This window comes from Mobula hypostoma, chromosome 13 (genome assembly GCF_963921235.1).
Source record: "Mobula hypostoma chromosome 13, sMobHyp1.1, whole genome shotgun sequence".
NCBI classification, from domain to species: domain Eukaryota; kingdom Metazoa; phylum Chordata; class Chondrichthyes; order Myliobatiformes; family Myliobatidae; genus Mobula; species Mobula hypostoma.
In genome coordinates, this window is record NC_086109.1 from 7,622,437 (window position 1) to 7,766,615 (window position 144,179).

The 144,179-nt window shown below is 44.4% G+C and overlaps 2 long non-coding RNA genes and 1 other non-coding gene across 3 annotated transcripts; 2 read left to right on the forward strand and 1 right to left on the reverse strand.

The window, feature by feature from the left end:
• Positions 1-16,511: 16,511 nt before the first annotated feature.
• On the forward strand, positions 16,512-109,909 carry LOC134355397 (uncharacterized). The gene is made up of 5 exons (XR_010020059.1): positions 16,512-16,883; positions 66,574-66,751; positions 96,213-96,325; positions 96,977-97,183; positions 109,729-109,909. It is a non-coding gene; the product is annotated as an uncharacterized LOC134355397 (long non-coding RNA).
• trnaa-agc (transfer RNA alanine (anticodon AGC)) lies at positions 91,644-91,712 on the forward strand. Its single transcript has one exon. It is a non-coding gene; the product is annotated as a tRNA-Ala (tRNA).
• Positions 109,910-125,637: 15,728 nt separating the features above from the next.
• LOC134355398 (uncharacterized) lies at positions 125,638-129,890 on the reverse strand. Its single transcript, XR_010020060.1, has 3 exons — positions 129,777-129,890; positions 128,179-128,248; positions 125,638-126,619 (listed from the first exon to the last, which is right to left on the reverse strand). It is a non-coding gene; the product is annotated as an uncharacterized LOC134355398 (long non-coding RNA).
• Positions 129,891-144,179: the final 14,289 nt, after the last annotated feature.

The following is a 144,179-nucleotide window of genomic DNA, read 5'->3' on the forward strand; positions in this document are numbered from 1 at the left end:
AGGGTTTTACTGGGCAGCCCGCAAGTGTCGCCACGCTTCTGGTGCCAACGTAGCCTGCCCACAACTCACTAACTCCATCCCATACTGTAGGTCTTTGGACTGTGGGAGGAAACTGGAGCACCTGGAGGAAACCCACGCAGTCATGGGGAGAACATATAAACTCCTTACGGACAGCGGCAAGAATCAAAGCCCGATCTCACAGCTCACTGACCCAGCTCGGAATGGCTGGCACATGGCGTGAAATTTGTTGGTTTGCGGCACCGGTACATTGCAACAGTACAAGTTATGATAAGAAATGTTTTAAAATGAATAAGCAATGCAAAGAGAGAACAAAATAGTGAGGTGGTGTTCATGAGCTCTTGGACAATTCAGAAATCTGATGGCGGAGGGAAAGGAACTGGTGGAAAGCGGCCAGTGAGTGAGTGGGCCAGCGAAGGAGTGGAGTTTTGAGGCGGAGGGCAATCTTGCTCACAGTTAGCCTTTACAATGTCCCCTGAGACAGTGATGTGCTTCTCATGTGAGATGTGGCAGTCTTGGGGGAACGCCCCTCTCCCACAGAGTCACATCTGCCAGAAGTGCATACGGCTGGGCGACCTGGAAGACCGTGTAAGGAATCTGGAGCAGCAGCTAGATGACCTTCGACTCATAAGGGAGAATGAGGTAGTCATAGATGAGGGCTACAGGGAGATAGTCACTCCTAAGCTGTCGGAAGCAGGTCATTGGGTGACAGTCAGAGGGGGGAAAGCGAAGGTGAGCAGTCAGGTAGTGCAGAGCACCCCTGTAGCCATTCCCCTGAATAATAAGTTTATCGTCCTGGATACTGTTGGCGGGGATGACCGACCAGGTGTGAGTCATGGTGGCAGGGCCTCCTACACTGAGTCTGACCCTGTGGTGCAGAAGGGTGGGACGAAGAAGAGGAGAGCTGTCGTCATTGGAGACTCTATAGTCAGGGGAGCAGACAGGAGATTTTGTGGACGTGAGAAGGACACCCTCATGGTTTGTTGCCTCCCAGGTGCCAGGGTCCAGGATTTTTCTGACCGGGTGCATGACATCCTGGTACGAGAGGGAAAGCAACCAGAAATCATGATACATGTTGGGACCAACGACATAGGCAGGAAGAGGGGTGAGGTCCTGAAGTGTGAGTTTCGGGAACTAGGCAGAAGGCTGAAGAACAGGACCTCAAGGGTGACGTTCTCAGGATTGCTGCCAGTGCTACGTGACAGTGATGGTAAGAATTGGAGGAGATGGCAGTTGAATGCGTGGCTGAGGAGTTGGTGCAGGGAGCAGGGTTTTAGATTTTTGGATAATTGGGATCTCTTCTGGGGAAGGTGGGACCTGTACAGATTGGATGGGTTGCACCTGAACTTGAAGGGGAGCAATATCCTTGCAGGTAGGTTTGCTAGCATGGTTCGGGAGGGTTTAAACTATCTGCAAGGGGGATGGGACCCAGAGCGATAGAGCAGTGAAAGAAGTGCATGTAGTAAAGCCGGATCTAACATACAGAGAGGCTTTGAGGAAAGAGAAGCAGAATAAACAGTGTAAAGACACTAAGGTAGAAGGGTTGAAGTGTGTGTACCTCAATGCAAGAAGCATCAGGAACAAAGGTGATGAACTGAGAGCTTGGATACATACATGGAATTATGATCTAGTGGCCATTACAGAGACTTGGCTGGCACCAGGGCAGGAATGGATTCTCAATATTCCTGGATTTCAGTGCTTTAAAAGGAATAGACAGGGGGGAAAAGGGGAGGAGGGGTGGCATTACTGGTCAGGGATACTATTACAGCTACAGAAAGGGTGAGTAATTTAACAGGATCCTCTTTTGAGTCAGTATGGGTGGAAGTCAGGAACAGGAAGGGAGCAGTTACTCTATTGGGGGTATTCTATAGGCCCCCTGGTAGCAGCAGAGATACAGAGGAGCAGATTGGGAGGCAGATTTTGGAAAGGTACAAAAATAACACGGTTGTTATCATGGGTGACTTTAACTTCCCTAATATTGATTGGCACCTGATTAGTTCCAAGGGTTTAGATGGGGCAGAGTTTGTTAAGTGTGTCCAGGATGGATTCCTGTCACAGTATGTGGACAGGCCGACTAGGGGGAATGCCATACTAGATCTAGTACTAGGTAATGAACCAGGTCAGGTCACAGATCTCTCAGTGGTTGAGCATCTGGGGGACAGTGACCACCACTCCCTGGCCTTTAGCATTATCATGGAAAAGGATAGAATCAGAGAGGACAGGAAAATTTTTAATTGGGGAAGGGCAAATTATGAGGCTATAAAGCTAGAACTTGTGGGTGTGAATTGGGATGATGTTTTTGCAGGGAAATGTACTATGGACATGTGGTCGATGTTTAGAGATTTCTTGCAGGATGTTAGGGATAAATTTGTCCCGGTGAGGAAGATAAAGAATGGTAGGGTGAAGGAACCATGGGTGACAAGTGAGGTGGAAAATCTAGTCAGGTGGAAGAAAGCAGCATACACAAGGTTTAGGAAGCAAGGATCAGATGGGTCTATAGAGGAATATAGGGAAGCAAGAAAGGAGTTTAAGAAGGGGCTGAGAAGAGCAAGAAGGGGACATGAGAAGGTCTTGGCGAGTAGGGTAAAGGAAAACCCTGAGGCATTCTTCAATTATGTGAAGAACAAAAGGATGACAGGAGTGAAGGTAGGACAAGTTAGAGATAAAGCTGAGAAGATGTGCCTGGAGGCTGTGGAAGTGAGCGAGGTCCTCAATGAATACTTCTCTTCAGTATTCACCAATGAGAGGGAACTTGATGATGGTGAGGGCAATATGACTGAAGTTGATGTTCTGGAGCATGTTGATATTAAGGGAGAGGAGGTATTGGAGTTGTTAAAATACATTAGGACAGATAAGTCCCCGGGGCCTGACGGAATATTCCCCAGGCTGCTCCACGAGGTGAGGGAAGAGATTGCTGAGCCTCTGGCTAGGATGTTTATGTCCTCGTTGTCCACAGGAATGGTACCGGAGGATTGGAGGGAGGCGAATGTCGTCCCCTTGTTCAAAAAAGGTAGTAGGGATAGTCCAGATAATTATAAACCAGTGAGCCTTACATCTGTGGTGGGAGAGCTGTTGGAAAAGATTCTTAGAGATAGGATCTATAGGCATTTAGAGAATCATGGTCTGATCAGGGACAGTCATCATGGCTTTGTGAAGGGCAGATCGTGTCTAACAAGCCTGACAGAGTTCTTTGAGGGGGTGACCAGGTATATAGATGAGGGTAGTGCAGTGGATGTGATCAATATGGATTTTAGTAAGGCACTTGACGAGGTTCCACATAGTAGGCTTGTTCAGAAAGTCGGAAGGCATCGGATCCAGGGAAGTTTGGCCAGGTGGATTCAGAATTGGCTTGCCTGCAGAAGGCAGAGGGTCATGGTGGAGGGAGTACATTCAGATTGGAGGGTTGTGACTAGTGGTGTCCCACAAGGATCTGTTCTGGGACCTCTACTTTTCGTGATTTTTATTAACGACCTGGATGTGGGGGTAGAAGGGTGGGTTGGCAAGTTTGCAGACGACACAAAGGTTGGTGGTGTTGTAGATAGTGTAGAGGATTGTCAAAGATTGCAGAGAGACATTGATAGGATGCAGAAGTGGGCTGAGAAGTGGCAGATGGAGTTCAACCCGGAGAAGTGTGAGGTGGTACACTTTGGAAGGACAAACTCCAAGGCAGAGTACAAAGTAAATGGCAGAATACTTGGTAGTGTGGAGGAGCAGAGGTATCTGGGGGTACATGTACGCAGATCCCTGAAAGTTGCCTCACAGGTAGATAAGGTAGTTATGAAAGCTTATGGGGTGTTAGCTGTCATAAGTCGAGGGATAGAGTTTAAGAGTCACGATGTAATGATACAGCTATATAAAACTCTGGTTAGGCCACACTTGGAGTACTGTGTCCAGTTCTGGTCACCTCACTATAGGAAGCATTGGAAAGGGTACAGAGGAGATTTACCAGGATGCTGCCTGGTTTAGAAAGTATGCATTATGATCAGAGATTAAGGGAGCTAGGGCTTTACTCTTTGGAGAGAAGGAGGATGAGAGGAGACATGATAGAAGTGTACAAGATAATAAGAGGAATAGATAGAGTGGATAGCCAGCGCCTCTTCCCCAGGGCACCACTGCTCAATACAAGAGGACATGGCTTTAAGATAAGGAGTGGGAAGTTCAAGGGGGATTTTAGAGGAAGGTTTTTCACTCAGAGAGTGGTTGGTGCGTGGAATGCACTGCCTGAGTCAGTGGTGGAGGCAGATACACTAGTGAAGTTTAAGAGACTACTAGACAGGTATATGGAGGAATTTAAGGTGGGGGTGTTATATGGGAGGCAGGGTTTGAGGGTCAGCACAACATTGTGGGCTGAAGGGCCTGTACTGTGCTGTACTATTCTATGTTCTATGTTCTATTCCTAAAACAGTGAGTGTGTGTCTTCAGGCTCCTGTAGCTCCTCCTTGTTAGTAGTAATGAGAGAAGGGCATTTCCTGGGTGATGGGGTTTCTGAATGATGGATGCCCCCTTCCTGAGGCATTGCCTTTTGAAGATGTCCTCAAGGGGGGGAGGCCGGTGCCCGTAATGGCACTGGTGAGCCTATGACCCTCTGCAGCTTTTTCCAATCCTGTGCACTGGCATTTCCAAGCCAGAGGGCGACGCAACCAGTTAAAATGCTCTCGGCTCCTGTATTTCCTTCTCGTTGGTGGTAATGCACAGAGGGTGTGATCCAGATGATGAGGATCTTTAGTGACGGATGCTGCATCATTAAAAAGAAAAGACATGGATGAAGAAAGTGCTGTTGGAATAACCAGTGTGAGTAGTGGCAGTGTACTTTGTGGATGCTATGTAATGATACTGAGGTACCTGTTACTCATGGTACTAATTAAACTGGGGTGGTGAGGTGGAGATACGTCTCTACCAAAGGAGGTGTAAGGCACTCCTTCCCTCTGCTAACCTGCAGGTCACCCTTGGGCAAGGTGTAGCACCAGCTGACCACACCCCCCCCCCCCCACCAATCAGGACACGTGAAGCCATGGGAGCAGGTCGTGTGAGCAGCTGGTGCATGTCACAAGTCCTGGTTATGTGACTACTGACACTGGGCAGACAATCTCTGAAGAGTATTGATAATGCCTGGGGCCACCCATCTTGTAAAGACACTACCCAGAAGAACAAAATGGCAAACCACTTCTATAGAAAAATTTGCCAAGAACAATCATGGCCATAGAAAGACTATCATCGCCCATGTCATACGAGACAGCACATAATAATGATGATGAATTAAAAGGCAGATTATGATAGTATGCGTGACTGGCCTAAACCTTCCTCCATGTTATTTTAGCAAGGGAACTTTAAAAAGACATGTTTAAAGCCAATAGTTTGTGGCAATATGCTCATCTCATGGGACCAGTAGTTAGAAGCAGTGCTGATGTAAGTATCTTTCATTCTGTCCTTTATGTGAAGTGGCAAATTGCAGAGATGGGACAACAGTTAACCTTCAAGGGGACCAGATACAAGGTAAATCTTGGCTGTAGACAAGTTAATATTCTTAATGACCTTCTGGATAGAAGAATAAAACTGCATTGTGTATTAGTGGGAACATAGTTACTGCAGAAGTGCTACTGTTAAATCAGCTTTACTGGAACATTTACACATTGTCCCTAACTGTCAGGCCAAACGTGATCTGAAGTCAAGCTCAAGATTATTCATCAAGACACATGTATTCAGCCAAACGAAACAACATTCCTCCAGGACCAAGGTGAAAAATACTCTACATATATCACATACAGCACAAGAAATAATACTAACACAATAATATTGACAGATAATAATAAATATTTTGTAGACGTACAAGCTGACATAAAGTGCATATAGAACAGTATAATGCTACTGGCATTGTCATAAATAACGTGTACTGGGTGGTGGCAGGGTTTCAGAAGTCTCACAGCCTGGGAGAAGAAGCTGTTACCCAGACCCACAGTCCTTGTTCAGCTACTGTGGTACCTTCTGCCTGCTGGTAGAAGGTCAAGGAGATTGTGGGACGGATGGGTGGGGTCCCTGACAATGCTGAGGGTGCTGTGGATGCAGTGCTCTGGTGTACGTCCTGGATGGGCGTGAGAGAGGTCCTGATGCTTCTCTCAGCAGCCCTCACAATCTGCGGCAGGGTCTCGTGATTAGGTGTTTTGCAATTCCCATACCAGACAGTGTTACAGCTGGTCAGTACTCTCTCGATGGTGCTCCGGTAGAACGCTTATTTATTTATCTTTCGAGGTAGAGCGTGCAGTAGGTCGTTACGGCCCCTCAGGTTGTGCTGCCCAGTTTAACCCTAGCCTAATCACAGACAGTTTACAATGACCGATTAACCCACCAATTGGTACATCTTTGGACCGTGGGAGTAAACTGGAGCACCCAGAGGAAGCCCACGCAGTCACAGGGAAAATGTACAAACTCCTTACAGACAGCAGTGGGAATTGAACCTGGGTCACTGGTACTGTAAAGCATTGTGCTAACCACTATGCTACCAAGCCGGGCATGCCTAGAATCAGGGTGGGGTGCCTCACTCTCATCAATCTCCTCAGGCGGTGGAGGCGATGCTGTGCTTTCTTGACATGAAGAGGTAGTGTTGAGGAACCAGATGAGATTATCCATGATGTGCACTCCCAGAAAGTTGGCATCCCTGACCCTCTCCACTCAGGAGCAGTTGACGTGCAGCAGGGAGTGGAAAGCCTGCACCTTCCTGAAGTTCACAGTCATCTCCTTAGTCTGGTCCACGATGAGACTCAAGTTGTTGTGTTTGTACCAGTCTTGCAGTTGACAACAGGTTAGCGGAAAATGGCTGATCACATTTTACCTTATTCAGCAAACTTGATCCTTTAACAAAAGGTCAAATAATTGGCTGCTATGAATTACCCCTTGTGTGGGTAATGGACAAATGTGAGTTGATCCTGACTGGTACTACATCATAGTCTGATATGGAGGGAGAGGTTCACTTCACAGGATCGGAAAAAGCTGCGGAGCATGGTAAACTCAGCCAGCTCCATCATGGACACTAGCCTCCCCCCCAGCAAGGACATCTTCGAAAGGCAATGCCTCAAAACGGCAGCATTATCATTAAGGACCCCCATTATCCAGGACATTCCCCCTTCTCATTGCTACCATCAGGGAGGAGGTACAGGAACCTGAAGACACACACTCAGTGTTTTGAGAACAGTTTCTACCCCTGCACCATCAGATTTCTGAACAGACATTAAACCAACCCATGAACTCTGCCTCATCATTTTTGTTTTCTTTTTTGCATTGCTCACTTAATTTAACTTTTTAATCTATATTTTGTATTGGAACCTGCAGTTTTTTATGCATTGCACTGCACTGTGTTGGGCACGTGGCCAAGTGGTTAAGGCCTTCGTCTAGTGATCTGAGGGTCGCTAGCCCGAGCTTTGGCTGTGTTTGTGTCCTTGAGCGAGGCACTAAACCACACATTGCTCTAGTCTGTGCGAGGAGTGGTGCCCCACACAGACTTCCAAACTGCGCCTTGTAAGGCACGAAAATGCCCGACGCAGGCCTCTCATGGTCTGAGTCGACCTTCCCTCCTCCGCACTGCACTGCTGCTGCTGCCAAGCAACACATTTTAGGACATATGTCAATGATAATAAACTTGATTCCGATTCTGAATCTTATGAGAATCTGAGAGAGAATGAATTGTAGAGTTACGGGGAGTTACTACTAGTACACTATGATGTTCTCCTAAGGGGTTGTCTTTTGGTGGGTCCTCAGGTGACTGTAGAGGCTACTCCAGGATCCACATATTCTGGTGCAGTGTGGGCAAGAGTAAGTGTTGGCTGTGATTAGTGGTTGGGTCTTTCCGAATCAGGATTTACCTCTTCCACCTCTCCCCTCCCAGCTTCTTACAGCACTTTCTCCCCCACCCACCCGCCTTCCCCCTCACCTGGTCTCACCTGCCACCTGCCAACCTGTACAGCTCCTCTGGCTTCTTCCCCTTTCCTTTCCTGTCCTGATGAAGGGTCTCAGTCCGAAACATCAACTCTTGATCCCCCTCCATTGGTACTGCCTGACCTGCTGAGTTCCTTCAGAATTTCTTGTGTGTTCCTCAAGATTCCCAACATCCACACAATCTCTTGTGTCTTTACACTGCTAAAATACAGGTCCACATAAAGTAACAACAACATATATCTATATGTCAAAATATATATATTGAATTGAATTGGCTTTATTACCTATATCCTTTATATACACGAGGAGTAAAAATCTTTACATTATGTCTCCGTCTAAATGCACAATTATAGTGATTTATAATAAATATTACGTAGAACAGGATCGTCAGTATAACATAGAAATACAATTGTATCAGCATGAATTAATCAGTCTGATGGCCTGGTGGAAGAAGCTGTCCCGGAGCCTGTTGGTCCTGGCTTTTATGCTGCGGTACCATTTCCCGGATAGTAGCAGCTGGAACAGTTCGTGGTTGGGGTGACTCGGGTCCCCAATGATCCTTCATGCCCTTTTCACACATCTGTCTTTGTAAATGTCCTGAATAGTGGGAAGTTTGCATCTACAGATGTGTGTGTGTGTGTGTGTGTGTGTGTGTGTGTGTGTGCACGCAAAGACTTTTGCACAATACTGTACGTCATGAAACTTACTGTTTTGTGGCAGCAGTACAGTGCAGTACATAAAATTACTAAGGTTACTGGCATTGTTCGAAAGTCTTTGATTTTTATTAAAAGCATTGTTCTAAGTTTTTTGCAGAGTTCTGTCTGTATATAGTAAAAGTACCATTGGTTACAATTTTTTTATTTATCATTGTAACTTGTAGTGTATTTTATGTCTTATATTGTTTGTATTTTATTGTTTATATTTTATAGTGTTATTTTGTGGCATTGTACTGTTGCCACAAAATAGTAAATTTCACAAATAGGTTAATGACAATAAACCTGATACTGATTCTGATGATTCTGATTCTAAAAAGGGTAAGTGGACTATATATATATAGGAACAATTATTTTATTATTTTTTGGGCACATGGCCAAGTGGTTAAGGTGTTTGACTAGCGATCTGAAGGTCGTGAGTTCGAGCCCCAGCGCACTTAACCACACAGTGCTCAGCGACAACACTGGTGCCAAGCTGTATGGGTCCTCATGCCCTTCGGTCAACATTGGTGTCGTGGAGAGGGGAGACTTGCAGCATGGGCAACTGCTGGTCTTCCATACAACCTTGCCCATGCCTGCACCCTGGAGAGTGAAGACTTTCCAGGCGCAGATCCATGGTCTCGCAAGACTAACGGATGCCTTAAAAAAATATTTTATTATTTTTAGCCTATGCAGTAAAAATTACAGTAAGTATTTATTTATGTAATTAACAGTGATTTTTATGCATTGCACCATACTGCTGCTGCAAAACAACAAATTTCATAACATATGTCAGTAGTAATAAACCTGATTCTCAGTTCAGTCAGGGTTTCATTGAAGGTCCTGTGGTACCAGCGGCCTGGATTCAATGATATATGTTTTGCAAGCAACATCCCCATTTTAGTAATGAACCTGGGTTGGAATATTGTAGCGGAGACGAGGTACAAGTGCAGAATGCTCGGATGGAAATCAATGGAGGATAATGTTGACCTCCGAACATTTCTAATGGAGTAAGCTCATAAAGAGGCAGAGAAAAAGCATGCTGAGAAACACACAAGTAATCTATATGCTTGATAAATCGCCGTACAAATCACACACTTTTCCCCAGGGTGAACCCGTGCCTCAAATGGAACACGCAGTTTCAACTGGCTCTGATAATTAATCATTCCTCAGTATGTGACTTGAATGTACAACACATTCAGCCAGTGTGTGTTAACCCTTTGTCTGGTCAGTGCGCTTTCAGAGATATTTGGACAGAAGGTCAGATTCATATCGGGTTTAGCAAGGCTGGGGATTAGACTGGGGTGCGGTGGGCGGGGGGGGGGTGATGGATTTCCCGTAGGGGTGCCGGAAAGAGCTGAGGAACCTGCAGTCCTGAAGTCAGAATATCTGAAATAAAGCTGGTTTATTAGGGCCGCCTGTTGTTTGCATACTAGGTTACTGGCAAATGTCTCTGTCATGCATTCTCACAGATTAAAATAATATTCTTTGTTGTTTCATTGAAAGCTTTGCAGAAACTTGTCAGAGCCACCACAAAAATGGAGGTTTGATTGAAGTTTTCAAGAGAAATTGGGGGAAGTAAATGCTTGGGAGAGCTATGGAGGGCTATGGTCCAGGAGTAAATGATGGGACTGGGCGGAATAACAGTTCAGCACAAACTAGATGGGCCAAAGATCAGTAAATATCTGTAGAAATTTGCTAGAGTTTTTGGTGACATACCAAATCTCCTCCATTCCTAATGAAATATAGTTGCTATTGCACCTTCTTCGTAATTGCAGAAGTTTGTTGGGCCAAGGATGGATCTTCAGAAGCATTGACACCCAGCAACTTGAAATTGCTCGCCCTTTCCTCTGCTGATCCCTGAATGAGGGCTGAAGTGTCCTTCCTCCACTTCCACTTCCTGAACTGCTCAATCAATTCCTCGGTCTTACTGACATTGAGTGCAAAATTGCTGCTGTGTCACCACTCAACCACCTGGTCTAGCTCACTCTGACAAGCATCTTGACTTACCACCACCTGAGATTCTGCCGACAACAGATATGTCATCGGCAAATTTACAGATGGTGTTTGAGTTGTGTTTAGCCACACAGTCATGGGTGTAAAGAGAGTAGAGCAGTGAGCTAAGTATGCATCGTTGAGATAAGACCATAAGACATAGATGTAGAATAAGGCCATTCAGCCCATCAAGTCAGTTCCACCATTCCATCATGGCTGATCCCAGATCCCACTCAACTCCATACACCTGCCTTCTCACCATAACCTTTGGTGCCCTGACCAATCTGGAAACGATCAACTTCCGCCTTCAATGTACCCATGGATTTGGCCTCCACTGCAGCCTGTGGAAGAGCATTCCACAGATTTACTACTCTCTAGCGAAATAAATTCCTCCTTATCTCTGTTCTAAAAGGTTGCCCCTTAATTTTGAGGCTGTGCCCTTTAGTTCTGGATACCCCCACAAGAAGAAATATCCTCTCCACATCCACCCTATCTGGTCCTTTTAACATTCATCAAATTTCATTACGAATCCCCCCCCCACCGGATTCTTCTAAATTCCAATGAGTACAGGCCCAAAGCTGCCAAGCACTGGCTCATATGTTAACCCCTTCATTCTCAGAAACATCCTCATGAACCTCCTCTGGACTCTTTCCAATGACAACACATCCTTTCTGAGGAGGAAAGGATGTGTTGAAGTTCTGTGTTGACAGCCACCGTGGAGGAGATGTTATTTTCAATCTAAACTGATTGCAGCCTCTTGGTGAGGAAATCAAGGATCCAGTTGGATAGGGAGTTACAAAGGCCAGGTAAGGAAGCGTGTTATTAGTACTTTGTTGACTCGGCTTTGCAGATGGTGCAGAAGAGATGCTGCCTGGATTAGAGGGCATGTGCTACAAGGAGAGGTTGGACAAATCTGGGTTGTTTTTTCTGTAGCAGAAGCTGAGTAGAGACTGATAGGAGATTATGGGATTGTAAGAGGCCTTTATAGACTAAATAGCTGGTATCTTCTTCCCAGGATTGAAACATCTAATACCAGAGGGCATGAATTGAAGGTGAGAGGGGGTAAATTCAAAGGAGAAGAATAGGACAAACCTCATTCATGGAGAGTGGTGAGTACCTGGAATAAACTACCCAGTGGTGGAGGCATGTATAAAGCTTTTATGAGACACAGGTATGGAGTGTCCAGGGAGGGGTAGCACCTCTGGTGAAGGGGCTTGCCATGTCCATTCTGGGGCAGCTCGCTCACCTTTGATGCCTACTGGACACTCACCTCTCACCTGTGACTCCAAGCAGCAAAAGGCCAGACTTAGTCAGAACACAGAACACGGAAGGGGACATTACAGGGGGGAACAGACCCTTTAGCCCACAGTCCTGTGCTAGACTAACTTCTGCAACTCGCTGTTTGCATGTGACAGCAGCCACACCCTGGTACACCGCTTCAGCGAGAGGGCTACACCAGGGGAGGGGAGCCGGCCGCCTCAGACCCTGGAGGAACTGGGACATGCCTGTCCCAGCATGCGAACTCGGCTCCGGCGGACGGGCCGGATGAGACCCACAGTGAGATCCAACGGCCAGGAAGGCGGCTCTGCGACGCTCCGTGGAGAGCGACGGGCATGACGAGGCTCAGAAGACGTCACGGTCATCCACTGCAACCAAGAAAGGTCCCGGTCTGTGGCGCTTGCCTGTGCCGCTGGACCCAGGCGCCTGAGGTCCGGAGGGTGGAACTGCCCTAGCGCAATGGATTTTCCACTTTACACACAGGTTTGCTTTCATTGCCCGACATGATGGATAACTTCCGAGACGTACATGAATATGCAGAGATGTGGACCTTGTGTAGGCAGAAGGGATTAGTTTAGTCAGGCACTGAATTATTAGTTTAATTAGTTTGGCACAACACTGCAGGCTAAAGAGCCTGCACCTGTAACATACTTTTCAATATTTTATGTCCTGACTAAGCCTGTCCCTTTTTGCAAGCTTCTTGTTGCTGCTAGTGAAGGCCGATCAAAGTATTTCAGAACTGGGGGCTGACAGCTGAGACTGGAAGGCAGTAGTTTTGTTCATTTACTGAACAGGGCCAGTTACTGTCACAACAGCAACCTCCACCCAATGTCTGCAACAGCAAGGAACTGGTGGCGGACTTCAGCAAGGGGAAGTCAGGAGAAAGCCCTCCAGTCCTCATCGAGGGGTCAGCAGTCGAGAGGGAGAACAGCTTCAAGTTCCTGGGTGTCAGCCTTTCTGAGGATCCAACTTGGACCCAGCATATTGATGCAGTCGTGGAAGGGGGGCACGCCAGCAGCTATACTTCATTAGGAGGTTGATGAGATTTGGTATGATCACCAAAGACTGTGGCAACTATCTACAGCTATACCGTGGGGAGCATTCTGACTGGTATGGAGATGCCAATAAACAGGATTGAAGGAGCTGCAGAAGGTTGTAGATTCAGCCAGCTCCATCGTGAGCACTAGCCTCCTCATCATTGAGGACATCTTCCAAAGGCGATGCCTCAGGAAGGCCACATTAACGACCCTCACCATTCAGGACATACCTAGTTCTCAGCACTACTATCAGGGAGGAGGTACAGCAGCCTAAAGACCCATAAGACATAAGAGGCTATTTGGACCATCGAGTCTTCTACACCATTCCACCATGGCTGATTTATTATCCCTTTAACCCCATTTACCTGCCTTCTCCCCATAACCTTTGACACTCTTACTAATTGAGAACCTACCAAACTCCGCTTTAAATATACCCAATGACTTGGTGACCCACCCTCAACGTTTCAGGACCAGCTTCTTCCCTCCATCATCAGATTTCTGAACAGTCCACATACCCGTCGTCATGGTGGTCATCGGCAGGAATGAACCCAGGTGTGGAGAAATAGTAGACCCTGTCACGGTGAGTGCTGGCAATGACTGAACCCAGGTGTGGAGAAACGGTGTACTCCCATGCAGAGATGGAAAGAAGAGGTATTCATAGGAATATTAACAGAGCATCAGTAGCAGGGCCAAGCAACACAGTGACACAAGTCATTCTCAACACAAGGATTCCACAAATAGCATTAAACAGGAGTCTGCTTTAAATAATCAGAGAAGGCAGAAACCCATACAAGTCACAATTAACTTGACAAGATTGACTAGAAAGCACAAGGGCATACAACTGTAGTTAAGACAACAATTAGTAAATTCGGGTGCTCGAGACACCTAGACGCCCAACGCCCTATGGCAAGCCACATATGCCCACGGGGCTCATGACACCCACAAGTGCTACCTCACTATTATGCTCTTGGTTTTCCACTTCTTAGTAAAACTTCTTAATATTCCTTATTGCAATTTTTATTCTTGTTTCTTTCTGCGCCTTGTAGCGCACTAGGTGGTAACCTTGCCATTCCTTTATCATTTCTGATTGTGTTTTTCACGAGGCCAAGCCGCTAGCTCGACACTCAACCCAGCACGGATGGAAAGCGTGCAAGAGGCTGGCCGGATTCGAACCCAGGAGAACTCGGCTGGAAGTCTGGTGAGGACGCCACCACACTGTCGGCTGGCTGATGGTATTGTTTATGTCTCGCACTGTACTGCTGCCGCAAAAAAACAAATTTCACATTGTACGTCAATGGCAATAAGCTGGATTCTGACTCTGTTTCCTGGTAGAAAGAAGCGAGCACTGCGAATGAACTGCCCTTTGACATTCCCCTTCAGAGACAATGCCGTCTGAGAAAACTGAGCAAGCAGAAACCTCCGGAAGGAATGCTTATTCTCATATTTCACCCTCTGCTATATTGACCAGTGATAACTGACATAACTCCAGGAGCATGGGAGATACCCAGCAGGCCTGGGGAGGGAAACAGAGTTGATGTTTAAGGTCAAAGAGTTTTTATTAGAATTAAAACCAGGCTCTGTAACAGCAACCAATAATCGACCTCTCCCATCCCAGTCATTCAGAAACCTCCTCCATACCATCGGGTGGGTGGGAGATTGGGTAAGGTTAAGGAATAACTTTATTTTTCGCATTTACAGTGAAACATGTTATTTGGCATCAATGACCAATGACGTCTAGACGAGCTGGGGACAGCCCACAAGTGTTGCCGTAGCACGGCCACAACTCACTAACCCTAAACGCGTACGTCTTTGGAATGTGGGAGGAAACCAGAGCACCCGGAGGAAACTCACGCAGTCACGGGAAGAATGCAGAAATCCTTGTAGACAGAAGTGAACACAGGTCTCTGGCATTATAATGGCATTACACTAACCACTGCCCTATGATTATAAATGCAGGAAAGTCTTCAGATGTTGGAAATCCAGAGCAACACACACACAAAACGCTGGAGAAACTCAGCAGGTCAGGCAGCACCTGTGGAAGTAAATAAACTATTAATGTTTTGGGCCGAGAACTTTCTTCGAGAACTTTTCCCTTGCATTGGGTCAATATTTTGATGTGATGGAAGGATTGTATGGATGGCATACAAAACAAAGGATTTCACTGTAACGTGGCACATGTGGCAGTAGTAAACCAATTTACCAGTTTATGACTCAACCAGTGTTAGGGATGTGAACTCATTATCCACCTAGGATGCAGAGACAGAAACCTTTGCCACCTGGATGGGCTCCCTTAGTTCATCCTGGTAGCTTCCTTGATATCTAGGAGTCTATCCAGCTCAGTGACTGAGCCCTTCGTATCTCTCAGCTACAACCCAGTGCATGAAGAAATGTATCTCAGTCCCAAACGACTGTGAATCCAAATCACAATCAGTTTTATTATCTCTGATGGGATGTTGTGATTTTTTTTGTGTGGCCGCCGTACAGTGCAGTGTATAAAATATACTATTTTTTATTCTATTCTATTTTTATTCAGATACAGTGTGGATTGGGCTCTTCCAGCAATCCCCCTATTTAATCTGAGCCTAATCACGGGACAATTTACAATGACCGATTAACCTACTAACCAGTTCGTCTTTGGACTGTGGGAGGAAACTGGAGCACCCAGAGGAAACCCACGTGGTCATGGGGAGAACGTACAAATGCCTTACATAAATTACACTGAGAAATACATAATATCAAAAATTAAACAAGTAGTGCAGAAAGAGTGCATGAATAGTGAGGTGGTGTTCATGGGTTCATTGTCTGTTCAGAAGTCTGATGGTGGAAGGGAAGGATCTGTTCCAAGAATGTTAAGTTGGGTCTTCTGGCTTCTGTACCTCCTCCCTGATGGTAGCAATGAGAAGGGGGCGTATCCTGAGTGGTGGGCTTTCTTAATGATGGATGCTGCTTGTTTGGGGTATCATCTTCTGAAGATGTCCTCGACGGTGAGGAGGCTAGTGCATGCGATGGAGCTGGCTGAGTTTACAGCCCTCCGAGGTGATTTCTGCTCCTGTACAGTGTGACCCCTGGTTCGAGACTCCTTGGCCAGGCCAGTCTTTGGCCCTTCATCAACCATAAGGGCTCTGCCCCTGAGGGCTTGGCAAGTGAGCTTGACCTAAACAACCCCATTTGGACAACAAACAGATTGGACTGAGCAGTCTCTTTCCAACCAATGAACTTTTGACATTGCATTGATGGTTATGGAAAGGATTAGGCGTTAACAAGATAGTGGTTTCCTATTCTAGCAGAAGGGTCTGACAGTAATTTTTATTCAGATAACCAAACTGCATTTTTGCCAAGAAACTACTATAATACTTGAATATTTTAAAATAGAACAGTACATTCCCTCACAGACTGACAAAGTTCAAATCTAGGACATCGTAATGTTGCAATAGTAAGCAGCAACTCTGTAAATCTTTTGAAGACATAAATTAATAATTATCTTTCAGGATATTAAAGCTGACAGCCAACCCGCAAGAGATTGTAACCACTTTTTCACTGTGTATTGTGCCTGTTGTAAGAAATGTTAATTAGTAGAAATTCAACATTGGTACATAAATATTATCAAGCTGGAGTGTGCCAGTGGTGAAGGTAGCAGCTAATCATGTCTGCTATGCTACTGAGCCAACAGATCTCTGCCTGTGCTCCCCAGTGATAACTGTGCAAATAAAAATGAACGATCAAAATAAATCTTCGACTGGATTGTGCACTTCTAAATCATAAAGCTACAAGACATAGGAGAAGAATTGAAAAAACATTTTTTTTGAAGCACCGAGTCGACTTGGGGAGGTTAAGAACGGATTTCTCAGCAGTGAAATCTAGGCCCAAAGCGAATAGCTGGATGGTGTGTTCTAGGCCTGAGTGATTCGATGTGGTGGAGCTTGGATCCTAATGTGAGGTATGATCTATTGTTTGGACCAGATAGACTGGGGGCTCTCCTCTCCATGACAAGTGAGACTGTCCCCTGGCTGCTGTGCTTTGTGTCTGCGACGATTTGCACCACTATTATGATGAACTGAATATCAAGGCTTTGGGCCTACTCTGGGCTGCTCCCGGGATTTGGATCCAAGCATTCAGTTTGGTTCGGACAATGTGCTGTTGCTCCTATTGTTTGTGTTTGTTTTCTCTTTCTCTGCACACTGGGGGTTGGTCTTTATTTTTGTTTTAATTGGGTTCTTTTGGGTTTCTTGGTTGGCCTGTAAGCAGACAAATCTCAAGGTTGTATAATTTATACATTCCTTGATAACAAATGTACTTTGAATCTTGAATTAGGACATCTGGCCCATCGAGTCTGCTCCGCCATTCCATCATGGCTGATTTATTATCCCTCTCAACCCCATTCTCCTGCCTTCTCCCTGAAATCTTTGATGCCGTTACGAATCAAGAACCTATCAACCTCAGCTTTAAATATACCCAATAACTTGGCCTCCACAGACATCCGTGCAATGAATTCCACAGGTACACCATCCACAGGCTGAAGAAATTCCTCCTCATCTCTGTTCTAAAGGGACATCTTTCTATTCTGGGACAATGCCCTCTAGTCCTAATCTCACCCTCTATAAGAAACATCCTCTCCACATCCATTCTATCTAAGTCTTACAACATTCAATAGGTTTCAATGAGATTCCCCCTCATTCTTCTAAACTCCAGCAAGTACGGGCCCAGATTCTGCTCCTACGTCTTATAGTTTTAGATTCAGACACAGCAACATTTACATTGGTTTCCCTGTGCTCCTCTCTGTATAATTTGCCTGGGTTCTGTACTGCATTGGAGATGAGAACCTTGGCAATTTTTCTCATGTAGCAAGGGGAAGGGATGCAATTCCTATGAAGTGGGAGGAGATCTATTCAATGGCTGAGGCAAACTTACAAGTTGAGAAGTGGCTTTGCGAGGCTCGAGGTCTCTGCAGCTCCATTGGGTGATCAGAGTTAATAGGAGAAGAGCTTAAAACCTTCTTCCATTACTCCTTTGGAGTGAAATGATGACATTTATCATGAAAATTCAATGGTTCAGTGGTTTAATTTAATATCAGAGAATGTACACAGTATACAACCTGAAATTCTTACTCTTCACAGACAGCCACGAAACAGAGAGAAAAAAACCCAAAGAGTGAATGATAGTAATACAGCAGCAAAGCATCACCTCTCCCCCACTCACTTCAGCAAACATCAGCCCTCCCCCCTCCACCCACCGTGTAGTAGCAAGCCCCCAGACACCATGATCTAACGTCCAACAGAAATGACTGTCACATACAGTCACAGAGTCAGAGAGCACTACAGCACAAAACGGGCCACCTGACCCATCTAGTCCATTCTAAACTATTAATCGGCTGAGTCCCACTGGCCTGCACCTGAGCCTCCATACCCCCTCCTTATCCAAGGACCTATCCAAATTTCTCTTAAATGTTGAAATTGAACCTGCATCCACCACTTTTGTTGGCAGCTTGTTCCACCCTCACACCACCTTCTGAGGGAAGAAGTTTACCCTTTCTTCCCCTTAAGCAGTTCACCTTTCACCCTTTACCCAAACTCAGAGGGAAAATGTCCGCTTGAATTTACCCTATCTAAACCCCTTATAATTTACCTCTATCAAATCTCCCCTGATTCTCCTACACTCCAGGCAATAAAGTCCTAAGCTATTCAGCCTTTCCCAATAACTCAGGTCTCAATTCTGATTCTTGCAAATTTTCTCTGCACGCTTTCAATCTCGTTGGCATCTTTCTTGTCGGCAGGTGACCAGAACTGCACTCAATAATCCAAAATAGTCTTCGCCAACGTCTTATACAACTTCAACATAACATCCCATCTCCTGTATTCAATATTTTGTTTTATGAAGGCCAATGTGCCAAATGCTTGTTTGTGAACCTGTTTGTGATGCCACCTTCAATGAATTATGACTCAAGTCTTCATGTAGCTTTAAGGCAGAGGTTGATGTATTCTTGATTAGTCAGGGCATGAAGGAATATGGGGGGAGAAGAGGAGTTTGGGGCTGAGAGGAAAATGGATCAGCTGTGATGAAATGATAGGGCAGACTCGATGGACCAAATGGCCAAATTCTGCTCCTATATCTTATGGTCTTATGGGATTATGGGATCATTCTTACGAGCCTCCCTTGGACTGTTTCCAATGCCAACACATCTGTTCTTAGATAAGAGGCCCAAAACTGCTCACATCTTGTCTCTCAGATTTTTAAGAATTCATCTAAACTCCTCTGCAAGAAAATACTTTCATCAAAATGGCTTTAAGGTAAGGGGTGGGAAGTTCAAGGCGGATATTAGAGGAAGCTTTTTTATTCAGACAGTGGTTGGTGCGTGGAATGCACTGCCTGAGCCAGTGGTGGAGGCAGATGCACTAGTGAAATTTAAGAGATTACTAGACAGGTATATGGAGGAATTTAAGGTGGAGGGTTATATGGGAGGTGGAGTTTAAGGGTTGGCACAACATTGTGGGCTGAAGGGCCTGTACTGTACTGTACTATTCTATGTTCTATGTTCTAAAATCCTTATTTGTGTGGCTAATATATATAGGGCTGGCAATTTTAACATTGGGGTTCAATTCCTACCATTGTCTACCAGGAGTTTGTACGTCCACTCCACAACCATGTGGGTTTTCTCCGGGTCCCCTGGTTTCCTCCCAATTTCCAATAAATTAGTTAGAGTTAGTAGGTTAGAGTTAGAGTTAGTAGGCATACCAAGTTGGTGCTGGAAGCATGGTGACACTTTTGGGCTATTCACAACACATCCTCGGACTGGTTGTTAACACAAATGATACATTTTACTGTATGTTTTGATATACATGTGACAAATAAATTTAATATTAATCTATCTTAATCTATCTTACATGAATTGCAAAGGTATTTTCTTGAGACCTACCATGTGAGACAGTGTTCATACTCTCAATGGCCACTTTACTAGGTACACCTGCTCGTTAGTGCAAATATCAAATCAGCCAATCATGGGGCAGCAACTCAATATATAAAAGCATGCAGACATGGCCAAGAGGTTCACTTCAAAGGTTTCAAAGGTACATTTATTGTCAGAGAAATGTATATAATATACACCCTGAAATGCTTTTTCTTCACAACCATCCATGAAAACAGAGGAGTGCCCCCAAAGAATGAACAGTTAAATGTTAGAACCCCAAAGTGCCCCCAGCTCCCCTCCCTCCCGCGAGTAAGCAGCAGCAAGCAACGATCCCCCCTCCCCACAAAAGCAAAAAAAAAACATCAGCACCCACCTCCAAGCACTCAAGCGTGCAGCAAAGCAACAGCAAAGACACAGACCTGCAGTACCCCAAAGACTACTTGTTCACCCGGTATTCGACATACCACACGCTCTCTCTCTCCATTATAAGGGAGAAAGGGATGTCTCCGTTTCACAGTGAGAGGAGAGACATAGCAAAAAACTTGTTGGTTTACAATGTTAAATGTCTGTTGCATTGTTTTTTCCGAGCTCTGTGCCCAAAGATCTCAGGTCTCTGGGCCCTCAGCCGTAGACCTTCCGACTCCCACGACACACCGATCTCCTGCCGGGCACCAAGCTTCGATCTGTCTGTCTCCAGAGCCACGAGATCTCAACCTCTGAATGCGAGTGAAGCTCTTAGGCCGCGTCCTTGGCGTGCCAAATAACAGCCAGTCGTGAAACCCCGAGAACGGGTTCCATTCCCTCAAAGAACCATAGTCAGTGTGTAACTCCAGGTCAGGGTCTTCAAAAGAACCCTGAAAGGGAAACATAGAGATATTAAAGATGGAAATAGAGCTGTTTCCAAAGATGCAAGCAAAGGAATCACCATTAAGCGCTTGTTGTTCAGAGCAAACATCAGAATGAGAAGGAAATGTGATATATTGACTTTGACCGGGGAATGATTGTTGGTGCCCGATAAGGTGGTTTGAGTCTCTGAGAAACTGCTGATCTCCGGAGATTTTCATGCATAACGGTCTCTGGAGTTTACAGAGAATGGTGCAAAAAACAAAAGAAATATCCAGTGAGTGACAGTTCAGTGGGCAAGAGAGCCTGGTTAATGAGAGAGGTCAGAGGAGAATGGCCAGACTGGTTCAAGCTGACAGGAAGATGACAGTAACTGACACTGAGACACATCCCTGGCCGCACTGGGACACATCGTCAGTGATGTAACCTGGGGTGATCGGGTGTTTTAGGTCTTTCAACATCAGACACTCTCACCAAGATGACACAAATAACTATGCATTACAACAGCATTGTGCAGAGGAACACATGTATAAATATAACTGTATATATAGTATATAATAGTTACATTATATAAGTGGTGCAAAAATAGAAATAAAAAGTAGTGAGGTGGTGTTCACGGGTTCAATGTCCATTCAGAAATCGGATGGCAGAGGGGAGGAAGCTGTTCCTGAATCGCTGGTTTTGCCTCCTACCGTGTCACTTTGTCTGGAACTGTTTCTGAGAAGCCTAGTCCTAAGTAATTAGCAGTAAAAATACTTAACTATTGCTTTGCAAAGACGTGTGTGCATTGCACCAAATTACCACAACAATTAATTCGTTTTTCTGGCATAATTTATGGTTTGTAAAATGAAAATTGTTTCCAGAGACAGCCGGGCTTTCGAGACCATTGAAGTTTAATGGAGTGAATAAATGTACAATTCAGCTTCGAACTGATTAACAGGCATGCGATCAACACCGCGGCATAGTTTAACTGATTCCATTTGCAGAGCGTCTGTCACCCCTGCTCCTGCCTCCCAATATAGATTTAAGGGTTTCTTAATTGTAAGCATTTTCCTTAGTGGCTGCATCTTTGAGACGATCAAAGCTGGTCATGTGAGCCATGGGCATAAGACCCATAGAGAGAACCACAGCACGGATTCAGGCTCTTCTGCCCAACCTGCCCATGATGGCCCTTCTGTCTGCCTTGCTCGTAATGAATTCTTGCGTTAGGCCCATATCCCCCCAGGCCTCTCACCTCCATCTACATATCCAAGTGCTTCTTAAACAATACTGAGGCCCTGGTTAAGAAAGAAAGGAGGTGCACGGCAGGAACAAATTAGGTACTTGAGGAGAATAAGAAACGCAAGGGAACACTTGCAGGAGGGATAAAAGAAAGCACAAGGTTGCTCTAGCAGACAAGTTGAAGGAGAATCCTAAGGGTTATATTAAGAGCAGAAGGATTACAAGGGGCAAAATAGGTCCTCTGGAAGATCAGAGTGGTCAACTATGTTGGAGCCAAAACAGGTAGGGGAGATCTTAAACGGATTTCTTGCATCTGTATTTACTTGGGAGATGGACACGGAATCTGTAGAAGGGAGGCAAAACAACAGTGAGGTCACAGACCCTATACAGGTACAGAGCAGGAGGTGCTGCTGTCTTGAGGCAAATTAGGGTGGACAAACCCCCAGGGCCTGACAAGGTGTTCCCTTGGACCCTGTAGCAGGCAAGTGCAGAAATTGCAGGGGCCCTAGCAGTGATATTTAAATCATTCTTAGCAGAAGATGAGGTACCGGAGGATTGGAGGGTTGTTCCGTTGTTTGAGAAAGGCTCTAAAAATAAACTAGGAAATTATAAGCTGGCGAGTAGTGGGAAAGTTATTGGAAGGTATTCTAAGGGACTGGATAAATGAGTATTTGATAGACGGGGACTGATTAGGGATAATCAGCATGGCTTCTTGCATGGTAGGTCATGTCTAACCAATCTAATAGCGTTTTTCGAGGAAGTTACCAGGAGAGCTGATGAAGACAAGGCAGTGGATGCCTGTGACTAGTGGTGTGCTGCAGGGATCAGTGCTGGGTCCATTGTTGTTTGTCATCTGGATGATAATGTGGTTAACTAGATTTGAAAAGTTATGGATAATGCTCAGATTGGGGGTGTAGTGGACAGTGTGGAAAACTATCAAAGCTGTAGCTGGAAAAATGAGCTGAAAAATGGCAGATGGAATTTAATGCAGACATCTGCAAGATGTTGCACCAGTTGAACCAACTAGTGTAGGTCTGACACGGTGAGCTGTAGGGTTCTGGCGAGTGTGGTAGGACACAGGGATTTGGGAATACAGGTCCATAGTTCATGGAAGGCGGTATCACAGGTAGATAAGATTGTAAAGGAAGCTTTCGGCGCATTGGCCTTCATAAATCAAAATATTGAGTACAGGAGATGGGATGTTACCCTAAAATGGTATAAGATGTTGCTGAAGCCTAATTTGGAATATCATTTGCAGTTTTACTCACCTACCTACCAGAAAAATGTAAATAAGAATGCAAGAGGACAAAGAAAATAAAGAAAATTTACAAGGATGATGCTGGGACTGGAGGACCTGAGCTATAAGGAAAGGTTAAATAGGTTAGTAATTTATTTGCTAGGATGTAGAAGATATTGTATATAAAATTATGAGGGGTATAGATAGGGTAAATGCAAGCAGGCTTTTTCCACTGAGGTTGTGTGGGACTACAACTAGAGGTCATGAGTTAGGGGTGAAAGATAGGATCACTCTTTGTCTGGAACCTTCCCCTTGACCTTATCGCCATGTTTAACTCGAGTTAGCTAATCTCCAGAGGGCATCACTCTCTGGATCTCGGAAATTCACAAGCCTCTGCACCATATCTGGGTGAGGACCTTCGTGGGTGCACAAAACTCAAAGTGTGCCCTCACCAGTGACTGCAAATATCATCTCAACTCCTATACTCAGTGCTCGAACTGCTGAGGACTGAAAGGATGTCTAAGGCAATACTGTCCTCATTCTTTTGCACGTTACTGTCTTGAAAACCTGGTGCCTCATTGGATTTTGTGACATTGGAAAACTCCTGTTGCATTCAGGAATGAAATGCTGGCATTTTGGGAATTTTAAGTCCACGCTGGTCTTTGGAGTCTAGGCCTATGCTCTATGCTCAAAAGCCAGTGAGGTGAATGTGGGACGAAGGACATCCAGACTCTAGTTCTCCACCCTATGCTTGAGGTAACGAAGACTATCCAAAGTCTAGGCCTTCACTCCATGCTCAAAGGCCAGAGACGTGCACCTGTGACAAAGGATATCTGTGGATTTTGGGCTGTCCCAGATTGGTCGGTGAGTGCAAGCAGGTGGAATAAGGGTTGATGAATCGACGAGTGTGAGTCTGAGCCTGGAATTCAGGGTCTCATCTTCAACTGGAATGGGAATCACGGCCGGAGATTGAGGCCCAAATGTTAATTGGAAGTCTAGAAGTTAAAGCCTGATGTCTGAAGACTGGAGGCCTCAAGGCTTGTCCTGGAGTAGGAGAACTGTCGATGTGGGTCACTCAGGAGTCACTGTTGTTGTTTTGTTGCTTCTTGTGTTCTGCCAAGCATTGTGGGTATGCTGTGCAGGCGCCAGAATGTGTGGCGACACTTGCGGGCTGCACATCATTTGGTGTGTTGGTTGTTAACGCAAATAATCCATTTCACCGTATGTTTTGATGTACATACGATAAATGAACTTGAATAAACTAAATGTTTTCTTTTTAATTTCTAATTGTACCCACCTCCACCACTTCCACAGGCAGCCTGCTCCATAAACCCACTACCAAGTGTGAGAAAGATTCCCCTTAAATCTTTCCGTTATTATTGTTTCTCAGCTCAATCCAATAAAACCTGAGGTATGGGCATAGCCAAGCAAACTCATTTCTCAATTGCTAGGAACTTTCAGACTATTCCAGTGGTGTTTAGTATAATGGCTTTCTGGAGATTTACATAGATAATGCTGAGTAGTCCTAATTGTTTAATGCTATTGTGTAGTGCCTTTGGGATGACACCAGTTGTAGATATTACTATTGGGACAATGTATACCTTGTTCATGTTCCATAGTCTTTCAATTTCCTCTTTTAATTCAGCATATTTCTGATATTTTTCACTTACTGATTTCTGTATGTTATGGGAGTTTGGAATGGCTACATCTATTAAATAAGCTGTTCTTGCTTGTTTACCCTGTATTATTATATCCGGACAGTTATTATGGATTATCCTATCCGTAATAACTGATCGATCATAAAATAATTTGTGGTATTCGGATTCTAAAACTGGATCAGGCTCGTGTTTATAGTAAGGTATGGTTTCTTTTATGAGTGTGTATTTCAAAGCAAGATTTTGTTGAATGGTGTTTGCCACTTGATTGTGGCTGTGTAAGTAATCAGATTGAGTTAAACTGCTACGGGATCCTGCAACGTGTTGGATTGTTTCTGGTTTCCCCCAGCATTTTCTACGTTTATCACCTTGAATTGGTTGGTCTTTTATTATGTATTTTTAATAATTTTTTTGTGTTAACCACCTGGTCCTGCATTGCCACATGGAATCCCTCTGTTCATTATTATTATTATTATCATTGTTGTTGTTGTTGTTGCTGTAGTAACTAGATAGCAGAGCAACAGGCTGAGTGGCCAATCCTCTTCCTATTTTACAACCTCAAGACAACAGTTCTCACTGCAGAAGTTAAGTTAATCAGAATCAGAATCAAGTTTATTATCATTGATCTATGTCATGAAATGTATTGTTTTGTGGCAGCAGTACAGTGCAATACATAAAAAATATAATTACTATAAATTACAATAATAAATATTAACAATAAATAAGTAGTACAAGAGAGAGTAAAATAGTGACATAGTGTTCATTGTCCGTTCAGTGGATCTGATGGTGGAGGGGAAGAAGCTGTTCCTAAAACATTCAATGTGGGTCTTCAATATAATGCAAAAGAGCATTAGAGAAGTTGAGTTCCTGGACCGTTCAGAAATCTGAAGGCGGAGGGGATGAAGTAGTTCCTAAAATGTTGAGTGTGTGCCTTCAGTTTCCTGTCCCTCCTCCTTGAAGGTAGTATTGAGAAGAGGGCATATCCTGGGCAGTGAGGGTCCCTTAATCAGGTGGATTTCTCCAGCAATACAGTTGTTCCACCATTACTGATTAATTCCGCCACAGACGGTCCCAAGCCCGACTACGAAAGGAGGAGAGTTGGACATGGGGCTAGTAACCCATCCGATAGAAACCCAGAGCTACAGAAACGCCAACAGAAGCTCCAAAGACCTCATCCCTGGAAGAGGAAGGATCTTACCGAGAAGATGGGCTGCACCCGGGGACAGTTCAAAAGTCTGGCCCAGGACAGAAGACTCTGACAAGCTGTTGTCGACAGCCTGTGCCCCAGTAAGGGCGATGGGTTTAAGAAGATGAAGAGGAGACCATTACTGATGGCAACATTTTATTTTAATTTATTTTCTATTTATTTTTTTTAATTGATTTTAACGTCACCAGTATGATTACTGCTCAAGCTCCCGCACAGATGGTGTCTTGCAAGCCCTGAGGAATCAGAACTCCAGGCTCACAAGGTTACATAAATCTCCCACAAACGAGAAAATCTGCCGATGCTGGATATCCAGAGCAACGCACACAAAATGCTGGAGGAACTCAGCAGGTCAGGCAGCAGCTGTGGAAAAGAGTAAACAGTCAATGTTTCGGGCTGAGATCGGTCGCGGCCCGAAACATCAATTGTTTACACATTTTCTTAGATGCTGCCTGATGTGCTGAGTTCCTCCGGTGTTTTGTGTATGTTACATAAATCTCCCTTCTTTCGCTGCTTACATCTGGAGTAATAGTTCTGGATTGTCCTAATGTCGGGTTATATATTAGTCGGAATCGTAGCAAACAGAATGATTAATTAACGGTGGAGTGACAGCCACGTAATCATGTTATAATTTCATTCTGGGAGATAAAAATGCTCAGAAGTCCTCACTGCACTCGTTTGTAAATCACAGTTAAACGAGAGAAGAGGGATAGTCCTTATTAACACACACAACTCTCTGAACCTCTCTGTTAATTAGCACTACTAAGGACTTGGAAACTGGAATTACAATGAACAGATTTAGCAGTAATTATGACCAGGCTGGAACAACCATATAGGCCAAGAGTGAGGACAACAATTTGTAAAATGGATTAAGGTGAATAACAGGGTGTCAAACATCAGCTCAGACCTCCCACTGAGTGAAGAAGATCCCCCTCAGGTTCCCCTTAACATTCTTTCAGCTGGGACGTTCCTTTAGTGGGGGAATCTAGGACCCAGAGGGCACAACCTCGGAACAGGGGGCATCCCTTCGGAATGGAGAGGAAGAGGAATTTCTTTAGCTGGAGGGGGAGGATGTGTGGAATTCAGGTGGCTATGGAGGCCAAGTCATTGGGTATAGTTACGGCAGTGGTTAATAGGTTCTTGATCAGTCAGGATGTCAAAGATTATGGGGAGAAGGCAGGAGAATGGGGTTGAGAGAGATAATAAATCAGCCATAATGGAACGGTGGAGCAGACTCGATGGGCCGAATTTGGAGTATTGTGTACAGTTCTGGTCACCGAATTATAGGAAAGATGTCAATAAAATTGAGAGAGTACAGAGGAGATTTACTAAAATGTTGCCTGGGTTTCATCTCTAAGTTACAGAGAAAGGTTGAACAAGTTAGGTCTTTATTCTTTGGAGCATAGAAGGTTGAGGGGGGACTTGATAGAGGTATTTAAAATTATGAGGGGGATAGATAGAGTTGACGTGGATAGGCTTTTTCCATTGAGAGTGGGGGAGATTCAAACAAGAGGTCATGAGTTGAGAGTTAAAGGGCAAAAGTTTAGGGGTAACATGAGGGGGATCTTCTTTACTCAGAGAGTGGTAGCTGTGTGGAACGAGCTTCCAGCAGAAGTGGTTGAGGCAGGTTCGATGTTGTCATTTAAAGTTAAATTGGGTAGATATATGGACAGGAAAGGAATGGAGGGTTATGGGCTGAGTGCAGGTCGGTGGGACTAAGTGACAGTAAGAGCTTGGCACGGACTAGAAGGGCCAAGATGTCCTGTTTCCGTGCTGTAATTGTTATATGATTATATGGTTACACTCTCAACCTTCATTAGAGACACCAGAACGAACACACACTTGGATCCAACAGACCACCACACGTACCTCCATAACGACGTAAGCACTCAGAGCAGGAGAAAGTTGTATGGTTTCAGTAGCCTGCTTAAAAATAAAACACAGAACACACTACAGCACAGCACAGGCTCTTCGGTCCACAATATTGTGCTGACCTTTTCACCTAGTCCAAGATTAATTCAATCTAGCACTCCCTTCCCACGTTGCCCTGCTTTTTCTTTCACTTATGAGCCTAAATAAAAGTCTTCCTAACGTACCTGCCTCCACCACCACCCCCAGCAGGGCATTTTGTGCATCCACCACTCCCTGTGTAAAAAACCTACCTCAGACGTTCCCCACAGTCACCTTCAAAATACGCCCTCTCATAATGACAGTGGGAGAAAGTCTCTGGCTGTCCACTCTATCTGTATAGTTTACCATCTTGCACATCTTTATTAAGTCACCTCGCTTCCTCCTTCATGCCAAAGAGAAAAGCCCTAACTTGCTCAACTTTTCCTCCTTAGACATGCTCTTTAGATGGGCCGAAAGGTCTGTTTGTGCTGTAGCACCCTATGACTCTATGACCCTATGTGCTATGAAGAGAGGTTGGACTGATTAGGACTGTATTTTCTGGGTTAGGGTTAGTGATTTGGCACTGGATGCCCTGCATAATCCTTGCTGATTTGATTTGACCCAAAAAGATCCATTTCACTGCATGTTTCCATGTGTGTGTGAGAATTAAAGCTGATCTAATCTTTATCAGATTTTTTAATCAAATCTATGCTTGAATGGGTTAATTTTGGCTCGCTTAGAGTTAAATTCACAGACAAGAATGGCGTTCAGCGGGAGCAGCATCTTCAAGACAGTGAAATATCACTTAGTCCTCGGAAATCAGTCACAGATTCTGGTGCAGTGGCAGAGTTATTTGCTTAACCTCAATGGGGTTCATGACAAGTTGACTAATGGCTGAAGAGAGCCAGGCGTTTATAGAGTACAGTCCCAGAGCTGGATTTCTGAGGGTGGGAGGAGGGGGTGCAGGGGGTGCGGGGGGTGTTAACCGAAGCTTCCATTTGAAGGAAAGCTACAAGAGCTTCTGCTGAAAAAAAATTAAAATGCAAATTGGAGATTCAAGATTGTTTATTGTCATTCTTCAGTAAATGACTGTAAAGGAGAGCAAAACGATTGTTTCTCCGGGATCTGGTGCAGCAGGAAAAAAACACAGTAAGCACAAAGAACACAATTAAAAAAAAACAAAAATAACACAATAAATATAAATGTTATTGCTTGCAAATACTAACAGCTGGTTCTCAGAGAATGGGGAACTGCCTTACTTGGCATTAGTTCCCTTGGTGCTTCAGGCACCAATTTAGAATCGGTACAGGCCCCTCAGCCCACAATGCTGTGCTCTTAACCTACTCTAAGATCAATCTAACCCTTCCCTCCTACATAACCCTCTATTTTTCAATCGTCCATGTGCCTGGCTAAGCATTTTTTAAATGTCCCTAATATATCTATCTCTACCACCACCCCAACAGAGTGTTCCAAGCACTCACCAATTTCTGTGTAAAATAGTGCCCATTGACATTGCTCCTCTCCGTGCCTTGTGGCGTATCAGGTGACAACCTTGCTGTTTCCTTAGCATTTTTGTCTGTTTTTTACGAGGCCAAGTTGCTAGCTTGACTCTCAACCCAACATGAATAGAAAGCGTGCAAGGCACCGGCCAGATTCGAACCCAGAACCTCTCGCCTCCAAGTCTGGGGCTGATGCCACTACACCACCAAGCAGCACCATCCCCCTTGTACTTTGCTCCAAACACTTACAATTATGCACCCTCGTATTATCTACTTCCACCCTGGGAGTCGCTCCCATCAGGGAGGAGGTACAGAAGCCTGAGGGCACAGACCCAGTGATTCACGTGCACCTTCTTCCCCTCTGCCATCAGATTTCTGAATGGATATTGATCGCATGACACTATACTTTATACTTCATTGTCGCCAAACAATTGATACTAGAACATACAATCATCACAGCGATATTTGATTTTGCGCTTCGCGCTCCCTGGAATACAAATCGATAGTAAATATTAAAAATTTAAATTATAAATCATAAATAAAAAAATAGAAAAGGGAAGATAAGGTAGTGCAAAAAAAACCGAGACGCAGGTCCGGATATTTGGAGGGTACGGCCCAGATCCGGGCCAGGATCCGTTCAGCAGTCTTATCACAGTTGGAAAGAAGCTGTTCCCAAATCTGGCCGTATGAGTCTTCAAGCTCCTGAGCCTTCTCCCGGAGGGAAGAGGGACGAAAAGTGTGTTGGCTGGGTGGGTCATGTCCTTGATTATCCTGGCAACACTGCTCCGACAGCGTGCGGTGTAAAGTGAGTCCACGGACGGAAGATTGGTACTACCTCACTACTATTTTGTTTCTGTTTTTGCACTATCTATTTAATGTAACGATTTGCTGTAATTCACATTTTTCTATTATTATATATTGTGTTGTACTGCTGCCACAAAGACATTAGATTTCATGGCACGCCACTGATATTAAACCTGATTCTGATTCTGAAAATATCTCTGGCTGTCCACTTGACCTATGCCACTTATCATCCTGTACATCTGGTAAGATGAAGGCACGCTCGGTCGTCGCAGCCTCCCTGGGTCCAATTAAAGGTGCCATTTCCGTCCATTATGTCTGTTTTATGACTGCGAGACACTGCTGGGTATTAAGAACATCACCTACAGCGGGCCTACCTCACTAGTGAGTTGCCCGATTGCAGGTGAGCTGGGCTTGTTGCGTGCCACATTGCAGCCCACTGCAGACTCCCGAGGATGAAGATGTCAGAGATGTGCACGGTCCAACAAATGGTGCGAATGATTGTCTGGGGCACTTTTCTTGTGATGGCAAGGCCCTGTTGGATGTTGGTAATGCAGGATACTGCAAGTCCAGTTTCACTGGTGCTGTGGCGAGATCGACGGTGGGAGGGCTGCGTGGCCTTGGTTGCTGAGCAGACCAGGACCTCAAGCCGCAGGGTCGCCTGTTGCATTGCCCAGAGAAGGAGATACTAAAGCGGGTGTGGGAGGGAGCTGGGTTGGGAGGGTTGGCAGAGATGCTAGTGTATCAAACATCTGACGGTGCTAGTGTTCGATAAGTGGAGGTTAAGTCGGATTGCCTTCATCTGCAGCTAACCCAGGGCGAGACGTGCTCTCTTATCCAGACAGCTTCTTGGTAAGTCTCCTCTCTAAAACTTCTACATCCTTCCTATAATGAGAAAGTAGAAATGAACGCAATACACCAAGTGTGCTCTAACCAGAGTTGCAACATTATCTCGTGGCACTTGAACTAAATGCCCTGATTAATGAAGGCCAACATTATGGTGGGAGGAGAAGATGGCAGTGCGATGCAGCGCGCGCAGCCTCTCCGGTGAAATGATATCGTATTTGTTAAATAGGAGGCCGTACATAATTTTGATTTGATGGAGACAGATGTGAGAAGGCACAGAGGAACACCTGGAGAAACTTCTGAAATGCCTGGTTCGCTGCCGCTGCTACTGTGTGATCGAGAATCTCCGGAGGGTAGGCCCCAAATCCTCGGTTTTGCCTGTTGCTGGCGGCCGGGGCTGGGGTCAAAGCATTCGGCAGAGATGGTGCTCGGTGCTCAGTGTCCGAGGGCTGGACGGAGGCTCGAAGTTTTGGGACATCTCAGAGTCGGACTGTGGTCGGGTGCTTCCAGGATGCTGCATCGGCAAGTTTGCGGCGCTGGAAGCTCATGGCAGGGAGAGTTTTCTTCCTTCTCCTGTCTGCGTGAGATGATGGGACTTTCGAGAGATATTGAACTTTTTTTTACCATGCCCATGGCCTGTTCTTCATCAAGTTATGGTATTGCTTGCACTGTTGTAACTATATGTTATAATTATGTGGTTTTTGTCAGTTTTTCAGTCTTGGTCTGTCTTGTGTTTCTGTGATATCACACCAGAGGAACATTGTATCATTTCTTAATGCATGTATTACTAAATGACAATAAAAGAGGACTGTATGTCCTCATAATATTAAAAAAACAGACCATAGACCTTGTTAATAATCTGGAACAAATTACTTCTGTTTAGGAATAAAGCCTGCATTATTTGGAGAGTTGAACCACCTGGACTGACTTATGCTCCAGGAGAAGAGGAGGTGAGCAGCGAAGGAGGTGAGAAAAGGAGGTTCACGAAGATACCGACCTGCTGCTTTGAGATAGATGATTTCACCGCAGCCTTGTACAGTGAACCCACCTCCCCCTCCTCCTGAAAACACAAGAGGTTCTGCAGCTGTTGGAAATCCAGAGCAACACACACAAAATGCTGGGGGAGCACATCAGGTCAGACAGCATTGATGGAGAAGAGAGCTCCTCATGCAACATTCAACAAAGAATCCACGTCACTGGACCTTCACCAAATCAGAAGAGAAATAGGAGAGGTAGGCCATTTGGACCCCTATGTCCTGTCCCAACATCCAATATGATCATGACTGATCTGTCCCAGGTCTCTCTTGGTGGCTCTCCTCTCTCTCTGCACTCACCCCTCTCTCTCTTTGTCTATCTCATTCTCACTTTCCCTTCTCACTCTATTTCTTTCTCCTTCTCTCCACTTTGACTATTCCATCTGTCTCTCTCTCCCTCTTACACCCTTTCCCTCCAAACTTTCTCTTTCCTTCTCTTCTCCACCTTCAACTGTTCCATCTGTCAACCTCTCTGACTGTATCTCTCATTCTCTCTCTCTCTCTCTCAGTCTTTTGCTCTCCAATCTCTCTCTTCCTTTATTTTTATATTCCAAAGAACCTAGATTCCCACAAGACATTCTGAGATACCACACTGAGTTGTAGACCACAAACTGTCTTTTGTACACCAGTCTGCCCAGCTCCTTCAGTTAGTCAATGTAAAGAGAGTTGGTTTACTCTTCCTGCAGGTACTGTTACACACCAACACTCTTCTTTCTCAACAGCACAGGTACGCAGCTGTGCAATAACCAAAATGCTCCTGCGCACATACCTTTGTTGCCACACAGCTGGAATTGGACACAGCTAGAAAAAGTTTACGAAACCGGAAAGATTTTCTTTGTTGTGCTGTATTTCATTTTACCCTTCAATTACTAAACAAAATCAAAAGTATATGATTTTTCAATTTTCTTTCTAAATATTCATAGCATATTACAAAAAATTATTTAATGTGCCACACAATTTTCAGGCCATGTCAAAATCTCCTGCTTAAAACAACAATTGGTCTGCACAGGTGTATAAAGTTACAACCAACCATCAAAATAGTATGTAACCAGTTTCCTTTGATGTTCAATGCATAGTCATCCATAAATCCTCTACCTTGTGTCATTCATTAAATCATTCAGAGATGGGGCGCCGTTATTACCTGCCTCCTGTTTTCCCCTGAGAAGATGGTGATGAAACAACTTTTTGAATCATTACAATCCTTCTGGTGAAGGTGCTGTTGGGTCAGGAGTTCCTGGATTCAGATCCAGTGGCAATGAAGGACCAGTGAAATATTTCCAAGTTCAGCTGCAGGTGACACTGTGTACATACATCTATTGATGCTTCTGGACACATCTTCAGTGATGTTCCTGGAATCATCGGGTGTTTCGGGTCTTTCAACATCATACAACCTCCTCCAGGTGACCCAGCCGGGGCTGATCAGACCCCAGCTTGTGTCCAGATGGCTAGCTACTTATGACTCCATGGCTCCCCTCTTTTGAGCCACAGCCATCTTGAGGCCCTCTCTGCCGCATCGGTGGTACTGCGGATGGCTCTCCTCTTCCTCTCTCCCTCGATGCCCAAAATGCTGAAGGCTGTAACTAAGGAACGGGCTACGAATCCCCTACAACCACCCTCCACTGGGAGACACCTCGCTCTCCATCCAGCCTGCTGACAGTTGCTGACCAGTCCTGCGTACTTGGAGAGCTTCCTTTCAAAGGCCTCTTCCAAGCGATCTTCCCATGGGACTGTCAGCTCCAGCAGCACCACTTGCTTAGTAGACTCAGACACTAGGACAATGTCTGGTCGCAGGGTGGTGGCTGCGATGTGGTTGGGGAACTTCAGCTGTCCTTCGAGGTCCACCAACAGCTGCCAGTCCCTTGCAGAGGTCAGAATGCCTGCAGATGTTCTTTTGGCAGGTATTGGCTGCTCCCCAGCTCTGACAAAGACAATGGTCTGCTTGGAGGGTCGGGATCGCTTCGCCCACTCAACTCCTGCGCTGACGGCTTCAGCGATGGTCTTCAGAACCTGATCATGCCTCCACCTGTACCGTCCCTCACCAAGTGCCCTTGCGTAGCCGCTGAGGGTTCCTCGCTTGGAGCACAGTGGGCACGCAGATGACTCTGCCTTGCCCCATGTGTGCAGGTTTGATGGGCTTGGAAGCACATCGTACACTGCCTGGATAAAATGATACTTCAGCTTAAGGTAGTGAAGCTGGTAAAAGTATTGTTCTGTGAGCTCATTTTAAAGTGGATTAGAGTGGATTAATGATTTATGAGCAAGACTGGCCTCCCCCTGTGTTAACTCAGTTGAAACAACACTCACAGTGCAGCACCAGAAAACTATCGTGTCAGAGGAGAATGCTGTAATCATGTCTCTCATGTCTCTTAGAGAGATATTATATCTGTGTGTGTGTGTGTGTGTGTGTGTTTGTGTGTGTGTGAACGTTTGTATGTGTGTGTGTGAATGTGTGTATGTGTGTGTGTGTGTGTGTGTGTGTGTGAGAGAGAGAGAGAGAATGTGTGTGTGTGTGTGAATGTATGTGTGTGTGTGAACGTATGTATGTGTGTGTGTGAATGTGTATGTGAGTGTGTGTGTGTGTGTGTGTGTGAATGTGTATGTGAGTGTGTGTGTGTGTGTGTGTGTGTGTGTGATTGTGTATGTGAGTGTGTGTGTGTGTGTGAATGTGTGTATGTGTGTGTGTGTGTGTGTGTGTGTGAGAGAGAGAGAGAATGTGTGTGTGTGTGTGAATGTATGTGTGTGTGTGAATGTGTATGTGAGTGTGTGTGTGTGTGTGTGTGTGAATGTGTATGTGAGTGTGTGTGAATGTGTGTGTGTGTGTGTGTGTGTGTGTGAATGTGTATGTGAGTGTGTGTGTGTGTGTGTGTGTGTGTGTGAATGTGTATGTGAGTGTGTGTGAATGTGTGTGTGTGTGTGTGTGTGTGTGTGTGTGTGAATGTGTATGTGAGTGTGTGTGTGTGTGTGAATGTATGTGTGTGTGTGAATGTGTATGTGAGTGTGTGTGTGTGTGTGTGTGTGAATGTGTATGTGAGTGTGTGTGTGTGTGTGTGTGTGTGTGTGTGTGTGCACGCGTGAGTGTGTGTGTGACTGTGTGCGGGCACGCACATGTGTATGCGTGAACACCGATCATTGTAAGGTGCTCTGGTGGGTTAAGGAAGCAGTTGGCATAATTACACCTGCGGACGTGTCTGTGACACTGCCCCGATATTCATCTCAGAACAGATTGACTCAGAACCATTCCTGTGTGTCTGTTTGACATCCTATCCTGCTCTTGTGCCTGTTTGGCTGGTTATTGAACAAGCGGACAAAATTCTGCCGGTGTCCGGGAAGAGGCTTCCCTTGTCCCTGTGGAGAAAAGACCAGGGAAGCCTTTACCGCTGCTGTTGACCGCCTGGCTGCCAGCGAGCAGGCAGTCTATAATGAAGCGGGCGACTCAGGTTTGATTACCTCCCAGAGCCGTTACAGCGGTGGGCTCTGGCCCGGTGATCTGACCACTGTACGGCAAACACAGAGAGGTGTCTTATGAGCTGTTGTATTAGCAGAATCTGTTTGCCGAGCACTCCGAGATTGACTTTCCTGATTTAATCACTGCAGACTATTTGCTCAGGCGGTGCTTTAAAAGGAGACTGATCCATCGCATGCACCCCACTGATGTCAGAAATGCCAGAGAAGCTCATTTCATAGATGGCCTCCTTCATCTGAGCCGGTTCCTGAAGTACAGAGCGAGAAGCCACCACGAGGATTCAGTGGAAAACGACCACAGTACAGGGATCTCCCTCTACTGGGCATGTAGGGGCTGGGCTGGCTGAGGAAGCCCCTCAATTACCCTTTTAATTTTCCTTATCTCGTTTTTATTTAGAGATATAACGTTGAACAGGGCCTTCTGGCTCAGTGAGCCGTACCACTCAGCGACCCACCTATTCAATCCGAGGCAACACACGCAAAATGCGAGAGGAAGTCAGCAGCCTCAGGCAGCATCTATGGAAGTGAATAAACAGTCGACGTTTCAGGGCCGGCTGGCGGCGCAATGACAGCAGCGCCGGACTCTGGAACAGAGGTTCCCGGGTTCAAATCCAGCCGGGGCAGCCCCCAAGTACGCTTTCCATCTGTGCTGGGTCGAGTGCCAAGATCGCAACTCAACCTCGTGAAATAAAGGGATAAAATACTGCGAAGTGGCTGTGTGAGGAGTGGCGCGCCACACAGTCTCTCTCTCTCTCTCTCTGTACCTTGTAAAGGCATGAAAAAGACATCGTCCCGCCAACATCGCGCGCACGCACAGACACACGCACGCACGCACGCACATGCCAAAAAAAAATTTTTTTTAAAACAGTCAACGTTTCGGGCCAATTCCCTTCGTTGGTACTGGAAAGGAATGGGGAAGATGCCAAAATAAAATGTAAATCCCAGGTTCCAATAGTAGCAGAATCATATTTGAAAGAAGAAGAGATAACCAAAGTAGTGAACTGTCTGAGGGATCTCACCTTTGGTCACATTGTTCACTGGCCTCCGAAGTTACTGAGCCATTTGTCATTAACAGCAAGGAACATGAGCCGCTGAAGGAAACGTGATCCATTTTTCTGGATGAGGAACCAAGTCCGACCATAAGCACAGGAATCCAGAACTTGGTGGGTGGCTATTACAATAGAAGATAGGAGGAGGAGGCTGCACAAAGTCAAAAGTCAAAGTAAGTCTATTATCAAAGTATAAATATGTCACCATATTCATTTTCTTGTAAGCATTTAGAGCAGAATTTATGAAAAAATATAAATAAGAAAAGACTGACAAACAACAACTGTGCAGAAGAAGAGAAATTTTGCAGATAAACATAATACTGAGGACACAAGTTGCAGTGAGAGCCTATAGGTAGCTGAAGCTGTGCCTGAGTCTGGTCGTCTGGGCTTTCAAGCTCCCATATCTTCTCCCAGAAGGTGGAAGAGAGGAAAGGGAAGGGCCAGAGTGACAGGCATCCCTGTGGATGAAAACGCCTTGTTAATAAGAGAGGCCAAGACTGGTCCAAGCTGACAGGAAGGCGACAGTAACTCGGATAACCACGTGTTGCAACAGGAGTGTGCAGAAGAGCATCTCTGAATGCACAGCATGTTGAACCTCGAAGTGGATGGGCTACAGCAGCAGAAGACCTCTGCAGGTTCTACTCCTGTACCTATTAAAGTGGCCTCTGAGTGCAGACAAACTTCAGATTCATTTACAGTTAAATAAAAGAATACAGTATGAAAACTGAACGTAAACAAAGACTGACAAATAACCAATGTGCAAACGAACATTGTGTAGTGGACTGGTAAAAGTATCTTGCAGATCTGGTGCAATTAAGCTAAATAATGGACGTCCATGTCAAGCTGCAGGTTCTCGGATGTTCAGGTACACGCTGTCACCTGATATTGTGATCGGGGACCGAAACAGAAAATGCTGGAAGACTCAACCAGTTGAGCAGCATCTATGCAAGGAGAAAATCGTTGACATTTTGCACTTCCTCAGAACAAGTCCGACTTTTCTTTTCACAGGTGCTGCTGCTTGACTGGCTGAGTCCTTCTAGCATTTTCAATTTTGGTTTCTGATTCCAGCATCTACAGTTTTATTTGTATTCCATTCTTACAACGGTACAGGCCCTTTGTACAACGATGTTGTGCCGACTTTTTAACCTATTCCATGGTCATTCTAATCCTAACAAAGGGTCTGATCCTGAAACATCAATTCTTTATTCCTTTCCACAGTTGCTCACTTGCCTTCTGGGCTCTCAGGCATTTTGTGTGAGTCACTATCGGTCTAACCCTTCTCTCCCACTTAACCCTCATCCATGCGCCTATGAGCGGGAAATCCTGCAAAGGTAGTGGATTCACCCCAGTGCATCATGGGTAAAGCCCGCCCAACCATCGAGCACATCTACATGAAATGGTGTCATAGGAAAGCAGCATCCGTCATCAGAGATCTCCACCACCCAGGCCATGCTCTTTTCTCGCTGTTGCCTTCAGGTAGAAGGTACAAGAGACTCAGGACTTGCACCACCAGATTCAAGAACAGTTATTACCCCTCTACCATCAGGCTCTTGAACAAAGGGGATACTACTACTACTACGTCGACTCAGGCCTAGGGGGCCGGCGTCGGGCACGATGACGGACTCTCCACTTCTCCCTCTCCCTCATCAGTGTGTTCAGTTCATCTACATCAGCCGCGCCGCTGTCTTCTAGGAGCGTGTTGACCATAGTCTTGGGATGGCGCCCAGGGTTCATCCTCCCGTGCTTGGGCTCCCATATGATGACCAGGCTGGCAGGTAGCTCGGGTGGCGTAGACAGTGCCCCGCTAGTTCCAGTCTTCTCGCCTCGATTTTAGTGGTGAGCATCGGTAGATTGTTATAGAGCTCAAAGTTCGTCATGTGCTGTTGCCAATTCACATCAAGAGCCAAAAGGGGATAACTACACTAAACTTGCCCCATCATAGAAATGTTCCTACAACTAATGATCTCACTTTAAGAATTCTTTATTTCATTATCTCATGTTCTCATTATTTATTGCTATTTATTCATATTTATTTATATTGCATTTGCACAGTTTGTTGTCTTCTGCACTCTAGTTGATCTTTCATTGATCCTCTTATAGTTACTGTTCCGTAGATTTGCTGAGTATTCCCACAGGAAAATGAATCTCGGGGTTGTATATCATGAGGAGAACGTACAAACTCTTTACAGACGGTGGTGGGAATTGAACCCGGGTCACTGGGTTAACATTAACTGCTACGTTATCATGCTGCTCCTGTGGGCACCAATTCTGGGCATATCAGGAAGTATGAAAAGACTGGAGAAGAGATAATCAAAAAAAAGCATGAAATCTAAGGAGGTATAAAAATACAACCACAGATTCTGAAAATCTGAGATAAAAACTGAAAATTCTGGAAACACTCATCAGGTCAGTCAGCATCTGTGGACAGGGAAAGAAGAGCAAATGCTTCAGATCAGGCATCTTCTCCCAGTTCTGTGTAATGTCACTAAGGTGTCCTTACAGTGGTGTATAAAATCATGACTTTCATAGATAGGGTGAATACACTCGGTCTTTTTTCCAGAGTTTTGGAATGAAGAACTAGATGGCATAGGCTTAAGATGATTGGGTTTAGTCAGAGGGTGGTGAATCTGTGGAATTCATTCCCACAGGCAGCTGGGTGTATTTAAGGTGGAGGTTCATATGTTCATGATTAGTCAGGGAATGAAAGGTTACGGGGAGAAGGCAGGAGAATGGGGTTGAGAGGAAAATGGATCAGCCATGACGAAATGATGAAGCAGACTCGATGAGCCAAATGCTCATATAACTTATGGTCTTGTGGAGAAGGGAGAGATTAATAGGAACGTGAGGGGCAACATTTTTTACATAAAGGGTGGTATCCATGTGGAATGAGCTGTTAGAGAAAGTGGTTGAGGCAGGTACAATAGACAAGTGGGCAAGTCCATATGTAGATTGGAAAGGTTTAGAGTGTAATGGGTCAAATGTTGTCAAATGGGACTAATTAGTCAGCATGGAGCAGTTGGGCCGAACGGCATGTTTCCACACTGTCTAATTCCATCTGTGCATCTGTGACACTCAGTGTACTTCCAGTTTTTGAGTCAGAAAGCAACAAAGATGCACAGTACAGAAAATGCCCTTTGTCCAGAATTGGCTATTTTTACTTAGGCAATTGGAAATTCTCAGTGAGTCAGCATTTCCAGTCAGTGACCTTTCACCTCGCCCTGAACTGTTAAGAGCTTCTATATTTATTACAGATTTCCACCATGCTCGCATATGAGGCTTTTTTTTTGCCTTAGAAAAATCATTAGGAACTTTTTTACTTAGGCAATGCAGAGAATGAGGGAATTCAGTTCTAAGGCACAATCAGAATCAGTGGCATGTGTTGTGAAATTTGTGGCAGCAGTACATTGTAATGCACAATAATAAAAATGTTACATTAGAGCAAGCAGTATATATAAAATCAAGTTAAATAACATAAATGGTGCAAAAAGTGAAAAAAAAGTAGTGAGCAGTGTTCATGGGTTCAATGTCCATTCAGAAATCTGATGGCAGAAGGGAAGAAGCTGTTCCAGAATTATTGAGTGTGTGCCTTCAGGTTTCTGTACCTCCTCGCTGATGGTGGCAATGAGAAGAGGGCACGTGCTGGGAGATGGGGGTCCCTAATGATGGAGACTGCCTTTTTGAGACATCGCTCCTTGAAGATGTCCTGGACTCTAGGGAGGCTAGTGCCCATGACGGAGCTGACAGAGTTTACAACTTTCGGAAACTTACTTCGATCCTGTGCAGTGACCCCCATCCATACCAGACAGTGACGCAGCCAGTTAGAATGCTCTCCCCGGTACATCTATAGAAATTTGTGAGAGTCTTTGGTGACATCAAACCTGATCAAACTCCTAATGAAATATAGCTGCTGTCGTACCTTCTTTGTAACTGCATCGATGTGTTGGGCCCAGGATAGATATTTGATCCCTTGATGAGGACTGTTGTGTGTTCCTTTTTCTTACCCTTCGTGTGGTTCTTGGCAGAATATGATCTCCGGAAGTTGGTTCCAGATAAAAGAGTATTGGGATTGAAAATAGTGAAAAATTGTGCAAGAATGTGTGGCTTTATGAGAATAGGACATACGATGATGATGATGATAATGATGATGATGATGATAATGTTGATGATGACAACGATGATGATGATGACGATAATGATGATGATGATAATGACATTGACGATGGTGATGATGATGACGACAATGATGATGATGACGATAATGATGATGATGATGATAATGATGATGATAATGACATTGATGATGGTGATGATGATGGTAACGACGATGATGTGATCTGGTGTATATAGAGAGATGCCATTGTTAGTTCTTACGGGAGTTGATGAAGTTAGCTATTGTCTGATTGTAATGTGGGAGGTGCTGGAATTCCGATGCAGTACAGTAGCTTAACTAGAATGATTTCTACTGGTCTTGTGCCTGAACCAAAGATAACTGCTGAAAATTATTGGCAAAATCCATTTGGATGCTGAATAGATGGACCAACTTGGGCAGCTGAATTAAAGACAATGTTGGAGGAACTCATCAAGTCAGGCGATAGCTATGGTGGGGAATAAACAGTTGATGTTTTTAGACCCTCAGACAAAAACATCAGCGGTTTATTCCCTTCCATAGATGTTGCTTGACTTGCTGAGTTCCTCCAGCATTTTGTGCGCTCCTCAAGATTTTCAGTATCTGCAGAATCCCTTGTGTTTATATAACATTGCTTTGTTAAGTATCTAGAAGCCTGGAGTAATAAGTTTAAACTCCACCATTTCAAAGCGGTTCAATTAACTGCATCAAAGTTGGATTTATTGTTATCTGTAGAAGTCAATTTATTCACTGTTACAATGAAATATTTGCAGCAACATCACAGACACAAAGGATCAGATACTCAACATTAACAAGAAAAATATAAACACAAATTATATGCAATTTGTAACATAATTTTTACAAAAAAGTAAACATCAACTGTTTATATAAAATGAAATGTTTCCAATGGTGGGGGAGTCTTGGACTAGAGGGCACAGGCGGCATGGTAGCCTGGTGGTTAGCACATCGCTTAACAGTACAGGCAACCTGGGTTCACTTCCCGCCACTGCCTGTAAGGAGTTTGTACGTCTCCTCATGATCATGTGTGTTCCCTTTGGGTGCTCTGGTGTCCTCCCACAGTCCAAAGACCTACTGGTTGGTAGGTTAATATGTCATTGTAAATCGTCCAGTGATTAGGCTAGGGTTAATTTAGCGCGGTTGTAGCACAGCACAGCTCAAAGGGCTGGAAGGCCATTTCCGTGCTGTATCGCAATAAATAATAAGGGAAAGGAATAAATCCCTTTAGAACAGAGATGAGAAGGAACTTCTTTAGCAATAAGCAGAAAGGTGTGAGGTCATTACGAGGTAGATTATAGGTAGATAGATAGATATACTTTATTGATCCCAAGGGAAATTGAGTTTCGTTACAGCCGCACCAACCAAGAATAGAGCATAAATATAGCAATACAAAAATCACAAACAATCAAACAACAATATGCAAACTATGCCAGATGGAAATAAGTCCAGGACCAGCCTATTGGCTCAGGGTGTCTGACCCTCCACGGGAGGAGCTGCAAGTTCGATGGCCACAGGCAGGAACAACCTCCCATGCTGCCCAGTGTTGTATCTCGGTGGAATATGGCCAGAGTCCAACAGTAAAAAGTTCAATATCCTGTCTACAATCACATTCCTCAATCGTAATATGACCAGGATTGCACCATCCATTGTTAACCAGAACGGCAAGCCCCCAACTCCTTTACGCTTACTGCTCTCAGTGCACTTCAGGTCAGCCCGAACAGTCTGGAAGCCATCCATGGAAAAGTTTTGATCGGGTATGCCCTCATGCAGCCCCGTTTCAGTAAAACACATAACACTGCTCTCCCGAAATGTTCTCTGACGCCTGGCTAGCGCCGTCAACTCGACCATTTTATTACCCACCGAACTCCTCTTCTCCATAAGTCTCTGTTGTCTCAACCCGGTCCTCTTTCCTCGCCTTTGTGATCCCCCTTTAGATCCTCTGTGTGTTTTCCTCCAGATTTCAGCAGGGGTGTCCACAGCTCTGTTCGCTAAACCGGCCGGCATAAGCGCAATCAGCTGGTCCCTGGAATAAACAATGCGACCATACTGCTGCCCCGCTAACGAGATGTGTCCGAATGTAACTATTTCCAGCGCTAAAAACCAGGTCAAGAATCCATCTTGTTGTACTGGGGGACCGTTCAATAGTCTTCCAACAGTGGTGTAGAAACTGTCTGTGAGCCTAGCAGTACATGCTTTTAGGGTTTTGTAAAAGTGATGCGATGGTTTGGAGGAGGACGTCCGGGGTGGGAGAGGTCTTTGATTATGCCGAGGCAGTGAGAATTTTAGACAGTATCCATGGAGGGGTGGCTGGTTCCTGAGATGTCCACAGAGAGTGTTCACAACTCTCTACAGTTTCTTGTGGTCACTGGCAGAGTGGTTGTCAATCCAAGCATTGGTACATCTCGGTAGGATGCTTTCTACGGTGCATTGATTAAAAGTTTCAGAAAGGTCGGCTGTCATTTTTCTGACCTCTATTTCTGCACAATCTCAGGAAATGGGCTCATCCTGCTCTAATTCCCCATATCCAGGAAACAACCTGATACACAAGGCTTAACGTCAGGTATGGCAAAACTGGTAGGTTGTGGTAAAGTCCCATCTAATTCAGGGAGAGATCTACCATCTTTGCCCATTCTGACCAACACAAACTCCAGATTCAAAGCAGTTTGCCTAACATTTTAAAGTTCAAAGTGAATGTATTATCAAAGTATGTATAGGTCACCATATACAACCCTGAGATTCTTCTGTTTGCAAGCATTCACAGTAGAACAAAGAAATACAATAGAATCAATGAAAAACTATAAATAACAAAGGCCGACAAACAACCAACGTGCAAAAGAAGACAAATTGTGCATATCATAAAGAAGTAAATAATTAATACTGAGAACACGAGTTGTAGAAAGTGAATCATGGCACAAGAGGAAGACATGGATTGATATGTCGGAATGGGAATGGGAATTGGGATTAAAATGTTTGGGCACCGGGAAGTTCTGCTGTTGGCAGATGGAGCGAACATGTTCGAAGAAGCGGTCCCCCAATTGACGATAGCTCCCACCAATGTAGAGGAGGCCACATCGGGAGTACCGTGTACAACAGACAACCCAAGCAGGCTTGCAGGTGAAGTGTTGCCTCACCTGGAAGAAACTGTTTGAGGCCCTGAATGGAGGTGAGGGAGGAGGTGACTAGGCAGGTGTGGCACTTTGGCCACTTGCAGGGGTAAATGCCAAGAGGGGGATTAGTGCAGGGGACGTATGGACAAGGAAAACACGGAAGGAGCGATCCCTGCAGAATGCAGACAGGGGGAGAGAGGTAAAGATACATTTGATGGTATGATCCCTGTGGAGAGTGATGTGTTGGACGTGGAGGCTCATATGTTGGTAGATAAAGACAAGGGAATCTCTTTCTCTGTTAAGGTGGGACAAAGATGGGGTCAGCTCGGATGTTCAGGAAATGGAGGTGATGCAGGTGAGTCAGCATCAATGGTGGAGAAAGGTAAAACATTGTCCCTTGTAGAAGAAGGACAACTCTGATGTCCTGGACAGGAAAGGCATATCCTGGGAACAGGTGCAGCGGAGACAATGGAACGGAGAAGAACCTTTTGGTGGATGGCATAGTGCTCCTGTACCTCCTGCCCAATGGTAATAGCGAGAAGAGAGAAAGGCCTGGATGATGGATGTGCCTTTCTTGTGGCAGCCCCCCTTGTAGATGTGCCCAATGATGGGGAGGGGGGCTTTGCCTGTGATGGACTGGGCTGTATCCACCACATTCAGCCACCATCAAGGTCCAAGGTAACTGAGGGATAGACAATAAATGCTGATTTTTGTCACGAGATCACATCTGTGAGTGAATTACATAAGATATAGGAGCACAATTAGGCCATTTGGCCCATCAAGTCTGCTCATCATGGCTGATCCATTATTCTTCTCAGCCCCAATCTCCTGCCTCCTCCTCATATCCTTATGCCCTGACCAATCAAGAATCTGTCAACCTCTGCCTTAAATATACCCAATGACTTGGCCTTCACAGCCGCATGTGGCAACAAATTCCACAGATTCACCACCCTCTCTGGCTAAAGAATTTCCTCCTCATCTGCATTCTGAAAGAACACACCTTCATTCTGAGGCTGCGTCCTCTGGTCTTAGACGCTTCCACCATAGGAGACATCCACTCTACCAAGGTCTTTCAACATTCGATAGGTTTCAATGAGGTCACCCCCCATTCTTCTGAATTCCAGTGAGTAGAGGCCCAGAGCCATCAAGCACTTTTCACCTTTCAATCCCAGAATCATTTTCGTGAACCTCCTTTGAAGGTTCTCCAATGTCAGCAGAACACTTGTTGGGATACTGAATCCCAGCCCAGAGGAAAGAGTGGAATATGATCCCTACGAACAAATTTTGAACTTGATGATGAGTATGTTGCATCATCAGGGACAAAAATTGAGCATTTGGTTCAAACCAACGACTTCCACAAAGGCACAGAAAGCCCGTTGACTTTGAGATAAAAATCTTTGAATGGCTTTTGTTAATTCATGCACAAAATGGAGGCAGCATTGACAAGGCTGGTATTTCTTGACCATATTTGAGTAATCTTGTCCTTAAAGTCTTACAGGGACACTTCTGTGGGGGTATCTCACCATCTCCTTCTTAATATCTCTGGGCTGGACAAGAAAGTCTGACAAAAAGCAGTACAATGGAAGTTCAGGTGACAAATCAGTCCACCACGTTGGTAAATCTGGAGTCAGGCATAAGCCAGGTCAGGGCAAGTTTCTTTCCCTGAAAGATACTAGTGAGCCATTCTGGAGTAATAACTCAGAACACCATTGGCCTTTATCTGTGGTGTCTGTAACCACAGTACACACAAGCTTCCTGATAAAAATACATCTCTGTGGGAGAGTTATGGAGTCATAGAGAACTCCACACAGAAACAGGCTCTTCGGACCTTCTAGTCCATGCCAAACTATTCTGCCTCGTCCCATCAGCCTGCACCTCGGCCATAATCCTCCGCACGTCTCCCATCCATGTATCTATCCAAGCTTCTCCTAAGTGTTGCAATCAAACCCATGTCCATCGCTTCTGCTGCCACCTCGTTCCACACTCGCACTACCTTCTAAGTGAAGAAGTTTGCCTTAAACATTTCACCTTTCACCCTGATCCCATGACCTCTAATTCCAGACACAGCCAACCCCGCAGTGGAAAAATCCTGCTTGTACTTACGCTATCTATACCTTTCATAATTTTGTATATGTTTATCAAATCTCCATTTCTTCTCCAACGTCCCAGGGAATAAAGTCCAAACTGATTCAATCTTTCCCTATAATTCAGGTTCTCAAGTCCCAGCAACATCCTTGTAAATTTTCTCTGCACTCTTTCAATCTTATTGACATCTATCTTAGGTGACCAAAACAGCACACTAGAGCACATAAACAGGCCCTTTTGTGCTAACTTGTTTTTCTGCTTAGTCTCATCTACCTACACCTAAACCATAGCCCTTCATACTCCTCTCATCCATGTACGTATCCAAACTTCTCTTAAATGTTACAATTGAACCCACATCTACAACTTCCGCTGACAGCTCATTCCACCCTTTCACCACCCTCTGAGTGAAGAAGATTAAACACATCAAGTCCATAAAAAATAAAATAGCCAGAGAAAAGACCATCAAACACCAAGTATGCAATGAAAAAAAAATCATGTAAACAATAACTGCAAGCAAATAGCATTTCTGAACTGAAGTCCATGAAGAGAATCCTATAGCTCACCTTTCACATTTAACTTATGACCCGAAGTTCCAGTCTCACCTAACCTTTGTGGAAAAACCCTGCTTATTTCCACCCTATCTATACCTTTCATAATTTTGTATATGTTTATCAAATCTCCATTTCTTCTCCAACGTCCCAGGGAATAAAGTCCAAACTGATTCAATCTTTCCCTATAATTCAGGTTCTCAAGTCCCAGCAACATCCTTGTAAATTTTCTCTGCACTCTTTCAATCTTATTGACATCTATCTTAGGTGACCAAAACAGCACACTAGAGCACATAAACAGGCCCTTTTGTGCTAACTTGTTTTTCTGCTTAGTCTCATCTACCTACACCTAAACCATAGCCCTTCATACTCCTCTCATCCATGTACGTATCCAAACTTCTCTTAAATGTTACAATTGAACCCACATCTACAACTTCCGCTGACAGCTCATTCCACCCTTTCACCACCCTCTGAGTGAAGAAGATTAAACACATCAAGTCCATAAAAAATAAAATAGCCAGAGAAAAGACCATCAAACACCAAGTATGCAATGAAAAAAAAATCATGTAAACAATAACTGCAAGCAAATAGCATTTCTGAACTGAAGTCCATGAAGAGAATCCTATAGCTCACCTTTCACATTTAACTTATGACCCGAAGTTCCAGTCTCACCTAACCTTTGTGGAAAAACCCTGCTTATTTCCACCCTATCTATACCTTTCATAATTTTGTAAACATCTACCAATTCTCCCCTCGTTCTCCTACGCTTTAGTGAGTAGGGAGCACACAGGTAGATAAGAATGTGAATCCACGTGCTTTTGAGTTGAAATAATAAAAGTTACTTGTCGATAAATACAGATTCTCTGTACCTTACTGATCATTATTACAAAGGGTGATTCTCGTAACACTCTTAACCTATTCAACCTTTCCTGATCAATCAGTTTCATTTCCAAACTAGGATCACTGAATAATCTGTGCCCTGCCACAGGTTTGTCATCCAGTCGATGAGTCAACAGTTTTCACCGTGTTTATTCAAATCCTGATAATGTTGAATGCTTTTATTTGTACGAGAATTTCTGTTAAATTAAAACAGCCTGTTTATAGCAAATTGGATCCAGTTTCTGGCAAATTGTTGGAATAATCCTTTGGGATGCCACATTACCGTAGCAACGCCATTACCACCTGTGCGTTGGAGGTTGGAGTTCAACTCCGGCGCCCTCTGTAAGAATGTTTGTACGTTCTTCTCATGTGCATCTGGGTTTCTTCTGAATGTGCCGGTTTCCACCCACAGTCCAAAGATGTATCGGTTAGTAGGTGAATTGGTCATTGTAAATTATCCTGTGATTAGACTAAGATCAAGTCAGTGGGTTGCTGGATGGTGCGGCTCGTAGGGCCGGAAGGGCCTTCTCCGCGCTGTATCGCTAAATAAAGTGAAATAAATCAAAGAAAACACTGGAAGAACTCAGCAGGTCAGGCAGCATCTGTGGACGGGAATAATCCAGATCACTGGGCTTTGTACTCAGGTTGGAAAAGGAAGCTCGTGTTCTGGCTCGACACACAAAGGAGCTGGAGGAACTCGGCAGGCCAGGCAGCATCCGGGGAAGGAAATGGACAGTCAACAATTCGGGCCGAGACCCTTCTTACTGACTGAAAGATAGAGGGGAGAGAGTCGGTATAAGTAAACGGAGAGGTGAAGAACGGGTGATAGGCAGATGGAGGAAGGCAAAGTGGGAATTGCAACAGTGTCTAGGAGATGATGGGTGGATCCAGGTGAGAGACAGGTGATGGGTGGATAGAGGAAGAGTGGGTGGGAATTACGACAGAGGCAGGGAGGTGATAGGTGGATCCAGGTGAGAGACAGGTGATGGGTAGATAAAGGAAGAGTGGGTGGGAATTGCGACAGAGGCAGGGAGGTGATAGGTAGATCCAGGTGAGAAAGGGCTGAAGATACACATACCCTGAATAGAATTAGGAATTCTATTACTCACAATGGAACAGTTCCTTCAATAGATACTGACACAGAGGATTTTTCTGCAGATTGAGGAGCATCTTTCTCTAATATAGAGCAGGAAGATTCTTCAACAGAAGACATTTGCACCCAATTTCGTTTCTTCAAGTTCCTCCAAATATTCCATGTCAAGCTAATACAGAATAATTATTAGTTTCATTCTACCAAATGACTACCCTTGGGGCTATTTCTGACTCAAGGACACTCACAATTGGTGCCACATGCCTGTGGCTAAACAGACTTATTACATTTTAAAATTCTCTGAGATAATTGAATCACGATGTTCAAGCAGAGTACAGAATTAGAGTTTATTTTGAATTAGTTTCTGTGGGACGGGGGTTCATTGTGGACTAACTGTTGGGGACAAACACACTCCCAATCAGTTGACTCTTGTCCCACCTCGGAGCTACAGCTCCATTCTTGTCATTAAACCCACTTGCCTTGTCCATGATGGCTTTCAGATAGTGGCCGCGTAACAAATAACCTGGAGATCGCTCAGCCAGCTCCAGTTGCTTAGCCAAAATTACACCTGGGCTAAAGTGACACTAAAGGTCCCCCTTTCCCACCTCCCTGTAGAATACAGAGCAGAGAGCAGCACAATACAGGAACATGAACCTACTCGTCACCTTCCTCCTCCTTCACTTTCTCCCATGGTTCACTGCCTTTTCCTATCTGATTCTTTCTTCTTCAGCATTTTAGCTCTTCTGTCTAACCCCTCCCAGCTTTTTACAATATTCCCCCTCCCCCTTGCCTAGTTGTACCCATCACCTCCCCGTTTGTACTCCCTCCCCTCCTCTCACCTTCTTATTCTGGTTTCTTCCCCAGTCCTTTCCAGTCCTGATGAAAGGTCTTGACCTGAAACGTCGACTATTTATTCCTCTTACATAAATGCTGCTAGACCTGCTGAGTTCCTCCAGCATTTTGTGTGCTTTGCCCACAATGTTCTGCTGAGATAATTAAGCTAATAATACCTTAAACAAAATCCTTCTACCTACACATAGCAATATCTCTTCACTCTCTGCATATTCATAGACCACCTGAACAATACAAATACCTACGCCGGGATGCTGTTCGTTGACTACAGCTCAGCATTTAACACCATCATTCCTACAGTCCTGATGAAAAAGCTCCAGAACCTGGCCCTCTGTACCTCTCTCTTCAACTGGATCCTCAACTTCCTAACCAGAAGACAGCAATTTGTGCAGAGCGGAAGCAACATCTCCACCTCACTATCAACACCTCAGGGGTGTGTGCTTAGCCCACTGCTCTACTCCCTCTATACCTATGACTTTGTGGCTAGGCCCAGATGAATAACATCTATAAATCTGCTGATGATGCAACTGCCGTTGGCAGAATTTCAGATGGTGACAAGAGAACATACAGGAGTGACATTGATCAGCTTGTTGAGTGGTGTCACAGCAACAACTTGGCACTCAACGTCAATAAAACCAAAGAGCTGATTGTGGACTTCAGGAAGGGTAAGATGAGGGAACACATTCCAGTCCTCATAGAAGGAGCAGAAGTGGAGAGAATGAGCAATTTCAAATTCCTGGGTATCAATATCTCTAAGGTTCTAATCTTGACCCGACATATAAGCTGCAAATAAGCATAACTGTGACTATATTTCATTTGGAGTTTGAGAAGATTTTTTTACTGCTACTACACAGGGTTGAAATAAGCTGAAGAGAGTTGTAAACTTAGTCAGCTCCATCGTCATCCTCTGTAGTACCCAGGACATCTTCAAGGAGCGATGTCTCAAAAATGTGGTGTCTATCACTAAGGACCCCCTTTACCCAGCATGTTCCCTCTTCTCATTGCAACCATCAGGAAGGAGGTACAGAAGCCTGAAGACGCACACTCAACAAATCAGGAGCAGTTTCTTCCCCTCTGCCATCTGATTTCTGAATGGACATTGAACCCATGAACACTACCTCGCTACTTTCTTATTTCTATTTTCTATTAACTATTTAATATGGATATACTTACTGCAATTCACGATTTTTTTCTATTATTATGTATTGCATTGTACTGCTGCCACAAAGACAACAAATTTCCCGATGTATACCGGTGATATTAAACCTGATTCTGATTTGGACTCACGTGCCCATCTCATTGCGAGCCCCACAGAAGCGTAGCAGTTAGCGTGCCGCCATTACGGTTCGGGCGTTCCGGAGTTGGGAGTTCAATTCCAGCGCCGTTCAGTAAGGAGTCTCTCTACATCCTCCCCGAGGAATGCGTGGGATTTCCCCGTGTGCTCCAGTTTCCTCCCACAGTCCGAAGAGGTACCGGGTCGGTAAATAAGTCACTGTTACGGAACTGGAGCTGCAGCTCGATGACCTTCGTCTGGTCAGGGAGAGCGAGGAGGTGATGGAGAGGAGTGGAAGGCAGGTGGTCACGCCGGGGCCACGGGAGGCAGACAAGTGGGTCACGGTTAGGAGGGGGAAAGGGAAAAGGCAGGTGATGGGGAGTACCCCGGTGGCTGTGCCCCTTAACAACAGGTACTCCTGTTTGAGTACTGTTGGAGGGGACAGCTTACCCGGGGGAAGCGACAGTGGCCCTGCCTCCGGCACAGAGTCTGGCCCTGTAGCTCAGAAGGGTAGGGCAAGGAAGAGGAGGGCAGTTGTGATAGGGGACTCGATAGTAAGGGGGTCAGATAGGCGATTCTGTGGACGCAGTCCAGAGACCCGGATGGTAGTTTGCCTCCCTGGTGCCAGGGTCCGGGATATTTCTGATCGTGTCCAAGATATCCTGAAGTGGGAGGGTGAGGAGCCAGAGGTCGTGGTACATATAGGTACCAATGACATAGGTAGGAAAAGGGATGAGGTCCTGAAAGGAGAATATAGGGAGCTAGGAAGGGAGTTGAGAAAAAGGACCACAAAGGTAGTAATCTCGGGATTACTGCCTGTGCCACGCGACAGTGAGAGTAGGAATGCGATGAGGTGGAGGATAAATGCGTGGCTGAGGGATTGGAGCAGGGGGCAGGGATTCAAGTTTTTGGATCATTGGGACCTCTATTGGTGCAGGCGTGACCTGTACAAAAAGGACGGGTTACACTTAAATCCTAGGGGGACCAATATCCTGGCAGGGAGATTAGCGGGGGCTACTGAGGTGACTTTAAACTAGAATGGTTGGGGGGTGGGAATCAAATTAAAGAGGCTAGGCGTGAGGAGGTTAGTTCACAACAGAGGGATGGGAACCAGTGCAGAGAGACAGAGGGGTGTAAAGTGAGCATAGAAGCAAAAAGTACAAAGGAGAAAAGTAAAAGTGGCAGGCCGACAAATCCAGGGCAAGCATCAAAAAGGGCTAAGAGAGTTGTAAAAGAGCGCCTGAAGGCTTTATGTGTCAATACAAGGAGCATTCGTAATAAGGTGGATGAATTGAAAGTGCAGATTGTTATTAATGATTATGATATAGTTGGGATCACAGAGACATGGCTCTAGGGTGACCAGGGATGGGAGCTCAATGTTCAGGGATATTCAATATTCAGGAGGGATAGACATGAAGGAAGGAGAGGTGGGGTGGCGTTGCTGGTTAAAAAAGAGATTAACGCAATAGAAAGGAAGGACATAAGCCGGGAAGATGTGGAATCGATATGGGTAGAGCTGCGTAACACTAAGGGGCAGAAGACGCTGGTGGGAGTTGTGTACAGGCCACCTAACAGTAGTAGTGAGGTCGGAGATGGTATTAAACAGGAAATTAGAAATGTGTGCAATAAAGGAACAGCAGTTATAATGGGTGACTTCAATCTACATGTAGACTGGGTGAACCAAATTGGTAAAGGTGCTGAGGAAGAGGATTTCTTGGAATGTATGCGGGATGGTTTTTTGAACCAACATGTCGAGGAACCAACTAGAGAGCAGGCTATTCTGGACTGGGTTTTGAGCAATGAGGAAGGGTTAATTAGCGATCTTGTCGTGAGAGGCCCCTTGGGTAAGAGTGACCATAATATGGTGGAATTCTTCATTAACATGGAGAGTGACATAGTTAATTCAGAAACAAAGGTTCTGAACTTAAAGAGGGGTAACTTTGAAGGTATGAGACGTGAATTAGCTAAGATAGACTGGCAAATGACACTTAAAGGATTGACGGTGGATATGCAATGGCAAGCATTTAAAGGTTGCATGGATGAACTACAACAATTGTTCATCCCAGTTTGGCAAAAGAATAAATCAAGGAAGGTAGTGCACCCGTGGCTGACAAGAGAAATTAGGGATAGTATCAATTCCAAAGAAGTAGCATACAAATTAGCCAGAGAAAGTGGCTCACCTGAGGACTGGGAGAAATTCAGGAGTACAGCAGAGGAGGACAAAGGGCTTAATTAGGAAGGGGAAAAAAGATTATGAGAGAAAACTGGCAGAGAACATAAAAACGGACTGTAAAAGCTTTTATAGATATGTAAAAAGGAAAAGACTGATAAAGACAAATGTAGGTCCCCTGCAGACAGAAACAGGTGAATTGATTATGGGGAGCAAGGACATGGCAGACCAATTGAATAATTACTTTGGTTCTGTCTTCACTAAGGAGGACATAAATAATCTTCCAGAAATAGTAAGGGACAGAGGGTCCAGTGAGATGGAGGAACTGAGTGAAATACATGTTAGTAGGGAAGTGGTGTTAGGTAAATTGAAGGGATTGAAGGCAGATAAATCCCCAGGGCCAGATGGTCTGCATCCCAGAGTGCTTAAGGAAGTAGCCCAAGAAATAGTGGATGCATTAGTGATAATTTTTCAAAACTCGTTAGATTCTGGACTAGTTCCTGAGGATTGGAGGGTGGCTAATGTAACCCCACTTTTTAAAAAAGGAGGGAGAGAGAAACCGGGGAATTATAGGCCGGTTAGCCTAACGTCGGTGGTGGGGAAACTGCTGGAGTCAGTTATCAAGGATGTGATAACAGCACATTTGGAAAGTGGTGAAATGATCGGACAAAGTCAGCATGGATTTGTGAAAGGAAAATCATGTCTGACGAATCTCATAGAATTTTTTGAGGATGTAACTAGTAGAGTGGATAGGGGAGAACCAGTGGATGTGGTATATTTGGATTTTCAAAAGGCTTTTGACAAGGTCCCACACAGGAGATTAGTGTGCAAACTTAAAGCACACGGTATTGGGGGTAAGGTATTGGTGTGGGTGGAGAATTGGTTAGCAGACAGGAAGCAACGGGACCTTTTCAGAATGGCAGGCGGTGACTAGTGGGGTACCGCAAGGCTCAGTGCTGGGACCCCAGTTGTTTACAATATATATTAATGACTTGGATGAGGGAATTAAATGCAGCATCTCCAAGTTTGCGGATGACACGAAGCTGGGTGGCAGCGTTAGCAGTGAGGAGGATGCTAAGAAGATGCAGGGTGACTTGGATAGGTTGGGTAAGTGGGCAAACTCATGGCAGATGCAATTTAATGTGGATAAATGTGAAGTTATCCACTTTGGTGGCAAAAATAGGAAAACAGATTATTATCTGAATGGTGGCCGATTAGGAAAAGGGGAGGTGCAACGAGACCTGGGTGTCATTATACACCAGTCATTGAAAGTGGGCATGCAGGTACAGCAGGCGGTGAAAAAGGCGAACGGTATGCTGGCATTTATAGCAAGAGGATTCGAGTACAGGAGCAGGGAGGTACTACTGCAGTTGTACAAGGCCTTGGTGAGACCACACCTGGAGTATTGTGTGCAGTTTTGGTCCCCTAATCTGAGGAAAGACATCTTTGCCATGGAGGGAGTGCAGGGAAGGTTCACCAGATTGATTCCTGGGATGGCAGGACTTTCATATGAAGAAAGACTGGATGAACTGGGCTTGTACTCGTTGGAATTTAGAAGATTGAGGGGGGATCTGATTGAAACGTATAAGATCCTAAAGGGATTGGACAGGCTAGATGCGGGAAGATTGTTCCCGATGTTGGGGAGGTCCAGAACGAGGGGTCACAGTTTGAGGATAGAGGGGAAGCCTTTTAGGACCGAGATTAGGAAAAACTTCTTCACACAGAGAGTGGTGAATCTGTGGAATTCTCTGCCACAGCAAACTGTTGAGGCCAGTTCATTGGCTATGTTTAAGAGGGAGTTAGATATGGCCCTTGTGGCTACAGGGGTCAGGGGGTATGGAGGGAAGGCTGGGTTCTGAGTTGAATCATCAGCCATGATCATAATAAATGGCGGTGCAGGCTCGAAGGGCCGAATGGCCTACTCCTGCACCTATTTTCTATGTTTCTATGTTTCTATGTAAGTTGTCCCGTGATTAGGTTAGGGTTAATCAGAGTTGTGGGGTTGCTGGGGTAGTGTGGCTCAAAGGGCTCTGTGTTGTATCGCAAAATAAATAACTTCTTAAACACCTCAATCGTAATTGCCTCCACCACCTTGGCCAGCAGCATATTCCAGGCACCTGCCACTCTCTGTGTAAGAAAACTTGCCCCTCACATCTCCTTCGAACGTTCTCCCTCTCACCTTCAATGCGTGCTCTCCATCATGATGCTGGGAAAAGGTACCTGCTGTCTACCCTATCTGTGTCTGTCATGATTTTTTTAACCAGGTCTCCCCTCATCCTGCACCGCTTCGGAGAATACAACCTTAATTTGTCCACCTGCCTTCCTATCCTGCCACCGTCCTGGTGAAGGTCTTCTGCACCCTCTCCAAATCCGCCACATCCAACCTGCAATGGGGTAACCAGAAATGAATGCACTACGCTGAACGCAGCCAAGCCAGAGTTTAATAAAGTAATGTTAGAAACATGGCAGAGCAGACTGGGGCATAGGGAGGGTGAGGGATAAACAGAATGTTGAACGGTACAGCGCCTACACCTATGATGTTGTGCCAGCATTTTAACCTACTCCAAGATCAATCTAATCCTTCTCTCCCACAAAGCCCTCCATTTTTCTATCATCCATGTGTCTATCTAAGACAGGGGTTCCCAACCCTTTTTATGCCGCGTTCCAATACCATTAAGCAAGGAGATTGAAGATCCCAGGCTGGGAACCCTTGATCTGAGAGTTTCTTAAACACCTCTATTGTATCTGCCTCTACCACCATCCCTGAGAGCACGTTTCACACACCCATACTTCCTCTGTACCTCTGACATCCCCCTTATATTTTCCTCCAATCACCTTCAAATTATGCCCCCTTGAATTAGTCATTTCTGCCCTGGGTTATTTCAGGGTCTGGCTGCCCACTCTATCCCTGCCTCTTAATACCTAGTGCACCTCTATCAAGTCACCTCTCATCCTCCTTCACTCCAAAAGAGAAAAGCCCTGGCTCGCTCAGCCTATCCTCATAAGACATGCTCTCTAATCCAGGCAGCATCCTGGCCAATCTCCTCTGCACTTTATTTAAAGCTTCTACATCCTTCCTATAGTGAGGTGTCCAGAACTAAACACAATATTCCAAGTGTGGTCTGGCCAGGGTTTTATAGGGCTGCAACATTACATGATGGCTCTTGAACTCATTCTCCTGACTAATGAAGGGTAACACACCACACACCTTCTTGACCACACCATCAACTTGTGCGGCAACTTTGAGGAATCTATGGACGTGGAATCTCAAGATCCGTCTGTCCCTCCACTCTTCTAAGAATCCTGCCATTCCTCCCAGAGCACTGGGAAAACGCCAGCACGCTAAAATATCGCTCCGAGCCAGATCCTTCTTCTTCCCCTTGCCAGCATAAGTTGGACTTCAGCTGGGGATAAAAAAAAATGAGCCTGCAGTGTTTCACTTAAACTTTGGACACAAAATAACAGAGAAAGATTATGTTTAAAGAGGCAAATCTTTTCAAAGTGCCCTTTGGTCTGTTTCTGTGCTGGCAGTAGTAGATTTCTCTGTGCCTGGCCTTGTTTATTGGTCTACAGATCACCAAATCCGACACATACTTGGCATATTTTGGAGTGTAAATTCAGACCTATTGCTCCAAATTCCAGCCTGGATGATGTAGCCAAAGAGTCCAGTTTCACTGGGATCCCTTCCACTGTCCTGCGAATACCAGGAAAACATCTCAGTCAGCGATAGCCTTGTCATGCAAGCATTTGCTGATCCAAAACTTTCATCCTGTTGAGAGATCAGGCAGGGTCTTGGTTTGAATTGGAATCAAAATTAGGTTTAATATCACCAGCACATGTCACGAGATTTGTTGGCTTTGTGGCAGCGGTACAAAGCAATACATAATAATAGAGAAAAAAACTGAATTACAGTAAGTATAAATATTAAATAGTTAGATAAGTAGTGCAAAAAAATAGAAATAAAGAAGTCGTGAGGTGGTGTTCATGGGTTCAATGTCGAATGGCAGAGGAGAAGACGTTCCTGAATCCAAAGTCCACACGTGCAGAGGTGCAGATAATAACCTCATACAGCAGTAAGGCAGGCTCTTCAGCCCATTGAACACCCACCTGTGCTGTTCCTACGCTGAATCCACACAACATTAGGACGTAGGAGAAGGTCGAGGCCATTCAGCTCAAAGGTTCTGCTCTGCCATTGCAATGCAACTTACTTATTTTCTCTCTGAACCCCATTCCTCTGCCTCTCCCTGCAACCTTTGATGCCCTTACTAATCATGGAGCTATCAACCTCCGCTTTAAATACACCCAACAACTTGGCCTCCACAGCCAAATGGTGGAGCAGGCTCGATGGAGCGAATGGAGTAACCCTTCTGCTATGTGCTATGACTTCATGATGGCACGGATGTGAAAGGACTTATCGAAATGTAAATTCTGCTTTCTCTTTATAGTAGCTGTCCTATACTTCCGGTAGAGTGGGTGAAGCACTTGACAGATTAAAGTCAGTCAGGATTTCTTTCTGTCCTTATCTGTGGCGCCCTAGACGTGGAGAGCACAGCTAATATTCCTCTTTAGCCGTGATCCGCCATGCACTGAGAGGGAGGTGCAAAGAAACAATTAGCATTTCTCCAGTCCTTCCCAAGTCCCCTTCAAGATGTTTCACAGAAACCCAGGTACGTGACCCTGCAGTGCAGTCCCGGTCTGAAGACAGGGAGCGTCAGCTGCCAACAAATCCACAGTGAGATCCCAAAGAGAGCTGCGGGATGATGAACAGGTAACGCGGTTTATTTCTTACCTTGAGATAGAGCACGGTAACAGGTCCTTCTGGCCCAAGGGGGCCGCGCTGCCCAATTACACCCTCGAGACCAATTATCCATTTGCCTTTGGAACATGGGATGAAACCAGAGGGAACTAACAGAGTCATGGAGAGAACGTACAAACACCTCACAGATAGTGGAGGGAAATGAACCATGACTGATGGCGCTGTTAAAGCAATACGCCACCGTGCCACCCTGTTTTGGGCAAACATACGAGCTAACCCATTGTAGATATCCTTGTGACTATTTGAGACCAGCTCCAGCTACCGACAGAAGGGGCAAGGGTGGGTTACTGGCACCTTAAAACCAGTCACTTTGGGCCAAGGGGCTTGTCAGCCATGGTTGGCAGCTCATCTAGGAGAAGGAAAACCAGTCTTAAACCTCCACTGCTTTGTGGCTGTGCCCATTCATGGGGAAGGCTTTGGGAGTGAACCCCCAGGAAAAATCCAGAGCTGGAGTCCCTAGGACAGTTCTATGTTAAGTTCAACACTGACTGGTAACTCCTGCAACGTCGCTGGTGCCGAACTGTATCGGTCTCCTCCGTTCCTTTGAATTCGTCAGCTACGTGGGGAGGGGGAGCCTGCTGCACGGGCAACAGCTTTACTCTCCATATCCTACTGCCCTGGCTTGTGAATTGATTATGTAAACAGCTAGGACACAGCATCCATGGTCGAGCCCAACCAGTGGAGGGCCTCTCCTCACATCTTTGTGTGACATTGCCTTTTGATTACACAGAAATGTAGATTTGACTAAAAGCACTCAGCCCCTCCAACCCGCCTTTTACAAAGAAGCCATGGCAACGCCTTCTACTTTCATAGAAGTTTGCACAGATTTGGCATGTCATCTAATTCTCTAATAAACTTTTATCGATGCACAGTGGAGAGTATCCTCACTGGTTGATTCAAGGCCTGGTGTGGACTCACCAACGCCTAAGTGTTTTCCCCTGCCCTCTTCTTCAATTCCCCACTCTGGTCTCTTACTGTACCTCTTCTCCTCAACTGCCTATCACATCCTTCTGCTGCCCCTCCTCCTTCCCTTTCTCTCTCAGTCGACTCTCCTCTCCTGTTAGATTCCTTCTTCCCCAGCCCTTTGCCTTTTCCACTTCTCAACTCCCTGCTTCTTACTTCATACCCACCTTCCCCAACCACCTGGCTTCACCTATCACCTTCTAGACTGTCCTCACTACCCCCCCCCCCCACCTTCTTATCCTGGCATCTTCTCCCTTCCTTTCCAGTCCGGATGAAGGGTCTCAGCCCGAAACATAGACAGTTTATTTATTCCCATGGACGATGACTGATCTGCTGAGTTCCACCAGCATTTTCTGCGTGTTGCTCAGGACTTCCAGCACCTGCAGTATCTCTTGAGTTTACAGTGCCCAAGTGTTTTCTTTTTGCCTGTGATAGTAAACCTGATTCCGATTCTAAATGGAAAATGCTACAATAAATTGTGGACACGGCCCGATCCATCAGCAGTAAAGCCCTACCCACCATTGAGCTCATCTACAAGGACCTCCATCGCAGGAAAGCGGTGTCAAACATCAGGGACCCCCACCACCCAGGTCATGCCCTCTTCTCGCTGCTGCCTCTGGGGAGGAGGTAGAGGAGCCTCAGGATCCACACCACCACGGTCAGGAACAGCTACTACTCCACAACTGTCAAGCTCCTGAAACAGCATGGATTGCTTCAGTCAGAACTGATTCCACAACCTATGGGTTCACTTTCAAGGACTCTGCAACTCAAGTTCTCAGTATTATTTATTTATTTATCTATCTATCTAGCTATTTATTTATTTATTATCATTTGATATTTCCCTAAAACTGAGCATAAAGTTGAGTCATTATCCTGTGCATAGGTACATATATACAACATTCACAAGAAACAGATCAAACATTAATTCTTCACAATTTATACAAGAAGGAACACAAGTAATACATCAACAATAAAAAGTCTATTGTAGTGCAAAGTGGTCAAAGTGTTGCTAAATTCTATTGATTAGGGTTGTAGCACTCAGTTCAAGAACCGAATGGTTGAAGGGAAGTACCTGGTGGTGTGGGACTTCAGGCTTGTGTACCTCGAAGTTCAAAGTAAACGTATTATCAAAGTACATATATGTCACCAAATACAACCCTGAGATTCACTTTCTTGCAGGCATACTCAATAAATCCAATAAACATAATAGAATGTCCAGACCAAGGGTCTCGGCCCGAAGCGTCGACTGTACCTCTTCCTAGAGATGCTGCCTGACCTGCTGTGTTCACCAGCAACTTAGATGTGTGTTGCTAGAATAAATTAAAGACTGCTCCAACAGGGTGGACCACAGTGTGCAAAAGACAACAAATTGTGCAATACAAAATGAAAGAAAAAAAATAACTATAATAATAAAAAATAAGCAATAAATTATGAGAACGTGAGATGAAGAGTCCTTGAGAGTGAGTCCACTGGTGTGGGAACAGTTCAGTGAGGGGGCAAGAGTGAAGTTATCCCCTTTGGTTCAGGAGCCTGATGGCTGAGGGGTAGTAACTGCTCCTGAACCTGGTGGCACAAGTCCTGAGGCTCCTGTACCTCCTTCCTCGTGGCACAGGAAGAAGAGAGTAGACCTGGGTGGTGAAGATCCTTGATGATGGATTCTACTTTCCTGTAACAACACTCCGTGAAGATGTACTCAATGGTGGGGAGGGTTATACCCATGATGGACAGGGCCGCATCCACTACATTCTGCAGGATTTTCCATTCAAGGGCATTGATGTCTCCATACCAGACCAAGCAGCCAGTCAATAAACTCTCCACCACACATCTATAGAAGCTTGTCAAAGTTTTAGATATCATGCCAAATCTTAACAAACCCCTAAGGAAGTAGAGACACTGCTACACTTTCTTTGTAATTGCGCTTACATGCTGGGGCCAGGACAGGCTGTTTGGTGACAAACTAAATGTCCTTAACCTCCTAAAAGTGTAAAGATACTGATGTGCTACCCTTGTGATTACGTCTATGTGCTGGGCCCAAGGACAGATCACTCGATAAGTTAACACCCAGGAACTGAAAGCTACTGACTCTTTTCACCAACTGATCTCCAAATGTAGGGTGGCGAATGCTCACCCTTCTTCCTCAACTCTCCAAGGATTGTGAATCTTCGGTTCCTTGCTGGTACAAGGAGCTGAGGAAACAAAAACATTGGATGTACTCAAGGTTACAATAAACAGATTATTGGAATATGAAAAAAAATCAAAGGTTCTGGTTGGAGTACAGATAGGAGACTGGACTTGAGGTCTAGATCATCCATAATCTTAGTGGCAGGTATTTTGGGCTAGCATGGTAACATAGTGGTTAGTATCAAGCTTTACAGTCCCAGCTGTACAAATTGGGTTCAATTCATGCTGCTGTCTGCAAGGAGTTTGCATGTTCTCCTCATGATCATGTGGGTTTCCTCTGGGTGCTCCAGTTTCCTCCCACATTCCAAAAGATGTGTGGGTTAGGGTTAGAGAGTTGTTGGCATACTAGATTGGCACCGGAAGTGCGGTGACACTTGCAAGATGCCCCCAGCACAATGCAATTTCATTTGATTTGATGCAAATGACACTGTTTCGATGTACAGTATTGTGCAAAAGTCTTAGACACACATATATATAGCTAGGGTCCCAAAGAGTTTTGCGCAGTACTGTAGTAATTTTATGTATTGGACTGTATTGCTGCTGGAAAAAAAAAACAGACTTCATGATATATGTGAGTGATGATAAACCTGATTCTGATCTGGGTCTCTATTGTGGACTGAAAGTGGGAAGGGGACAGGGAGAGGGGAATCATGGTTGGGAAAAGGGGAAGGGTGAGGGGAGGGAATGGGAAGCACCAGAGAGACATTCTATAATGATCAACAAACCAATTGTTTGGAATCAAATGACCTTGCTTGGTCTCTCGGGGCTGGCTGTGTCTGCACCCACGCCAACCCTACCATCCCTGGCACTCCTTCTCTACCACCTGTCCCACACCTCACCCGCCATGCTCCACCCTCGCCATTCCCAGCACACATTGCTCCCACCAAATTTACAAACTCACTCTCCGCTCCATATTGACGAATACAGTACTGTACATGTGACAAATAGAGCTAATCTTTCTTCCTTGCATTCTTCAGTTTGAAAACCTTTATTTTTTAAATATGTTTATAGTATTTATTGGTCTAAGGCAGCAAGAGTGAGTGTTGTAAGACTGTTTTTGATTTTCAAGCGGTCGCTTTTCCTTCACCCTGTTATAACTCTCCTTCTCCCCTTCCTCCTCCTACTCCTCCCACCAATCTCTCCTCCCCCATTCTTTTCTCTTCACTGGATCAGCCTTTCAGTTGCGCTAACTCTGTGTGGGAGCAGGTAGTATACATCCCCGGAGGGCTAGTGGGCGGGCTACATCAGCTGGCTGTTGTCAGTATTTTACCTCCAGTTGAGCAGAACGTGGGCAGAACCATCATGAACTAAATGGAACCACAATGTTATGTCATCAAAAATGATCAATACCATTTTATTTAAGAAATTGCTTCCCCCCACCCCCAATTACTTCTTTCTCCTGTTTCTTGCTGATTTTGAGAACTCAGCTCATTGGCCACTCGGTTTTTTGTGTCTGGCTGATGCTTGAACTGACAGGTGCCGCAAGATCAGAAGGTCTTTCATCACATTAAAGAGCTTTAAGGCACCTCTGGCTAATTTGTCCCATCAATTCCATCCCATTCCCTGTGCTCTCACCTTTATCTTCCTTCCCAGTCCATAACTTACTTACTGCCTGTCACACCACTGGCAGCCGTGAGAGTCTGCCATCCCTGTCTGTCACACAGATAAAGGATCACTCATTGCTGTTTCCGTAACAATTTTGTTTTACCATTCAGGGTTGTTAGCCCTCAGCTGAATCTGGAGGACCAATAGACCACTCTTAGTGGGGCCTCTACCCTTTGATCTGTCTGGCATGGATGACCCTACTAGCAGGAGCCAAGGCAGAAGGCCCTATCTCCAGTCAACATAGCACTGCAGGTCATTGAAGCACTCAAGCCTCCAAATCATGACAAGGTTGTGGTCCTCTTGGAGGTCAGACCATGGTTGCTAGGCTACTTTTCCATTATTTCCAGCAGGGTTTTATTGATTTTCATCCACTTAATCTGCAGGTTCTGGTGAAAGAGCTTGGAGCTTGTGAAGTCAGGGTAGATAACAATGGTACCAGCTGGTTTATGGTCCCGGTCCTCAAGACCATAAGAAAACATTATTGGGATCTTTCTCCCCTCCCACTGAGAATATATCAGATGCACTGCAGACCTTCAACGTTGTCAAAGACCCCATCCATCTTCCCCATAATCTCTTTGACCTGCCGTCAGGCTGAAGATACCGCAGTACAAGAACCAGAACTGTCAGGCTGGGTGACAGTTTCTTCCCCCAGGTTTGAGACTTACGAACACTGTCCTGCCACTCAGCACACATATACACCCTGTCTGAATATCCTACTCCCTCCCCACCATTACCTAGCAGACACAGACATAGACTTCATGTCAACCTGTCAGCCTTCCGGCTGTTCCACTCAGGGACTTGTGATTATACAATTTTGAGACTGTATATACCGTGTTTGGCACCTTGATCACAGAGGAGCAAAGTTGCATTTAGCTATGCATCTGTGTTTGTTTTAATGAAAATAAACTTGAACAAAAGATACAAGAACAGAATTAACTGATCCAGGCCATCAGATCTGCTCCACCATTCAAACAAGGCTAATTTTCTTTCAACCCTATTCCTCCACTTCACTGTAATCGTTAGCCCCCCCCCTTACCATTTGAGAACATATGGATCACTACCTAAAACATATTCAATCACTTGCCCTCCACAGCCCTGTGTGGCAACAGATTCACCATCCTTTAGCTGAAGGAATTCTCCCTCATCTCAGTTCTAAAGGGACTTCATGCTATTCTGAAGCTGTGCCCTTTGGTCCTAAGTTTTCCTCCTAAAGGAACAGTCTTTTCCACATCCACTCTATCCAGGGCTTTCAATATCCAGTTGATTTCAATGAGATCCCTTCACCCTCCCCATCCACTCAACCTCACTCCTCACACATTCCTGAATAATTCTTGTGAACCTCCTCTGGAGCCTCTCCATGACCAGCTCATCTTTGCTTAAATACAGTCAACGGGATTCTATATTAGCCATCATCTCCAAGAGGAATTTCAGATCCTAATAATACTCAGGAATGGAACATCAACTCTTTGGGTCTGTTGTGTTCACTTGCCTATAACTACTGATGGGACCCAAACCAGACAGTAGAACAAGCTGAAATTCAAAATAACCCTTTTTCAGTAAAATTACACCAGTCTCAAAGGTCACGCTCCCCAGTATGACCACTTAAATAGTTCACTTACTTGTTGTCCATTACACTATTGGCACTTAGGTAAACAATTAAAGTTCTCCATCTCTGATACAGTTGCACACAGATATAAAGGATTCCTCATTGCTGTTTCCATAACAACCTTTTTGACCAGTCAGGGTTGTTAGCCCTGAACTGAACTCCCAAACCTGGAGGACCAGTGGACCACTCTTAGTCTGGCCTCTGACCTTTGACCTCTTTGGCACAGGTGACCCTACCAAGAGCCAAAGGACAAAGCCCTGACTCCGGCCAACACAGCTCTCTGGGTCATTGAGGCACACAAGCCTCCAAACCCTATGAGAAGGTCCTCTTGGGAGATTTAAATGGTTTACCCCAGAACAATTGAGTTCTTTATTGAGACAACATAGAAACCATAGAACCATAGAAACTACAGCACAGAAACAGGCCCTTTGGCCCTTCTTGGCTGTGCCGAACCATTTTCTGCCTAGTCCCACTGACCTGCACACGGACCATATCCCTCAATACACCTCCCATCCATGTATCTGTCCAATTTATTCTTAAATGTTAAAAAAAACCCGCATTTACCACCTCGGCTGGCAGCTCATTCCATACTCCCACCACTCTCTGTGTGAAGAAGCCCCCCCTAATGTTCCCTTTAAACTTTTCCCCCCTCACCCTTAACCCATGTCCTCTGGTTTTTTTCTCCCCTTGCCTCAGTGGAAAAAGCCTGCTTGCATTCACTCTATCTATACCCATCATAATTTTATATACCTCTATCAAATCTCCCCTCATTCTTCTACGCTCCAGGGAATAAAGTCCTAACCTATTCAACCTTTCTCTGTAACTGAGTTTCTCAAGTCCCGGCAACATCCTTGTAAACCTTCTCTGCACTCTTTCAAACTTATTTATATCCTTCCTGTAATTTGGTGACCAAAACTGAACACAATACTCCAGATTCGGCCTCACCAATGCCTTATACAACCTCATCATAACATTCCAGCTCTTATACTCAATACTTTGATTAATAAAGGCCAATGTACCAAAAGCTCTCTTTACGACCCTATCTACCTGTGATGACACTTTTAGGGAATTTTGTATCTGTATTCCCAGATCCCTCTGTTCCACTGCACTCCTCAGTGCCTTACCATTAACCCTGTATGTTCTACGTTGGTTTGTCCTTCCAACGTGCAATACCTCACACTTGTCAGTATTAAACTCCATCTGCCATTTTTCAGCCCATTTTTCCAGCTGATCCAAGACCCTCTGCAGGCTCTGAAAACCTTCCTCACTGTCTACTACACCTCCAATCTTGGTATCATCAGCAAACTTGCTGATCCAATTTACATTATCATCCAGATCATTGATATAGATGACAAATAACAATGAACCCAGCACTGATCCCTGTGGCGCACCACTAGTCACAGGCCTCCACTCAGAGAAGCAATTCTCTATCACCACTCTCTGGCTTCTTCCATCGAGCCAATGTCTAATCCAATTTACCACCTCTCCATGTATACCTAGCGACTGAATTTTCCTAACTAACCTCCCATGCGGGACCTTGTCAAAGGCCTTACTGAAGTCCATATAGACAATATCCACTGCCTTCCCTTCATCCACTTTCCTGGTAACCTCCTCGAAAAACTCCAACAGATTGGTCAAACATGACCTACCACGCACAAAGCCATGTTGACTCTCCCTAATAAGCCCCTGTCTATCCAAATGCTTGTAGATTCTGTCTCTTAGTACTCCCTCCAATAATTTACCTACTACTGACGTTAAACTCACCGGCCTATAATTTCCCGGATTACTTTTCGATCCTTTTTTAAACAACGGAACAACATGAGCCACTCTCCAATCCTCCGGCACTTCACCCGTAGACAGCGACATTTTAAATATTTCTGCCAGGGCCCCCGCAATTTCAACACTAGTCTCCTTCAAGGTCCGAGGGAACACTCTGTCAAGTCCCGGGGATTTATCCACTTTAATTTTCCTCAAGACAGCAAGCACCTCCTCCTTTTCAATCTGTACAGTTTCCATGGTCTCACTACTTGATTCCCTCAATTCCATAGATTTCATCCCAGCTTCCTTAGTAAATACAGATGCAAAAAACCTATTTAAGATCTCCCCCATTTCCTTTGGTTCCGCACAAAGCCAACAACTCTGATCTTCAAGAGGACCAATTTTATCCCTTACAATCCTTTTGCTCTTAATATACTTGTAAAAGCTCTTTGGATTATCCTTCACTTTGACTGCCAAGGCAACCTCATGTCTTCTTTTTGCCCTCCTGATTTCTTTCTTAAGTATTTTCTTGCACTTCTCAAGCACCTGATTTACCCCCTGTTTCCTATACATTTCATACAACTCCCTCTTCTTCTTTATCAGAGTTGCAATATCCCTTGAGAACCAAGGTTCCTTATTCCTATTCAATTTGCCTTTAATCCTGACAGGAACATACAAACTCTGCACTCTCAAAATTTCCCCTTTGAAGGCTTCCCACCTACCAATCACATCTTTGCCAGAGAACAACAACCAGTTAGTGAAAAGTCAGCCTGAGACTGGCTTCAGCTGATCGCTAGGTGATGATGGTTTTGGCTCACATCGTGACAAGGTCGAGATCTCTTATCTGGACCCTCATTTCCATACGTACTGCCTGACTCTCCAACGTCTCCTTTGCTTTTTTGCTCTAGATTTCAGCATCTGCACTCTCAAGGTAGTTTGTACAGGCCTTTGCTATAGAACATTCTACACACAGCTGAAAACCATGGACTGCAGGAACTCATGGAAAACTCCAGTTACCAGTGCTGTGCCACTGAGCAAGCAGAGGGAGCTACGAGCCTTCTCCCGGTGTATCAAAAGATGTGGCTGGTGAGATAAGTTATTGCTTTAGTTTTAATTCTCCAAAATCCGCTACATTCAAAGAAAGTTTTAATAAATCAGAAATTTCGAGATGTAAATCCTTTATTTTTTTTAAAAAAAGGAGGCAGCTAGAAAGCAGGAAACTGCATGCCAATTAGTTTAATATCTGTCATAGGAAAAGCGTTTCAGGCTATTATTAAATATGTCAGACCGGCACACTTAAAATGCAAAGTTCAGGCAAGGTCAGTGTGGTTTTAACATCTGCAGATGCTGGAAATCCCAGCAACACACACTAAATGCTGGAGGAATTCAGCAGGCCAGGCAGTTCCATGGAAAAGGGTAAACAGTCGATGTTTTGGGCCAATCCTACCATATTTCTTAATGACATAAAAAATACAGTGATCCAAACTCTGTCACAAGAAGAGGTTTCTGGAAGATCAGTTAAGCAGATTCAAGGGTGTGTTTGAAACCTCTCTGAAGAAAATGCAACATTCACAGTGATACGGGAATGTCTGACGATGGCTGATTTGACTGGAGAAGGAGTATTCAGGTGCTGAAAACCTCAATGTTGGTGTGGCTGCATTTGGAATATCCTGTTTAAATTTGTTCACCATTATCAAGTTCAAGTTCAACTGCAAGTTTAATTGTCGTTCAACCATACATGAATACCCATGAATACAGGCACCTGAAATGGCGTTCCTCTGAAGCCAAGGTGCAAGACACAGTTTCAACAGTCATACATAGCACAAAGTATATATTGTTTGTTTGTTAAGTGCCATGTTTTAATGACATAGGTGACCATGGTTGCTCTTGGCAAGTTTTTCTGCAGAAGTGGTTTGCCATTGCCTTCTGGGCAGTGTCTTTACAAGACGGGTGACCCCGGCCATTATCAATACTCTTCAGAGATTGTCTGCCTGGCGTCAGTGGTCGCATAACCAGGACTTGTGATCTGCACCGGCTGCTCATACGACCGTCCACCACCTGCCCCCATGGCTTCACATGACCCTGATCAGGGGCTAAGCAGGTGCTACACCTTGCCCAAGGGTGACCTGCAGGCTAGCGGAGGGAAGGAGCACCTTACAGCTACTTTGGTAGAGACGTATCGCCACCGCGCCACCTGAAAAGCACATATAATTACGATAGCAGTAAACGGACAATCACACAGAAAAAAAATAGTAATCTCGCCCGGTCCCTGAGTGTCATGTCCTGTAGGTTGATGGTGCATGGGATGTTGTTGGGAAGAACGAGCATGCAGCATGCTGATCATCTCACGTTGGTGCGGCCCCAGACGAAAGCACCGAGTCTTCAACAGAGCAAACACTGAAGGGCAGCACCAACAGGAGGGGTCAGCCCCCCACTCAGCAGACAGCATTAAGCTGGAAAGAGTGCAGAAGAGGGTATTGCCCGGACTTGAGAGACTCAGTTACCTGGAGAAGTTGAGCAGGTTGAAACTTTATTCATTGGACTGAGGGGTGATATTACAGAAGTGTACAAAATCATGTGGGGCATAGATAGGTATTAGAAATTGGAACTGAAATTGGTTTGCCTTTGTTACTTATACCAAGATACATCTGTACTCCTTGCAATCAACACCGATATTCTATTCACTGTTGCAGACTCACAGAGCTGTAAAGCACAGTACCTAAAGCTTGTTTTGTTCTTGTATACTGTCCATACAGATCAGATCACTGCACTGTGCATTGAGGTAGAACAAGGTGAAGCAATAACAACATAGAATAAAGGGTAAAGTCTGTGGTGTCTTATGGTCTTATCCACAGAGAAAATGCTCTGCAGGCAGATAATAAGGTGCAGGGTCATAATGAGACCATAAGACAGAGGAGAGGAGAGGAATTAGAGAATTCTGATCATCAAGACTGCTTCAACATTCAATCATGGCTGATTTATGATTCCTCTCAACCCCATTCTAAGGCCTTCTCCCCATAACCTTTAATGCCCCAACTGATCAAAAACCTATCAACCTCTGCTTTAAGTACACCCAATAACCCGACCTCCAATGAATTCCACAGATTCACCACACTCTGGCTGAAGAAATTCCTCCTTATCTCTGTTCTAAATGGATGCCCCTCTATTCTAAGGCAGTGCTCGCTGGTCCTAGACTTACCCATTATAGGAAACATCCTCTCCATATCCACTCTACCTGAGCCTTTCAATATTCAATAGGTTTCAATGAGATCCCCCATCATTTTTCTAATCTCCACCGAAAATTTCTTCAGAAACATAAAGTGTAAAAGAGAGGCAAGAGTGGATATCAAACCGCTAGAAAATGATGCTGGAGAGGTAGTAATGGGGGATAATAAAATGGCGGATAAACTGAGTAAGTATTTTGCAACACACATCAAAGTTGCTGGTGAACGCAGCAGGCCAGGCAGCATCTCTAGGAAGAGGTACAGTCGACTGAAACGTCTCTTCCTAGAGATGCTGCCTGGCCTGCTGTGTTCACCAGCAACTTTGATGTGTGTTGCTTGAATTTCCAGCATCTGCAGAATTCCTGTTGTTTAAGTATCTTGCATCAGTCTTTACTGTGGAAGACTCTAACAGTATGGTGCAAGTTCCAGGTGTCAGGGATCACGAAGTGAGTGAAGTTACGACAACTAGAGAGAAGATTCTTGGGAAAATAAAAGGTCTGATGGTAGATAAGTCACCTGGACCAGATGGTGTACACTTGGGTTCTGAAAGAGGTGGCTGAAGAGATCGTGAAGGCATTGGTAGTGATCTTTCAAGAATCACTAGATTCTGGAATATTTCTGGAAGACTGGAAAATTGCAAATGTTACTCCACTCTCCTAGAAGGAGAGAGGCAGAAGAAAGGAAACTACAAACTAAGCCAGTAAGTCTGACCTCAGTGATAGGGAAGATGTTGGAGTTGATTATTAAGGATGAGGTCTTAGGGTAATTGGAGGCCATGATAAAATAGGCTGTATTCAGCATGGTTTCCTCAAGGGAAAATCTCACCCGATAAGTTTGTTAGAATGCTTAGAAGAAATCACAGGCAGGATAGATAAAGGAGAATTGGTTGATGTTGTCTACTTGGATTTTCAGAAGGCCTTTGACATGGTGCCACATATAAGGCTGTTTAATAAGCTACGAGCCCATGGTATTATAGGAGAGATACTAGCATGGATAAAGTAGTGGCTGACAGGCAGGAGGCAAAGAATGGGAATAAAGGGAGCCTTATCTGGCTTGCTGCCGGTGACTAGTGGTGTTCCATGGGGTTATGTGTTAAGACCAACTCTTTTTACGTTACACGTCAATGATTTGGATGATGGAATTGATGGCCTAATTGCACAATTTACAGATGATATGAAGATAGGTGGAGGGGTAGGAAGTTTTGAAGAAGTGGAGAGGTGACAGAAGGACTTAGACAGATTAGGAGAATGGGCAAAGAAATGGCAGACAGAATATAATCTCAAGAAGTGTACATTCATGCATGTTGTAGAAGAAATTAAAGGGTTGACCGTTTTCTAAATGGAGAGAAAAAAAAACTGATGTGCAAGAGGACTTGGGATTCCCTAAAGGTTAATTTGCAGGTTGAGTCTGTGGTGAGGAAGGCAAATGCAATGTTAGTGTTCATTTCAAGAGGACTAGAATATAAAAGCAAGGATGTAGCGTTGAGACTTTATAAAGCACTGGTGAGGCCTCATTTGGAGTACTGTGAGCAGTTTGGGGCCCCTTATCTTTCAAAGGATGCGCTAAAACTGGAGGGAAGTCAAAGGAGGTTCACAAAGATGATTCCAGGATTCCAGCTTGTCATATGAAGAACGTCTGATGGCTCTGGGCCTGTATTCACTGGAATTCAGAAGAATGAGGGGTGACCTCATTGAAAACTATCAAATGGTGAAAGGCCTTGATAGAGTAGAGGTGGAGAGGATGAGTCTAAGATGACAGGACACAGCCTCAGAATAGAGGGGTGTCCTTTTAGAATGGAGACGAGGAGCTAGAGAGTGGTGAATCTGTGGAATTCTTTGCCACACGCAGCTATGGAGGCCAAGTCGTTATTTATATTCAAGGCAGACACTGATAATGTAGATTCTTGATTGGTCAGACCATGAAGGAATGTGGAGAGAAGGCAGGAGATTGGGGCTGAGAGAAAAAATGGATTAGCCGTGATGAAATAGCATAGCAGATCTGATGGACCAAATGGCCTAATTCTGCTCCTATAACTTTTGGCTTTATGTTCTTATAAGTTTACTGCATTAAGAACTTATGATGTTTTTCTGATTCATTCTCAGATTTACTCTTGCTCAATTGTATCTGTGAGTGCTACACAAGTCAAGGTCCTGGAATTTGGACACTATATCGTGAATCCCATGTTCTGTTGAGTGGAGTTTGGCTTTCTGCTGAATTGTGTGTTTCCCATTTCACACACAAGGAGAGCAGTACAGTAGGTGCATGCCATTGTTTGGTGTTTCCCTGTGTGCTCCTGGTTTTCTAACTGACTTTCAAACAAAAGCTGGAAACTTAAATAATTTCTCAACTTAATAAATCTTGATAATTTAACAGATCAATATCATTATCAAGCTGAGGGAAATGGGAGTGTTCAGTGCCAATACTGAGTAAAATACTAAAGTTTCACTGATTGCAAACTTGTCGAATCCAGAACTTTGCACACTGCCAAACCAAGGATTGCTTTATAAAACTTTGATGGATTTTGGTTTTCAAATTAGACAGAGAAACAGTATGACAAATTCCTCTTGGTAATGGATGACTCTGCAGCTCTAAGTTCATGTGTTCTTGTGAAGAATTTGATGCCAATTTTTTTTTTAGAAATAGTACTAATTTCAATTTCTGCATCTCTTAGTTTGTTCTTAATTATCTCCATAAAACTCAGAACATCAATGACCTGGAAAATTCTGGAAATTGCAAGCTGAACTGTCAACGGCATTAATTGCCACGCGGGCTCGCAAGTCCCAAGCTTACTGGTCATGTACAACCAGGCATTCCTTGGCTGGACTCCCAGCACCAGCATCCGTCACTGGGAGAAGCAGGGGTTTCTGAGATTCCGCAGAACCTTGGGCTGAGGAACCTCCTGCCTGAAAAACGGCCAGGCTAGCTCTGCGCAGTATCCATATGTTGGCTGATTTCACAGGGAATTACAGGGCAGTTTTACGGAAAGTTACAATGAAAGTTTCTTGAATATGTCTATGAAAAAGATACATTTTCCTCCCTGTTTCCCGCAAACCCTTGGAACATGACTACTCAGAGGAGATAAAGAGTATTTGACACTAGCTCAGCCTGGGAGCACACAAAGGTCTTGGATAAACAGCAAAAGGAGGGCACTACCTCACAAGCAAACCCGTCCACCTGTCCCACCTCTTGCCTCAACTGTGGAAGAGTCTACGGTTCCCAACTGGACTCAATGACCACCTCACAATCTACACAACTGGCGTGGAAATATGTCATCTTCACTTCTAAGGGTTGACGAAGAAGAATTTGATTGTCCTTGAGGGTAGCAGTGTGGAGATGCATCTCTACCAAAGGAGGTCACCCTTGGGCAAGGTGTAGCTCCTGCTTAACCCCTCAATCAGGGTCACGTGAAGCTTTGGGAGCAGGCGGTGGATAATCGTATGAGCAGCCAGTGCATATCACAAGTCTTGGTTATGCAGACAATCTCTAAAGAGTATTGATAATGGCTGAGGTCACCCGTCTTGTAAAGACACTGCCCAGAAGAAGGCAATGGCAACCACTTCTGTAGAGAAAATTTGCCAAGAATACTCTTGGTCAGGAAAGATCATATTCGCCCATGTCGTACAACAGGGCACATCACGTACGAATGATTAATAAAACAAAGAGAGGGTGCAGTGGAGATTTACCAAGATGCTGCCTGGATTAGGAGAACATGTCTTATGAGGATAGGTGGAATGAGCTAGGGCTTTTCTCTGCGGAGCAAATAAGGATGAAAGGTAATTTGATAGAGTTTTACAAGATAATAAGGTGTGTGTGTGACCTCCGTCGGTCATGGTCGACCATGGGTACTGCGCCTCTGGTAGTCACTGGGGAGTGGCCTCTCCAGGGTGCAAGCCAGGGCAGAGTTGATATGGAGATCCATTTGTTGCCCATGCAGTGCCCCCCCCCCTCCATGCTGATGACAGGTACAAAGGACCTGTATTTGACACTATTTTCCACGTATTGATTGGGATTTCCATACTGTTAAAGGTCTAGACAGGTTAGAGTTTGTAAAATGTGTTCAGGAAAGTTTTCTAATTCAATATATAGAGGTACCAACTAGAGAGGATGCAACTAGATATCTCCTATTAGGAAATGAGTTAGGACAGGTGACGAAAGTGTGTGTAGGGCAACTCTTTGGTTCCAGTGATCATAACACCATTAGTTTCAGCTTGATCATGGATAAAGATAGATCTGGTCCTCAGGTTGAGGTTCTAAACTGGAAAAAGGCCAAATTTGAAGAAATGAGAAAGGATCTAAAAAGCGTGGATTGGGACAGGTTGTTCTCTGGCAAGGATGCGATTGGTAAGTGGGAGGCTTTCAAAGCAGAAATTTTGAGAGTGCAGAGTTTGTATGTTCCTATCAGGATTAAAGGCAAAGTGAATAAGAATAAGGAATCTTGGTTCTCAAGGGATATTGGAACTCTTATAAATAAGAAGAGAGAGATATATGACATGTATAGGAAACAGGGAGCAAATAAGGTGCTTGAGGAGTATAAAAAGTGCAAAAAGATACTTAATAAAGAAATCAGGAGGGCTAAAAGAAGACATGAGGTTGCTTTGGCAGTCAAGGTGAAGGATAATCCAAAGAGCTTCTACAGGTATATTAAGAGCAAAAGAATAGTAAAGGATAAAATTGGTCCCCTTGAAGATAAGAGTGGTCGGCTAGGTATGAAACCAAAAGAAATGGGGAAGATCTTAAATGGTCTTTTTGTGTCTGTATTTACTATGGAAACTGGCATGGAGTCAATGGAAATAAAGGGAAACAAGTAGTGAGGTCATGGAACCTATACAGATTGAGGAGGAGGAGGAGGTGCTTGCTATCTTGAGGCAAATCAGAGTAGATAAATCCCCAGGACCTGACAGGATATTCCCTTGGATCTTGAAGGAGACTAGTGTTGAAATTGCAGGGGCCCTGGCAGATATATTTAAAACGTCGGTGTCTACGGGTGAGATACCGGAGGATTGGAGGATAGCTCATGCTGCTCCGTTATATAAAAAAGGCTCTAAAAGTAATCTGGGAAATTATAGGCCAGTAAGTTTGACGTCGGTAGTAGGTATTATTGGAAGGAGTACTGAGAGATAGGATCTACAAGTATTTGGATAGACAGGACTTATTAGGGAGAGTCAACATGGCTTTGTGCGTGGTAGGTCATGTTTAACCAATCTATTAGAGTTTTTCGAGGAGGTTACCGGGAAAGTGGATGAAGGGAAGGCAGTGGATGTTGTCTACATGGACTTCAGTAAGGCCTTTGACAAGGTCCCGCATGGGAGGTTAGTTAGGAAGATCCAGTTGCTAGCTATACATGGAGAGGTAGTAAATTGGGTTAGACATTGGCTCAATGGAAGAAGCCAGAGTGTGGTAGTGGAGGCCTCCCACATTCCGAAGAACGACAGATAAAGATAGTAAGTTATGGACATGCTATGTGGAAGCCGGAATTGTGGTCTGCCCCCAACACATTGGACTGTGTTGGTTGTTGATGCAAACGACACATCTCACTGCATGCTTTGATGTTTCAATGTACATGTGACAAATAAGACTTATCTTTTAATCTTATCTAGCCTCTCCTTATAACTCAAGCCCTCCAGTCCCAATAAAATCTTTATAAATCTTATTGTTGTACCCTTTCCCGTTTATCATGGCATGCCCCCTGCAGCAGGGATGCCAGAATTGTACGCAGTATTCCAAACATGGCCTTAGTAAAAGCTTGCACATTAAAGGGAACATACTGCAAACTGATCAACCGGTAACTTGCCAGTGCAATTAACTCTCCAAGTATTTATAAGCTCACTTCGACTTTCAAATGCGTAGAAAGCACACTTCTAGGGTGCATCACAACCTGGTATGGAAGTTGTCCCGTCCAAGACCGGAAGAAGCTGCAGAAGATCGTGAACACAGCGCAGCACATCACGCAAACCAATCTTCTGTCCGTGGACTCACTTTACACCGCACGCTGTCGGAGCAGTGCTGCCAGGATAATCAAGGACACGACCCACCCAGCCAACACACTTTACGTCCCTCTTCCCTCCAGGAGAAGGCTCAGGAGCTTGAAGACTCGTACGGCCAGATTTGGGAACAGCTTCTTTCCAACTGTGATAAGACTGCTGAACGGATCCTGACCGGGATCTGGGCCATACCCTCCAAATATCCAGACCTGCCTCTCGGTTTTTTTGCACTATCTTACTTTCCCTTTTCTATTTTCTATTTATGATTTATAATTTGAATTTTTCATATTTACTATTGATTTGTACTCCAGGGAGCGGGAAGTGCAGAATGAAATATCACTGTGATGATCGTACGATCTAGTATCAATTGTTTGGCGACAATAAAGTATAAGTAACGTCGAAGACAGCATAAGAGCCAAAAAAGAGGGCATACAAATTAATGGGAAGTTACGTAGCTGATTGAGAAGCTTTTAAAAGTCAATAGAAGGCAAAAACGATCAGTTGCTTTCCCAAAGCATATGATGGATAAACCCTTCTCAGGCTGCCAGCCAGGTACAGGTATCGATTATAACCAACGTTTCGATGACAAACTCCATCCCTGATGAAGACGGTGGAGTTGGTCATCAATATGTTGGTTACTATGGATACCTGTACTCGGCTTGAAGCCAGAGAAGAGTTTATTCGTCAACAGAAAGCAATTAAAAAAGCAACAAAGAGAGAAAATATTAAATTTGAAGGGAAGCTCGCCAATAATATATGACGATACCAAAAGTCTTTTTCAGAAATATAAAGAGTAAAAGAGAGACAATTGGTAAACAGGTTTTTGGAAACTGACACTGGAGAGGAAGTAATGGAGGAAGTTAATAAATATTTTGCATAATTTTTCACTGTAGAAGACACTAGCTGTATGCCAGAAATTCATGGGGCTGAAGAGAGTGTTGTTGCTATTACTAGAGAGAAGGTGTTTGGGAAGCTGAAAGGTCTGAAGTTGGATAAATTACCTGGACTAGATGGACAACAACCAAAGGTTCTGAAAGCAGTGAGAAGATTGTGAAGGCTTTACTAATGATCTTTCAAAAATCACGAGATTCTGGAATGGTTCCAGAGGACAGGAAAATTGTAAATGTCACTAAAGTTTTCAGAAGAGAGAGAGGCAGAAGAAAGGAAATTATAGGCCAGTTAGCCTGACTTCAGTGGTTGGAAAGATGTTGGAGTCCATTACGAGGGATGATATTTCAGTGTACTTGAAAAGACATGATAAAATAGGCCAAAGTCGGCAAGGTTTCCTTAAGAATCTTGACTAATAAATCTGTTGGAATTCTTTGAGGAACTAACAAGCAGGGTACACAAAGGAGAGTCAGTGTTCAGGAAGGTGGGAGTCTGCAATTTGAGAGGGAGAAGCCAAGTCAGATGTATCAGTATCATAATGGAATAAAGGGAATTGCAGAGGTGCAAGAGAAGAGCTTGCCCAGTTGGATTGGAGGGGGATGATGGAAGAGCAGAGCTGGCTGAAGTTTCTGGGAATAATTCACAAGTTACAGGAACAAATTCCCACAGAAGTTCTCAAATGGCAGGGCTAGGCAACCATGACTGACAAGGGAAGTTAAGGACTGCATAAAAACCAAGAAAAGGACATATAATGTAGCAAAAGTGAGTGGGAAGTTGGGTGATTGAGATATTTTAAAAATCTAACAAAAGGCAACTAAAAATCCATAAGCAGGGAAAAGATGAAATATGAGTGCAAACTAGCCAATAATGTAAAGTAGGATACTAAAAGATTTTTCAGTTATACGAAGAGTAAAAGAGAGGTGAGAGTTGATATTGAACCACTGGAAAATTATGCTGGTGAGGTAGTAATGGGGGACAAAGAAATGGCAGATAAACTTAATGAATACTTTGCTTCAGTCTTTACAGTGGAAGACACTAGCAGTGTGCCAGAGATCTATGAGTATCAGGAAGCAGGAGTAACTGCCAATGCTATTACAAAGGAAAAAGTGCAAGACAAACTGAAAGGTCTTAAGGTGGATAAGTCACCTGGACCAGATGCATTACATCACAGAGTTCTGAAATAGGTTGCTGAAGAGATAGCAGATGCATTGGTTATGATCATTCAAGAAATACTTGATTCTGGCAGGACTGGAAAATTGCAAGTGTCACTCCACTCTTTAAGAAGGGAAGAAGGCAAAAGAAAGGAAATCATAGGTCAGTTAGCCTAACCTCAGTGTTTGGGAAAGTTTGGAGCCCATTATTAAGGATGAGGTTTCAAGACTAATGATAAAATAAGTCAAAGTCAGCGTGGTTTCTGTGAAGGGAAATCTTGCCTGACAAATCTGTTAGAGTTCTTTGAGGAAGTAACAAGCAGGGTGGAGAAAGGAGAGGGAGTGGATGTCATTTACTTGGATTTTCAGAAGGCCTTTGATAAGTTGCCACACATGAGGCTGCTTAACAAGATAAAATCCAATGGTGTTACAGGAAAGATACTGGCATGGATGGAGGAATGGCTGGCATGCAGGAAGCAGTGAGTTGGAATAAAGGAGGCCTTTGCTGGTTGGCTGCCAGTGACTAGTGGTGTTCCTCAGGAATTAGTATTGGGAGCACTACTTTTCATATTGTTTGACAGTGGTTTAGATAATGGAATTGATGGCTTTGTGGCAAAGTTTGTGGATGATATGAAGATAGGTGGAGGGTAGGTAATGCTGAGGAACTAATTGCAGAAGGACTCAGACAAATTGGAACAATGGGCAAATAGTGGCAGATGGAACACAGTGTTGTGAAATGTATGATAATTCTTTTTGGTAAAAGGAACAAAAGTGCAGACTATTATCTAAATAGTGAGGAAGTTCAAACATCAGAGGTATAAAGTGCAAGACTTCCAGAAGGTTAATTTACACGTTGAGTTCCTGGTAAAGATTTACTAGAATGTTACCTGGATTTCATCTCCTAAGTTACAGAGAAAGGTTGAACAAGTTGGGTCTTTATTCTTTGGAGCGTAGAAGGTTGAGGGGGGACTTGATAGAGGTGTTTAAAATTATGAGGGGGATAAATAGAGTTGACATGGATAGGCTTTTTCCATTGAGAGTGGGGGAGATTCAAACAAGAGGACATAAGTTGAGAGTTAAAGGGCAAAAGTTTTGGGGTAACATGAGGGGGAACTTCTTTACTCAGAGAGTGGTAGCTGTGTGGAATGAGCTTCCAGCAGAAGTGGTTTAGGCAGGTTCGATGTTGTCATTTAAAGTTAAATTGGATAGCTATACGGACTGGAAAGGAATGGAGGGTTATGGGCTGAGTGCAGGTCGGTGGGACTAGGTGACAGTAAGAGTTCGGCACGGACTAGAAGGGCCGAGATGGCCCGTTTCTGTGCTGTAATTGTTATATGGTTATATGTTTATAAAGAAGGCTAATGCAATGTTGGAATTTATTTCAAGGAGAATAGAATATAAAATGAAGGAGGTAATGCTAAGGCTTTATAAGACACTGGTCAGGCCGCACTTAGAGTATTGTCAACAGTTTTGGACCCTATATCTCAGAAAGGATATGTTGTCATTGTTGAGAGTCTAGAGGAGGTTCACAAGGATTTGGAAAGCGGTGAAATCATCGGACAAAGTCAGCATGGATTTGTGAAAGGAAAATCATGTCTGACGAATCTCATAGAATTTTTTGAGGATGTAACTAGTAGAGTGGATAGGGGAGAACCAGTGGATGTGGTATATTTGGATTTTCAAAAGGCTTTTGACAAGGTCCCACACAGGAGATTAGTGTGCAAACTTAAAGCACACGGTATTGGGGGTAAGGTATTGATGTGGATGGAGAATTGGTTAGCAGACAGGAAGCAAAGAGTGAGAATAAACGGGACCTTTTCAGAATGGCAGGTGGTGACTAGTGGGGTACCGCAAGGCTCAGTGCTGGGACCCCAGTTGTTTACAATATATATCGATGACTTGGATGAGGGAATTAAATGCAGCATCTCCAAGTTTGCGGATGACATGAAGCTGGGTGGCAGTGTTAGCAGTGAGGAGGATGCTAAGAGGATGCACAGTGACTTGGATAGGTTGGGTGAGTGGGCAAATTCCTGGCAGATGCAATTTAATGTGGATAAATGTGAAGTTATCCACTTTGGTGGCAAAAATAGGAAAACAGATTATTATCTGAATGGTGGCCGATTAGGAAAAGGGGAGGTGCAACGAGACCTGGGTGTCATTATACACCAGTCATTGAAAGTGGGCATGCAGGTACAGCAGACGGTGAAACAGGCGAATGGTATGCTGGCATTTATAGCGAGAGGATTCGAGTACAGGAGCAGGGAGGTACTGCTGCAGTTGTACAAGGCCTTGGTGAGACCACACCTGGAGTATTGTGTGCAGTTTTGGTCCCTTAATCTGAGGAAAGACATCCTTGCCATAGAGGGAGTACAAAGAAGGTTCACCAGATTGATTCCTGGGATGGCAGGACTTTCATATGAAGAAAGACTGGATGAACTGGACTTGTACTCGTTGGAATTTAGAAGATTGAGGGGGGATCTGATTGAAACGTATAAGATCCTAAAGGGATTGGACAGGCTAGATGCAGGAAGATTGTTCCCGATGTTGGGGAAGTCCAGAACAAGGGGTCACAGTTTGAGGATAAAGGGGAAGCCTTTTAGGACCGAGATTAGGAAAAACTTCTTCACACAGAGAGTGGTGAATCTGTGGAATTCTCTGCCACAGGAAACCGTTGAGGCCAGTTCATTGGCTATATTTAAGAGGAAGTTAGATATGGCCCTTGTGGCTACGGGGATCAAGGGGTATGGAGGGAAGGCTGGGGCGGGGTTCTGAGTTGGATGATCAGCCATGATCATAATAAATGGCGGTGCAGGCTCGAAGGGCCGAATGGCCTACTCCTGCACCTATTTTCTATGGTTCTATGGTTCTATGATTTCCAGGAATGAAGGGGTTAACATATGAGGAGCGTTTGGCAGCTTTGGGCCTGTACTCACTGGAATTTAGAAGAATGCAGGAGGATCTCATTGAAATCTGCTGAATGTTGAAAGGACTAGATAAGGTGGATGCTGAGAGGATGTTTCTTATAGTGGGAGTGTCCAAAGCCAGAGGGCACAGACTCAGAATTGAGGGGTGACCCATTAGAACAGAGGTATCGAGGAATTCTTTCAGCTAGAGGGTAGTGAATCTGTGGAATGCTGTGAAGGCCAATACCATGGGTATATTTAAAGTGAAAATTGATAGTTTCCTCTGGGTCAGGGCATCAAAGGTAATGACGAGAAGGCAGGTGTATGGAGTTGAGCGGGATCCGGGATCTGCCATGACGGAGTGGTGGAGCAGACTCGATGGACTGAATGGCCTTATTCTGCCCCTATGGTCTTATGGGCTTATGGACAGACATATTGGGAAAATGGCAGATGGAGTATAGTGCAGGGAAGTGTATGATTATACACTATGTTCAAAGAAAATAGGTGTAGACTATTTTCTAAACGGGGAGAAAATTAAAATACTCAGAGGGGCAAAGTGACTAGAAATTCCTCATGCAAGTTTCCCTAAAGTTTAACTTGCCGGTTGGGGGTCACTGGTGAGGAAGGCAATTTCAATGTTAGCATTTATTTTGAGGGGTTTAGAATATAAAAGCAAAGTCATAATGCTGAGGTTTTATAAGGCATTAATCAGGCCGCACTTGCAGTTTTATGAACAGTTTTGGGCTCCTTATCTAGGAAAGGATGAGCTGGCATTGGAGAGGTTCATGAGAATGATTCTGCAAATGAGGAATGTTTAATGACTTTGGAACTCGCTGGAGTTTAGAAGAATGAGGGGGGATCTCACTGAAACCTATCAAATATTGAAAAGCCTGGATAGAGTGGATGTTTCCTATAGAGGGGAAGACTAGGACCAGAGGCCACAGCCTCAGATTAGAAGGATGCCCATTTAGAACAGAGGTGAGGAAGAATTTCCTTCGTCAGGGAGTGGTGAATCAGTGGAATTCATTGCTATGGGTGGCTGTGGACTCCAAGCTGTTGAGTACATTTAAAACGGAGGTATTCAATTAGTCAGGAAGTCAAAGGTTATGGGGAGAAGGCAGGAGAATGGGTTTCAGAAGGATAATAAATCAGCCGTGATGGAATTGCGGAGCAGACTCAAAGGGCCAAACGGTCTAATTCTGATCCTATCTCTTATGGCCCTATAGTCTTCTCTCAGAGGTGGCAGTGGGTGGGTGGAATGCCCTGTCAGGGGTGCTGACTGAGGCAGACGTGTTAGGGGCATTTAACATACAATTAGACAGGCACATGGATGATAGAGAAGTGGAGAGTGAGTTTGACCCTACAGCATAGAGCACCACAGCACAGCACAGGTCCTTTGGCCCACAGTGATATGACGCCCTTTTGCCTACTTTGAGATCAACCTACCCTTTCCCTCCTACATAGCCCTCCATTATTTATTTATTTTTTTCAGGAATACAGCACAGGACAGGTCCTACAGAGCCAACAAGCAGCGCCGCCCGGCACCCACATATTCCACACTATCCTACCCACTGGAGTCCACTTCTACATCCAGCTCAGTTTCCATGTCCTTATTGTGGACCACAACGTCACTCACAACTCGAGCTCAGCAGCCACCGACGAGCACACCGCGGAACTGCACCTGCCATCGTCCGATATGACGGACAGCCAGATCGAACACTGGACAATTTACAATCACCAGCCGACCTGTATGCCTTTGGATTGCCGGAAGAGACCGGAGGAAAAAAAGACCCACACACTCACGGGGAGAAGGTCCAAACTCCTTGCAGATGGTGCTGGAATTGAACTTCGAAGTTCATAATGCCCCGGGCTGTAATCGTGTAGTGGTAAACACCAGGCTTTCATGGTTCTTGCTGTACCTCTACATCCATGAGCCTATCTAAGATCTACCTATCTAGTATAACATTGTGGGCCGAATAGCCTGTACGATGCTGCACTAAAGTTCGATAAAACTTTGTTTCATTCCCATACTAGAATCATGATGTAACACAGCCTGGAATTAGGCCCTTCAGCCCATCTCCTCCATGCTGACCAAGGTGTCTATCTAAGCTAGTGCAGCTTGCCTGGGGATTCCCCATCTTTTTTTTACTTACCTGGCTCTCTGTGCCCATGAAGCTGCTGCAAGTAATGTTTTCACTGCGCCTGTGCACGGAGGTACTTGTGCATATCAAAGATAAAGATTAGCTTTACTTTGCTGCTTTATGTTGTTGTAGCCAGAGGTTGTGGTGAGGATAAGCTCTGCTACCTATTAAATGCTCCCAAGGGCATGTGCCACAAGTAGCCTCTGACAGCCAAGTCCAGCTCCTGGCCGTCACGTGTGGCTTAGCTACCAAGCCCGGCAGAGCCACTTCTACTGACAGGAGAAGGGACAGAGGTGATTACTGGTGCCTTAAATCCAGTTGCTTTGGGTAGATGAAGCTCATTGCGGTTGTTCCCACTCATTGGCAAGGTTTCAGGAGTAAACCCTGAGGAAAATTCTGGAGCTGGAGTCCCTAAGGCAGTTCAACTTTGAGTTCAACGCAGACTGGCAACTCCTGCAATACTGCTGGTGCCAAACTGTATCGGTCTCTGCCGTTCCTTTGGATTCATCGGTCACATAGAGTGGGGTAGCCTGCCACAATGGGCACCAGCTTGTTCTCCATATCTTACTGCCCTGGCTGCGTATCACGTAGACAGCTGGGACGCATTATCCATCCTCGACCACGGCCAACAGAGGGCCTCAGCTTTATTTTGTCACATCTCCATCGAAGCATCAAAACATACAATGAAATGAGTTGTTTTGTGTCAATGACCAGCACAGTCCACAGAGTCGCCATGCTTCCAGCACCAACAGAGTATGCCCACAACTTACAAACCTTTGGAATCTGGGAGAAAACCATGCACGCAATAAGCATGATTTTTGACTTTGATTTTTCCAATGTACGTAGTTGTCCAAATGTCTTCTAAGTGTTTTTATTATACCTACGTCAACCATTTGCTAATTCCATAAACTCACTGCTCTCTGAATGAAGAATTTGCCCCTCAGGTCCCTTTTAAATGTTTTCCCTCTCAATTTAAGTGCGTCTGTTCTCCGTCTGCATTGCACTCTGTGTTGCATGTGTATTATGGAAATTAGTCACCTTAGTGGCAGCATGGTAGAAGCAAAGGGAATGGGTAACTGAGTGAGTTAGATGACATTAAAGCTGAAAGAGTTCTTTCCGAGGTTGAGTGGAGCCCGTGGGCAGTGACAGTGGTCCCAGTAGCCAAGAAAAATGGGTCTGTCAGGATCTGTGGGGATTTTAAGGCAAACATCAACCCAGTATTGAGAGTAGATCAATACCCTCTGCCCAGGATGGAGGATATCATCGCAAACCTTTCTGGAGGAGAACACTCGAGTGAAGTGGACCTAGCTGAGGCACGGGCACGGCCTGACCTGCTGAGTTCTTCCTGCATTTAGTGTGTGGTGCTTTGCATTTCCGGCATCTGCAGATTTCCTCATGTTTGTAAATACATAGTTTCATTAAGCATTCCTGTTTACATAATTCATTACGGTTTATATACAAGAGATATGTCATTATGCCATCTCATCATATGTGAGCGCTTCGCTGCAGAAAAAGAAACTAAGCACATGCATTCTGGCTCCTGTATTTTGCTTTTGATTAGTTTCTGGAGTTATGAAACGCAACAGTTTTTGTGCACAAATTGGCCTCTAGTTTTCCCTACATTACAATGCTGACCACATTTTTAAGTCAGATTTTAATGTCACCTCTTAGGCTGAGAGCATCGAGCTGAATTTCAAGGTTGTAAAATCTAACTACAGCTTGTCTTTGTATTGAGCTGCCTCTCATTGATATCTTACAATGATCTATACTACGTTCAAGACAAGGTTCATTCCTTTGAGGACAGCAGACCTTTCTCCCGTGACTTTGGTTAACGCCAGCTCTCTTGAAGCCAAGAAGATAAAAGACCTTTCAGTTCATGCATTGACTTTCAATCGGCAACTTGTCATGAGATTGTTCCCTTTTTAATTAATTACCCTGTTCAAGAGGCTCTATAGCAAGTGTGATGGATATTCACTTTCCAGGGCTTGAGAGGCTTATTGTTAACACCAGCTTTCTAGCACAGTGGCAAGGAAATACCAATGCCCTTGAATGGAAAGTCCTACAAAAAGTAATGAAGAAGAGGAGAAGATGGCGGTGTGATGGCAGCGCGCGCGGCCACTCGATGGTGATGTCTGTTATCTGTCAAGTAGGGGACCGTGCACAATCCTGATTTGATGGAGACGGACGTGAGAGTACAGAGGAACATCTGGAAAACTTCTGAAATGCCCGCTTCGCTGCCGCTGCTACCGTGTGGTAACCGGAATCTCCGGAGCAGAAGGCCCCGAAATCCTCAGCTTTCGTGTTTCAGCGGCCGGGGCGAGGTCGAAGGCGCTCGGCAGAGGATGGCGCTCGGGAGGCGGTATCGGAGGGGCTGGTCAGAAGCTCAAAGTTTTCGGACAGACGGACTAAGTGTCGGCTGTGGTCGGCTGCTTCCAAGGCATTGGCAAGTTGACAGTGCCTGGAGGTTTATGGCAGGGAGATTCTCCCTTTTGCCACCTGCTATCGGGGACTTGGGAGTCGATCGACTCGGGAACTTTGAGACTTTTTTTACCGTGCCCATGGTTTGTTCTTCATCAAATTATGGTATTGCTTTGCACTGCTGTAACTATATGTTATAATTATGTGGTTCTCTCAGTGTTAGTCTTTGGTTTGTCCTGTTTTCTGTGATATCACTCCGGAGAAACATTGTATCATTTCTTAATGCATGTATGCATTTCTAAATGACAATAAAAGAGGACTGAGTGTTCTCATAATCTAAGTAATCTAAATGTCCCAGTCCATCATGGGTAAAGCCCTTTCCACCACTGAGCATTGTAACAGGAAAGCAGCATCCATCATCAGGGACCCCCACCACCCAGGACATGCTCTCCTCTCACTGCCGTCGTCAGGAAGAGGGTGCAGGATCCTCAGGACCTGCAGCAGGTTCGGAAACAGTTACTGAACCCTCAACCATCAGGAACCAGGGCAGATAACTTCACTTGCTCCATCACTGAACTGTTCCCACAATCTATAGACTCGCTTTCAAAGACTCTTCATCTTATGTTCTCAATATTTATTGCTTATTTATTTACTATTATTATTACTTCTTTGTTTCTTTTGTGTTTTCACAGTTTGTCATCTTTTGCACCTTGGTCCATCCTTTCATTGATTCTATTATGCCTCATGGATTTACTGAGTATGCCCACAAGAAAATGAACTCTGTGTTATATATCAATGGGTACATTTAATGTCAGAGAAATGTATACAATATACGTACTGACATCCTGTTTCTTCGCAGACATCCATGAAAACAGAGTGCCCTGAAGACTGAATGACAGTTAAATATTAGAACCCCAAAGCCCCCCCCAGCTCCCCATGCATAACCAGCACCAAAGCGACAGCCCCCTCCCTCCCCCACCAGCAGAAAAGCATCTGCACCCTCCTCGGAGCACTCAAGCGTGCAGCAAAGCATCAATAAAGACAAAGACTACTCGTTCACCCGGAATTCGACATACCACAGGCTCTCTCTCCCTAATAAGGGAAAAAGAGGTGTCCCTTTTTTACAGGGAGAGGGGAGACATAACAAAAACAACTCACTGATTTATGATTTATGTTAAAAGACTGTTGCGTCGCTTTTTCCAAGTTCTGTGCCCAAAGCACACAGCCAGCAGCCAGCTCGCTGCTTTCAGTCTTTCCGTGTACCCCCATGACACATCAGGCAGCGGCGTTGACCTCAAATCCGCCCACCTGCAGGGCCACGAAAAGCCGGCATGCTAGTCTTCCAGGCCGCGTCTCTGGCATATCGAAAAGCGGCCGGTCATGAGGCCCTAAAAGTCAGTCCCATTTCCGCAAAGAACTCCAGGTCAGGATCTTCAGAAGAACCCTGAAAAGGGAAAAATGAGGTATTAAAGATAGAAATAGAGCTGTTTCCGAAGATGCAAGCAAAGGAATCACCATTAGGTGCCCTCATCCTAAGCTCCGCCCTCCATGACTGTTAGAACATATTCAGGATGTACAGCAAAATATTAATTTCAGCGACTAGCCTCAGCAAACTCGCTTTAGATCTGAATATGGACTGTAGATTAAATTTTAAATGCAGCTCTGGACAATGGGTTCCTAGAGCTGTTAATTGAAAAAACAGACAATGAGGGTTAACATTCATTTTGGATGTTATGTGTGGATGCATAGAAGGAGCTGTGAAAGTTACATGTAATTGAAAGGAAGCATTGTAGATACAGTGTAACTTTAATCCTTTAATCTTTAATCTTTAGCATATAAAATGTTACATAATGTTGGGTCAAGCAAGCTTCTTCCTCCCAAAGGGTCTCAATATGATGCCCGCGGTGTCTCATTTTGTCGAATAAAAGACTACTTCATATCTACCAGCACACCTCTCCAGTGAGTTTGTTCATACTACAACAGTGACATATACTGTATGTACTTAGATAATAAATTTACTTTGAACTTTGGATTTTGACATTTCTGAAGGGTCATAGCTGTTAGTGATAAAGTTAAACTTTTAATAAGTATTCTCTCGGCTTTCTGTTGCAAACAAGAACCAGTCTCCATTTCTTAATGTAAATTGCAAACAGCAATAAGTTTGAAGCTGGTGGCACAACTTTGTGAAGACCAGGACAGCTCTTGTCTGCACTAGCCAAATGCAACACAACGGGTTATGTCAGATAACTCATCAGACATAGTTACAAGTTGGGATGCTCGTGTACTCAGAGGGTCAGCCCTCACAGCAGTAACCGTGGATGCCTGGGACTAAAGTTCCCTGGTGTTTTTAAGTCCACATGTGTGAGCCCCCTTTGATCCAGCAGAGAAATCTGGAAAACTTCATATGCAGATGACGTCACTTAGTAGAAAATGATATACTTATCAAAAGCATCGGGGATTGTTAGGAATGACAAGGAGAAATGCAGAAAGATGTGGTGACAGAAAGAAGAATAAGAATTCATTCCTCAACCTTCAGTTTCTGTGACAGGTGACTCGTTCATCTGCAACTTGTTGGTATGTTCGTCTAGTTCATAAGATTTGTACCATGTTCGGAAATCCTTTGTAGTTTGTAAATTGCTTTGTAATTCAGAAATCTTTTATAAATCGGAAATCCCCTGTGTATGTTAAATGTGTGTTAAGAACTATTTGTCTACACTTAAATGTGTGTCATTAAAAAAGATAAGCTGTGTTTAAACTGCTTTTTTTTGGCTTGAAGTAGCCCCCTGCTTTGTAAGGAGGGTGACCCACTACTCAAGCAATGGTGTTGGCAGCTGAAACCTCAGTGCAGAGACTAGACAAGGAAGTAGGTCAGTCCCAAAAGAGTAGATTGCCACAGTATAACCCACCCCGGAGTGATGGGACACATAGATATCCACAATAATCTCCTTTTGAGTATAGGACTTTGTAGACGGGTACAGTGCAATACAGGCCCTTCGGCCCATGATGCTGTGCTGAACATGTACTTACTTTAGAAATTACCTGGGATTACTCATAGCCCTCTATTTTTCTAAGCTCCATGTACCTATCCAGGAGTCACTTAAAATACCCTATTGTATCCGCCTCCACCACCATCACCGGCAGCCCATTCCACGCACTCACCACTCTCTGCGTAAAAAACTTACCCCTGACATCTCCTCTGTACCTACTTCCAAGCAACTTAAAACTGTGCTCTCTCCTGTTAGCCATTTAATCCTTTGGAAAAAGCCTCTGACTATCCACAGGATCAATGCCTCTCATCATCTTATACACCTCTATCACGTCACCTCTCATCCTCCGTCGCTCCAAGGAGAAAAGTCCGAGTTCACTCAACCTATTCTCATAAGGCATGCTCCCCAATCCAGGCAACATCCTTGTAAATCTCCTCTGCACCCTTTCTATGGCTTCCACATCTTTCCTGTAGTGAGGCAACCAGAACTGAGCACAGTACTCTAAGTGGGGTCTGACCAGGGTCCTATATAGCTGTACATTACCTCTCGGCTCTTAAACTCAATCCCATGGTTGATGAAGGCCGATGTACCGTATGACTTCTTAACCACGCAGTCAACCTGCGTAGCAGCTTTGAGTGTCCTAGGGACTCAGACCCCAAGATCCCTCTGATCCTCCACACTGCCAAGAGTCTTACCATTAATACTACATTCTGCCATCATATTTGACCTACCAAAATGAACCACCTCACACTTATCTGGGTTGAACTCCATCTGCCACTTCTCAGCCCAGTTTTGCATCCTATCAATGTCCCATTGTAACCTCTGACAGCCCTCCACACTATCCACAACACCCCCAACCTTTGTTTACTAACTCATCCCTCCACTTCCTTATCCAGATCATTTATAAAAATCACAAAGGGAAGGGGTCCCAGAACAGATCCCTGAGGTATACCATTAGTCATCGACCTCCATGCAGAATATGACCCGTCTACAACCATTCTTTGCCTTCTGTGGGCAGGCTAGTTCTGGATCCACAAAGCATAGTCCCCATGGATCCCATGCCTCCTTACTTTCTCAATAAGCCTTGCATGGGATAACTTATCAAATGTCTTGCTGAAATCCATATACACTACATCAACTACTCTACCTCCATCAACGTGTTTAGTCACATCCTCAAAAAATTCAGTCAGGCTCGTAAGGCACGACCTGCCTTTGAAAAAGCCATGCTGACTATTCCTAATCATGTTATGCCTCTCCCAGTGTTCATAAATCCTGCCTCTCAGGATCTTTTCCATCAACTTACCAACCACTGAAGTAAGACTCACCAGTCTATAATTTCCTGGGCTAACTCTATTCCCTTTCTTGAATAAGGGAACAACAGAGTTTCAGGAAGGCCTCTTGAAACTTTTCTACCATCCTGTCTTTTTTATTTATGTATTGACAGGATAGAAGAAGGCAATGGCAAACCACTTCTGTAGAAATGTTTGCAAAGAACAATCAAGGTCATGAGGCCATGATCACCTACGTCACATAATGGTGATAATGATTGACGGGATAAGGACCCCACAAGCCAAGCTCATATTTAGTCTCCATTCACTGATGCCCTCACTTTCATTGATAGCTCTTCATTCAAGGACGCCCACCCACCCTGGTCATTCTATTTTCTCTCTTCTACCCTCTGGGAGAAGATACAGTAGTAGTCATCACTCAGGTATACGTTTTCCCAAGAGTTTATTCCCTTGATGATTCCGATTGAGATTAGAGTCAGAATCAGATGCACGTCAGCTCTGGCAGGGTTTACAGGCCATTACTTCCTACAAAGCAAAACTTAACATCATGATCAGCAGTGATGCCTCACTCCCAGATGCAGTCAATGACTTTAACGCGTGCTTTGAAAGGGAAAATAAAACTACGTCTATGTGAATCCCTGCAGCATTCAGTGATCGTGTGATATCCGTCTCAGAGGCCAATGTCAGAACACCTTTCAAGAGGGTGAACTCTCACAAGGCATCATGCCCTGTTAGTGTACCTAATAGGGCTCTGAAAACCTGTGCCAACCAACTGGCGAGAGTGTTATTTATTGATTGATTGATTGAGATATAGAAGCTTCCAGTCCTTCGAGCGACACTGCACAGAAATACCCACCTCCCAGCCTAATTACAGGTCAATTTACAATGACTAATTAACCTACCAACTGGTATGTCATTAGACTGTGGGAGGAAACTGGAGCATACAGGGAGAACGTATAAAAAGGAAGTCTTCAATCTCTCACTGCTGCATTCTAAGTTTTCCACCTGCTTCAAAGGGGTGACAATCATACCAGTGCCAAAGAAGAGCAGGGTGAGCTGTCTCAATGATTATTGCCCAGGTGCACTCTCATCTACTGTGATGAAGTGCTTTGAGGGGTTGGTCATGGCTACGATCAACTCCTGCCTAAGCAAGGACCTGGACAAATTGCAACTTGCCTGTCAACTCAGTGGGTCTACAGCCGATGCAATTTCATGGGCTTTCTACTTGGTTTTGGATCACCTGGACAGCAGAGGTACTTATGTCAGGCTTCTGTTTACTGCCTACAGCTCAGCTTTCAACATAATAATGCCCTCAGGTCGAATCAAAATGCTCCAAAACCTGGGCCAACGTACATTCCTCTGCAACTAGACCCTTGATCTCCTCTCTGGGAGACCACAGTCTGTGTGAATTGTAAATGACATCTCCTCCTTGCTGATAATCAACATTGGCGCACCCCAGGGATGTGTGCGTAGCCCAGTGCTCTGCTCTCTCTACCCCACGACCATGTGGCTAGGCACTGCTCAAACCCATCTATATACTGGGGTGATTGATAAGTTTGTGGTCTAAGGTAGAAGGAGCCAATTTTAGAAAACCTAGCACATTTATTTTTCAGCATAGTCCCCTCCTACATTTACACATTTAGTCCAGCAGTCATGGAGCATATGGATCCCTTCTTTGTAGAAGTCGGCGTCTTGGATCTCCAGAAAGTGGTCCACCGCAGGGGTGATTGATAAGTTTGTGGCCTGAGGTAGAAGGAGATGACGTATACAGGTCTCATTACATACACATGCAGTTCAGCTCTTTGAGTGATTATGCAGGAAGTTTGAATTTAATAACTCATCTCCTTCTGAGGTGTAATGGAAACATTACTCTCATCATACAAGCAGCATTGAGAAGAAAAACATAAATTATACGCAACTTGTACAAGAAAGAACAGAATCCGTTTTAATGCAAAGTTACGGAGGCAGTGAATAGGGTTGTGTGGCTTGCTTCTGGAATCAAATGATTGAAGGGAGGTGCCATTACCAAGGGAGACATGGCAGCACCTCTACTTTCTTAGAAGTTTGAGTAGATTTGGAATGTCATTTAAAACCTTAAGAAACTTCTATAGACGCACAGTGGAGAGTATCCTGACTGGCTGTATCATGGCCCAGTATAGAAACACCAATGCCCAAGAACAGAAGAGCCTGCAAAAAGTAGTGGATACAGCCCAGTCCATCACAGGAGAAACCCTCCCTCAACTGAGCACACCTACAAGGAATGCAGTCGCAGGAAAGCAGCATCCAACATCAGGGACTCCCACCACCCAGGACGTGCTCTCTTCTCCCTACTGCCATCAGGAAGGAGATACAGAAGCATCAGGACACCCACCACCAGGTTCAGGAGCAGTTATTGCCCCTCAACCATCAGGCTCCTGAACTGGGGGGGGTAACTTCATTTACTCTGTCACTGAAGTTGATTCCACAAGTGAACGTACTTTCAAGGACACTACAACTGCTGTTCTCAATATTTATTGCTTATTTATTGTGTTGTTCTCATTTTGTATTCACACAGCTTGTTGTCTACTGCACACTGGTCGCTTGTCTGTCCTCGTTGTCCGCAGGTTTTCATTGACTCCGTTGTATTTCTTTGTATTTACTGTGAATGCCGACAAAAGTTGAACCTCAGGGTAGTATTTGGTGACATACACTACCCAGGGGGTGCCATGGTAGCATGGCAGTTGGTGTGACACACGTACCGTTTGGGCATTGCAGTTCAGAGTTCAGTTCCAGTGTTGACTGTAAGAAGTGTGTACATCCTTGTCGTAAGCTCATGGCTTTCCTCCCAGATGCTCTGGTTTCCTCCCATATTCCAAAGACGTACAGGGTAGTAGGTGAATTGGTCATTGTAAAATATCCTGTGATTAAGCAGGAGATAAATCGGTGGGTTGTTGGGTAGTGCAGGTCAGTGGGCTGGAAGGGCCTTTTCCAAGCTGTACCTTTAGATAGGTGTTGGCGCATGGCCAAGTGGTTAAGGCGTCGGTCTAGCGATCTGAAGGTCCTGAGTTCGAGCCTCAGCTGAGGCAGCGTGTTGTGTCCTTGAGCAAGGCACTTAACCACACATTGCTCTGCGACGACACCAGTGCCAAGCTGTATCAGCCGGAGTGCCCTTCCCTTGGACGACATAAGTGGCATGGAGAGGGGAGACTTGCAGCATGGGCAACTGCCGGTCTTCCATACAACCTTGCCCAGGCCTGTGCCCTGGAAACCTTCCAAGGCGCAAATCCATGGTCTCATGAGACTAACAGATGCCTATATATACCTCTAGATAAAGAAATAAATATACTTTGATAATAAATTTACTTTGAACTTTGACCTTTGAACTGCTCTTGAACCTGGTGGTGTGGGATCTCAGTGTTTTGTTATAAGAAACTTCTGAGAAGAAAAATTAAAATCAATGCTTCCTTTTGCTCTTCACGGTGATGAATAACTGGAGGTTGTTGTGTGAGGATGCATAAGTGGAAACAACTTTTATTTTATTTGCATTTAGAGATACAGTGTTGTAGTTGGGGTTGCCAACTTTCTCACTCCCAAATAAGGGACAAAAGTAGCAGTCAAATACGGGACACGTGTTTATCCCGAGAAAGACTACCATGACCATGAAGCCTTGCGTGGGAACCTGTGTGCGTATGCGTGACGTGCGCATGCGTGTACGTGCCGATTTTTTTCTACAAATGGGTTTTGGCTTAATCTTCCCCATTCTGCTTTCACTATATCTTAGTGTTATTTTAGGTTTTATGTGTTATTTGGCATGATTTGGCAGGTTACTTTTGGGTCTGGGAACGCTCAAAAATTTTTCCCACATAAATTAATGGTAATTGCTTCTGCGCTTTACGCCATTTCGGCTTACGAATGGTTTCATAGGAATGCTCTTCCTTAGTGGGGGAAATACGGGACAAGGGCAGTCCCGTATGGGACAAACTAATTTAGCCCAGTATACAGGACGTCCCGGCTAGTACGGGACAGTTAGCAACCCTAGTTGTAGCAGGCCCTTCCGGCCCAAGGAGACCACACCACCAATTGCACCCATGTGACCAATTAACCTTCTGTCCCATATATCATGGACATTCCTATGGGGAGAACACGCAAACTCCTTGCAGACAGCGATGGAAACTGAGACCAGGGCACTGGCGCTGTAATAGAATTATGCTATCATCCCAAACCATTCCCCCCACCCAATTATGTGCCTCGGCAAGATTCATTCTTATTGTAACTACTGATGCCAAATACCCCACCTTGTGTCTCAACGTGGCCAGCATTATCATTCCCAACCACCAGATTTTGATTCTAAGATGAGGTTGGAAGAAAAGTAAGAGGGGAAAACTTTTTGGCGTATACAGGACATTTCACGTCATCTCAAAGTGTTCAAGCTCCGTAGAGTAGTTTTACAAGCCTGGTCACTGTAGGAAACGTGGCAGCAAGCTCCTATCAACAGAAATAGAAAAATGGCCAGAAAATTAGTGTTAATATAATTGAATGAGGGAAAAATACTCATCAAGACACCAGAGACAGCTGAGGACTCAGTCATCTCAATCACAGACACAATCCTCCCAGCCTCCAGGACATCTTCAAGAGGACCTTCACCATTCAGGTCAAGCCCTCTTGTCATTACTACCGTCAGGGAGGAGGTACAGGACCTTGAAGACACACACACAATGATTCAGGAACAGTTTCTTCCCCTCTGCCAGCAGATTTCCCAATGGTCCATGAATTCATGAAAACTGCCTTATTTTTCCTTTTCTCCCCACTACTTATTTATCTTGTAATTTATAGTAATTTGTAATGTTTTTACACTGCACCGCTGCTGCAGAACAACAAATTTCATGACTATGTTAATGATGATAAACTTGATTCGGAGAATTCTTCGCCTAAAGTGCACTTTCTGACCATGTACCCTAACATCCCTCGGTTAGACTTCTTACCAGTATTACGCTATCAAAGCAATTCTGCATAGCCGAGAGTTCTGTGCTCAATTCTCCAGTGTGGGACTTAAACCCACCACCTAATGAGTCAGAGGTGAGAGGGCCTCCCACCGAGCAATGACGCTGAGGTGATCCCTGAACTCTCCCAGCTTTTCTCAGCTTAATGCGTGAGGCTGTCATCAGCTCTGCAGGACATAGCTCCCACTCCCACCAAATGCAGATCCGAACTTTTATTTTTGATTATTCATTCAGGAGGCGTGGGAGGAAGAGGCAAGAACAAGAGACAAGACCAGCATCTATTCGCCACCCTTAATTGCTGTGGAGAAGGTGGAGGTGAATGGCTTCCTTGAACTGCTGCAGTCTGTGTAAAGATGTTTCTAACTCTCCCACTCAGCAACTTCAGTAAAGGCTCTATTAACTAAAATACCTTCCTACTCTGCTCTTTCACTTGCTCCGAAGTCTGCATACCTTAAGCAATAACAAATGACCCATCAATCCCTCCTTCAAGATTAAGGATCAAAGATCAACTTTATTTGCCATATACATTTACATTTTATTAGAAATTTGCTATGGCGTGTTGACACAACATGCAACAAAGAACAACAATATCCAGCAATAAATATGGACTGGTGATTGTCTATCGTGTCGGACAATGACAGGAGACCTGTGAGCAAGAATTGTTTAAGTGGAAAAGCCACTGCACTGGGGCAATTCCACTCTCTCAACCTTTGAAGTCCGGGTCCAGTGATATGGGCAAGCTTCACAATCTGGGAGCTTCCTTGGTTGCACTGGAAGACCATGACATCTTCTGTGCCTTGTCATGCCCTTCACTCTCCACAGAGCGTTGCAGAACTACCTTCCTGGCCGTTGGATCTCACTGTAGATCGCATCCGCACAGTCCACCATATCTGACGTCACAAGCTGGGACAGGCTGGTCAATATCTCATCGGGGTACGAGGCCACCGGCTGCCCTCACCTGGTTTAGCCCCCCTGTCGAAGTGGTGTACAGGGGTATGGGTGTTGTCACATGCAAACAGCCACTTGGAGCCACAGGTGAGAGCTGAGTGCCTTCCCCAGAATGGACATGGCAAGTCCTTTCACCAGAGGTGCTACCCCTCCCTGGGCACCCTATACACCCAATATATTCCAATTACATAGAATAAATCGTGCATAACTACATAAACACCAGCTTGTACTTTCAACGTAAACAGCGTTATAAAAACTGATTTAAAAAGTTTCAGCTTAATGGCTCTACCACCACCACCCCCCACCCATACACACGCACCCCATCCAAAACTCTGAAGCTCCAGGGGTCTGAATCTTCAAAATCAGAATCACTGACAGATGGGTCTTGGCCCAAAACATCGACTCTTTATTCCTTTCCTGAGATGTTGAGTCCCACCAGCATTAATTTGTTGTTTGGCAACAGCAGTACACTGCAATACATAAAAAAAATCTCTGACTTACAATAAGAAAATAAATAAGTAGCATGAAAAGAGAGCAAAATACTAAGGTTGAGTTCATAGGTTCATGGGCCATTCAAAAATCTGATGAAATCTTCAACTCCAAAAGCTTTCCAGTATGGTTCTCATGCAAGCTCAAGGCAGCCTGTTATGTTAGATTAGATTAGCTTCAACTTTATTGTCATTGTGTCGAATACAGACACAAAGCCAATGAAATGCAGTTAGTATCTAACCAGAAATGCAAAGAATAGTGTTATTTACAAAATAACTGTGAATAAAAAGTAAGTGCTACAGCACACAAATATAAAAGTACTGAGACAGTACAATATGGGTGTAATACTACTTAGCGCTGTGATGTGAGGTTCAGCAGGGTCACAACCTCAGGGAAGAAGCTCTTCCTGTGCCTGCTGGTGTGGGAGCGGAGGCTCCTGTAGTGCCTACTGGATGGGAGGAGAGTAAAAAGTCCATGGTTAGTGGGAGATGCATCCTTGATAATGCTTTTCGCCCTGCCCAGGCAGCGTTTATAGTAGATGTTCTCAATGATGGGCAATTGGGTGCTGATAATCATTATGTGCTGAGTTTGTTCTTCACTCCTTCTGTGCCATGTCGTATGAAAAGGGCAATCACAGTCTTTGACCATGATTGTTCTTCGCAAATCTTTCTCCAGACGTGGTTTGCCATTGCCTTCTTCTGGGCAGTGTCTTTACAAGACAGGTGACCCCAGCCATTATCAATACTCTTCAGAGATTGTCTGCCTGATGTCAGTGGTCACATAATCAGGACTTGTGATGTGAACCGGCTGCTCATATGGTTTCACATGACCCTGATCGAGGGGCTAAGCAGGTGCTACACCTTGACCTAGGGTGACCTGCAAGCTGGCGGAGGGAAGGAGCACCTCACACCTCCTTTGATAGAGACATATCTTCACCCTGCCACCCAAATATGCTGAACAGCGCACACAAAATGTTGGAGGAATTCAGCGGGTCAGGCAGCATCTTCAGAGAGAAATAAAGAGCCAACATTTTGGTCCGAGTCCCTTCATCGAGATAGCCCTGTAATATTCTGAGTTGGATCTTCCACAAGCAGATGAAATAATTCCAATAAAGACACTGATCTGTTAACTCTGTTCCTCACTCCACAGACGTACACAAAAACACAAGAAAACAGGAGCAGGAATAGGGCCACTCAAGCTGCCCCACCTTTCTGTATAATCATGGCTGATCTAAACTGGCCACAACTCCTCTTCTGCGCCAGGTACTTTTTAAATATAGTTTAACTTCATTTGTCACATATATAACAAAACATACAGCAAAATGCATCATTTGCATCATTTGTATGGGGGGGGGTGGTTTGGCTACTGCACAGGGTGGAAGTAAGCTGCAGAGGGTTGTAAACTTATTCAGCTCCATCATAGGGTCCAGCCTCCATAGTATCCAGGACACCTTCAAGGAGCGATGCCTCAGAAAGGCGGCGTCCATCATTAAGGACCCCCATCACCCAGAACATGCCCTCTTCTCATTGCTACCATCAGGAAGGAGGTACAGGAGCCTGAAGGCACACACTCAACGATTCAGGAACAGCTTCTTCCCCTCTGCCATCTGATTTCTGAATGGACATTGAACCCATGAACACTACCTCACTACTTTTTATTTCTATATCTTTGCACTACTTATTTAATTTAACTATTATATATATATTTACTGTAATTCACAGTTTTTTTTCTACATTATCATGTATTGCATTGTACAGCTGCTGTAAAGTTAACAAATTTCACGACATATGCCAGTGATATTAAACTTGATTCTGATTCTGAAATCATAATCAGTGAGGATTATGTTAGGCACCAGTATAGTATGCCCACAACTCCCATAACCCACACTCTTTCAAATATGTCTCTATCCTCAGCTCAAAGAATCTGATGGTCTGCACACCACCATCCTTGGGGACAGAGATTTCCACGGGTTTACTACAGTCTTGAGAAAAGGTTGAAAGGATTCAGGGGAACGTGAAGGGGAACTTCTTCACTCCGAGAGTAATGAAGGGATGGAACGAGCTGCCAGCACAAGTAGTGGATGCAATCTTACTTTCAACATTCAAGAGAAGATTGGGCAGGTACGTGGATGGGAGAGGTATGGAGGGTTATGAGACAGGTCAATGGGAGAAGGCAATTTAACTGGGTCGGCAGAGACTGAATGCGCCTGTTTCAGTGTTGTAGTTTTCTATGACTCTAAAAGAAATATCTTCATACCTCAGTTTTGGAGTCTATTATTAAGAACAAGGTTCGGGGTACTTGGAGACAGATGATAAAGTAGGCCATAGTCAACATGCTTTCCTTAGTGGAAACCTTGCATGAAAAATCTGTTAGAATTGTACAGGTATCAATTTTAACCGACATTTTGATGACAAACACTGATATCTTCATCAGGGACAATGGCTAGGTATGTCTAGTCCTGGGGAACTGGGCATGCCCAGGCGTCATCCCTGATGAAGATGGCAGAGTTTGACATTGAAACGTTTTTTAAAATTAATATCTATACCCGGCTGGAAGCCTGAGAAGTTTATTAGTCATATATGCCGGGAAAGCACTAGATCCTTTTTCTGTTAGAATTCTTTGAGGAAATAATGGGCAGGATAGACAAAGGAGAGTCAGTGGATGTCTTGTACTTAGATTTTCAGAAGACCTTTGACAAAGTGCCACACATGAGGCTACGTAATAAGATAAGGGTCCATGACTGAATGGCAAAGAGAGGGAACAATGGGACATATTCTGGTTGGCTGCTGGTAACCTGTGGTGTTCCGCAGGGTGTGGTCTTGGGACCACTACTTTTCACATGATATGTCAGCACTGTGGATGGCGCAATTAATGGCATTGTGGCCAAGTTTTCAGATGATACAAAATTAGGGGGAGCGGCAGGTCGCGTTGAGGAAGCAGGGAGTCTGCAGAAGGAGAGTGGGCAAAGAAGTGATAGATGGAATAAAGAGTAGGGAAATGTCTGGTCATGAACCTTGGTAGAAGGAATAAAGGAGTAGACTATTTTCTAAATGGGCAGAAAATTCAAAAATAAGAGGAGCCCAGGGACTTGGGATTACTTGTGTAGTTTGAGTTGGTGGTAAGGAAAGCAAACACGATGTCATCATTTATTTTGAGAGGGCTAGGATGTAAAAGCAAGGATGTGATGCAGAGGCTTTATAAGGCACTTGTCACTTGGAGTATTGTGAGCAGTTTTAGACCCCTTATCTAAGAAAAGATGTACTGGCATTGGAGAGGGTCCAGAGAAGGTTCACGAGAACGATCCCAGGAATGCAGGAGTTAATGATTGAGGGTTAAGCATACAACTGAAACAAAACCTCCCTATTTTTAAACTCCAGGCCCTCTATAATAAAGGCTAACATGCTTCTTAGCAAGTTGGATCTCGTATATCTCTTTTTGATTGAACGGTTAGATACCCCTTAAGATTCATTCAAATTCAACCTCTCATTTGGATAAAACTCCACAATTTCATTCTTCTTACTGAAATGCAAGACCTTGAACGTCCCCACATTCAACTCCCTTTCCCAGGTTTTCACCCAATCACTTGATTTGTCCATTTCCCTTTGCAGAATCACCATGTCCTCATCAGAACCTGCCTGTCTTCATACTTTTGTATCATCGGTAAACTTGGGAATCTGAAATTTTATTCCTCCTTCAGGTCATTAATGTAAATAGTGATGACTAAGGACTAAGAACCAATCCTGGGGAACTCCATTAGTCATATCCTGATCTATCTGGAGGTTGTCATGATATATGCTGATGATATTAAATCTGATTTTGATTCTACTGACCTCTCTCTGGTTAAATAATTTGTCCCTCAGAAGTCTCTCCCCTCTCACCCTAAAACCCATGCCCTCTAGTTCTTGACTCCACAATCCTGGGGAAAAGGTTATACAGTAGGTTACATAGTCGGCACAGTGTTGTGGGCCAAAGGGCCTGTAATGTGCTGTAGTTTTCTATATTTCTATATAATGCCCCTCATGAATTTATACATCTTGATAAGATTTGCCTAAACTCCAACGAAAAGGGTCCCAGCATGTCTAACTTCTCGCTATAACTCAGTGAAAGTAAATGCTGTACAGTATCTGCTGCCAAATACTGCCCTGGGATTCCTTTGTCTTGCAGGCAATTGCAGGGAAAATAAAGAAATACGATTGAATCTATGACAAAGTATAGAACTGATGAACAAGCAATGTGCAAAAGAAGACAGAAGGTCTATAAGTAAAATAAGTAAATAGTACTGAGAACATGAGTTGTAGAGTCCTTGAAAGTGAGTCTGTAGGTTGTGGAGTCAGTTCAGAGTTGTGCTGAGTGAAATGATGAATTCAGTCCCTCGACTCCAGGTACCAACATTGTAAGTCTTTTTTTATGCCCTTTGTGGTTAAATAATGTCTTTTCTATAACGGGGGTGAGCAGAAATCAGAATCAGAATCATTTATTAATGTAATGAAATTTGTTGTCTTTGCTGCAACAGTACCATGCAATACATAATATAGAAAAAAAAACACAAATTATAGTAGGTATATACATAATGGTTAAATTAAATAAATAGTGCAAAAGTAGAAATGGAAAAGTAGTGAGGTTGTGTTCCTGGGTTCAATGTCTGTTTAGGAATCGGATGGCAGATGGGAAGAAGCTGTTCCTGAATCGTTGAGTGTGTAGCTTCAGGCTTATGTACCTCCTCCCTGATGGTAGCAGTGAGAACAGGGCATGTCCCAGGTGGTGGGGGTCCTTAATGATGGACGCAGCCTTTTTGAGGCATCGCTCCTTGAAGATGTCCCGGCTACTACGGAGGCTCGTGCTCATGATGCAGCTGACTAAAGTTACAACTCTTTGCAGCTTATTTCGATCCTGCGTAGTAGACCCTTCCCCCAAAGCCAGACGGTGATGCAGCCAGTTAGAATGCTGTCCACGGTACATCTGTAGAATTGAATACCATATTCCAAGCTTGACTTCACCAATGTCTTTTACAACTGCAGCATCCTGTGGGAAAATCAAATTAAATGATCTGCTATCTAAACCTTTGCCATGGCAGTGGGATCGAGATTTCACTTGAATATTTGCTTTACATGATAAGAAATGATGCAAAAATTCCTTTCCTTAAATTCTCTTTGAACTTGTATTGCTATGGTTACGGTAACAAATCCAAAGGCTCTCATCCACAAAAATATTATCTGGTTGTCACAACCAAACTCACGATCTACTGGAAGGGTTCCTTATGACAAGGATATATTTTGAGAATTAAATTATCAAAGGCAGTTTATCTCACCTGTCTATTGCAAGCCATTATTTTTTTTTATCTCTTATGCAAATCCTAAAGTTGCTAAACCCTCCAGCAACAGCTTACAGATTTCTGTCCTTTTCATCTTTTTGGTTCTGACACTCGAAGAGATGACATGGTTGTAGATAACTCAAGCTGGTCTTTTGATCACAGGGTTTATAAAGACATAAAAAGTTCTCAAGCATAGAGACATAATTAGGTACAGAGATAAGAATGTATACCCAGAATCAGATTGATTTATTTATTTAGCATTACAGTGCAGAATAGGCTATTCTGCCCCTTTGAGCCATGCTGCCCCAGCAGACCCGATTTGACCCTAACCTAATCACAGGACAATATACAATGACCAATTAACATACCTCGTACGCCTTTGGACTACGGGAGGAAACCAGAGAACCCGGGGGAAACGCACACGTTCCACTGGGAACACGTACAGAGACTCCTTAGTTGAAAAATTGAACTCCAAGCTCTGGAACACCCTGAGCTGTAACTGCTCTGCTACCATCGAGAAATTTTACAACAACAGTACAGTGCAAAGCATAAAGTTTACTATAACTCGCAAACTCAGAGAGCAAAGTTGTGAGGTTGTGTTCATGGACCGTTCAGAAATTTGATGGTGGAGGGCAGGAAGCTGCCCCTAAAACATTGAGCGTGCAAAAAGAGAGCAAACTACTGAGGTAATATTTATGGGTTTCACGGACTGTTCAGAAATTTGCTGCTCCTAAAATGGTGAGTGAGAGCCTTCAGGCCCCTGTGCCTCCTCCATGATGGTAGTAACGAGAAGAGGGCATGTTCCAAATGATGAGGATCCTTGCTACCTTTCTGGGGCAGCACCATTTAAAGATGTTCTTGACAGTGGGGATGCCAGTGCCCATGATGGAGTTGACTACTGACACGATTGGGACAGGATTCTTAAAGTAACATGATTGAACTATCATCAAAATTGCTGGTGAACGCAGCAGGCCAGGCAGCATCTCTAGGAAGAGGTACAGTCGACGTTTCGGGCCAAGACCCTTCGTCAGGACTAACTGAAGGAAGAGCTAGTAAGAGATTTGAAAGTGGGAGAGGGAGGGGGAGATCCAAAATGACAGGAGAAGACAGGAGGGGGAGGGATGGAGCCAAGAGCTGGACAGGTGATTGGCAAAAGGGATATGAGAGGATCATGGGACAGGAGGCCCAGGGAGAAGGAAAAGGTGGGGGGGGGGAACCCAGAGGATGGGCAAGGGGTGAGAGGGACAGAGGGAGAAAAAGGAGAGTGAGAGAAAGAATGTGTGTATATAAATAAATGACGGATGGGGTACGAGGGGGAGGTGGGGCATTAACAGAAGTTAGAGAAGTCAATGTTCATGCCATCAGGTTGGAGGCTACCCAGACGGAATATAAAGTGTTGTTCCTCCAACCTGAGTGTGGCTTCATCTTTACAGTAGGGGAGGCCCTGGATAGACATATCAGAACGGGAATGGGATGTGGACTGGCCTACTGCATTCACCAGCAACTTTGATGTGTGTTGCTTGAATTTCCAGCATCTGCAGAATTCCTCGTGTTTACGTGATTGAACTGTGACTACTTTCTCTGATTTACCAAAGTGTGAATTGCCAAGGTTCTTTTTCATAGGGTAATAAAGAAGCAAAACCCAGAAAAGGACCATTCTGCCCACTGAGTCTGGGCTAGCCATCAACCACCAATCCTACATCAATCCTACACTTTATTCTCCCCGGATTCTCATAACTACCCGTAGATTCTACCACTTGCCTACATCCTAGGGGCAATTCAAAGCACAGTGTCCAGTTGACCTACCAACATGAATGTCTAGGATGTGGGAGGAAATTGGAGCACTCAGAGGAAACCCTCACGTCACAAGTACTGCTATGTGCCCTGTTTCACCAAAACGTGGCTTACAACTGCTTCACTTGACTGTGCCACGAAGGCCTGAGGGCTTCTCAATTCCTCAGATGGACTATACAGCATTCTCGGGCAAAGTTAAAGGTGGAGGGGGTCTCCTCACTAAGTAGCTGTTCGAGGTGCTTAGAGCTGCAGGCCTGGAGAGGGTGCAGAAGAGGTTTACCAGGATGCTATCTCTGTAAGGGTGTGTGTGCTATAATGAGACATTGAACAAACTCGGGTTATTCTCTCTGGAGCATCAGGGGCTGAAAAGAGATTTGATAAAGGTTTATAAGTTTATGAGAAGTATAGATAGAGTAGACAGACAGTATCTTTTTTCCTAGGGCTTCTTAGGGTATAAATGTCTGTAGGGTGGTGGGGTGGAGATACGTCTCTACCAAAGGAGGTGTAAGGCACTCCTTCCCTCCACTAGCCTGCAGGTCACTCTTGGGCAAGGTGTAGCACCTGCTTAGCCCCCCGATCAGGGTCATGTGAAGCCATGGGAGCAGGTGGGGGATATATGAACAGCTGGTGCATATCATCAGTCCTGGTTATACTACCATGGACACCAGACAAACAATCTCTGAAGAGTATTGATAATGGCTGGAGTCACCCATCTTGTAAAGACACTGCCCAGAAAAAGACAATGGCAAACCACTTCTGTGGAAAAATTTGCCAAGAACAATCATGGTCATGGAAAGATCATGATTGCCCATGGCATATGACGCAACACATAATGATGATGTCATACAACATGTCCCATAATGATGATGTCATACAACATGGCACATAATGACAATGATGATGATGTAATGTCATTAAGGGAATGCACTTAAGGTGAGAGGGGTCGTCAAAGGAGATGTGAGGGGCAAGTTTTTTTACAGTGAGTGGCAGGTGCCTGAAATGCGCTGCCTGGGGTGTCGATAGAGGCAGATATATTAGAGCAGTTGTTCCCAACCTCCAGGCCCTGGACTGATACAGGGCCGTAAAGAATGCAGTGATGCAACTGTAGCCGGAACGCACCCAGCACATCTTTAAGAAAAAAGCCGAAATAAACGAGCTAATTAATTAGGTGCCACTCGGCGCGTAAATATCGGCCCAGATCAGAAGCGATTGCCGACTGCATCGCCTCTGATCTGGGCTGACAGTTACCCGCCGGGCGGCACCTAATTAATTAGCTTGTTTATTTCGGCTTTTTTCTTAAAGACGTGCTGGGTGCGTTTCGGCTACAGCTGTATCACTGCATGCTTCGTGGCCCGGAGGTTGAGGACCACTGCATTAGAGGCTTTTAAGCAACATTTAGATAGACACATGAATGTGAGGGAAATGGCAGGATATGGACTTTGTTTAGGCAAAGGGGATTCATTTAGTTGGCATTTGATTACTAATTTAATTGGTTCAGCACAAAATTGTGGGCTGAATGGCCCGTCCTTGTACTGCACTGTTTTATGTTCAATCTCTGTATCTATGACCCAGGATTCCTGAATCTGCCTAAGAGCTATTACTCAGTTTTTCTTCTTGTGAAAATAAATGATCCAGTGCTGCTGCTCTTTATGGCTTCAGCCCCAGGAGCCTTAACTTTCAAAGCAAAGCCAGAGTGCACCTTACTGGCACTTTCCTGATTTCAGCATAATTTCTTCTTTCCTAGCACTTTTTGTCCATGGGCTTTCCTGACTTCAGCACAGTGCAAACCGGCATATGAGGATGAAGATAATTGCACCCGAAGTCAGCAAATTATCTCACTGATCTGAAATAAAAATAAGTAGAATTCAGGGCTTGAAGGACTTGCGTAAGTAAGGTGTTTCCCTGATCCTTGGCACATTGTTATCCATCACTTGTAGCCGTGGGGAGCCTGGTGGAGGAGATCCAGCTGCAGTCAGACAACGGCTGGTCTGAAGTGAAGGAGCCACACGCCAGTGTTGCTCTGACTAAAGCTTAAAAAGGTCCCATATTTCTCGTGGACCATCTCTGCGTGTGTCATTCCTAATGGAAACTTTGGATATGTAAGTCCGTGTGATATTGGCAACTGTCAATGGGTGTACAGTTTGCTTCCATCAAGAGCAATGTGACCAATGGGTGTACAGCAAGCTTCCATAAACAGCTAACTGACCAATGGTTTTACAGTTTGCTTCCATAAACAGCAACATGACCAATGGGTGTACAGTTTGCTTCCATAAACAGCAACATGACCAATGGGTGTACAGTTTGCTTCCATAAACAGCAACATGACCAATGGGTGTACAGTTTGCTTCCATAAAGCACAATGTGACCAATGGGTGTACAGTTTGCTTCCATTAACAGCAACATGACCAATGGGTGTACAGTTTGCTTCCATAAACAGCAACATGACCAATGGGTGTACAGTTTGCTTCCATAAAGCACAATGTGACCAAGTTCAAGTTTATTATTATTATCAGCATACATAAACAGGGTATATGATACATGCCAGGAATTTTAGTTTTTAATAGCATAATACTTTACAAAATTATGACAAATATGAGTTAACTCCTTGATCAAAAAGTAGTGGGTACAGCTCAGACCGTTACAGGTAAAGCCCTCCCCACCACTGAGCACATCTACGTGCAGCGTTATCACAGGAAAGCAGCATCTATCATCAAGGAACCCCATCATCCAGGCCATGCTCTCTTCACATTTGAATCATCAGGAAGGAGGTACAGGAGCCTTGGGGCCCTCACCGCCAGGTTCAGGAACAGTTATTAACCCTCAACCATCAGGCTCTTGAACCAAAGGGGATAACTTCGCTCACCCCATTGCCACAACCAAAGGACTCACTTTCAAGGACTCTTCATCTCAAGTTCTCAGCCTTTCAGAATCAGAATCAGAATCAGGTTTACTATCACCGGCATGTGTCGTGAAATTTGTTAACTTAACGGCAGCAAGTCAATGTAATATGTAATATAGAAGAAGAGGGAAAATAATAATAAATAAATAAATAAATTATTGCTTTTTAAATTTATTATCATTATTATTATTTTGTTTTTTTTTTCTCTTTTTGTATTTGCACGGTTTGTTGCCTCTTGCATACTGGTTGTTTTCCTGTCATGTGTATGGTCTTTCATTGATTCTATTGTGTTTCTTTTTATTTATTGTGAATGCCTGCAAGAAAATGAATCTCAGGGTAGAATATGGTGACATATATATTCTTAGATAAATTTACTTTACTTTACATGACCTTAAAATTTAACACATAACTTACACATATGCAAAACAAACAGGTAAACATTGGTTTTGGATTTTGAATTATTATTGTCAAATGTACCAAGATATAATGAAAAGCTTCCTCTCCACCATCTGATTTCTGAATGGACCACAGCTTTTTCTCTTTCTTTTTGCCGTGCTTAGTTTTTTTTATATATTTCTTATTGTAATGTATAATTTAAGGTAGATTCATAGAGTCATAGAAAAGTACAGCACAGAAACAGGCCCTTCAGCCCATCTAGTCCATGCCGAACCATTTAAACTGCCTGCTCCCATTGACCTGCACTGGGACCAGAGCCCTCCATACCCCTGCCGTCCAAACTCCTCTTAAACGTTAAAAATGAGCTTGCATGCACCGTTTGCGATGGCAGCCCGTTTCAACTACTCGTGACCCCTTAAACCTTTCACCTTTTACCCTTAACCCATGACCTCTAGTTGTAGTCTCACCCAACCTCAGTGGGAAAAAAGCCTGCTTGCATTTACCCTATCTATAGCCCTCATTATTTTGTATACCTCTATCAAATCTCCTCTCAATCTTCTACATCCCAAGGAATTGCAGAGAGACATTGATAGGATGCAGAAGTGGGCTGAGAAGTGGCAGATGGAGTTCAACCCAGAGAAGTGTGAGGTGGTACACTTTGGAAGGACAAACTCCAAGGCAGAGTACAAAGTAAATGGCAGGATACTTGGTAGTGTGGAGAAGCAGAGGGATCTGGGGGTACATGTCCACAGATCCCTGAAAGTTGCCTCACAGGTGGATAGGGTAGTTAAGAAAGCTTATGAGGTGTTAGCATTCATAAATTGAGGGATAGGATTTAAGAGTCGCGAGATAATGATGCAGCTCTATAAAACTCTGGTTAGGCCACACTTGGAGTACTGTGTCCAGTTCTGGTCGCCTCACTATAGGAAGGATGTGGAAGCATTGGAAAGGGTACAGAGGAGATTTACCAGGATGCTGCCTGGTTTAGAGAGTATGCATTATGATCAGAGATTAAGGGAGCTAGGGCTTTACTCTTTGGAGAGAAGGAGGATGAGAGGAGACATGACAGAGGTGTACAAGATAATAAGAGGAATAGATAGAGTGGATAGCCAGCGCCTCTTCCCCAGGGCACCACTGCTCAATACAAGAGGACATGGCTTTAAGGTAAGGGGTGGGAAGTTCAAGGGGGATATTAGAGGAAGGTTTTTTACTCAGGGAGCCGTTGGTGCGTGGAATACACTGCCTGAGTCAGTGGTGGAGGCAGATACTCTAATGAAGTTTAAGAGACTACTAGACAGGTATATGGAAGAATTTAAGGTGGGGGCTTATATGGGAGGCAGGGTTTGAGGGTCAGCACAACATTGTGGGCTGAAGGGCCTGTATTGTGCTGTACTATTCTATGTTCTATGTTCTATGAATAAGGTCCTAACCTATTTAACCGTTCCCTATAACTCAGGTCCTCCAGACCTGACAACATCCTTGTAAATTTTCTCTGGACTCTTTCAATCTTATTTACATCGTTCCTGTAGGTAGGTGACCAAAACTGCACACTGCTTGGCGTGAGTGGCGGGGTCTGCGATGATGGATGCTGCTTTCCTGTGACACCATTTCGTGTGGATGTGCTCAATGGTTAGAGGTCATAGTCATAGTCATAGTCATACTTTATTGATCCCGGGGGAAATTGGTTTTCGTGCCCGATGAGTGAGAGGAGAAGAGAGAATGTCTGGTAGGTGGGGTCTTTAACTTTGCTGGCTGCTTATTGAGGCTGTGACAAGAGTAGACAAAGTTCACGGAGAGGAGGATAGCTCCTGTCATGAGTTGAGTAGTGCTCATACTCTCTACAGTCTTGTTTGTTCATGTGCAGAGAAGTTGCCATACCAAGCTGTTACGTATCCAGAAAGACAGAGCGCTTTCTGTGGTGCCTCGATAAGAGTCATAATGACTCTAGTACTGGATTGAGAGAGAGAAAAAAACATAGTCCAACATAGCGTAAGGGTTTTTGATGTTGGTTCAAGAACCTGGCGGCAGTGGGGAAGAAGCTATTGTTAGATCTTGTGGTGTGGGTCTTCAGGCTCCTGTACCTCCTGCCTAATGGCAGCATCGAGAAGAGGGCCTGACAAGAGAAAGAGCTGAGTCTGTGCTCAGTTTTACTGTAATTTGCAGCTGCTGCCAAAACCCAAAAAATTGTTCATGTTTGTGTTTAACCCTGAGCATTGCCCTCAAGAGGATTGCGTACAAGAACCTTTGACTGTTGCAACATGTTGAGAAGCTTTCGGGATGAGGAACTCCTCTGCGTGCTTTCAATAAACTTTACAAATCTGACTGTTGTCATACTTTTTCCATTAAAAATGTGGCATGGTGAAAGTGATTTCTTACAGAGAGAGTGGGGGGAGCCATGGTCAGTGGTAGAGGCAGCTACATTAGGGATATTCTTAGGCGGGCACATGAACGATAGGAAAATTGAGGGCTATGTAGGAGGGAATAGTTAGATCGATCTCCATGTAGGTCAAAAGGTGAGCACAATATTGGTGGGCTGAAGGCCCTGTACTGTGCAGTAGTATTCTAGGTTCTATGAGATGGTGAACTGGGTCTGATGGGCTGAATGGAATCCTGCTTTATTTCTTCTGTTTAAATTAAGAGGGATAATTTTTCCACAAGAATTTGGCAAGGTTGAGAAGTTTTCTTACCCAGAGAGCAGTGGGTGGTGGTGATCGACGGGCACATGACCATGAAGGGATATGGATCATGTGCGGGCGAAAGGATTAGCTCCATTTGACATCATGCTCAGTCGAGACATTGTGGACCGAATGGCCTTTTCTTGTACCATACTTTTCTATGTTATATGACTTTCAAATGCCCTTTGGAATGTAGAGATAGTAGTGCATATGCCTAGTCCATCGCAGGTAAAACCCTCCCCACCGTTGAGCACATCTACATGAAACACTGACACGGGAAAGCAGCATCCATCATCAGGGACCCCCACCACACAGGTCAGGCTCTCTTCTCGCTGCTGTCATCAGGAAGAAGGTACAGGAGCCTCAGGACTCACACCACCAGGTTCAGGAACAGATACTACCCCTCAACCATCAGGCTGTTGAACCAAAGGGGATAATTTCACTCAACTTCACTTGCCCCATCATTGTAATGTTCCCACAACCAATGGACCCGCTTCCAAGGACTCTACACGTCATGTTCTCAATATTTATACCTTATTTATTTATTTGTTTGTTTGTTTATTTATTTATTTATTATTTTTTCCTTGTGTATTTGCACGGTTTATTGTCTTCTGCACTCTGGTTGAATGCTCAAGTTGGGCGGTCTTTCATTATGGTTATTATTCTGTAGATGTATTGAGAATGCCCACAAGAAAATGAATCTCAAAGTTGTATATAGTGACATAAATGTATTTTGATAATAAAATTTACTTTGAACTTTTAGAAAGTCACAGTCTGGGGGCAGTTAAATTCTGGCTTTCCCTATGGTGCCAATATCCCACAGAGCAAAATAAAAGCTTGCTGCACAAAATAATTTCTACCCGTCTCCCCACTGGTTCCTCTGTTTCCTGGGCTCTGTCCACCCGAGTTCTACAAGCAATTGGAACCATTTCCCCTTATTATCCCCCTTCAGACTCTTGAGAAGTTTTGAACATGATGGTGATTATGCCTTCTGGAAGAAGACCAAACTGCTTACCAGAATTTCTGCAAGAAATTAATGATTGTTAAAAGTGTGGGAAAGTGGATTGTCTCAATTATGTCAGCAGTTATGTTATAAGGCTGAAGTGAAAGTTGTAGCTGATTCCTCTGGCAGCAAGTTCCAGATACTTGAGAACAAAAAGAAAATCTTCCCCTTCAGATCTCAATTAAATCTCCTTCCTCTCCCCTTAAAACCGTAAACACAAAAATTTCTGCAGATGTTGGAAATCCAGAGCAACACACATGCAGTAAAATACTGGAGGAACTCCGCACATCAGGCAACGTCTATGGAAATGAATAAACAGCCGATAAATCGGTATCAACCCTTCAAATTGTTTGTTTTGTTACTCTCACCATGGGAAGGAGATTTTGACTATCTGCTCTAGCTATGCTTCACATAATCTACGCAAAACAGTTTCTTCACTGCACCTCAGTGCATGTGACAAAAATAAAGCAAACTTGTATACTTTTATCGGGTGTAGCAAAAGTTACCGCAGTTTTACCTCATCTCTTGTATAGGATATTACCGAGGCCATGCTTGGATTATTGTGTCCAGTTTTTGCCCTGTTGCAGGAAAGACATCATTAAACTGGAGAGAGAGCAGAGAAAAGTCTACAGAAAGTGGAGTGTAGAGTGCAGTCCGTCACAGGGCAAGTCCTCCCCATGATTTTGCACATCTACAAGGGGTACTGACGTGAGAAAGCAGCCTCCATCATCAAGGACCCCACCATCCATACCCTCTTCTCGCGCTCCTGCCACCAGGATGGAAGTACTGGAGCTTCAGGTCCCAGACCACCAGGTTCAGGAACAGTTATTACCCTTCACTCACCAGGCTGCTGAACTGGCATTGAACTGATGCCACAGCCGATGGACTCACTTTCAAGGTGGTATTTATTTACTTATTTTACACTATTTTGAGTTTGAGTACAGACAGGAAATTAAGAACCTGCCGGCATGGTGCGAAGACAATAACCTATCCCTCAATGTCAGCAAGACGAAGGAATTGGCTGTTGACTTCAGAAGGAGTAGCAGACTGCACGACCCAATTTACATCGGTGGTGCGCAAGTGGAACAGGTCAAAAGCTTTAAGTTCCTTGGACCAATATCACAAATGACCTGACTTGGTCCAACCAAGCAGAGTCCACTGACAAGAAGGCCCACCAGCGCCTTTACTTCCTGAGAAAACTAAAGAAATTTGGCCTGTCCCCTAAAACCCTCACTAATTTTTATAGATGCACAGTAGAAAACTTTCTTCTAGGGTGCATCACAACCTGGTATGGAAGTTGTCCTGTCCAAAACAGGAAGAAGCTGCAGAAGATCGTGAACACGGCCCAGCACATCACACAAACCAATCTTCCATCCTTGGACTCACTTTACACCGCACGCTGTCGGAGCAGTGCTGCCAGGATAATCAAGGACACGACCCACCCAGCCAACACACTTTTCGTCCCTCTTCCCTCCAGGAGAAGGCTCAGGAGCTTGAAGACTCGTACGGCCAGATTTGGGAACAGCTTCTTTCCAACTGTGATAAGACTGCTGAACAGATCCTGACCCAGATCTGGGCCGTACCCTCCAAATATCTGGACCTGCATCTCAGTTTTTTTGCACTACCTTACTTTCCATTTTTCTATTTTCTATTTATGATTTATAATTTAAATTTTTAATACTTACTATCGATTTGTAATCCAGGGTGCGGGAAGCGCAGAATCAAGTATCGCTATGATGATTGTACGTCCTAGTATCGATTGTTTGGCAACAATAAAGTATAAAGTATTTGTCTATTTGCATAGTTGATGTTCTTTTGCACATTGGTTCTTTGTCAGTTTGTCTGTAGCTTTTCATTGATTCCATTGTGGTTCTTTGTTTTACTGTGAATGCCTGTAAGAAAATATACAGGGCATACTTTGATAATTAACTTACTTTGAACTTTGAGAAGGTTAGCAAGCATGGCCTGAATTCAGGGCCTGAATTACAAGGAGAGGTGGGGCAGACTAGGAAAGTATCCTTGGAATGTGGAGTATAACATTATTAGAATGTAGATGGGGTTAATATTTCCAGTCTTTTCCTTAGGGAAGGGGAACTAAAAACTAGAGGGCATAGGTTTAAGGTGAGAGGTGAAAGATTAAAGGTCATGAGACTACTGAACTCCCTGCCATCACCCAGGTCTTCATCACATATGAAGTGCCAGTAGTGCTATAATGTTTATTTTTTAATGTGCGTCACAAATGCACCTTATTATTTGTTAATTTATTTGTGGTAACATTACTTTATGTGTTGTGTGTGAGTTAGAGGTCCTGTATTGTGCACTTTGGTCCAGAGGAACATTGTTTCACTTGGCAGAATATATGTATACGGTTGAATGACAATAAACTTGAACGAGTTTAAAAGGGATCTCTAGGGGCAACTTCTTCACACGGAGAGTAGAGTGTATATGGAGCGAGCTGCCAGAGGATTAGAAGGACGTCCATTTAAAAAGCAGATGAGAAGGAATTTCTTTAGCTAGAAAGTGGTGAATGTGTGGAATTCATTGCCACAGGCAGCTGTGGAGGCCAAGTGATTGGCTATATCTAAGGCAGAGGTTGATAGATTCTTGATTGTTCAGGGCATGAAGGGATACGAGGAGAAGCAGGAAATTGGGGCTGAGACGAAAATAGATCAGCCATGATGAAATAGCGAAGTAGACTTAATGGGCCAAATAACCTAATTAGACCATAAGATATAGTAGAATTAGGCCATTTGGCCCATCAAGTCTGCTCCACCATTTCATTTTCCTCTCAACCCTGATCTCCTGCCTTCTCCCCGTATTCCTTCATGCCCTGACCAATCAAGAATCTACCAACCACTGCCTTAAATATACATAAAGACTTGGCCTCCACAGCTGCAGTGGCAAAGATTTCCACAGATTACCACTCTCTAGCTAAAGAAGTTTCTCCTCATCTTGTTCGAAAATGACTCCCCTCTATTCTGAGGCTGTGTCCTCTGATCTTGTTCTCCCCAACTATAGGATACATCCTCTCCACATCCAATCTATCAAGGCCTTTCAACATTCGATAGGTTTCAATAAGGTCACCTCTCTTTCTTCTGAGTTCCAGGCCCAGAGCCATCAAACGCTCTTCATATGACAAGACACTCTTCAATCCTGGAATTCTGCTCAAGTATCTTCTGGCCTTATGGTTTGTATTAATAACAACATTTAAAATGCATCTGGCATATGGATAGGAAAGGTTGGGAGGGGTATGGGCAGATGAAATAAGCTGTTAAACACAAGTTGGTGTGGATGAATTGGCCCAAGATGCCCGCGTCCGAGCTGTATGACTGTTTTGGAAATGTCCCCCTTCCACCATTATCCCTTCAGCTTCTCTGCTCCCCTTCCCAGTTGTGATGAAGCTCGAGCTCCTTTCCTCTTCCTGCAGATGCAACCTGGCACTCTGGGATACAAACATAGGAAGAGGGGCAGGTAGTGTTGAGGAAGCTAGGGAGCTGCAGAAGGATTTAGACAGATTGGATGAATGGACAAAGAGTCGGAGAGTGTGTTGTCATGCACTTTCGTAGACGGAACAAAAGCGTTGAAGATTTTCTAACCAGGCAGAAAATACGAAAATTCGAGGTTCAAACAGACTTGGGAGTCCCTGTGCAGATTTCCCTAATTTGCAGGTTGAGTCAGTGGTGAGGAAGGCAAATGCAATGTTCGTGCTCATTTTGAGTGGACTCGATTGTAAAAGCAAGAATGTAATGCTGTGACTTTATAAGGCATTTGGTCAGACCGTATTTAGAGTATTGTGAACATTTTTGGGCTTATCCTTATCTACAAAAGGATGTGCTGTCATTGGACAGGGTTCAGAGGAGTTTCAAGAGAACAATTCCAGGAATGAAAGGGTTATCGTCTGTGGAGTTTTTGATGGCTCTAGGCCTGTGCTCACTGGAATTTAGAAGCATGAGGGAGAATCTCATTGAAACCTATCGAAAGCTGAAAGGCCTAAACAGAGAGAATGTTTCCTACAGTGGGAAAGTCTAGCACCAGCACCAAAATAAAGGGACATCCACCTAGAATGGAGATGAGGAAGAATATTTTTAGCCAGACAGTGGTGAATCTGTGGAATTCATTACCACAGGTGGCTGTGGAGGCCAGATAATAGGGTATATTTAAGGCGGAGGTTGATAGATTCTTGAGTAGTCCAGGTGTGAATGGTTAAGGGGAAAAAGACTGGAGATCGGGGTTGAGAGGGAAACTGAGTCAGCCATGGTGAAATGGTGGAGCAGACTCGATGGGCTGAATGGCCTAATTCTGTTCCTATGTCTTCTGGTTTTATGGTTTCTGAGTGTTTGCAGCATTATCTCTTCGCTTAAGAATGCTCAACATGGCTCAAATTGGAGCAAAGAGTGTGGCAGCGAACTGCAGTTCTTGGACTGAAAATAACTGCAGAAAATCCCCTAATCCATCATTGTCATCTTTAATTTCACAGAAGTGATTAATATGAGAGTAGAATTGCTGTAGCGGTTCCTGATTTTTCGCTGGAAATACATGCAAGACACTTACTTAAAACAGAACATTGAAGAAAGAACACGACAGCAGAATACAGACCCTTCAGCCCACAATATTATGCTGACCCTTTAACCTACTCTAAGATCAATCTAACCCTTCCCTCCCACGTAGCCCTCCATTTTTCTGTCATCTATATGCCTATCTAAAAGTTTCTTACATGTCTCTAGTGTATCTGTTTCTACCACCACCCTGGCAGTATGTTCCAAGCAGCCACCACTTGCTGTATGAAGAAGTCATCAAGTCAGCTCCACCATTTCATCATGGCTGATCCACTTCCCTCTCAACCCCATCCTTCTGCCTTCTCCCCATAATCTTTCACCCCCTGACTAATCAAGGACCTATCAAACTTTGTCTTAGGTACATACAAAGACTTGGCCTCCATAGCCACCTGTGGTAATGAATTCGCCATCCTCTGGCTAAAGAAAGCCCTCCTCAGCTCCATTCTAAATGGATGTCTCTCTATTTTGAGGCTGTGCCAATCAGTACAGGCCCAGAGGCTTCAATTACTCCTCACATGATAACCCTTTCAATCCCAGGATTATTCTCATGAACCTCCTCTGAAGCCTCTCCAATATCAGCACACTCTTTCTTTAACAAGGGGCCCAAAACTGCTCACAAAGCTCCAGGTGAGGCCTCACCAATGCTTTATACATCCTCAGCATCACATCCTTGCTTTGATATTCTAGTCCTCCTGAAACAAATGCTAACATTGCATTTGCCTTCCTCACCAGCGATTCAACCTGCATGCTAACCTTCAGGGAATCCTGCACAAGGACTCCCAGGGCCCTTTGCAGAGAAAGTGCAGTGCAGACAGACAATGAGGTGTAAGGACGTAGCACACGTAAGGGTAGATTGTGAGGTCAAGAGCCCATCTTGTCGTTCTGTGAGACTGTTCAGTTGTCTTCTAGCAATGTCCTTGAACCTGGTGGTACATGTTTTCAGGCTCAGCAGAAGAGGTAATGTCTAGGGTGGGTGAGATCTTCGAGTTTGTTGGCTGTCTTACTGAAGCAGCTAGAGTACGTTACAAGACGAGAACAAACTTTGATTAACAATTATCCACGTGGAAAATAAACAGCAAAATATATTGATACTAACAAGAGATTGAGAGATAGAAAAAATATAAACCGAGGCAGTGTTAGGGTTTCTCAGGTCAGTTCAATAACTCGATGGCAGTGGGGAAGAAGCTGTTGTTGAATCTTGAGGCATTGAGAAGAGGGCATGGCCTGGGTGGTGGAAGTCCCTGAAGATGGATGTCGCGTTCCTGAGAAATTGCCTCCCGTAGATGTCCACGATGGTGGGGAGAGTGCTGTATCTGTGATGGAACTGGCTGTGTCTCACAATTCATTGTAGCCTCTTGCATTCCTGTGCTAAAGTCACGTTTAATCCAATACAGTCTGCGAGAGAAACAACAGGCGCTTTCAAAGGACACAAAACAAGAACACAAAGACACAATAAAATAGGAGATGGGGGTGGGGGGAGTATGTCACTTAGCTTCTCCAATCTGCTTTGTTATTCAACATGAGCATGGATGATTTTCCTCCGGTCTCCTCTCCTTCAGTTCCCTGGAGACTTCAATCTTCGAACGTTTCCAAAATGTATTGATCTTCATTTTAAATACAAAATAATCTGCAGATGCTGGGGTCAAAGCAACACTCACAACACGCTGGAGGAACTCAGCAGATCGGGCAGCATCCGTGGAAACGATCGGTCGACGTTTCGGGCCGGAACCCTTCGTCAGGACTGTAGAGGGAAGGGGCAGAGGCCCTATAAAGAAGGTGGGGGGAGGGTGGGAAGGACAAGGCTGGTAGGTTCCAGGTGAAAAACCAGTAAGGGGAAAGATAATTCAGGGCCACCATTCAGGGCCCCAGACAGTCCTTCCAGGTGAGGCAACACTTCACTTGTGAGTCTGTTGGGGTCATCTATTGCATCCGGTGCTCCCGGTGCGGCCTCCTCTACATCGGTGAAACCTGACACAGATTGGGGGACCGTTTCGTCGAGCACCTCCGCTCCGTCTGCCAAAACAGACAGGATCTCCCAGTAGCCACCCACTTCAACTCTGCTTCCCACTCCCATTCAGATATGTCCATACATGGCCTCCTCTACTGCCATGATGAGGCTAAACTCAGGTTGGAGGAGCAACACCTCATATACCGTCTAGGTAGCCTCCAACCCGTTGGTATGAACATAGAATTCTCCAACTTCCAGTAATTCCCTCCCCCTCCCTTCCCCTATCCCTATGTCACTCTGCCCCCTCCCCCAGCTGCCTATCACCTCCCTCATGGTTCTGCCTCCTTCTACTACCTATTGTGTTTTCCCCTATTCTTTCTTCACCTTTCCTGTTTATCACCTCCCTGCCTCCCCTCCCCCACCCCTTTATCTTTCCCCTTACTGGTTTTTCACCTGGAACCTACCAGCCTTCTCCTTCCCACCCTCCCCCCACCTTCTTTACAGGGCCTCTGCCCCTTCCCTCTTCAGTCCTGACGAAGGGTTCCGGCCCGAAACATCGACCGATCTTTTCCTCGGATGCTGTTTGATCTTCATTTTACTGGGTGGCATTGTAGCGTAGCAGTTGGCACATTGCTTTCCAGTGCCAGTGATCACCGTTCAATTCCTACCGCTTTCTATGAGGGGTTTGCATGCTCTCCCCATGTCCATAGAAACATAGAAAATAGGTACAGGAATAGGCCATTCGGCCCTTCAAGTCTGCATTGCCATTCAGTATGATCATGGCTGATCATCCAACTCAGAACCCTGTACCTGCCTTCCCTCCATACCCCCTGATCCCTTTAGCCACAAGGGCCATATCTAACCATGTGACTTTAAAATTCTAATCACCAAAGTGTGTCACTAATTTTGCTACAACCTCCTTGCTTTTACATTCTATAATCAGTAACATTCTGCAAGACGTACAAGGACGGAGCGTTCTGAATATAGAGGGGGACAGCCAATATGAAAAGTTGGAAGAATGGTTTGGTGCAAGAGGTGGAGTTAGAGTTCCCCTCTATCTTTCAGTCCAAATGAAAGGTCTTGTGGGCAGAGGGGTGGAGATGTGTCTCTACCAAAGGAGGTGTAAGACTCTCCTTCCCTCCGCTAGCCTACAGGTCACCCTTGGGCAAGGTGTAGCACCTGCTTAGCCCCCCGATTAGGGTCACGTGAAACCATGGTAGCAAGATGGTCGTATGAGTAGCTGGTGCATAACACAAATTCTGGCTATGCGACCACTGACGGCAGACAATCTCTGAAGAGTATTGATAATGGCCGGGGTCACCCATCTTGTAAAGACACTGCCCAGAAGAAGGCAATATCCAACCACTTCTGTAGAAAAATTTGCCAAGAACAGTTATGGTCATGGAAAGACGATGATCACCCACATTATACAACACAGCACATATTGAATGAATGAATGATCTTGTGTCGGAACAGCAACTGTCTATTTGCCTCCATAGACGCTGCCTGGCCCTTGGAGTTCTTCTGGTACTTTGTATGTTGCTCCAGATTTTAATAATCCACAGACTCCTGTTTCTCCCTCAGTATGTCATGGGCCAAGACAACCCTGGAAGGCTGATGGACTAAAGTATTGTTTCAACTTTGCTGATAAGTTTGTATGTAATAACTCCTTTAACACAGCAACATGTCCTGAGGGAATTGACAGGAGCATAGTTAAACACAGTTTGGTGTCAAACCACAGTAAGATAGATCACCAAGAACCAAACTCTAATGAAAAGAAATATGGAATACTGGAAATAGTCATGGAGGGACACAGTGCAGAAACAGGCCATCAGCCCATCAAATCTGCACTGACCATCAAATGCCATTGACACAAACCCCTACTTATTCCATCAACTGCCTCCATGCTCTACCACTTACCTACACACTGTAGACAATTTACAGTGGCCAGTTAACCACACAACGTCATTTGTTTATTTATTGAGATACAGTGCAGAATCAGCTTTACTGGCCCTTTGAGCCATGCTGCCCAGCAATCCCCTGATTTAATCCTAGCCTAATCACGTGACAATTTACAATGATCAATTAACCTGCCGACCGATATGTCTTTGGACTGTGGGAGGAAACCAGAGCACTTCGACAAAACCCACGTGGTCATGGGTAGAAGATACAAACTCCTTCCAGGCAGTGGCGGGAATTGTACCCTGGTTGCTGGTACTGTAAACTGTTGAGCTAACCACCATGCCACCATGCCACCCTTCAGAAGGGAAATCAGAGCACCCAGAGGAAACACACATCGTCACAGGGAAGGTACAAGCTCCACCCAAAGACCATAAGACATAGGAGTAGAATAAGTCAGCTCCACCATTCCATCATGGCTGATTTATTATCCCTCTCAACCCCATTCTCCTACTATAACCTTTGACACCCTTACTAATCAAGAACCTATCAGTCTCTGCTTTAAATATACTTAATAACTTGGCCACCACAGCCATCTGTGGCAAGGAATTCCATGGATTCACCACCCTCTAGCTAAAGAAATCCTTCCCATCTCTGTCCTAAAGGGCCGTCCTTATATTCTGAGGCTGTGCTCTCTGGTCCTAGACTCATCCACTACTGAAAACATCCTCTCTACGTCCACTCTATGTCAGCTGTTCAATATTCAAAAGGTGTCAGAGAGATTCCCTCCGCCCCCCCCCCCACCCCAATGATTCTTCTGAACTCATCAGGTTTTAGGGCAGTTTTTATCCCATTGCTATTAAGGCATTGGACTAGCTACCTGAAGGTCGTGAGTTCAAGCCCCAGCCGAGGGAACGTGTTGTGTCCTTGAGCAAGGCACTTAATCACACATTGCTCTGCGACGACACTGGTGCCAAGCTGTATGGGTCCTAATGCCCTTCCCTTGGACAACATCAGTGTCGTGGAGAGGGGAGACTTGCAGCATGGGCAACTGCCGGTCTTCCATACAACCTTGCCCAGGCCTGCGCCCTGGAGAGTGAAGACTTTCCAGGCGCAGATCCATGGTCTCACAAGACTAACGGATGCCTTCACATTAGACTCTTGAATGGATTTCTTGGATGATAAGATGGACTCTGGACCTCACAATCTACTGGTGTCACCAATTAACTGGATTCTGAAGACTCATATTGGTTCCTCAATCACACTTTATTTACTTGTGCACAAGGGGAACGACCTGGTCCCTGTCCCCAAACCATTCTGAAGTTTGAACAAAGAAATACCCCTCTCTCTGGGGCTCGTATACAAACTTGACTCGTTAGCTAACTCTGCTGACAGCCACGCGACTCAGCGGTGAGCGGGCCACCTTCCATTTGGGGTTCAACCAAACAGGAAAGTTGGGATGTTCTGATTAAGGAACAATGAGTGCTGTGCAAATACTGCTCACACACACAATTATTAGTCGCCAATAAATTACAGATCGTACACCAGCATAAAATTATAAAGAAAGTATATTTACCAGTTTTCAACTTTATCAAACAGATAACAAGTAAAGAAAAGAAAGTTGAAAGGAGCCATTACAGTTAAACAAGTCCGCTGTGCACATATACGCTGGAGCTCATTCCTAAAGTAGTTGGCTGTATCACTCTACTTCTGCGCAGAACACACATTCTGAATGAAAGATTCAGACATAGCTTGGACTTCCCTCGAAGACCATCTCTCTCGGGAGTATTGGCACTTCCTCCAAGGAGCCATTCATCTGCACAAAGCACTTCTTACAATGGGGTCTCCCCCTCGGGCAGCATTTTGTGGGCATTTTCCCTTGCACTCCACTCCTGCCAAAAGCCCCAAACCAAACTACTGTCCTTCAGAAATCTCAGTTACAACATGTACCTAGACAATCCGAAACAAGGGAAAACCTGCAGATGCTGGAAATCCAAGTAACACACGCGCACAATGCTGGAGGAATTCTACAAGCCAGACAGCATAAGTTGGATAACATGGCTCCTTATCTTTAGCCGAAGCCAAAACATGTGGGAAGCCTTCAAAGGAGAAATTTTGAGAGTGCAGAGCTTGTATGTTCCTGTCAGGACTAAAGTCAAAGTGAATAGGAATAAGGAACCTTGGTTCTCAAGGGATATTGCAACTCTGATAAAGAAGAAGAGGGAGTTGTATGAAATGTATAGGAAACAGGGAGTAAATAAGGTGCTTGAGGAGTATAAGAAGTGCAAGTAAATACTTAAGAAAGTAATCAGGAGGGCTAAAAGAAGACATGAGGTTGCCTTGGTAGTCAAAGTGAAGGATAATCCAAAGAGCTTTTACAGGTATATTAAGAGCAAAAGGATTGTAAGGGATAAAATTGGTCCTCTTGAAGATCACAGTGGTCGGCTATGTGCAGAACCAAAAGAAATGGGGGAGATCTTAAATGGGTTTTTGCATCTGTATTTACTGAGGAAACTGGCATGAAGTCTATGGAATTAAGGGAAACAAGTAGTGAGATCATGGAAACTGTACAGATTGAAAAGGAGGAGGTGCTTGCTATCTTGAGGCAAATTAAAGTGGATAAATCCCCAGGACCTGACAGGGTATTCCCTCAGACCTTGAAGGAGACTAGTGTTGAAATTGCAGGGGCCCTGGCAGATATATTTAAAATGTCGATGTCTTACAGGTGAGGTACTGGAGGATTGGAGAATGGCTCATGTTGTTCCGTTGTTTAAAAAAGGATCGAAAAGTAATCAGGGAAATTATAAGGCCGGTAAGTTTGACGTCAGTAGTGGGTAGGTTATTGGAGGGAGTACTAAGAGACAGAATCTACAAGCATTTGGATAGACAGGGACTTATTAGGGAGAGTCAACATGGCTTTGTGCATGGTAGGTCATGTTTGACCAATCTATTGGAGTTTTTCGAGGAGGTTACCAGGAAAGTGGATGAAGGGAAGGCAGTGGATGTTGTCTACATGGACTTCAGTAAGGCCTTTGATAAGGTCCCGCATGGGAGGTTAGTTAGGAAAATTCAGTCGCTAGGTATACATGGAGAGGTGGTAAATTGGAATAGACATTGGCTCAATGGAAGAAGCCAAAGAGTGATGGTAGAGAATTGCTTCTCTGAGTGGAGGCCTGTGACTAGTGGTGTGCCACAGGGATTAGTGCTGGGTCCATTGTTATTTGTCATCTATATCAATGATCTGGATGATAATGTGGTAAATTAGATCAGCAAATTTGCTGATGATACAAAGATTGGAGGTGTAGTAGACAGTGAGGAAGGTTTTCAAAGCTTGCAGAGGGATTTGGACCAGCTGGAAAAATGGGCTGAAAATGGCAGATGGAGTTTAATACAGACAAGTGTGAGGTATTGCACTTTGGAAGGACAAACCAAGGTAGAACATAGAGGGTAAATGGTAAGGCACTGAGGAGTGCAGTAGAACAGAGAGATCTGGGAATACAGATACAAAATTCTCTAAAGGTGGCATCACAGGTAGATAGGGTCGTAAAGAGAGCTTTTGGTACATTGGCCTTTATTAATCAAAGTATTGAGTATAAGAGCTGGAATGTTATGGTGAGGTTGTATAAGGCATTGGTGAGGCCGAATCTGGAGTATTGTGTTCAGTTTTGGTCACCAAATTACAGGAAGGATATAAATAAGGTTGAAAGAGTGCAGAGAAGGTTTACAAGGATGTTGCCGGGACTTGAGAAACTCAGTTACAGAGAAAGGTTGAATAGGTTAGGACTTTATTCCCTGGAGCGTAGAAGAATGAGGGGAGATTTGATAGAGGTATATAAAATTATGATGGGTATAGATAGAGTGAATGCAAGCAGGCTTTTTCCACTGAGGCAAGGGGAGAAAAAAACCAGAGGACATGGGATAAGGGTGAAGGGGGAAAAGTTTAAAGGGAACATTAGGGGGGGCTTCTTCACACAGAGAGTGGTGGGAGTATGGAATGAGCTGCCAGATGAGGTGGTAAATGCAGGTTCTTTTTTAACATTTATGAATAAATTGGACAGATACATGGATGGGAGGTGTATGGAGGGATATGGTCCGTGTGCAGGTCAGTGGGACTAGGCAGAAAATGGTTCGGCACAGCCAAGAAGGGCCAAAAGGCCTTTTTCTGTGCTGTAGTTTTTCTATGGTTTCTATGGAACGTGAGGGGGATCTTCTTCACTCAGAGGATGGTGAGAGTGTGAAATGAGGTGCCAGTGGAAGTGGTGAATGCAGGTTATGGTCTTATATTCTTGATTAGTCAGGGCATGAAGCGACACGGGGAGAAGGCAGGAGATTGAGGCTGAGAGGGAAAATTGGATCAGCCATGATGAAATGGCAGAGCAGACTCAATGGGCCAAATGGCCTAATTCTGCTCCTATATCTCATGGTCTTATGGATGAGTACGTGGATGGGAGGGGTTTGGAGGGCTATGGTCCTGTGTCGAGGGAACAAGGCGGAATGTCAGTTTAGCACGGAGCAGATAGGCCGAAGGACCTGTCGAGCGCTATGAATCTGAAAAAGTTCAAGGAGGGAGTTCTAGAGGTCGGGACCCTGGCAAGGCACAGACAATAGTAGCGGGGAGATTAAGATCAGGAGTGACCAGCAGGCTGGAGAAGGTAAACGTGTTTTGATCTAACTCTATTGTGTTGCACAATAAAGCCACGTCAATTGCAGTATTACTGAGCAGGAATTGTTGCATCCTTGTTCCATTGCCAGTCAATCGGCTTCCAGTCAATGGAATTAACTTGCCACTTGCCAAAAAAGAGTCTGTACAAAAGGGCATTTGTTCTTAATGGCCTGGAAATTCAAGTGACATCTGGCACCATCCTCAGAGACTGAGTTAATGCATTCTTTTGCTGCTGTGGGGATTTTTCATCAATGTTGAAGTAATATAGTTGTTTTGTCTTTGACATTCAGAAACATAACGTCTCATCCAGAAAAAAAAAATTGGCTTGAGAAAATAACAACATGTCCAACAAATGCGAAGTCTTCGGTACTACATTAAGCTCTGCCTGGCTGGAAATGGTAATTTGAAAAGCGTAGTTTTCTTTTCTCCCCTACCTGAGGACACTGCTGAGAGTGAATTGCAAACACGAGGAAATCTACAGATGCTGGAAATTCAAGCAGCACACACAAAATGCTGGTGAACGCAGCAGGCCAGGCAGCATCTATAGGAAGAGGTACGGTCCGAGACCCTTCGTCAGGACTAACTGAAAGAAGAGATAGTAAGAGAGGGGAGGGGGAGATCCGAAATGATAAGAGAAGACAGGAGGGGTAGGGATGGAGCTAAGAGCTAGAAAGTTGGTTATCCAGCCTTGTATCCCTTTTGCCAATCACCTGTCCAGCTCTTAGCTCCATCCTTCCCCCTCCTGTCTTCTCCTATCATTTCGGATCTCCTCCTCCCCCTCCCACTTTCAAACCTCTTACTAGCTCTTCCTTCAGTTAGTCCTGACCAAGGGTCTCGGCCCGAAACGTCAACTGTACCTCTTCCTAGAAATGCTGCCTGGCCTGCTGCGTTCCACCAGCATTTTGTGTGTGTTGTTAGAGTAAATTGCTCAGACAAGAGTAAATTGCTCAGACACACATAGCATTGAAACTAATGGAAGGCCACCGAGCTTGGTACGGCAATTGGTCTGCACATGACTGCAGGAAACTGCAGAGAATTGCGGGCATTACAGGGAAACAGCCTCCCTTCTATGTTACATGGATAGTAGGAGTATGGAGGGCTATGGTCCCGGTGTAGGGTGATGGGAGTAGGCAGTTTAAATGGTTTTGGCATGGACTAGATGTGCTGAAGGGCCTGTTTCTCTGCAGTACTTCTCTTTGACTTTATCACTCAGCCTATACTTCTCACTGCCTCGATCCCGGAATTCCCACCCAACCTTCTCTCTACACCCCACACCCAACTCCCATTGGGCAGAAGACGCAAAAGCCTGAAATCACGTGCCTCCAGGCTCAAGCCTTCTAGAAGGGCTTCCACCCTGCTGTTACAAGACTTTCGGAGCGGTGCCCTTGAATGAAAAGATGGATTTGAGTTTACTGTTATATCCAAAAGGACATAACAACCTTACAACAGGATCTCCGCCTCATAAAGATCTAAAGATAAAGGTAAGCTGTATGTCACATGGATATCCAGACATCGAAATTGCATCGGCAATCGACACAGTCTGATTATGTGCTGGGGCAGCCAGCAAGAGCTCGCCACACTTTCAGCACTGGCATGGCATGCCTACAAATTACTAGTCCTAACCATACCTCTTTGGAATGTGGAAGGAAACCCACATGGTCACAGGGTGAATGTACAAACTCCTTACAGGAATTGAACCCTGATCTTACAGCTAGCACTGTAATAGGGTTATGCGAACTGGCATAAAAGTACATAAGACCACAAGGTATAGGAGCAGAATTAGGCCATTTGGCCCATCGAGTCTGCTCTGCCATTTCATCATGGCTGATCCATTTTCCCTCTCAGCCCCAATCTCCTGCCTTCTCTCCGTATCCCTTCATGGCCTGACCAATCAAGAACCTATCAACCTTTGCCCTAAATATACCCAATGACTTGGCCTCCACAGCCACCTATGGCAATAAATTCCACAGATTCAACACTCACTGGCTCAAGAAATTCCTCCTCGCCTCCATTCTAAAAGGACGTCTCTCTATTCTGAGGGTGTGTCCTCTGGTCTTAGACTCCCCCACCATAGGAAACATCCTCTCCACATCCACTCCATCTATGGTAAGTATGCACAATTCAGCAGACAGTGCTGTCCATGACAGTCTTCATGTGCCAACCAGGACTAGAAGTGTGAACCCAGCAATGGTTCGGTTCTAGTATTAGCATGACCACTCCAGTCAATTAAGCTGTTCTCCTAAGGGGCTGTCTATTGTCTATTGGTGGGTCCTCAGGTGGCTGTAAAGCAGATCTGGGATCCACATATTGAGGTGTAGTATGGGCAAGAGAAAGTGGTGACCGTGGTCCTCTCCCTTTGCAGTGGAGAACGATCTCATGTAGCACAGCTCCTTTGTGAACACGATTTCCTCCAGGAATATCTATCGAGTGCAATGTCTTCCCAGTTTTCAGAAATAATATTGAATTTCATCTGGCTGATTTTAATGCCCTCTTTGCAATGTTTCTTATGCCCACCAGCAGCTCACTGACCTCCCTTCAATTGGTAGTAAAGGAAATGTTTGGGGAGGCTTGAGTTAGGCATCCGAATGATGTGGCTTATCCATCGGAGATGGTGTTGCTGTATCATAGTGGAGATGTTGTTCATGTTGGCCTTCTCCAGAACACCGGTGTTAGTGCATCTGTCCTGCCAGCTGATCCACAAGATTGTTAATAAGTATTGTTGGCGATGTTCTTCCAAGGCGCAAATGATATACCTAGGTATACTATGCCTGCATTTGCTGAAGAACTGTAACTATGTGGCAGGGCAGCAGGCCAAGAGAGAGTCCACGTCTCTAGGCAGATGCATTCTCCACAGAAACTCAGAAAGCATTTTGTTGATCATCGGGAGATGTTTGAGGATAATTTCCTCTGTCTGAGATCATGTGCCAACAGGGAAAATTCAATCTTGCTAGTTATTAGAGTTTATGTTAATGCTAATAAATAATAATTGATACTATTATAATGAAATTAATTTTGTATATTAATTTATTTTGAAATATTAATGGGCAGATATTGATTATTAGAATACTTGATATTAATATTACATTTTAACTTAATTTGAAATAATATAGCTAATAATTGGTATTATTAATATTAAATCAATATTGAATAAGATTTGGTTTTAAAATGAATATTAAACAATAAGAATGTAATGATTCATCCTATCATCAATAAAAGAACAAGCCCTCAAACATTTTAAACCTCCATATGTTAAGATCAAACAATTTATTTTAACCTGTGCAAATTTAAAAGCCAAAGACTCTAAGCTATCACGAGCTGTTAGAAAAGCTTTATTCTTTTTTAATAATTGTTAGGAGATCTTTGGGGATTTCCAAGCCACCATCCCTCATCTTTGAACATGGCATTTCATTATTCGCTCAAAGTTTAAAGTTTAAAAGTAAACTTATTGTCAAACTATGTATATCAAATGATCAAAGGTTCATTTAATATCAAAGTATACAACTCTGAGATTCTTCTTCCCCAGATAGCCACAAAACCAACAAAAAAAAGGCAACACAATTATCAACCCCCAAATCCCCCGACCAACACAAGAGAAAAGAACAAAAATGCAACAAGAACATTGACCTGCAGACATCCCATCCCTCTGTACAAAATGTCACAAGAACGTTGACCACCAAATCCCCCTCCCCCTCACTAAGAAAGACAAGAAAGAACAGGCAAAGAACACAGAATATGAAAAACTATATGAATTGAAAAATGTGCATAGTCCATCATCCAAATCCATATCCATATCCACATCTGTAAACACATAAAAATTCGGGGGGAAGGAGAAGGTGGCGGCGCGATGCAGCGCACGCGGCCGCACCAAAATGATATCGTACTTGTAAGTAGGTACCGTGCACAATCCTGATTTGATGGAGACAGCCGTGAGAAGCACGCAGGAAATCTGGAGAAACTTCTGAAATGCCTGCTTCACTGCCGCTGCTACTGTGCGATCGAGAATCTTCAAAGGAGAAGGCCCCAAATCCTCAGTTTTGCCTATTGCCTGTTGCCGGGGCTGGGGTCGAAGCGCTCGGCAGAGATGGTGCTCAGTGCTCGGTGTCGGAGGGCTGGTCGGAGGCTCGAAGTTTTCAGACGGACTCAAGAGTTGGCTGTGGTCGGGTGCTTCCAGGATGCTGCATCGGCAAGTTTGCGGCGCTGGAGGTTCATGGCAGGAAGAGAGTTTCTCTTCCTTCTACCGTCTGCGTGAGATGATGGGACTTTCGAGAGACTTTGAGACTTTTTTTTTTACCGTGCCCATGGTCTGTTCTTTATCAAATTACGGTATTGCTTTGCACTGTTGTAACTATACGTTATAATTATGTGTTTTTTGTCAGTTTTTCAGTCTTGGTTTCTCTTGTGTTTCTGTGTTTCTGGAGGAACATTGTATCATTTCTTAATGCATGCATTACTAAATGACAATAAAAGAGGACTCTGTGTGTCCTCATAATCTAATCTAATCTAAAAAACTGCTCCACCATCAACTCTGCTCTCAAATGCAGCTCTCCCATTTCACGCACATCTGTTCTCACCCCATCCTCCTGCCACCCCACTAGGAATAGGGTTCCCCTTGTCCTCACCTACCACCCCACCAGGCTCCGGGTCCAACATATAATTCTCCGTAACTTCCATCACCTCCAACGGGATCCCACCACTAAGCACATCTTTCCCTCCCCCCCCCCTTTCTGCTTTCCACAGAGATCGCTCCCTACGCGACTCCCTTGTCTATTTGTCTCCTCCATCCCTTCCCACCGATCTCTCTCCCGGCACTTATCCTTGTAAGCGGAACAAGTGCTACACATGCCCTTACACTTCCTCCCTTACCACCATTCAGGGCCCCAGACAGTCCTTCCAGGTGAGGCAACACTTCACCTGTGAGTCGGCTGGGGTGATATACTGCGTCCGGTGCTCCCGCTGAGGCCTTCTATATACTGGTGAGACCCGACGCAGACTGGGAGATCGTTTCGCTGAACACCTATGCTCTGTCCGCCAGAGAAAGCATGATCTCCCAGTGGCCACACATTTTAATTCCACGTCCCACTCCCATTCTGATATGTCTATCCACGGCCTCCTCTACTGTCAAGATGAAGCCACACTCAGGTTGGAGGAACAACACCTCATATTCCGTCTGGGTAGTCTCCAACGTGATGGCGTGAATACTGACTTCTCTAACTTCCGTTAATGCCCCTCCTCCCCTTCTTACCACGTCCCTTATTTATTTATTTATTTTTTCCATCCCTTTTTTTCTCTCTCTCTTTTTTCTCCCTCTGTCCCTCTCACTATATCTCCTTGCCTGCTCTCCATCCTCTGGGCTCCCCTCCCCCTTTCTTTCTCCCCAGGCTTCCCGTCCCATGATCCTCTCCCTTCTCCAGCCCTGTATCTCTTTTGCCAATCAACTTTCCAGCTCTTGGCTCCATCCCTCCCCCTCCTGCCTTCTCCTATCATTTCAGATCTCCCCCTTCCCCTCCCACTTTCAAATCTCTTACTCTCTCTTCTTTCAGTTAGTCCTGATGAAGGGTCTCGGCCCAAAACGTCGACTGTACCTCTTCCTATAAATACTGCCCGGCCTGCTGCGTTCCACCAGCATTTTGTGTGTGTTCCCAGTCATATATATATCTCTTAGAACCTGAATCCTTGATAGTGAGGCTGTAGATCATAGGCCTACAACTGGGAAAACATAAAAAGCCTTTAACGCTGATTCTAATAATCTTATCTGTCTTAGTCACGGTGCTTTTGCATGTCTCATTTTAAACCAACAAATATTAAAAGAGAAGAATAAAATAAGACTCATAAAATTAATCCAGTTTCTTAGTCAGCTTCAACCCGGTTGCTAGTGAATTCCCTGACTATTCTTTCACTCTGTACATCCTCTCACCAACAGAATATGATCCTCATTGATTGATCTGTGCTCTTAAATATTCCCAAAACGTACCTGCGCAAATAAAATTGATCTGACCACTATTTGCAGTCCATCTCATCTCTCGACAGAGCTTAACCAGAATCTGAAACAGAATCAGGTTTAATATCACTGACGTATATCGGAGATTTGTTAACTTTGCAGCAGTAGTGCAGTGCAATACATGTTAAATATAGGGAAAAAACAGAATTACAGTAAGTACAAATATATATATTAAATAGCTAAATTGAAATAAGTATTGCAAACTCAGAAATAAATAAAAAAGTAGTGAGGTAGCGTTCGTGGGTTGTAATGTCCATTCAAAAACCTGATGGCAGAGGGGAAGAAGCTGTTACTGAATCACTGAGTGTGTGCCTTCAGGCTTCTGTACCTCCTCCCTGACGGTAACAGTGAGAAGAGGGTATGTCCTGAGTGGTGGATAAAAGAGTTGAAGTTCCTGGCTAGATAAATTTAAAAACTATTGCAAATACCTTTTGGTTATTCCTGGGCCCCATCATAAGATTATCCAATATTGCAATGATTTGATTACAACCAGGTCTGACTGCTACAAACAAATTCTATAGAGTCAGAGAGTCCTACAGCACAGGAATGGACATTTTGGCACAACTGGTCCATGCTGATAAAGACTCCCATCTGCTAGTCCCATTTGTCAGTGTTTGACCCATATCCCACTAAACCTTTCCTATCCATGTCCAAAAGTCAAAAGTCATAGGCACATGTATAAAACTAGGGTGCCTAAGACTTTTCCACAGTACTGTAGTAATTTTATGTATTGCACTGTACTGCTGCAAAAAAAACCAAACTTCATGACATATGTGAGTGATGATTAAACCCAGTTCTGATACAGGTCTCTGTCGTGGACTGAGAGTGGGAAGAGGGCAGGGAGACGGGAATAGAGAGGGGTGGGAGTGGGATGCACCAGGGAGACTTTCTGTAATGATCAATAAACCAATTGTTTGGAATCAAAAATGACCTTGCCTGCAGTCTTTGGGCTGGGTGTGTCTGTACCTGCGCCACCCCCACCCCTGGCACTGCCTCTCTGCCACCTGTCCCGCTCCTCTCCCGGGCGCTCCGACCACCCTCGCCATTCCCAACATCCTTTATTCCCACCAGTTTTACAAGCTTGCTCTCCGCTCCATGTTGACAAATACGTACTGTGCAAAAGTTTTAGGTGCCCTGGCTGTACATAATGCATAAAACATTTGCACAGTACGGTACCAGTCCAAGTTTGGTTTATATGTTGTTACTGTGGCTGATTTAACTGCTTTATCCTCATTCCACATACTGACCACCCTCTGGGTGAAAAAGTTGCCCCTCAGGTTCCTATTAAACCGGTCCTCCCTCGCATTAAACATACTGTACGTCCTCTGGTTTTTGATTCCCCAACCTTGTGAAAAATAGTGCACTTTCAGTCTATCTGTGCCCCCCATGATTTTATACGCCTTTGTACCTTTCAGTCTCCTACACCTCATGCAAAGGAAGTCCCAACGTGCTCAGTTTATCTCCTTAACTCATTCCCTTGAGTCCCGGCAACACCCTTGTAAATCTGCTCCGCACTCTTTCTAGCTTCATTCCTTTAAAACCCGAACACAATATTCCTAAGGCAGCCTCACCAGAGTCTTGCAAAACTGCTACATAGCACCCGAACTTCGGAACACGAGCGACCCTGCCCATGCTGGAAATCCAAAGCAACACACGCAGAATTCTGGAGGAGCTCAGTAGGCCAGGCAGCAACCATGGAAATGAAAAAACAGTTTCGGGGTGAGACCATTCTTCAGGGCGGGAAAGGATGGGGGAGGATGCCAGAATAAAAACAGTGGGGGGAGGGGAAGACATGTACAGAGTTGGAGATATAATAATATGGGTTTTGACAGGTCTTGCAGAGACAATTTTCAAACCACAGCAAATAAAAGTGTCCATAAGTTAAGAGAAGTGGTGCCGATACGCCAAAGAGGGGCAAAGCACTGAGTGGAATGGGATGAAGGAGTGAAACATATTCTGCAAACCGCAGTCTGGTGAAGTCTCCCACATGTTAACAAAGCAAACTGCAACTTGGTGACATTTCAATGTTTGCATATTCAGTTGCTCCAACTGCAAAACAAACACCAAACCACGCCAACATAAACAGGACAATGAAAGCTCTCCTATTTAAACATCCTGCGACTATAACTCCCTTCTGTTGCCAAGTCAATTCCTTATAAAATCTAGCTCCACCATCAAGGAGATCTTCAAGGGGCAATGCCTCGAGTAGGGCAGCATCCATCAATAAGGACCCTCACCACCCAGGACGTGCCCCCTTCTCATTACTACCATCATGGGGGAGGTACAGGAGCCTGAAAATATACCCTCGATGTTTCAGAAACAGCTTCCTCCCCTCCGGCATCATCAGGTGGTCCATGAACCATCTTGCTACACGATCTTGCTATCCCTTTTTTCTTGCACTATAATTTGTCTTTGTAATCGATAGCAATTTTTCCACCTTTGTACTAAACTGCTGCTGCAAAGAAACAAATTTCATGACATATAAGACAGTGATAGTAAATCTGATTCCAACAGAGGACACAGTACACTACAGCATAGACTTGAGAAGGTCTGCAGATGCTGGAGCTCCACAGCGACACAAAAACAGAATGCTGGAGGAACTCAGCAGGCCAGGCAGCATCCACAGAAAAGAATACAGTCAACGTCTCAGGCAAAGACCCTTCATCAGCACTGGGGAGAACAGGGAGAAGTCAGGATAAGAAGGTGGGGGGAGGGGAGGAAGGAGTGCAAGGTGACAGGGGATAGGTGAAACCGGGGGAGGGGTGAAGTGAAGAGCTGGGAAGTTGATTGATGGAAGAAATAAAGGGCTGGAGAAGGGGGAACCTGATAGGAGGGGAGAGAAGATCATGGAAGAAAGGGAAAGCGAGAGAGTACCAGAGGAAGATGATGGACAGGTGAGGAGATAAGGCATGACAGAGAAACCAACATGGGGAATGGTGAAGGTGGGGGGAGCAGAAGTTTGAGCAATCGATGTTCATGTCATCAGGCTGGAGGCTACGGAGACGGAATATAAGGAGGGAGGAGAAGATGGCCACGCGACGCAGGGCGCACAGCTGTTCTGAATTGATATCTATGTGTAACTAGGGGCCATGCATCAATCCGGATTTGATGGGGGACAGCCGTAAAGCATAGAGGAACATCTGGTGAAACTTCTAAAATGCCCGCTTCGCTGCCACTGCTATTGTGCGATCGAGAATCTGCAGAGACGAAGGCCCCAAATCCTCGGCTTTGCGTATCACCTGTTGCCAGGGCCGGGGTCGAAGTGCTCGGCAGAGATGGTGCTCGGTGCATCGGTGTCGGAGAGCTGGTAAGAGGCTCGGAGTTTTTCGGACGGACTCGGAGTCGGATTGCGATCGGATGCTTCCGGGATGCTGCATCGGCAAGTGTGCGATGCTGGAGGTTCACCGTCTGCGTGAGATGATGGGACTTTCGAGAGACTTTGAGATTTTTTACCGTGCCCATGGTCTGTTCTTATTAAATCACGGTATTGCTTTGCACTGTTGTAAATATATGTTATAACTATACGGTTTTTGTTCGTTTTTAAGTTGGTTTGTCATGTGTTTTCGTGATATCATTCTGGAAAAACATTTTTATCATTTCTTAATGCATGCATTACTAAATGACAATAAAAGGGGACTGTGTGTCCTCATAATCATAATCATAATCTAATCTTCCAACCTGAGTGTGTTACAGCACAGGACAGCCCCTTCGCCTCCCTAAGGGTTAATTTGCAGGTTGTGTCAGTGGTGAGGAAGGCAAATGTGATGTTAGCATTTGTTTCAAGAGGACTAGAATATAAAAGCAAGAATATAATGTTGAGGCTTTATAAGGCAGTGTTGAGACCTCACTTTGGAGAATTGTGAGAACCTTATCAAAGAAAGGATGTGTTAACATTGGACAGGTTCCAGAAGTGAATCACGAAAATGATTCCGGGATTGAAAAGCTTATCATGAGGAATGTTTACAACAGGAATTCTACAGATGCTGGAAATTCAAGCAACACACATAAAAGTTGCTGGTGAACGCAGCAGGCCAGGCAGCATCTCTAGGAAGAGGTGCAGTCGACGTTTCAGGCCGAGACCCTTCGTCAGGCCTGAAACGTCGACTGCACCTCTTCCTAGAGATGCTGCCTGGCCTGCTGCGTTCACCAGCAACTTTTATGTGTGTTGCATGAGGAATGTTTGATGGCTCTGGGCCTGTGCTCACTAGAATTCAGAAGAATGAGGGGGAATCTTATTGAAACCTATCAATTGTTGAAAGGCCTCGATAGAGTGGATGTGGAAAGGATGTTTCCAATGGTGGGGGAATGTAAGACCAGAGGACATGGCCTTAGAATAGAGGGATGTTCATTTATAATGGAGATGAGAAGGAATTTCTTTAGTCAGAGAGTGGTAAATCCAAGGAATTCATTGCCACAAGTAGCTGTGGAGGCCAAGTCATTAAGTTACTTAAGGCAGAGGGTGATAGATTCTTGGTTAGTCAGGGCATGAAGGGATACAGGGAGAAGGCAGGAGATTGGGTCTGAGATGGAAAATGGATCAGCAATGATGAAATGGCGGAGCAGACTCGATTGGTCAAATGGCCTAATCTGCTCCTACATCTTATGGTCTAATATATCTGCCTCTACCAGCACTCTTGGCAGCATGTTCCACTCATTCAGAATGCTGATTCTTTTTATTTAACTTTACTGTCATCATTGCAAGAGGAAAGCCCAATTAATACCATCCCAAGTTTCAAAGTAAATTTATTATTAAAGTATATATATTTATTTATTTGTTGAGATACAACACGGAATAGGCCCTTCCAGCTGTTTGAGCCCCACTTCCCACCAACCCCTGATTTAACCCTAACCTAATCACCAGACAATATACAATGACCAATTCGTGTGCCAACTGGTAAGTCCTTTGGACTGTCAGAGGAAACCAGAGTACCCGGAGGAAAACGTGTTTCCATCCATGTACAAAAGGGATTCAGCAGATGCTGGAATACCAGAGTATTGCACACAAAACACTGGAGGCACTCAGTAGATCAGGCAGCATCTACGGAGAGGGAAAAACAGTCAACAGTTCGGGCTGAGACCCTTCATCACAGCCTTTAGGATTCATATGTGACCATATACTGCCTGAGAGTTGTGTATTTGATATTTCAATAATATTTGAGCTATCCTGTGCATATGTTGGCTGATTAAGCATTCGTGTTTGTTTAATTAATTAATTACGGGTTATATGTAAAAATACATAATTTCATATGTCGTCACGCTACCACATTAAAAGTGTGTGCCTTGCTTAAAGTAAAGACGAAGCTACACCTGCTTTCCCAGACTCCCGTCTTTTCCTTGAATTAGTTTAATGTTTTGAAGTTACAAAATGTAACACTGAAATTCGTTTTCTTGTGGGCATTTACAGAAGGACAAAGAAATACGATAGATTCAATATGAAAACTACATACGAACAAATACAGGCAAACAACCAAAGTACTAAAAATGAATAAACAAACAAATATACGTACATACATATTTATATACATATATATATAAAAATAGGAAGATTGATAAATAATACTGAGGACAGAAGTTGTAGAGTCCTCGACACTGAATCCATAAGTTGTGAAATCAGTTCAATACTGAGCTGAATGAAGCCATCCATAACCACAAACACAAGAGATTCTGCAGACGTTTTGGTAATCCAGAGTAACACACGCACGCAAAATGCTGGAGGAACTCTGCAAGTCAGGCAGCATCTATGGAGAGGAATAAACAGTCGATGTTTTGGGCCAGGACTCTTCATCAGATCTGGAAAGGAAGGGGGAAGAAGCCACAGTGGTTCTCTTCACTCACCTCAATTACTCTTAATAGGACGTTACACGCTCTGTCCATGGCGTTCTGTACTGCTACATCGAGGCACAGTGCAATTGGAGTAACAGCACCTAGACATAATGCAGTATTTGGGATTCAATATCAAGTTCTCTGTCATCAGGTAACTCCCTCTTTCTATTGCTAATTTTATTTATTTCAAGTCATTTAAAAGAGCAAGCAACCTTCAGAACTGGCAGACTTGGGCTGTGCTGCAAAATGACAGATTTCACGTCATGCAAGACAGTGATAACGGGACTGGTTGTGATTCTGATTCTGATTCGTTGAGGGTATCACAACTGTCCATTTCTATAAATCGTTATTTTGGCTCATGTATTTTCTCTCTATTAATGCAGTTCGACAATTTGTGTGTGTCCCTGCTATTAGTAGCATGTTACACATAATGTTCTCTGCTTTCTGAGCCTGTTCCAGCACTGTATTGATCCACGACTCAGCTCGCTTCTACTCCTTCCACTAATAAATTTCAGCTTCTGCTGCCACTTACTGAATGCTCCATTGAAGGGAAATAATTTTTCCCATTCACCCTTTCTGGCCCTCTCATAATTTTGAAACCTCAAATAAATCTTAGCGTGACAGGGTGAAAAGCAGGTGTGTGGTGCTCCTTCCCTCTGCTGGCCTCCCTATTTAGCCCCCGATCAGGGTCACCTGAAGCCGTGGGAGCAGGTGGTGGATGGTCGTATGAGCGGCCGGTGCATTTCACAAGTCCTGGTTATGCGACCACTGACACCAGGCAAACAATCTCTGAAGAAGAGTATTGATAATGGCTGGAGTCACCTGTCTTGTAAAGACACTGCCCAGAAGAAGGCAATGGCAGACCATTTCTGTAGAAAAGTTTGCCAAAAACAATCATGGCTAGGGGAAGATCATGATTGCCCACGTTGTACAACATGGCACATTACGAATGAACGTATTAAATCTCCCATTTAATCCTGATGAAGGGTCTCAGTTTGAAACATCTTTTCCTCCACAGTTGCTGCCTGTTCTCCAGCACCTTTTGTGTGCAGCTTAAGATTTCCAGCATCTGCAGATTCCTGTGTTTATAATTAAAACTTCTATTTCATTTCTTCCCTCACTTCTCTTACCCATAATTGTATTTACAGTCCATTCCCTTTAAAATAACTTATGATAATTTTTCCTATCTTGGTGTGACTATTACAAAAAAACCCAGATGACCTTTTGCAAATGAATTGGCGAAACAAAGATGAGCAGGTTAGACGCAATATTGACTTCCGGAAAACCCTTCCAATTTCTTTGGTGGGGAGGGTTAACGCAGTCAAGATGATTGTACTGCCACGATTTCTTCATCTTTTCCAGTCAATTCTATGTTTTATTCCTCTGTCATATTTTAAGCAATTGGATTCAATTATTATACCCTTCATCTGGAATTATAAAGCCATTAGAATTACTAAAAAACACTTGTCAAAGCCCAAGGAAGCAGGTGGTTTCACCCTACCGAACGTTAAAATATATTACCGGGCTGCCCACCTATCCTTTCTTGCATGGTGGAAAAAGGCCCACCCTCTACCTCAGACTTGTGCCCAGCATGGTTACTCATAGAGCGAATGCTTTGTAAGAAGACTTCCTTACCAGCTCTCCTTAATAGCCCCACTGCAGTTAATAAGTCACATTTTAGTAACAGCTTCATGGCTGGCAACACTATAAGAATTTGGAAGCAGATTCAACTATACATTAACGGCGGGAGGAGAAGACAACGGCGCGACGCAGCGTGTGCAGCTCTCCGGTGAAATGATATCGTATTTGTAAGTAGGATGCCGTGCACAATTCTGATTTGATGGAGACAGGCGTGAGAAGCAGAGGAACATCTGGAGAAATTTCTGAAATGCCCAGTTCACTGCCGCTGCTACTGTGCGATCGAGAATCTCCGGAGGGATGGCCCCAAAGTCCCCGGCTTTGCCTGCTGCTGGCGACCGAGGCTGAGGTCGAAGCATTTGGCAGAGACGGTGCTCAGTACTTAGTGTCGGAGGGCTGATCGGAGCTCGAAGTTTTCGGATGACTCAGAGTCGGACTGTGGTCGGGCATGGCAGGGAGAGTTTTCTTCCTTCTCCCATCTGCGTGAGACGTGGGACTTTCGAGAAACTTTGAACTTTTTACTGTGCCATGGCCTGTTCTTCATCAAGTTATGGTAATGTTGCACTGTTGTAACTGTATGTTATAATTATGTGGTTTTGTTAGTTTTTCAGTCTTAGTCTGTCCTGTGTTTCTGTGATATCACACCGGAGGAATATTGTATCATTTCTTAATGCATGCATTACTAAATGACAATAAAAGAAGGACTGCGTGTCCTCATAATCTAATAATCTAACATTAAGACCCCAAAAACATATATTGACAATTTGATTGTGACAATCATTCCTTTTTGCCTGGCCTGAATGATACTGTTTTTTCTACCTGGAAACAGAGATGCATCTGTAGTGTAGGTGACCTACATATTAATGGAAATTTTGCCTCATTTGTGCAGTTACAAGCAGTTTACAATATCCCTGCATCTAGTTTTTTAAGATATTTACAAATTTGAGATTATGTTAGGAAATATATACCTAACTTTGAAGTTTTAGACAAACATGAGTCCCTGGAGGCAATAAATAAATTTGATCCTGTTACTCGTAGTGCGGTATCCTATTTTTATTAGATCCTACATAATGGAGCTTGGGTGAATACTGCAGGTTTTAAACAGGCACGGGTGGATGAATTGGGTATAGAACTGACAGAGGAGGTCTGGGATGAGTGTTTAAAGGGTATACATGATTGTTCAGTCAACATCAGACACAGACTTATACAGTTTAAAACAGTACATGGACTCCATTATTCCAAAGAAAAGTTGCACAGTTTCTACCCTGAAGTTTCACCAATTTGTAATAGTTGTAAATCTGTGAACAGTAACTTGTCACATTCACTCTGCTCATGTTGTAAGAGTTATGCATACTGGAAAAGTATTTTTCACTGTTTCGCTGAGGCTTTTGGGAAGCGGTGGGAACCAGACCCGCTCATAGCCATCCTTGGAGCAGCAACCTCCCTATCTTCAGCCAATATGTATGAAAAAATGGATGTATTGTTTGGAATGGTGACTGCTAAGAAGTTAATCCTGCAAATGTGGAAAATGGACTCTGTGCTTACATACAATCTGTGGCTGAGAAAACTGGAAAATACTTCACATTTGGAGAGACTGAGACTATGTAATGAGGACAGAGAGGACATCTTTGAAAGGATATGGGGCCCTGTACTGGACTTTCTTACGGGATGAGAACTGAGGTTTTTTGGTGTGGTGCACCTCTGCTGTGTATGTTTGCACTTGCCTTTATATTTTTCTCCTTTTTGTTGCTCAATATTTAATTTGATTTTGTTATGGTTGTGGTTTTTGTGGATGTGCTGTATTTTTTTTGTTTGTTTGTTTGTAATAAATAAATAAATAAAATATTTTTTTTTAGAAATCTCCCATTTAATCCTGAAGGGTCTCAGTTTGAAACATCTTTTCCTCTACAGTTGCTGCCTGTCCTCCAGCATCTTTTGTGTGCAGCTTAAGATTTCCAGCATCTGCAGAACCCCGTGTTTATAATCTTCTATTTCATTTCTTCTCTCAATTTTCTTACCCATAATTCTCTACCCCATTACAGCTCCCTCTCCGGAGCACAATACCCCTTGCTGTTGTGTGAATGAAGTCACTGGAGAAAATTACTGGTAGATACAAAGCAGCTTCGTTATTCAATAAAACAAAGTACAGCAGGCATCATATGGAGATGCTTTCAGTCGAAAGGGCTTGATATTTTATGCGCCAAACATCAAAGGACAATTCCATATTTACAATGTATCCACAATGCTTTCTTTGAAACTACACACAAACTTCACACCACCCTCTTTGCATGCACACCATGGACACCCAATTTAATTTTAATCAGCATTTTCTGGTCTGGGATTCATGGCTTTTAAGAACCCATTATTCAGAGCTGCACTCCAAATTAAATCCACAATACATATTCAGATGTGAAGACTGGTAGACAAATGTAAATGTGCTAAACCCAAAAGTTGTTCCAACACCCCTCTTGTAGTGTTTTGACCCTGAAGCTCCAGAGAGCCATGGACTTAGCCCAATACATCACAAGCACATGTTTCTCCACCATCAATAGTATCTACAGGAGGCCCTGCCTCAGGAAGGCAATATCTCTCATCAAAAATTCCCACTGTCCGGGCCATGCCATCCTCCCACAGCTCCCACCGAGCAGGAGGTACAGAAGCCTGAAGAACCACACCACCAGGTTCAAGAACAAAGTTCAAAGTTCAAAGTACATTTATTATCAAAGTATGTATACATATACAACCTGGAGATTTGTCTCCTTACAGGCAGCCACAAAACAAGAAACCCAATAGAACCCATTAAACCAAAAAAAGACCATCAAACATCCAATGTGCATGCAAAAAAATAAAACAAATCATGCAGACGGCAAAAGCAAGCAAACAGCTGAGGTTCATGAAAATGAGTCCACAGCCGAGGAGGCAGGCGTCACTGCTGCCGATCCAGGAGCCCACTGGTTGCAGGCCGCAGCCTCAGTTCAGTGCAGAGACGAGTAAGCCTCATGGAGAAATGAGCCAAACTGGCCTGTCTTTTGCCTCCAGCCCCAACACAATGACCCTTCCATTCTAGCCTAGCGCTTAAACCTCAGGTGGTGGGAAAATGGAGAGGGCAGGGGTGGGGAAAGGGACGGGGTGATGGGGACTGGTGGGATAAGGAGAAAAAGAAGGGACGCTGGGGAGTGGTTATCGGAAGATACAGAAATCAATCTTGATGCCATCAGGTGAGAACTACCAAGATGATTTGCAGGCAATAGACAGGTTGGCTCAACAGTAGCACTGTATAAGTGATAAGTTACATGATCCTCTTCTATGTCTAAAATCGTCTGTGCCTGAGGAGACCATTACTTAACTATTAACTCATTATCTATTATGAGGATTGGTTTGAAAGGTCTCAGCCTGTATCCATGGAGGGGAATAAACTGTTGATGCTTCTAACTAAGAATCTTTATCAGGATTCTATTCCCCTCCATAGATTGCTGCCTGACTTGTTGAGTTCCTTGAGACCCCTCATCCAGACCTTATTCCTTGAGACCCCTCATCAGGACTTTATTCATGGTGATTTGTTGAGTTTAGCCAGAAATTGCATATGTTGCTCAACATCTGCAGTGTCTCTTGTGCTTCAGGTCTCAATCCATTTATTTAAAGTAGACCGACAACAGAAAATCAGGCAAGAAAAAGAGATTAATCTTTGCTTTTGATGTGGCTCAGACCATGGAATTTATAGCAAATGTCTTCAAAACAAAGTTGTGCTCTGTGATAGATTGTGGATTCAGTTACCGCTAGCTGAGGCAGGAATGTGGGAGTAAAGAGCTATGAAACAGATGGCTGTTTTTAGCCTGGCCGGTGATGAGGATTTTCTGAGCAATGAGGTCACCTTCTGAATGATGAGGTCACCTACAGCATAAAGCTACAATAACTCCATTGTAAGTTTAAAGACTGTTATCACTTCCAAGGATAGCATCAACTAGAACAGATTTGCCAGAATTCAGCTGAAAGAAGTGTGCCTACTCACCCTTCCCTGTGCAGAGTGGCACAGAGTCCAACAATGCAACATCTGTGTCTGACAAGAGAGATTCTGCAGATGTCGTAAAGCCAGTGCAACACACACAAAATGCTGGAGGAACTCAGTGGGTCAGGCAGCATCTATGGAGGGGAATAAACAGCTGGCATTTCGGGCCAAGAAATATTTAAGGGGGATCTGAGGGAAATTTCTTCACTCACTCAGAGGGTGGTGAGAGTGTGGAACAAACTGCCAACAGTAGTGGTGGATGTTCAATTCTAACATGGAAGAGAAATTTGGATAGGTACTTGGAAGGTTATAGTCCTGTTCCAGGTGGATAAGACCAGGTCAGCGTGGACTAGATGGGCTGAAGGGCCTGTTCCTGCACTGTAGGATTATATAACTCATCCTGATGATGACAGTTTATTTCCCTCCATAGATGCTGCATGACCTGCTGAGTTCCTCCAGCATTTTGAGTGTGTTTCCCATTATACATGTGTGCACTGATCTCAATAAACATAGCCACAGGACACTGTAATGGACTTTGTTTTGATATCAGCGGGTGAGGATATTGCCTGGATGAGAGGGTAGGCGATAGAAGGAGAAGTCAGACTTGGGTTGTTTTCTCTACAGTGGTGGTGGCTGAAGAAAGATCTGACAAAGGTTTATAAAATTATGAGAGGCATTGATAGAATAGATGGTCTTTTCCCCAGGACGGAAATTTTAATTATGAAAGGGCATGTTTTTAAGGTGAAAGAGGGAAAAAGTTGAAATGAGATTTATGAGGAACGTGTTTCACATAGAAGTTGGAATGTTGCAAGGACGTGGCTGGGGATGAACCCAAGTGCAGGACACAGATGCTGAGGCAGAGTCATTAGGCGTAGCCCCTTCGCGAACAGAGAGTCAATACCCAGGAGACGATGCGAAGCTTTGAACTCACAGTTCTCAGGAATAGGAAACAGGGTTTGCTCTCACAAGAGTCGACCCACGAACTGGCGGCTTCTTGCTGTGGTCGTAGGGTTTTTATCCTGCCGTCTGATGGGAAGCAGGTGCGTGTAGTTAGTGGTACTTGGGATTGATTGGAATCTAAATAAGGTGATCGAGGCCCAAATCTTGAGGCAAATGGCAAGATGGGGGATTGCCAGACGGGACCATGACATGGAAGGGGAGACGGTGGAAGCAAAAACAATAGCAACACTTAAAAGGCATTTAGTCAGACACATGGACAGGAAATGAACGGAGGGATATAGGCCATGTGCAGGCACAGACCATAGAGCATAGAACACTACAGGAATGGGCCCTCCAGCTCACAAAGTTGTGCCGAACCCGATAAAAAGCAAATCACAAACAGATTGGATTCGCTTAGATTGGCATTATGGTTGGCGCAGACATTTTGGACAGAAGCATCTGCCCCAGTCCTGTGCTGTTCCATATCCTATGTACCACCCCTCAATGGGCTGGATGACTCTGTGAATGCTACGGGTAACGAGCTGACCGTGGTTGTGGTGGAAACGGACATGACAGTGGCAATGAAGAGGCTGATAGATAGGCATACAGGGAATGAAGGGATATGGATCATGGGCAGACAGAAAAGTCTTAGTTCAGTTCTCAGTTCTGTATTGTGTTGGGTGCAGACATTGTTCAAAGTTCAAAGAAAATTTATTATCGAAGTTCATATACGTCATCATCAAACAGCCCTGAGATTCACTTTCTTGGTGGCATATTCAATAAAGTAAAGGTATCCGTTACTCTTGCGAGACCATGGACCTGCACTTGGAAAGTCTTTACTCTCCAGGGCGCAGGCCTGGGCAAGATTGTATGGAAGACCAGCAGTTGCCCATGCTGCAAGTCTCCCCTCTCCACGACACCAATGTTGTCCAAGGGAAGGGCATTAGGACCCATACAGCTTGGCACCAGTGTTGTCGCAGAGCAATGTGTGATTAAGTGCCTTGCTCAAGGACACAACATGTTCCCTCGGCTGGGGCTCGAACTCACGACCTTCAGGTAGCTAGTCCAATGCCTTAACCACTTGGCCACGTGCCCACGTGGCCTATTCAATAAATCTATAGAATAATAACTATCACAGCATCAATGAAACACTGCCCAACTACAGTGCTCAAGCAGAGTGCAGAAGACAACAAACTGCAAACATGAAAGGAGAAATAGTATTAATAAACAAATAAGCAATAAATACGGAGAACATGAGACGAAGAGTCCTTGAAGGTGAGTCTATAGGTTGTGGGAACAGTTCAGTGAGGGGGAGCAAGTGAAGTCGAGTGAAGTTATCCCTTCTGGTTCAAAAGCAATTGTTCCTGAACCTGATGATGTGAGTCCTGAGTCTCCTGGTACCTTCTTCCTGACGGCAGCAGCAAGAAGAGAGCATAACCTGGGTGGTGGGGGTCCCTGATGATGAATGTTGCTTTCCTGTGTCATGTGTGAAGCCAAGCAGAGCTGCAGAACGAATGGTGCTAATGAGAGAGATAACGAAAGACAATGGAGAAACATTCAAAATGCTAATAAGAGAGAAGAGAGAGATGAGGAAAGAGACACAACTCAGATGTTGCGCCCGTTTGCTTTGAACCTGAACTGTTTGAAGTTTGATGGACAGGTGATACCCCATCAGGGGGATAAAAATAGCGGGTTTGCTAAGGCACGACACACACACGCCACGAGACCCTGGAAAGAGCAGTGTGCCCCACAAGTTGGTGGGAGTTTGGAGGACCGGTTCGCGGGAATCGGTCAGAGGCTCACAGGGTGAAAAGGTACGATCGGTGGGAACCTGGTGTGTGTCCGCCCTTGCCTGGGTGCCGGGTTCACCATGGAAGAACGATCGCGTCCGGAACAGAGGGGGCACAGTCGGTGACCACAGCTGGATCAGAAGGCATCGAAAGGTTTGCCTGAAACCAACTGCATCTCTCTCTCTCTCTCTCTCTGTCTCTCTCTCTCCCCAACGGTACAACAACAGCGATTACTTCAAACTGCATTAGACTGAACTGAACTCTGCTTCACCTTAAGACTGATCATTTTACCCCTAGACTGCGATAGAGCTTGGTTGATTCCTATTACCCTATCTCTGTGTATATGTGTATACTATCATTGTTAACCTGTTACATTTATATCCTTGCGGTTAGTGTACTGTATTACTTATTTCTTTAATAAAACTTTATTAGTTCCTAGTAATCACAGACTCTAACGAGTGTTCCATTTCTGCTGGTTTGGCAACCCAGTTATGGGGTACATAACACCTGCGACAGCGTTTCATGTAGACGTGCTCAATTGGGAGAATGATGGCGCTGAACTGATTGATGTTCTTAAATAGGCAACTCCTTATTCTGGGTCAATTTTAATTCAGTTAGATTCCCTCACAGAGAAAAATGTTCTCTCCGAATCTATTCTGTTAAACCCTCTCAGAATATCTTTTTTACTTTCCAAAAACATCATCTCTCATTCTTCTAAGCCCTGTTGACTGTGAAGTTCTTCATGTCATTTTTGATTCTTTTTGCCACATATCATAGCAACCAATGTGCTGTGTGGAACTAACACAACGAGAAAAAAAAAGAAATGTTGTGTAATTGAATTACCAGGGATTAGGCGGAGACAATTTCAGTGTTTTAAATGAGGATTGTATGACTTCCGAACAGCTTGTGTGCATGTCGCTGCGGGGTTATGCCTTTGCCATCACTAATGAAGATGTCATAGGACTATCTTGAAGAAGAGCAGGAGAGTTCTTTCCTGTGTTCTGGCCCATAATTATGCAGCAAACATTAAATTATCGGGTCATTATTTTATTTCTGTCCATGGGAGACTCCTGCAACCATTTTCCACATTCAAACAATGACCATCCTACATAAAGTAGGCTTAGAAATGCTTTACAAATCCAAGTCTTGTTTTCTTTTTAATGCTGCCACAGGCAAGGAAATTCTAACTTCCCCAGGCAGAGCTCATTTAATGAAGTAAAATCCTGCAGCTTCATATTCATTTTTTCATCTTAAGTGTGTAACCACGTTAAACAGCAAGTCAGGCAGATCAGTGAGAGATAAAGAAAGGTAACACTTTGGGCTAAGGAGCCTCCATTGGGTCTGCAAGGGTGTCTAATGGTACTTCACTTTAATTCTCCATCCAAACCTTCCCCCCCTCCCAACCCTAGTCATCCCACTGACATCTTGGCCTCCAAAATACACCAAGGTTACGTCCGATGTGTCTTTTGCCTCAACTCCACCTTCTTACTTATTCTCCACAACCTTCGACCCCTCGTTACTCCAGAAATCTCCCTCAGCAGAGAGAGCTTTGATGTATTCAATAGCTTGATCTTATGAAGATTTACAGTCATCTGAGAGAGGAACTTCTCTGTTCCTGTAACGGCCAGTGGAGGCTCGATGTAAACTTACGACAATAAGACCATAAGACCTCGGAGAAGGCCCATCGAGCCTGCTCCGCCATTCTATCATGGCTGCTTTGTTATTCCTCCCAACACCATCTCCTACTTTCTCCCTGTAACCTTTGATGCCCTTTCCAG